The 144,179-nt window shown below is 44.2% G+C and overlaps 1 protein-coding gene across 1 annotated transcript; it reads right to left on the bottom strand.

The window, feature by feature from the left end:
• Window positions 1-1,287: 1,287 nt before the first annotated feature.
• Window positions 1,288-119,390, bottom strand: aldh18a1 (aldehyde dehydrogenase 18 family, member A1). Its single transcript, XM_084322809.1, has 18 exons — window positions 119,370-119,390; window positions 118,213-118,341; window positions 106,155-106,306; window positions 105,170-105,319; window positions 84,146-84,250; window positions 77,178-77,330; window positions 50,189-50,279; window positions 49,041-49,165; window positions 45,977-46,121; window positions 45,410-45,483; window positions 44,478-44,577; window positions 43,352-43,572; window positions 42,591-42,728; window positions 38,567-38,762; window positions 37,998-38,119; window positions 24,788-24,974; window positions 11,498-11,593; window positions 1,288-5,289 (listed from the first exon to the last, which is right to left on the bottom strand). The coding sequence occupies exons 2-18, from the start codon at window positions 118,307-118,309 to the stop codon at window positions 5,093-5,095; spliced, it is 2,349 nt and encodes a 782-aa protein (XP_084178935.1). The 5' UTR covers window positions 118,310-118,341; window positions 119,370-119,390; the 3' UTR covers window positions 1,288-5,092.
• Between the last annotated feature and the right edge of the window lie 24,789 nt (window positions 119,391-144,179).

Raw genomic sequence — 144,179 nt, forward strand, 5'->3', positions numbered from 1 at the left:
GTCTTCGTCAAGGACGCCCCAGCATTAGCAATCTGTTGTTGTGCATGTTTTTCCATTGGGTTTATCTTATCGGGGGGGGGGGGGACCCTTGCGAGCACGGGGAGAACATGCAAACTCCACACAGAAAGGCCTGGGAGATACCCCACCTGGGTACCTGGCATCATGGAAACCTGGTCCCCAAGCGGGAATCGAACCCTGGACCTTCTTGCTGTGAGGCGACAGTGTTAACCACTACACCACCAGAATGTGAGACATTCTGAAAGGTTTGTGGACAAAAAAAGCAACTTGAATAATATTATAATTTAGATAATTGATATTCACGGCCAGGGTAAAATGTGCGTCCCAGTGCAAAAGCATTTGTGATATGGACTTATAAAAACAAAGGCAATTCAAGCCAACCACTAAACAGACAAACTAACCCTTTACCTCTCGTGTAGAAAAATAGGTGTTACAACCTTTAGGCTTGTGTATTTACACCAGCTTTAGCAGAACATAATAGCTGCACACGAGATCTCAAGGCCCAGGTGTTAAGTGTCTCTCGTCACGATTGCCATTCCGTGGGATAGTTAGTAAGTAGACCTAGTATCAAACAGGCTCACGTCCCCCGGATCACTGCGACTCTTAACGCACCTCGAGTCATTTTAACGGAGCGATACTTTCAGTTCGACATTAAAACAGGACAACATAGTGAGATCCAATGTTTTGTCTCCTCTTCATCTCCCCAGCCCTTTTGGACTCGGCTATGACGGGGAGGCTGATTGAAGGGTAAGTAGTGCGGTTTTGGAGAATGAATTCTTTAGATGAGTAGAGAGATAGACGAGAGAGAGAGAGAGAAAAGGGGGAGAAAACACAGAACACAAGCCGCCATTATTAGTCTCAGTTCTCAGCTCGCTCTCTTTCTTCCTCCGTTTCATTTTCTGATGGCTGGATAATTAAACCTCCATAGTATTGTCTTCCATCTTCCATGCCCCACTTCCAGCAATATGAATTCCCCCATGGGCGATTTTTTTTCCTTTTTTTTTTAATACATCTGTTTTCAGATCAGCACGAATTCTTTTTTCCCCCCATTAATTTGTGTTTCTTTTATTGTGTAGAAGTAGAAGAGAACTACTGGAGCGCCAGGACAGAAGACGAACATACATGTAAAAAAAATAATCATGAACATTTCATCTCCCTCTCCCCGCCCCAAAATCAAAGGATGCAAGTTGAAAAAAGACAAATCTAAATATTCTTCAACAGAAAACTTTTTATTCTCCAATACAGCCATAAATTATAGCAAAGCCCCAATCTTCTGAACTCTCTCCTTAAGTGTGCGTTACAAGACACAAGATAAGTAGCTCATAGGTCTCTGGAATGGTACCGTGCTTAAATCTAAAAAGGCATTCGTTGTTTTCAACCCTGAAGGTTAAAGAGAGGCAGCTTGTCAATTACTGTTCTGTCTTTTGACAGCGGCTTTGGGCTATAAATTGATAAAAAGAACCAGCAGGAAGAAAGCAAAAGCACAAAAATTTGAATACATATATATATTATTCTTATGTTAAATTAGAGTGTATCTTTAGTGTTTAATTATCATCAACATTAAGTATCTTTCTTAAATGTCCATACAACTGTGATATAAAACATTTAATTCTGTTGTTACAATGTTCATACATTCAATTTGGACAAAAGAAAACACTATTTCATGTTGACTACAACTTGAATTGTTGTGTTAACAAAAGTTTTCTGGAATAATCTTCTGAATATCGTATACTGTATGTTTGGTATAATTTCAAAATTATACCTAATGTAAAATACTGCATGTTTAAGAAGCCACTGTGTCGGGAAGTTAATTAAAAAGTAACATTTACCTTAAAATGTTTATATTACAATACTCCCTGGCTTTGGTGGAGTAATACTAGTTACTCTCTAGTCTAGTAACATGCTCAAACAACTCTTTATTCAGCAATCTAGTCATGTATTATCTTTCCCCATCTATTAACTCTGTGTCGTAATACATTTATACCAGGAAAGGATTAAGCATCCTCACCTCACAACAGCCATCTCTTATTTGTGCATCAGAAATTCAGTAAACAGCTAATAATTTTTTTTTTTTACATGTATGTAATATTGTGGCGGGAAAAGTGATTCCTAAAGTTAAGGTGCTCGCTCGACCATGGGAGCACCTTTAAGGTAATAAACTGACTTGCCCTTAACACTGTGTTGAGTACCTCAGACGAAGAACCATGAGTTAAGTTTTCAGAGGAACAATGTTTTCAACCTTTACTATCTAAAGATGCTAAGTTGTGTTCATTCATAGTTCATTCACAGTAGAGGTTGAGTAATTTACTATCTAAAGATGTTCAGTTAGAGTGTTGTGTTCATTCATAAATAAAGGCAGCTGAGGTTGAGTACTTTCTGGTGATATATCACTTTCACACTCCAAGTGATTTAGATCAACTACAGTACAAACACATGGACTGTCCAAAACATTTCTAAACTGACATATGGTTCTTCAGTGCAAGGGTTCAAATAACACTCTGTGCCTACTAACATTCCATTTCATCACCTCGTCCGTTCATTCAGCATGTTTTAGGTTCGGTAAAATATACCTTACCTTAGTCAGAAGGTACTCCAAAATGAATAATCCCAGTAGTTCCATCGCGATCGCCATTACTCGTGTGCATTGGGCATGGCTATAATACGGGAAATAATAGGTTTCAGGCGAGCAATTCTCCGACAGATGGCTGTGTGCTGATTTGCTTTGAGGGTGAGGGGATTCCTGCAGCCAGAGGCAAAGAGGCACTGAGAGACACCTTAGAGACCCAGTTCAAAAGGTAGGCAATACTGCCACCTGTCGGGATTTGATCGTCATTGCAATTTTAACGTAGGCAGTGGTGCCAGGGAGACACAGGCAGGTCCGTGTGAGTGTTTAGAATGGGAAAATCGGAAAAAAAGAGAAAAGGATCAAAACCCGAGAAATCTTGGATTTGGCGCTCAACGGTTGGATTCGAAACCGTTTGGCGCAGAAAGGGTTAAGGCATAATTACACTTCCTCAATGATCTGACGCCACACTGAGAAATACATTCTACCTGACAAGAGAGGAACGCAGAGAAGTGTTTGATGAAACGATACAGCACTTGAAGAGAAATGAAGGGGGTGAAATGGTTCAAAGGTTGATGTTGTGGAAGTTGTAATACCAACACACTATCCAGAGCATCTGGTGAGCAATGCTCTTTTAATCCTGTGAGGAGGAAAGTAGTCACATTCCTTTTGAACGTTTGTCAAGACATACAGTAGCAAAATAAACTAAGCGAGGCAGGACTTGCAGAAATTTTGCAACCGATTTATTTGTTTATAGATTGGATATAACTAAGGCCTTGACTTAAAAAATTTAATCTTAGGTGACTAATAGTCATAGGGTTTTGTCAACTGACTGATACAAAAACTTGTAAGATTGCCTTTTCCACATTATTGTCCCTCTGCAAATGAGTACAGTCATACAGAAGTACATCTTTAAATCTAGAGCTCATTAAAGACCAAAGCAGATCAGGAAATATTATTCTGATGCAAGAGATGTCCTCATCATTTTCCAAGGAAATAACTGATCCAACATGAAAATAAGTTAAATAACAAGATTTGCACCCTAACAGGATGCAAGCGAACAAATGCAAGACAATATCGCTTTGGAAAGTATCTCGACATGATCCAAATGATGTCACAGAGATTATATCTCTTTGGAAAGTATCTCGACACGATCCAAATGATGAGATGAGGGATGGGAACCAACCAGCTATTATGGGCATTTGGTATTTTATGCTCTTTTTCCAAATGTCTTCTTGATAAAGATAGGTGACCTAAATCTTATTTAGCAAAATGTGGAGACATTTCCTGCCATATTTCATACTTCCATACTCATAATGTAATCATCATTATCACAACTATACCTCTTCTCTAATTGGCACGATTAACTACAGCATTATTATTAAGTTGATAATATGACCACTAGACTAAACGTGTTAGTATTTTTTTCTGTCCACTGTCGCACGCTGTCAGATTAGACAGCTTCACTAAAACTACATGTGACTATTTTATTTAAAAAAAATTCCCTCTAGCGGCCCCTAGAGGCCGTGCTGCTCCTTACGCACAACCGGACCAAAGTGCCCGACCGACATTGCCAGGGTGAAAACTCTCCCTACCAGGGCTAAAAACAACAATAAATAATACAGAGTATCTGCAGGTTTCAATTTAGGTAAAATTTAAGACTTTTTAAGACCTTTTTAATACAACCTAGAGCAAAATTGTATACCAATTTCATGACCATACTAGAAAGAAAAGAAAACACATAGTGGCACATGTAGAATAATTTTAAAAGTACAATAATTTACTGAACTGGCAGCTGCACTTGAAATTATCGCATGTTCAATACACCAGACGCACCAAGCTCCCGGGAGCCCAGCAAAAAACAACGACTTAAATACAAAAACATTTCATAAATGTAATATTACTTTATCTCGCGACAGCCGGGCTGCCCCCCAAAATATTTAATACCTGTGCACATTTTATTTACCTTTTAAGGACTTAAATTGAGAATTATGAATTTAATACTTTTTAAGACTTTTTAATACCCCGCAGATACTCTGTAATAAACACAAAAAAAGGTCTAAGATGACAAAGACCCTAATGACTAATCAACCAAGAGGAGGCAGCCCTGGATAGGACAACCTTCCCTTTTTCATGTTGAATTTGAAAGAAAATCCACTTCCTAAATTAACTGAAGTGAAAGTGCACAGACCCAGGATCCTGCTCTGGGAAATTAATGGAAGCGGATAGGGACCAGCTAGGCCTAGCTGTTGGCCAAAAACACCTCTCCCGGAGTTTTGCTAGTGGTCCGTATCCACTTCCATTAATTTGTGCGGTGCTAGGCTACAGTAGCTTGCAGCCGGATAGCTTTCTTCTGAACGCACAGTAGAGGAACTTCATGGTATCTATCTCCTTCCCATGATGTTGTCGTTTTCCTATAAAGATATTTTGTCAAAGACTAGGAGCATCTCAGTGTGTGTGTGTGTGTATGTGTGTGTGTGTGTATGTGTGTGTGTGTGTATATGTGTGGTCCTAGTTGCTGTCCCTCTGTCCGTCAGGGGTCTTGGTGACCGGCAGGTTCTCATGGAGATACTTCATGGTGCCGCTTTCAGAGAAGTCAGCCACCGTGTGGCCGTCGCCCCTCAGCACCCACTTGGTGGTCAGGAGGCCCTCCAGCCCCACGGGGCCCCGGGCGTGGATACGGGCTGTGCTGATGCCCACCTCCGCCCCTACAGAGAGAGAGAGAGAGAGAGAGAGGGGGGGGGGGGGGGGGGGGAGAGAGACAGAGTGAGAAGAAGAATACATGTGTTGGCAATTTACACAAAGGAGTTTAAATTAGTTACACACAGCCCCCCCCCCCCCCCCCCCCCCCCGAGGTCAGAGTTCAAGATTCAAGAGTTTTATTTGTCACACGAGACAGTCATGTAGTGAAATGAAGGTGGCCATGCCTGCCTCGATTGTGCAAAAATACAAATAATAAAACAGAATAGATAATGAAATAGACATGATAAAAAATTATAAGAATAAAATACAATGTTAAGCTTAAAAAATAAAGGTAATGAGTACTATATACAATAATATACAGATATACAGTTATGTTTTTAAAGTGACATTTTTTGTAGTGTATTTGTGTGTGGGGTGTGTGAGAGAGTGCAAGTGAGGATGTGGTGTGTGTGTGTGTTCATGTGTGCTTGTGTGTGGAGAGATCAGTGTTCTGATGACATGGGGGAAGAAGCTGAGTCGGAGTCTCTGTTCTTGCTGCATGTATGCGGAGGTGCTTGCCTGACCACAGCAGCTTTAACAGGCTATTGTTGGGGTGGTGAGGGTCCTTCACTATTCTGCAGGCTCTGGATCTGCACCTCCTGGTGTACAAGTCCTGCAGGGGTGGTAATGTAATACCCGTAGTGCGCTCTGCTCTTTGTAGAGCTACATCTGCTCCTCCCTCCCCATCAACCTGGACCCCCTGCAATTTGCATACCGCCCCAACAGGTCCACGGAGGACGCCATAGCCCATGTGCTGCACACAGCAGCATCACACCTGGACAAGAGGCAGGGGAACTATGTGAGAATCAGGGGAGGAAACTAACTTTTTGGCTTACCAGCCAACTGGCGAGTATCTGATTTTTTTTACCAGCCAAACAGATTTTTTACCAGACAAAAAAAATCGCTAATTGTGATAATTACTTCTTTGTATGTCTTCGTCTAAATAGATTTTCAATCATAGTAAAATAATCACACCGTGTCTCTACTCTTTAAAATATTTATTAGCATAAAACATTAATCTCTACTCTCCACAATATTAGCATAAAACATATTAACATGAAAGAGGTATCTATTCTGGACTGGGTTGGGCTGAACTGGGCAGTGAAAGATGCTGGGTTGGACTGGGTTGGGCAGTGAAAGAAAAAAACCGAAGTATGTTGTGAAGTGTATAGATAGATGTGAAATGTATAGATGTAGCAGTAGTCTATCTGTATGTCATATGTTATGATGAATTGAAAATGGGGGACCCTGATGTAAACAAGACGAAAGTCTTTCTCTGGGCTGCATCCCCTTAACTCTTGTGTGTATTGAGCCGTACTGTATTGTACCCATTCTGCAATCTGTTAATAAAGTTTTCAATCAATCAATCAAGTTAACTTTGAACCTCGGTTGTCAAGCCTCGTCAATGTTGTGTATGCATCTGGGTAGGCACACTGTGCCTTTAAGACAGCACGGTGGTGGCGGCTAGGTGGTGTAGTGGGCAAGGCACTCGCCACCAGTGTGGAGACGCTAGGATTCGCGTGTTCGAATCCAGCTCTCCACATTGTTTTTCAGTTTGGCTGGTCGTCCGCAGTAATACACATTGGCCGTATTACGGGGAGGGAAAACTGAAGGGTGGGGATCGAACGTTGTGAACAAGCGACTCCTACAAGTCGGTTGGTGCGCCTGCGCAGTAGAATCAGGAAGTGTCGGGGGCAGCGTGAGCCTCCCACGCGTTACTCCTCGACACTGAGAGATCGAGCTGCGCAGGTGAAAAGATGCGACTGCTGTTACCTCAAGTACCGGAGGGGACTTGTGCTATGTATGACTTAGTCCACATTGCAGCCGGCTTGTGGGAGGCAAGAAACAGCGTTCGTGACAGGGGAGGGTTGAATTGGATGATACGAAATTGGGATGGGAGAAAATATAGAAAAATGGAAGAAAAAGTGGATAAAAAAAAAATATATATGTCTTGGAGTTGAAATATTCCCCACTATATGCCAAACGGTGAAGTATAATTATTCCGGATTGTTAGATAGGATCACAAATGACTTCGGCAGGTGGTCAAAATAAAAAAACTCATTAGAGGCCCAAGCATCGATAGTTAAGATGAATGTTTTACCCAGAATTAACTTCTTCAGCTCGATGTTGCCGTTACCCCTCCCCCCTGTTGGTTACTGGCAAAAATTACACTCCGCTGCATATAAATTCATTTGGAACAACAAACCTCCACGAATAAAAAGATCCACTGCACAGAGAAATAAAGCCGACGGGGGTTTAGCCTTTCCAGACTTCAACTATTATTTTAAAGCATTCTCTTTAAGACCACTGATCACCTGGTTTGATTCTCAAGCATCGGTATCCTGGAGACCATTAGAGGAGAACATAGTGGCACCACATAGACTGCAGGATATAGTGTACACCAACTTATCAATTAAGCAATGCAGCTTGAGATTTGGCCCTCTTATTACACATGTGATCCGGATATGGCGTGACACACAGAAAAAGTTTACTAACCACCATAAATGGCACAGTCATTCTCCCCTATTTAATAACAATTTACTCCTTATTGCACAACAACCTATCAGATTTCCTAGATGGGAAAAGAAAGGCATACACACATTGGGGGATATCTTCGATGACCATGGTTTCTGCAGTTATCAAGATATATTTAACTAATTTAACCTCACCAGTTCCACTAATTTGTTCTATCTACAATTAAGAGCAGCTTTGAAGGCTCACAGAGTCCCATTAAATACTCCACTTGAGCACCACAGATTTCACAAATTCTTTTATGAAAAGGAGACATCGAGAGGCTTCGTCTCTGACTTTTATCGTCACTTACTTACGTCCTCATATGAGGTCCTTCCCCTATACTCGGTTTGGAGGAAGGATATCCCAAACTTGGAAGTAGATTTTGATTGGGATGCAGTCTGGGCAAACGTTCGGCTATCATCACGCAACCCGGATCACCAACAGATTAATCTTAATTTTGTTCATAGGACTTACCCGACTCCTAGACGTTTGCACCTAATGGGTCTCATACAAGACCCTCAATGCTCCTTGTGTTTAAACTGTGCTATTGGTACATTTATGCATATGTATTGGGAATGCCCTCCTGTTAAGATATTCTGGGAAAAAGTAACCACTCAATTATCAGAATTTTTATCTCTGACCATACCTACACTGCCTTCTGTATTGTTGTTGAATGATGTTTCTCAGTTCAACCTGTGTACATGTAAAGAGAAAAATGTTGTCCGGTCTTACGGCTGCCAAAAAGTTGATAGCGTCACGCTGGATTCAACTGGATAAAATGTGCCGGAGGTATGGGTTCTTACCTATCTCGATGTGATTTATCTAGAGATATCTACTGCACGAATTTTAGGTGTTAATGAAGCCAGCATAGCAGTCTGGTTAGCTGTGGTGGAGAAGATAAAGGGAAGCATATAAACTTGTAATTTTCTGATGTTAAATGAAATAGTGGATGTATAGTCCAAGTGGGGGTCCTGAGGGGGGGGGGGGTGGAAGGTGAGGGAAGGGGAAGGAAAGAGCGAGGAAGAGCGAGCAAGAGCACATGTATTGTATTTATAATTTTTATGTCTTTTAATCTACATTTATTTTGATTTAATTACTGGACTGTCATTATTGTTATTATTATTTGTTGTCATTGTCCTGTGATTTATCATTGATTATTACTGTTACTGTATTGTTTGTCTAGTTTCATGTTAAAAAAGGGAAAATAAAAAACATTTGTTCAAAAAAAGGAGTAGGCTGTTATCCCGGCACCAGAGTGCCAGGACATCAACCTCCTCCCGGTAGGCCTTCACCACCACCACGTGTCGTCCGCAAACTTCACTATGGAGTTGGAGCTGAACCTGGCCACACAGTCATGTGTGTACAGCGAATACAGCAGGGGGCTGAGGACACATCCCTGGGGGGGTGATGGAGTTGGAGGTGTGTCCACCCACCCTGACCACCTGGGGCCTGTTGGTCAGAAAGTCCAGGATCTAGTCACTCAGGGTGGAGTTCAGACCCAGATCAATCAACTTGGTGAGGACTATGGTATTGAAAGCTGAACTATAGTCAGTGAACAGCAATCTCACATAGCCCCCCTTCTGACTGTCAAGGTGAGAAAGGGTGTTGTGCAGTACCTGGGAGACCTGGATCGGATCGGTGGACCCGTTTGTTCTGTATGCAAACTGCAAAGGGTCCATGGTACTAGGGAGGGAGGCACAGATGTAATCCTTGACCAGCCTCTCAAAGCATGTCATGACCACAGAGGTGAGTGCCACCGGTCTGTAGTCATTTAGGCCTGCTGGGAGATGTTTTTTGGTACAGGGATTATAGTAGACACCTTGAAGCAGGCAGGGACCATGGACTTGGCCAGGGATAGGTTAAATATATTGGTGAACACTGGGGCTAGCTGGTTAGCACAGGACTTAAGTATTCGCCTTGTTATGCCATCTGGGCCTGCAGCTTTCCTAGTGTTCACCCCTATAAACGCTCTCATGTTGTGCTCCGTCACATGTTGTGCCCTTCCCCAGCGGAGGAACTCACCCCTGTCGAGGTACCCGGTGCGTCAGTGATGCCACTAGCCATTGAGGTAGCGGCGCCCATGCCCGTCCTGAACCGCGCGTAAAAGGAGTTCAGTTCGTTCGCTAGGGAAGTGTCAGCACTCACGATTGTGGAGGGGCTGCCCTTGTAGTCCGTTATCATCCGTAGTCCCCGCCATAAGCCCCCGGTGTCATTCTGATCCATCCATGTCTCCAGCCTGTTCCCATATCGCTGTTTTGCAGCCTTCACCGCCTTGCGCAGACTGTATGCCGCTGCCTTTTACTCGTCCATATTTCCGGATGCACGGCCGGAGTTGTAAGCAACAGTGCGAGCATTCAGGGCGACTCGGATGGAGTTGTTGTTAACCCACGGTTTCTGGTTCGGAAAAACCTGAACCGTCTTGCTATGAAGCTAACAACAGTATCCGCAAACTCACTGACGTCGCTGGAACTTGATTGGAACATGTCCCAGTCGACGTCATCTAGTGCGTCCTGTAACGTGGCTTTTGATTTTTCGGACCACCGCGTCACTTCTCGCGTCACCACCGCTTCATGTGCTCTTTGTTTATATCCCGGCATCAGGAAAATGGCATCATGGACAGATTTCCCAAACGGAGGGAATGGGAGCGCTTTGTAACCTCGCTTGAATGGAGTATAGAAATGGTCCAAAGTGTTCCCTCCCCTGGTGGTGCATGCAATATGTTGGAAGAAGTTTGGCATAACCTTTTTTAGATTTGCCTTATTGAAGTCGCCAGCCACCACCATTGCCGCGTCTGGATGTTTGATCTGATACAGGCCTAACATATCCTGAAGGTCCGCTAGTGCCCCGCCAGTATCAGCTTGAGGTGGAATGTAGACGGCTATGATGATGATGGCTGTGAATTCCCAGGGTAGATAAAAAGGACGGCATAAAATGGACAGATGTTCCAGGTCTGGCGAACAAGGACGGGAAAGAATCTTGATCTCCTTGGGGCTGCACCATTTGTTGTTGGTAAGGAAGCAGACCCCACACCTTTGGACTTTCCAAAACAGAGAAGGATTCGGACGGGCAGAAGACTTGATCCGGCGTGAGGGGGTCAGCCATGTTTCCGTCAGACAAAGGATGTTGCAGTCTCTCACGCCCCGTTGGAATCTGATCCTCGCCCTGAGGTCATCCATCTTGTTCTCCAGCGACTGGACATTATCAAGAAGAATGCTCAGCAGAGGTGGACGGCAAGCGGCATTTCTTAGTCTGTTCCGTATGCCTCCTCTCTTTCCCCTGTGTTTGCGCTTCCGTCTCCTTGGAAACACTCCACCATTTTCCTTGTCGTCCCGGCATATCTCCGTTGGCCAATCCTGGTCAAAAGTGTCATTAAACTCCTTATTCAATCCGGAGTTTATGTCCATAAGTGACTGGTGGTCGTATGATATCCATGCCAGTGTTGTTTTAAAAATAAACACAATAACAAAACAAAAAAAGCACAATCTCTGCGGAGCTCACCAGACGGCGACTGACTTCGGTCGCGCCATCTTCTGCACTGCTCTTCTCACTGCAGGGTTTCCTGCAGTGCAGCACCCATGGAGCAGTTTGAGGTTCAGAGAGAATGAGAGGAATTTCACATGGTTTACAACTGGTGACAATAAGAGGCAGCAGACTACTCACCCAGTCCAAAGCGGTAGCCGTCAGCGAATCGGGAGCTGGCATTCCAGAAGACACAGGCGCTGTCCAACTGCTGCAGGAACTGCTCCGCTGTGTGCTCTGAGAGAGGAAGGAGGTGTTCGGGTCAGGTGGATTTGTACAGCTTCATTATCACAGTTACATCAATGGGCTCAATGGGCTTCACAGGCCCACATTTACACCACTGCTGACCTTGACTCTCAGTGAAGATAAGGAAGACCTCCCACAAATATCTTAACCCTTGTGTGGGGTTTTTGTTACTCACCCAATGTTCACAGGTCTGGTGGACCCACAACATTATTGAGATTTTACAACAATAACAATTCATGTAGAAATACTCTACAGATGTATCTCAATAAGAAGTGATCTAGACAGCATATATGGTTAATATTTGCCATTTACCCCTGCTAGATCACATTTATCAATAAAAGTGCTATTCGTTTTTTTAGTGATGACTGTAAACTAATTTGATCAAGACTTATAATCAAGACATGAATGGAATACAATCCCCCCCCCACCCCCACTCAATTCCAACATCAGACTGAAACAAAACTGTAATATAAAATGTAATACCAAAAGCGGCTCTTTTGGTCACTGTTTGATATTACTGATTCTACCTTTAACACATTCTGGGCCATTGGGATTAGACGGGGCCCACTCTATACGGCCAGCATATCAAAACAAACTTTCATTGTGCGTGAGGCTGTTTGTAGAGCTGAATCTATACTTCATATTATTGCTATCTGTCCATTCTCATTGGCAATTGACACTATAAACCGTCCCTTCAAGATGCATTCAATTAAAAAAGATTTCATCAATACGTTCCCATTTTATAGCGTCGTGAATATGAACGTTATAGCAGAATGTTCTGGGGTATTTCCTGGAACGCGAGATATAGGGTGCTAAGCTAATAACGTTAAATCGAATGGCGTTTCGGCTATAGACAAGCTAGAGCTAAAACTCAAAATGAATATTGTCGACCATCACTGCAGATGCCATCGCCTTCGAGCTCCTGAAGAACGGTCGTTACCCAGACGCAGACAAAGATGTTACCCGCCTGATAACACGGGAGGTGTCTTCCCTCTCCAAGGTGGCCAGTGCAGATTCCAACCTCTCAGGAGAGTTCACAGCAGATGAACTTGATGAGGCCATGAGTAAGCTCAAAACGGGCAAATCTCCAGGCCGTGACAACATCCACCCGGAGTTTATCACCCACCAGAGCACAACAACATCTGACTGGCTCTGTGCATTCTTCTCTGCATGCTATCAGAGGTGCAAGATCCCCAAGACCTGGCGTCGTGCTTCTGTAATTGCCCTGCCAAAGCCAAACAAACCTGGGGAAGACCCCAAGGCATATCGACCCATCTCGCTGCTCTGTGTTCCATTTAAGATATTGGAAAGAATGATCCATAGCCGCATTGAGCCAGTAATTGACCCACAGCTCCCACAGGAACAGGCCGGTTTCCGTCATGGTAGATCAACAGTGGACCAGGTAACACTACTGTCTCAAGACATCGAGGACAGCTTCCAGGCTAATGAGAAAGCGGGGGTAGTGTACCTGGACCTGACTGCCGCGTACGATACTGTCTGGCACCGTGGACTCCACCTGAAGCTGATGAGGATGGTACCTGATCGGCATATGGTGAAGTTTATCATGGAGATGCTGTCTAACCGCAGTTTTGTCCTACACACCAGCGATGGCCAGCGCAGCAGGCTCAGAAGACTGAGGAACGGTGTCCCACAGGGGTCAGTCCTTTCTCCGATGCTGTTTAATATTTACATCTACGATCTCCCAGTCACAGCATCCAGAAAGTACGGCTACGCGGACGATCTTGCCATCATGTTGAGAAGACCCACATGGAAGGCACTGGAGGACGGTCTTAACCAAGACATGGACATCCTAGTAGCCTATCTACAAAAGTGGCGCCTACAGCTCAGCACCAGCAAGACCGTTACAGCAGCATACCATCTCTGCAACAGAGACGCCAAGAGGGAACTGGAGGTATATGCTGACCACAAGCGTCTGGAGTCCCAGCAAGCCCTAAATACCTTGGCGTGCGTCTGGATCGGACACTGTCCCTCAAACAACACCTCGAAGATGTCAGGGCAAAGACAACATCAAGGGTTGCGCTGATCCGACGCCTCGCTGGTACAACCTGGGGAGCCACTGCCAAGACCCTTCGGATATCCACCCAAGCCCTGGTCTTCTCGGCAGCGGAGTACTGTGCCCCAGTCTGGAGCAGAAGCCCACACGTTAAAAAAGTTGATGCGGCTACTAACAACGCCCTCCGGATCATCACTGGATGCCTGAAGGCTACACCTGTCTTCCTGCTGCCAGTCCTTGCAGGAATCGCACCAGCTGGCCTACGACGAGAGGCTGCAACTCTCGCCCTAGCAAGGAAAGCAGTGAAGCATGACTGGCACACCCTACATAACACCACAACAATAACAGCACCTATGAGCAGACTCAAGTCCCGCCATCCCTACAACACGGCGGCACAAGAGATGCTCCGTTCCACCACTGAGGACCTATCCAGAAATGAATGGCTGGCGGCAGCCTGGAAGAGAGAGTGGGAGAGTGCTGGGACAACCTGTATCCACCATTACATCTGGGATACAGGAGATGGCGCCACAGGAGACGATCTTCCACGCCGGCAATGGGTTCTGCTGAACCGTTTAAGATCTGGGGTCGGTCGCTTTAAAGCAGCATTAAAGAAGTGGGGCCTGGTAGACAGCGCTGCATGTGAGTGTGGAGACCCTGAGCAGACTGTTGACCACATCCTGACCATCTGCCCCCTATACAGACCACCCTCGGAAGCCAGCCTCTTTGATGTGGGACCAGAGTTAAGGGCATGGCTACAAGATACGGAGTTGGACCTCTGACGTTACACGAAAGAAGAAAAAGAAGAAATATTTGGGGGCAACCTTGCGAGTAGTGATTTCAACCCTTCATTCGCATTTCACTCCTAAATTAATCCATACAAATTGGATAAAAAAACATTAGCCTACAACCAGGGCTGTACAGTGCGACCTAATGTCGCGGTGCTATGAAAAAATCTGTCGGCAATGAATGAACTTACTGCGATAGCCTGTGTGAAGAAAATATTTGCGTGTGAAGTGAATCTGGGCCACGCAACTTGGTAGTTGTAGTCTATCGTGCGATTAAATACCATGTCCCCGTCTGCGTAGAGTCCATACATCCAACACCAAATCCCATAATTCCTAGCGAACAATCTAATCGAAACTGAATGTTGCATCTTCAAAGAAGAACTTACTTTCAATAAGTTTAAGCCTCTAATTTTGCTCTGCAAGAAGAACGGAGCGGATATCAGTCCATCTTATGACAACCACGTCCAATGTGGAGAGATGATAAGAGACAATAGCCGATTAAATTAAGTAAGACCTGGCAGTGATTATTAACGGGGACACGGACACTTCTAACGTTCAGGTTCAGCCATGCATTAGGTGAGTCGCCCACTATTAGGACGTTTTTCAATACTTAAATACTGTCTACTTAAATTTCCCTGCGGGGATCAATAAAGTATCAACCTATCTATCTAATAATGAGACAATATGCAAATAAGATAATACTAATAATTGTCACGGTTTCCCATATGAAAGTGGCTTGCAACTTACTGCTGGTAAAATCACTGTTTATTTCTCGTTTTGCTTAGTATTACATTCCTCTTCTATAAAGTCCCACCGTAAGAGCGATGGCCTCATACGGGTCCATTAAACCTTTTTGATTAGAGTCTTTCCTTCGAGCTAAGTTGGACTGAACATTTCACTGTCAAAAGCGCAAACTTAAACAAGGTTGCGTCACAACACGGTTTTCAAAATAAAGGTCACATATACACATACCGTAGTAGGCCTCTCAATTCTTATAAAAAAAAGTCCCGGATATACATAAACATTAATTGGCATAGATCTCTATAAACGGCCCAACACATTGATTACTTTAGGCACACCCTGAAACCAGTAACATCACAAATATGAAGCGGGTAATTACCCATAAAAATAATAAACCTTTCATGGGGTTATTTACAATAATAATTCATTTTATTTATAAAGCACTTTTCATTGTGAAACAAAGGTATGCAGAGTTTCTTGTCCTCCTGATTAATGCAATGGTGTGTGTGTGTTGTGGTGATCTCATTCAAGGAGCACTACAAGCGCGCACACACACACACACACAGTTTGTTGTTCTTGTTCTATTAGTGATTTACACACTTTCTCAGTTGGTTCATTATAAAAGATATAAACCTGAAAACAAACGCACTTAAATGTTAAATAAAAGGACCACAGTAATGAGGCAGGAGGAACATATTTTTTTGCACTATAATGGTAAAAATTGTATTTAAAAATTTGCCCCTAAAAAATATACTGTGCCCCTAAATTTTTCATTTAGGGGCAAGTGTGCCCCTAGTGAAAAAGCTTAGCGTACAGCCCTGTGGGGGGGGGGGCTGGGGACATCGTTTCTGATTATTGATTGGCATTAGCGTCAGTAGCCTTATTCGCTGATCGGCTGGTTGGGTATGATAACAAGGCCTGATCAGCATATTATTTACGTGAAAAAGCTCTTACCTGTGGCCGGTTGGACTGCAAAAAGGATTTCCCAGTTATCGATCGCCATCTGGTAGATCCATATGTCCATTGGCTGATGATATATTCCTTTACTGCATACTGAATTCAGCGTCCCAAAAACTATTCCAGGCCATCGGTTACACGCATAGCTTTAGGCTAACAGAAAAGTAAATTCATTCATACTAAAAAACACCGGTCTGTAACAGGGAACACTGCATTATCGAGACAGCGCCCCTACGAGGATCTGGCCAGTAATGTACTTTTCCGAATTCCAAGAGTAGGGTAAATCTGCAGTGCCACTCGCTGACATTGAGTAGGATATTACAATGGAATAAAAGCCAAAACAACCTTACCACTTATATATACGTGGTTGGCCGTCAAGCGTTGGATCCGAAACACGTATATACGTGGTTGGCCCCGAATGTGTTAAAGGTAAAGGATATAGGGTTTTAATTGTTGCAATAAAAAAAAATTTGTAATTTTGATATACACAACTACAATCATCAATAAACCGCATCAATAAACAGCATGTTTGTTGGTAATTAACTAATACAATGCCTTCAATCAATCAACAACCAGACTAAACTACAGAAATGGGGCAGCTTTGTCGTGGAAAATATTATCATGTCATTATAGATCTGTATTGAGATATCATTTTACAGCTTGACTGGTTCACTGTGACCAGCTATGAATGTAAGAGACTCCAAGGTACAACATCTCCCCAGCCAGCGAAAGCAAGGTTATTATGACTTCCCGTAACTGGGAACCATTTTTATTTACTTTCATCATCATATCTGTTCTAATGTTACGTCTTGCAAGTGTGTATAAACTATGTTCTGCCCAGATCTCCTGGTCACTTTATGGCCAGACGCTAGTGTGTAAACATGATGTAGTTGTCTGTAAACTGTCCTTTCATTGTGGCCACAGTGAAATAAACTTTTCTATTATTAATAATGACTCAGAATGATTCATAAAACGGCTCATCGTTTTGTCCTTTAATATTTCCCATTACAGCTTCTAATTTTCTTCATTGCGAGACATCTTCTACGTAATTCTAATGGCTCAAACACTATTTGAGCTTCTAATCCACAATAGAAGCTACTGTAATAATAATAATAATAATAAATCTATTTTATATAGCGCTTTTCCAGGTGCTCAAAGGCGCTTTACATGGGTGGAAGAGACAAAACTATGGCAAAACAAAAAACAGAAAAAAAATAATACATGACAAAATAAAATAAAACCGACAGAATTAGAGGTAAAAAAAGCAAGATTGAAAAGGTGGGTTTTGAGGGCTGATTTAAACGATGTCAGGGTGTTTGCATCACGGATATGGCTGGGGAGGGCATTCCAGAGGGAGGGGGCAGCAGCAGCAAAGGCCCTGTCGCCCCAGGTCCGGAGCTTGGTCGTGGGAGGTGTTAGGAGGTTGGCATCTGCAGACCTAAGGCGACGGGTGGGCGTGTGATGGTGGAGGAGGTTGGACAGGTAGGGAGGGGCAAGGTTGTTGAGGGCTTTAAATGTGATGAGTAGTATTTTAAATTGTATCCTGTATTTGATTGGAAGCCAGTGGAGGTCGTGGAGGACAGGGGTGATGTGATCATACAAGTTCTGTGGGGTACACCTGAACAATAAACTGGACTGGTCGGACAACACAGAGGCCTTCTACAGGAAGGGACAGAGCAGGCTGTTCTTCCTGAGGAGACTCAGGTCCTTCAATGTGTGCAACAAACTGCTGCAGTCTTTTTACCAGTCTGTTGTGGCCAGCATCCTCTTCTATGCTGTGGCATGCTGGGGAGGCTACATCAACTCAAGGGACACCAACAAGCTCAACAAGCTGGTGAGGAAGGCTAGCTCCGTGGTGGGAGTCGAGCTACCTAGACTTGAGGTGATGGTAGAGAGGGGGATGATAAGGAAGCTGGATGCCATCATGGAGAACCCCTACCACCCCCTCTACGACGAGCTAGTCAAGATGAGAAGCTCGTTCAGCCACAGACTCATTCCCCCCCGACACTCAACTAACCGCCTCGGACAGTCCTTCATACCAGCGGCCATCAGGCTCCACAACAGTGGGCAGCGACTAGCAGCCTCCAGGCTCCACAACAGGGGGCAGCGACAGCGACTGCTACCAGACATTGACCTGGGACTTATAGGAACCCAAGGAGGACAACCTACACTACCCTACCTTAGGCTTACTGCACCCTATGTGTGATACTGTGAATAATGTATATTTCAGTGGATACCGTGATACTGTGAATAATGTATACTCAGTAGATAGTAAATTATAACACTACCTCATGCATACTGCACCTTATGTGACACTGTGAATAATGTGAATATTCCTCAGCTAGTCAGATAGTAAATTATATTGACCATATTGATCAAATTGTTTACACTGCCTGTGTTGTCTTTTACTACCTGTATACTGTGTTGTTTTACTACCTGTACCCCCCCCCCCCCCCTCCCCCCCATGCTGCTATGAAGCCTGAATTTCCCCAAGGGGATCAATAAAGGAATATCTTATCTTATCTTATCTTATCTTATCAGAGCAACGGGTGGAGGTGAGCATGCAGGCAGCAGAGTTTTGGACATATTGGAGTTTATTGAGGATAGTGTTTGGTGAGCCCTAGAGGATACTGTTACAGTAGTCCAGTCTTGATGAAATGAATGCATGAACCAGTAGCATACTGTAGCATGCCTTTGTGCCATTAACCTGTTAAACCCTAGCCATATTTTCAGAAAATTCACCTAAAAGTACATACCCAAGTAAATGAACAATTGCTCCACAACTACAAGGACCATTAGCATGTTATTGGTATCTAGGGACATCTACTGTATTGACCTCAGGAAATGTATTCCCAGTGTCAGATATATTGTGTCTGTTACCATGCTTGAGTAAATTGTAATGAACCAAAGGAGAATATAAATTATCATTATTTGTTTTTCTTTTTCATCTTTGACGGTCAATAACACCATGTTAACAATGATCACAAGCAAAAAGATGACACTGAGCTCATTCTTCTTGAGCAACTTCTTGAGAGCAAGTATAGTAAGAAGCTAAGCAATTTAACAAAGGGCAGATCATTTACAGGGTTTTTGTAGATACAGTACTGAATTGTGCCATCCGGACACATGCAATATGAAATATGAATATAGAATATAAAGTGCCAGGCCTATAAATGGCTATATTATGGTTGTGTAATAGCTCTTTTAAAAGCCACAGACCTCGTATATCGAATGGCATAGTTAAATCTGGATGTAGTACCACCAGGGCAATAACGTTGAGGTTTGTTGGACCCGTGAGATATAAACAACATTCCAGTCATTGCTTATAAGAAATATTGTTTTCCATCCTTTGTCGGTGGCTGGTGTGAGCTGGGTAGTGTAGTTTTATGTAGACGTCCATCGAAAGCCCTGGGTCTCGTCTTTCTTTAGACTACAACGATTTCATGAGCGCTTCCTGTGCTCACGTATAAATCATCCGCTTTCCGGTGCAATGCGCAGAGTCCTGGATATACATATGGTTTACCATCTAGCTGTGTATTTGTCTGTTGGTCTGTCTGCCTGCCCCTGTGTTCCTATGATCAGATTCTAACACAAGGTACAGTATATCTCTCTGCCAGCCTATTTTCATTACAGTCTATATACCCTTTGTAGCCACTGGATGGCGGCAACAAACCTGCCTAAAAATTACTAATACTCAATATGAACGCCAGTGTCTCTGCCTATGTGGTATTTGAGGGCTCAGGGCACTCATATATTCCTGACCATCTGAAAGAAAGTGTCCTTTTCACTGCAATTATGGGTCTCGAAATTCTTTTAACTTAGAATTGTGTGAGTTGAACTGTGAGTCCAAGGTGACATTGCATATGAGCCTGAGACACACTTAAGTGCACTTGAGTGCAGAGTCAGCCATTTCACTGCACTCCTGGAGCAGGTTCAGTGTCTTGCTCAAGGACACTTCGACATGGATGGGCACTTCAATGGAGAAATTGGCAGTAGGGCGTTCAACTTATGACTTTCTGTCAAGGGGACGATCTCTCTCAACTAGTGCTGTCAGGCGATTACATTTTTTTATCTAATTAATTACAGGATTTGTAATTAATTAATCTAATTAATCGCATTTTAATCGCATAACCATTTTAGGCCTGATATTCTATATTCTATAATCATATTTCAAATTGCATGTGTCCGGATGGCAGAATTCAGTACTGTATCTACAAAACCTTCTGTTTAATCATCTTCCCTTTATTAATTTGCTTAGATTTTTCAGGTCTGGTTAATTTTAGCATGGTGTTATTCACAGTCAAAGATAAAAAAAATTAAAATAATAATTGTATTGATATTCTCATTTGGTTCATTACAATTTACTCAAGCCTAGTAACAGACAGTATTTCTGACACTAAATAATACATTCCCTGAGATCCATAGAATCAGATATCAAGAACATGCAAATGTTCTAAAGCATATTTTCTGAAAGTATACTTTCTATACATTAGTATACTTAGTATGCATTCAGAAAGTATACGTTGTGTTAAATTTAAACCACTTAAAGTTGTACTTTGTTAAACGTTGGATTTAAGATGTACTTCAATATACTGAAATTATACTTTTGAAGTATTTTTGGTTACCCTTGATTAACAAAATAGTACATAATACTTAGATTACACTTAGAGAATTTTTATAATTATCATACTAAACATGTGCTTTGAATTATTACACAAAAGCACATTAGTACCAACAATACAGTGCACGTGTACTCTCCGAGAAGTACAATATGGGTATAAATGTAATATACAAAAAAAGTATATATAAGAAAAGCAGAACACCCTTTTTTCCTAATCAAATTAAACATGACTTTTCCATGATTATTTCATGATATATGGTGCAATTTCCATGAACAAGACTTGTTGGTATTAATGTTCAAATGTTACTTCTTCTTTCTCTTTTTAAGACTTTCTTTCCATGTCTCAAGGTCTGGTTTTGACAAGTTGAATTGTATTGAATTGAATTTGGGTTTGTTACTGTATTCTGTCAAAGGTAATAATGTTTGATCTATCTGCAACTAAACCCGACAGTAAAAGAGTGACTTTACTGGCAAAAAAAACAAATGTTTTTTTTGTATTTTATTTTTTTATTATTTTTTAAACAAACATATATAAACAAACATGACAACACACGATAATATATACAAGCATTAATTAACAGTGCACATCCAATGAAATCACCAATTAGTTAAATGTCTTATACAGGATATACCCCTAATACCTGCTATCTAATACCCTACACACATATGCTCTAGCTCGTACCCCCCCCTCCCGGACCCCCCATTTGGATAATCCATCCATTATCCCTCGCTCCTAACCAGACACTACCATTATATGCTAGCTTTTATTCTCTCCACCACTTCTAACCACATTGTCATTTTGGATTCATTGAGACCCAAAATTCTTGCTGTAGATATTTCTTGATAAATCACATCGAGATATGTAAGAATCCAGACCTTCCGGCAAATTTTTTCCGGTTGAAAATCGTGATGCTATCAGCTTTTTAGCCACTGTGATACCCGATAAAACCAATCTCTTTAGCTGTGGATGTACTGCACACTCAAAAACATCATTCAGCAGTAATACAGAGGGGTGTACAGGTATATTCAGAGTTAAGAGATTTGATAATTGCTGGGTCACTTCTTTCCAGAATATCTTAACTGGTGGGCAGTCCCAGTACATGTGCATAAATGTCCCCTCGTCCCCATTTGTACATAAGGAGCATTTGGAGTCTTGTTTAAGACCCATTCTGTTCAGTCTTATAGGAGTCAAGTATGTCCTGTGAATATAGTTAAGATTGATTTGTTGATGGTCCGGGTTCCTTGATGTGAATCGAACATTTGCCCAGGCTTCTTGCCAATCAAAATCTTTTTCCAGGTCTGGTATATCCCTCCTCCAGACTGAGTCTAGGCTAGGTGGAGGGTTTCATACGAGGACGTTAGTAATTGATGATAAAAATCTGAAACAAAACCTCTCGATGTCTCTCTTTCATAGAAGAATTTGTGGTATCTGTGGTGTACAATTGGTATCCTTAATAGAACACCGTGAGCCTTCAAACATAACAATAACTGTGCGTAAAAATAATATGTGGAATCGGTGAGATTAAATTCTTTGCGTATTTCATCATAACTACAAAAACCCTGTTTGTTGAAAACATCTCCTAATGAGTGTATGCCTTGCTTTTCCCATATAGGGAATCTTATAGGTCGTTTTCCAATCAAGAGTGCATTGTTATTGAATAAGGGAGTATGATTATGCCATTTATGTGGGTTAGAATATTTTTTTTGTGTTTCACGCCATATCCGGATCGCATGAGTAATTATGGGGCCAAATTTCCGTTCGCATTGCTTAATTGATAATTTGGTGTATGCTATGTCCTTCAGTCTATGTGGAGCTACTATATTTTCTTCAAAATTTCTCCAGGATACTAGTGCTTGGGGATCTAACCATGTTGTCAGTGGTCTTAAAGTGTATGCCTTAAAATAGTGGAAAAAAATCTGGAAATGCCATACCACCGTCTGCTTTGTTTCTCTGTGCGGTGGATCTTTTTATACGTGGTGGTTTGTTATTCCAAATAAATTTGTATGTGGAGGAGTGTAATTTTTTCCAGTAACCATTGAGCATTGAGCTGAAGAAGTTGATTCTAGGTAGGACGTCCATCTTAACTATTGATACCCGTGCCTGTACTGAGTTTTTAAGTTTTGACCACCTGTCAAGGTCGTCTTTGATTTTGTTTTGGATTTTTATGTAATTGTGCTTCACCATTTGGCTTATGGTAGGGAATATTTCAACTCCCAAACATCTAAAGTGTTTTACCATAGGTATCTCTTCTGGGAGGGTTATATATATTTTTTGCAGGGAGGACTGTTTTGAGTGCAATATTGTCGTTCTTATGGAAGTTCCCCTCCTTGACTGAGTATAAAATCATATTTAGTAATAAGGGTCCAATTATGTCCCAACAAGAGAGGTACATTTCTGGTGGGATACCGTCTCTTCCAGGAGCCTTACCACTTTGCATTTCGGATATGGCCTTCTTGAGTTCCTCTAGTGTGATCGGTGTTTCTAACTGTTTAGCGTCATCCTCTGAAAGTTTAGGGAGGTTAATTTGATTAAGATATGTGTCCATTTTGTTTTGATCAAAGGTCGTTTCTGATTTATACAAGTTGGAGTAGAATTCTTTGAATGTCGCGTTTATTTTTTTAGGGTCTGTAACAAGTCCTTGTTGTGCTTTAATGGTAGTTATATCTGCAAATTTTGCGTTAACTCTTAATCGCATAGCTAATAGGTGACTTGGTTTGGAACCTTGAGAGTACTGCTGTTGTCTTGCGCTACGTATTTGTATTTCAGATTGTTGTCTGTATATGGCGTTAATCTCTTTTTTTAGTACATTAACTTGAGTTTCCAGTTGAACCGAGTTGTTGTATTGTAAAGAATTAAATAACGTTGAATAAAGCGTTTCCAGTTCAGCCAGTTTTGAGCATCGATTCTTGCGTATTTTGGAGGAAAAGCTATCAGTGAAATCCTTGATCATTCCCTTTACCGACATCCATAATATTCTGGGGTCCTGCACCGAGTTCGCGTTCATCCGTAGGAATACTGTAAGAGCTTCTTTGATTTGTGTAATGAATTCCTTGTTATTAAGCAGCATCGAGTTAAATCGCCATCTTGAGGCTCGGGATGATAGTATAACAAATGTTCCTTTTAGGAGTAAATAACAGTGATCTGATAATGCATTGGGTATCATTTCCACATCATAGTTATCAAATAGTCTCGGGGATGCAAAAACATAATCTATTCTGGATAATGTGTTATGTCTCGCAGATCGACAGGAGTACTTCCGGGTTGTGGGGTTGAGTGATCGCCATAAGTCATTTACACCTGTAAACTTCGACCAATCCTTTAATGCATTAGATGAATTCTTTTGTTCGTTGGAAAAGGAGGGGTAAGATTTGTCCATCCTTGGATTCCAAATGGCATTAAAATCCGCACCAATTATAAATGAGTACCGGTATTTGGGAAATGTTGAACACATTTCCATTTGGAGATGTGTCATTTTCCATAATGTTTCCAGGCCTGGAAAACACAATTATCTAATTCCATGACTTTTCCAGATTATCCTTGACTGTACTGTATGAACGCTGTACAACTAAAGAATGTCCAAGAAATGTGTGTAAATACCCGTAGTAGGGGTGTAACAGTGTATTTAAATGTAAAACTACAGTATATAGATGATTCTCTTCTCTCGTTTTCTTCCCTGGGTCTCTCACTCTTTTCTTTCAGTTTAACTGGTGGTATGGCTAGTCTACTGCTATTAGCATAATGTTTAAGGCAAATTTTCATTGTTTAAGTAATGCAAATAAAAAGATTCTGAGCCAAACCAAGCTGTTCATTATATATACATATATATATATATATATATATATATATATATATATATATATATATATATATATATATATATATATAATTAGAGTTCTGTAGTATGATATGAACCCATTTGAACACAAAGAATAAAGAAATCAAAATTCCGATCTGAAAATGTGTGTATCGTTACACCCCAATAAATAGACAGAATAATAGAATTTGGTGACAGGACGAACCAAAAGCGAAAGCTATACTTCTCTCCGGTACGACGAGCCAAGCCTACCGTTGTCAGTGACGATGACGTCGGTGTGGGAGCTGCCATACTTGTGGATGTGCTCCACAGCCTCCTGCATGCTGTCCACCACCTCCATGCAGCACTCCAGGTCCCCGTACTCCGTCCGCAGGGACTTGGCCTCCGACGGGCTGAAGGTCAGGTAGGAGGCGAAGCGTGGGCCGGCGTGGATCTTCACCTGACGGAGGGGACCGCAGCCAAGAGGTGAGATTAGCCAATACCGATCACTTAACAAAATAGTACACTTTTAATGTGTTTTCTAAAGTACAACTTATTTTTGATAAAATGTCCCAACAACCTTTCCGTGGGTGAACTCATTGAGCATAGTTAATTATATAATAATTAATGATACTAATACTAATCTATACAATCACCTGTTGTTGAATAAATACTGTTGTGAAGGGCCAGATTAAACCGAATATATATATTTATTTATATATATATATTTAATTGTATTTGTATATTCTCTAATATTCCCTGATATCCCTTGTATATTCCTTGTACAATATGCATTGAATATCCATTCTAGCCTACTGAACATCCCATAATAGTCTCCATTCTACTATTGGTCGAGACCTTGGTGCCAGGCTGCCATACCCCTCAGACCCAGTTCAAACGTACCGCTCGACATGTACGAACAAGTCCTAGTTCCGCGTAGGAATTTGGCTACCGCACCACTAATGGGACTATTTGTTCATAGTGCGTATATATACTGCGCTACTAAAGTAGGACTTTCTTTTCAGTCCAGTTTCTTACCCTCCAATAGAGTCACAGACGTAAAGCCTCCCCGCGACGCCACGTGTGTGAGTAAGGCCAAGTTCGGCCTACCATCGGTATTGAGACATCTTGTATATTAATATTTGAATAGTCATATTTAGCACTATATCGTCGAGTTGGACGTAGTCTATTAAGCTAATAATAGTCTGTTAATATATAGTGCTTCGTGCGGTGAGAATACTACCGTAGTCAGTACCCCATCGTTTCGGGCAGAGAACTGGCTGCTTACCCAGGGTGGTTGACCCTATGTGAAGCTGCACCCGAGGAGCCCCAGAGCCGACGAGCGAGTGGACCTGTATACCGGATTATTCTACCGACGACAGCCCGCCTTCCCAGGCACGGATTATGCTTTGGATACTTTGATTATTCCATGGATAAAGACCCCCGACACTGCCGTGTGTTGGAACCCCCCCCCCTGGAGAGGACGCAAGGTGAGGAGACGCTCTGCAAGACGAGGTCTCTTCACATCTCTCCCCCGTGGACCGGAGAGAGCCGGCCCACAAAGAGTCCACCTGCTTTCATCTGTGGTCCAAGGATCGCCGGCGCATTGAACGGCACTACAGTGGGTTCACCTGGGATACCCTTGGCCGGACGAGGCAGCTGGATTCTACCCCCCCCCCCCCCCTCCTACTCCTGTCGGCTTACAAGCGACCGGATTAACCCCCTCTAGTGTATCCAGCCTATAATCATTAAAGTATCATTGCTGTTATTCCTTAACTATTCCAGGTCGTATATTTACCACCTGCGCCTTCAGAGATTGGACATTCTCTATTGATATACCGACGAATACTCCTTGCCATAAAAGTGCATACTATTTCAATTCATAAATGTAATTAAGTGATTAAGTGCTTATTCTACACACCATCGCTGTGTAGGAAATAAAGGCCTGTTTCTAATTCGTACATTTGTGTTGGATCCGTTTCATCTACGTGAGAGTGTTCATGATAATATATTTATGCCGTGTACTGGGTGGCCGAATATTAAGTACAAAGGTAGTGGTAGTAAGTATCATATCTAGTAATACAGTCAGGGAATTGTACCCCTCAGTTACAATTGGTCCTTCGAGCCGGATGGTAATCAGTGTAATATTAATATAGTGTTATTAATATTGAAATGGCCTATGATGAACACTCCACAAAACGATCCTCCTAACCAACGCCCGCAGCGCGAACGACGGCTCCCTCAGTACTTAGAGGCTTACGCTGTCAGTCAACAACCTAGTCTTCTACTAACAGTAAACGCGGTAAAACTAGAAAGTAAAAGTATGTCTAACCCCAACGCCCAGACTACCCCGACCATAGAGGCCCCTACGGGCTCTAATGTAACTGACCAAGTTCACGGTGGGGACCAGTGGAAACCAGACATGACTTCACACCCCGCCAGTACTGAAGAAGTAGTCCCCGATGAGTCCCGGGAGGAATACAACGCTACCGAGAGAGAACTCGGCACGGAAGAAGACGGGGAGAGCACCGTGGAGATAGAGCTCCAAGGCTCCGCAAGGAGTACCCCGAGGGAAGGCTCCCCTATACAACCGCCTTCTCCCAGCGAGGCAGAGAGGACACTACAGCAGGCATTCCTCGTCAGCCTGAAAGCCTCTACTGAACGCGATAGACTCCAGGGTGAACGCGATCGACTGCAGATCCAGCAGCGAAGCGAACACGAGCAGATACGTCTAGAAATAAGACGCATTCAGATGGAAGAGAATGTGGCCCGAGAACGAGCCGGTGCTCAACGGGACGCAGCGCGCGACAGACAGCAGTCGCAACTAATAGAACAGCTGATCAGACGGACAACACCCTCTCCCTCCGCCAGAGGCTCCAGGAACTCGTCTAGACACACCTCCAGGGCGGCATCCCCTAGCCGAGTAAACAACCCTGAACTTGACCAACAGACGAGGTCTATACCCCCCACAGACCACCTCCCCCCACCGGTCCAAGCGAGACCTAGCAACCGGGAAGGAGCAGCATATCCTGTGGAGAGGCTAAACCAGAGACTACAAGCACTGGATGACCTAACTGAAGACGAAGAGGAAGAGGAGGAGAACCACGCCCGAAGACAGCACAGTACTCTACCGGACCAGGAGGTCCGGTACAGCCCAGGCTATACTCCCGCGGAGCTGCGCTACAGACCCCCGACTCTATACACGGGTGAGCACGACGCACGACCCGCACCGAGGAACAGCACCTGGACAAGCGGGCCATGGTACACTGCCGGTACCAGCCCATACCAAGGAGCGGGAGGAGACTCGCCTAGGAGGCCTCTCCCCCAACGCTCGCCGATGTATCCACAGTCAGCGTCATACATTGGCACGCCTATGGTACCCGACTTCACCCAAGAGAACCGGGCCCAGTATACAGAACTCCGCATGTGTCTGGAGACCATGTTGGTGGATGTATTGGATGAACGCCACAAATACGCCATCCTACTGAAGCACTTAAAGGTACCCCGCGCACATAATATAGCGCTCGCCTACGCGACTTCCACCACCCCATACACAGCAGCGCTGGTAGCATTGGACCAGAGGTATGGGCGCATATGGGATTACGTGATCCAGGAGATCCGACACATCGACCGCTTACCCCCAGCAATAGACAATCGAGCACTGGACGACCTGTCCATCAGAGTGCAGTCCCTGGTAGGGATGTTGGGAGCGCAAAGAGAGAAGGGGAGGCATGAACTTTACGCCAACTCAAATGTGGAAAGGATCCTGGAGAAGCTGCCGCCCGCTCGTCAGGAGCGCTTTAGGCGGCAGAGGGACCACAGAGACCCGAATGGCCCCGAACCGAACCTCCTCGATCTAGCAGACTTCCTGGCGAGAGAAGTCAGCAGCCTACGGCTAGATACATTCGGACGGAGCACCCCTGGCTCCAGAGAAGGAACCAGACGACTAAATGATGGAAGAAGATCGGTGACTGTGATGCACCAATCGGAGTCAGTACCGAGCAGCAGGAGCCACAGTACCCCCTCCAGAACGGAGAAGTGGAAGATAGTGTGCCCCTACTGTGAGAAAGAACACTGGCTAGCGCAATGTGACTCCTTCCCCAAGCTGAACGCGGAGGAAGCAGGTCAATGGATAAAGTCCAACAAGCGCTGTTTTCGCTGTGCGCGCTCACACATGGCAGCCGAATGCCGCTTAAAGAAAAGGTGCACCAAGTGCGATGGAGCCCATCTGGACATACTTCACGACAGTAACAGACGGCGTCCTTCACCTGCACCATCCAGCCGCAAAGCGAGCGTCATGTACATCGATCCCGCCAGCAGCAGTGGAGCCCGAGTACTCCTAAAAGTAGTGCGTGTGACACTAAGCTACCAGAATAAAGTCCTGGACACTTACGCCGTCCTCGATGACGGGTCAGAGAAGACCCTGCTGCTCGCCTCCGCTGCGGCCCAGCTAGGGCTGCGGGGAAGCGAAACCCAAATGACAATTCGGACAATAAGACGAGATTTGAAGACGATAAAGGGCGAGAATGTCTCATTCTCTATCGCAGCAAGCGGCCAGCCTGAGCGACGGTACCAGATTGCAGACGCTTTCACCAGCCAAGAAATAGGACTGTCGCGGTACACATACCCCGTCGCCAAGCTGATGGAGAAATATGCACATCTGCGCAAGTTACCGATCCCGCTCATAGACAATGCTATGCCGACCCTGTTGATAGGCTCCGACCATGCAGACCTCATTGTCCCGATAGACCGGGTTCATACCGGACCCCGAGGCTGCCCTGCAGCAGTCGAGACCCGTTTGGGATGGACTCTCCAAGGCCCGCTCGCCAAATCTCTCAACCGAAGTACAGCCACTAGATGTCTCCACTCCCGAGTCACAGAGGGAGAAACCGCACTCCTGCAACACGTAGAGCGGCTATGGAGCTTGGAACAAATGCCCTTTAAGAATGGAAAGAAAGACATTCGCTCTAAAGATGACATTTACGCCATTCACCTCCTCGAGACAGGGACCAAGAGAGTCCCGGTCAACGGCGTGTTGAGATACGCCACGCCACTCCTGCGGCGAGAAGGAATGCCTACTTTCCACGCCAAGACAGACGCCACAGAACGGTACCTGCTGAACACGGAGCGGCGCTTAGCCAAGAACCCCGTCCAAGAGAGTGTATACCGCGCTGAGATTGAGAAGCTCATCACAGCGGGACACGTCACAAAGATGGACATTAAAGAGGCTGACCAGACCACTGAATCGTGGTACGTGCCCCACCACAAGGTCCATCACAACGGTAAAGACCGCATAGTATTTAACTGCAGCTACCAGATCGGATCCCAAAATCTGAATAAAGAGTTACTGCCCGGTCCCACACTCGGCCCCTCCCTACTCGGCGTTCTACTCCGCTTCCGCCAGGAAAAGGTGGCCATCAGCGGGGACATTAAAGGAATGTTCCTGCAGGTGAGATTAGTAGAGGCGGACAAGCCCCTGTTACGGTTCCTATGGAGAGAGAAGCCAGGAGATGAGCACCCAGCCATCTACCAATGGGAAGTCCTCCCCTTCGGAACGACGTGCAGCCCCTGCTGTGCGACATTTGCACTACAGAAACATGTAGCAGAGGACCCAGCAGCGGACGAAGAGGTCCGACACAGCGTAAAGAACAGCTTCTACGTAGACAACTGTCTACAAAGCCTTTCAACCCAGGAAGAAGCCGAGGCTCTCCTGATTAAACTCCGCGCCTCATTGATCAAAGGCGGCTTTGATCTCAGGCAGTGGGCCAGCAGCGATCCGCAAGTACTGCGCAGCCTCTCCTCCGAGGACAAGGCAGCCAGCAGCGAGACCTGGATGGCTACAATCCCGGGAGAAGCCCAGGAGATGACCCTGGGATTGGTGTGGCGATTCAAAACAGATTCGCTTCACTACAGACACAAGCCCCTGACTACGGAGCAGGGAAGGCCGGCGGCGGCGCCGACCACCAGACGGAGTGTGTACACAACACTCGCCCGACAATATGACCCGCTAGGATGTATTCTACCGTACACCACCAGGGCAAAAATGATTGTACGAGCATTGTGGGACAAGGACCAGGGCTGGGACGACCCCATTCCCGCACACCTTGCATCCACCTGGAGAGAGTGGGAGATGGAGCTCCACTCACTCCCAGGCGTTAATATGCGCCGAAGCTACTTCCCACCCGCGGTGAGGCCAGAGACATGTAGAATGGACTTACACGTCTTCAGTGACGCCTCAGAGGTCGCATACGGATCAGTAGCCTACTTGCGGGCCCAAGACCAGGGGGGAGAGATCTACACAGCATTTGTCCTCGCCCGCTCGAGAATAGCCCCACGCAAGCAACAATCTATCCCACGTCTAGAGCTCTGCGCAGCCCTAGCCGGAGCGCACCTAGCCACGCTCATCCAACGTGAGCTCACCATACCGGTGTCTAGAACAATCCTGTGGTCAGATTCCACGACGGTACTCGCCTGGATCAAATCGGACTCATGCAAGTACAAAGTCTTCGTGGGAGTCAGAGTCACCGAGATTCAAGACTTAACCGAAGAGTTAACCGGAGAAACAGAGTGGCGCTACGTTGATACAAAACAGAACCCAGCTGACGTCATCACCCGGGGGATGCCCATGGATGACCTCACCCGTCGCAATGTCTACAGTGACGGCCCCGCATTCCTAAGACTCCCGGAAGGACAGTGGCCCAGGCCTATCCCGAGGGAAGCAAGTCCAGAGGAGGTGGAAATTAAGAAGTCTGTGTTCTGTGGATTGAGCACCGTAGCCTCCACCGACCCTAACATAAACGATTGCACGTCCATAGAGAGTGCACAACAAAGAACATTCCTGCGGTACCACCCGGAGTGCAAGTCCCCCGCTGATATGTCAGCAGCTAACTACGAGGAAGCAGAATTGCTTCTACTGCAGCGAGCCCAGAGAGACTCGTTCCCCGATGAATTGGCCTGTCTACAGGGAGGAAAGCCCGTCCCATCCGACAGCAGATTAATTCACCTGGCCCCCGAGAGCGACGCTCATACCCTCATCAGAGTGGGTGGTCGCCTACGCAGAGCCCCCAACACACTCCTGATGGGGCGGCTAGATCCTGCATTACCCCAGACAATGTACCGGCCTGAAGAAGCGAACGGCCGACGAATGTGGAGGTACAGCCAAGTATTAGCCGACAAGTTTTGGAACAGTTTCCTACTGCACTACCTACCGTCTCTACAGACCCGCCAGAAGTGGGTAAAGGAGAGAGACAATTTGACAGAAGGAACAGTCGTCATGATTATTGATCAATCACTGCCCAGAGCTATGTGGCCGGCCGGCCGCGTAAGCAAAGTGATCACCGGTGCCGACGGCAAGGTCCGAGCAGCTGAAGTGCTCGTCCAGGGTCGCACTTACACCCGTCCCGTGGCAAGGCTCATAGAACTGCCTCGACTCCCAGACACAATCGATGATGACCATGACCCTACAACCCTATGACTTTGTGAAGTTGACTGACCCCTACAGCAAACCCTTATGTGTAAATAGACAACGCGATTAATCTGTCTCTGTTTAACTGATTAGGTCTGGGACCTATTCAGGGGGTGGCTGTTGTGAAGGGCCAGATTAAACCGAATATATATATTTATTTATATATATATATTTAATTGTATTTGTATATTCTCTAATATTCCCTGATATCCCTTGTATATTCCTTGTACAATATGCATTGAATATCCATTCTAGCCTACTGAACATCCCATAATAGTCTCCATTCTACTATTGGTCGAGACCTTGGTGCCAGGCTGCCATACCCCTCAGACCCAGTTCAAACGTACCGCTCGACATGTACGAACAAGTCCTAGTTCCGCGTAGGAATTTGGCTACCGCACCACTAATGGGACTATTTGTTCATAGTGCGTATATATACTGCGCTACTAAAGTAGGACTTTCTTTTCAGTCCAGTTTCTTACCCTCCAATAGAGTCACAGACGTAAAGCCTCCCCGCGACGCCACGTGTGTGAGTAAGGCCAAGTTCGGCCTACCATCGGTATTGAGACATCGTGTATATTAATATTTGAATAGTCATATTTAGCACTATATCGTCGAGTTGGACGTAGTCTATTAAGCTAATAATAGTCTGTTAATATATAGTGCTTCGTGCGGTGAGAATACTACCGTAGTCAGTACCCCATCGTTTCGGGCAGAGAACTGGCTGCTTACCCAGGGTGGTTGACCCTATGTGAAGCTGCACCCGAGGAGCCCCAGAGCCGACGAGCGAGTGGACCTGTATACCGGATTATTCTACCGACGACAGCCCGCCTTCCCAGGCACGGATTATGCTTTGGATACTTTGATTATTCCATGGATAAAGACCCCCGACACTGCCGTGTGTTGGAACCCCCCCCCCTGGAGAGGACGCAAGGTGAGGAGACGCTCTGCAAGACGAGGTCTCTTCACGTCTCTCCCCCGTGGACCGGAGAGAGCCGGCCCACAAAGAGTCCACCTGCTTTCATCTGTGGTCCAAGGATCGCCGGCGCATTGAACGGCACTACAGTGGGTTCACCTGGGATACCCTTGGCCGGACGAGGCAGCTGGATTCTACCCCCCCCCCCCTCCTACTCCTGTCGGCTTACAAGCGACCGGATTAACCCCCTCTAGTGTATCCAGCCTATAATCATTAAAGTATCATTGCTGTTATTCCTTAACTATTCCAGGTCGTATATTTACCACCTGCGCCTTCAGAGATTGGACATTCTCTATTGATATACCGACGAATACTCCTTGCCATAAAAGTGCATACTATTTCAATTCATAAATGTAATTAAGTGATTAAGTGCTTATTCTACACACCATCGCTGTGTAGGAAATAAAGACCTGTTTCTAATTCGTACATTTGTGTTGGATCCGTTTCATCTACGTGAGAGTGTTCATGATAATATATTTATGCCGTGTACTGGGTGGCCGAATATTAAGTACAAAGGTAGTGGTAGTAAGTATCATATCTAGTAATACAGTCAGGGAATTGTACCCCTCAGTTACAAATACCATAACTTTCTAGTGATTACTAAAAAACAGTATATATAAAACAGTAGCTGTAAAAAATTTAAATAAAAAGTTTAATAATTTAAATAATATATATATTTTTTTAAATGTATGCACTGGTATCGGATCAGTATCGGTAACGGCCGATACCCAAAGCTTAGGTATCGGAATCGGATCGGGAAGGAAAAAATGGTATCGGAACATCTCTATCGATTAGAGCGAGGATGAGAGCAGGCAACTGCACCTCCTCATCCATCACTCTCAACATAGGGGCCCCCCAGGGCTGTGTTCTGAGTCCCCTCCTCTACTCCCTGTACACACATGACTGTGTGGCACAGCGGAACAACAACACAATCATCAACTTTGCTGACGACACAGTAGTGGTGGGCCTGATCTCTGCAAACGACGAGAGGGCCTACCTGGAGGAGGTCAAGGTTCTAGCGGGATGGTGTCAAGAGAACAGCCTCTCCCTGAACGTCAGCAAAACAAAGGAGATGATTGTGGACTTTAGGAGGTCGGGGGTCAGGGACTACAGCCCCCTCAGCATCGACGGGGCACCGGTTGAGAGAGTGAACAGTTTTAAGTACCTCGGAGTCCACATATCCGATGGACCACACACATTGACAGTGTTGTGAAGAAGGCACAGCAACGCCTCTACTTCCTCACTAAGGAAGTTCCAAGTCAGTCAGAAGATCCTTAAAGGCCAACTTGCAGGTTAAACCCTACTCTGCAATTATGGGTAGTTTACATCATTGGTATCTAATTTAATTATTATTTTTTTTCCATTTGACGCCGGAAATAACACTCAGAAATGGTTAAAAAGGTCCACGCACGAATAACATGCACGAGAAAATCTAAAAGCTTATCAGACGCTAGCACGGCCGTGACGTCACTTCAGGCAACTTATGCCTTATGCCCGTCCGGGTCATAGTACTACTGGATATATGGCGCTGGCTAACGTTAGCATTATGTCTACTGTCGTGAACCATTTTAGATCGGGGCATGTAGAGGAGTTTGGGGAACGAGTAAAATCATGTGCGGGTCCTCTTCTCAGACCTGTGTGGCAAAGCACTGCACACGCAACATGCAAGCTACACGTCGCTGCATGTTGATCAATAGTAGCCCACTCGGTGCATCACAGTCAGTGACTGTGATGCACCGAGTGGGCTACTATTGTGCTAACTTATGGACACGACAATAGTAGTAGTTATAAGGTGTTTGAGCTTCTAACGTTAGTTAGCTCATAGCTATCGTGTACCACTAACGTTACAAGCTCAAACACCTTATAACTACTACTATTGTCGTGTCCATAAGTTCCCTGGCAGAATACTTGTGAGGACAAAGGTATACAAAGAGGAGAGAACCATTTTAAATCGGGCATTCATGCCGGCTAACAAGCTATACGTTGGGGTATGTTGTTAGCACAATAGGTACCAAGCTAAGCTACGTTAGTTTCTAACGGTGTATACACAATATGTACGACACAATGATTTACATTATTACAAATATGGTAACGTGGTTGTGGCTTTTACAAATAGTGGTTAGCTTTAGAGATGGATGGCTATGATCACGGAGCAATAGTGTTGTTAGGTGAAACAGATACATTTTCATTCATCACTCGGCTAGTAGTAGCAAGGCGCTCTGCCTGCCACTAGCTGTGTGTGACTCTCAGAGCCCCCTGGTGCCCTGCACCTGATGTGATGACATCATTTCGATTACACGCGCACGTTATGAACCATTGATTAAAATATCCACGTGCGTGGTGATTGTGTTGGGCAGACAAAATGTTTGATAAAAACGCTAAAACTGGGTCAATTTCAATACTTTTTTTCCCTTCTTCATGAAAGTCACCGTTGGCCTAGTCCACATTGTTTATTGAACAAAAATACAACCTGCAAGTTGGCCTTTAAGAACTTCTACTCATGCACAATAGAGAGCATCCTGACTGGCAATATCACCTCCTGGTTTGGGAATAGCACCGCACAAGACCGTAGCAGACTACAGAGAGTGGCCCGTTCAGCCGAACGCACAATTGGAGGGGGGCTTCCCACTCTCCAGGACATTTACATCAAGCGGTGCATGGGCAAGCCTAAGAGAATTATCAAAGACTCCAACCACCCAACTGCCTCTTTAAACTGCTGCGGTCAGGCAAGCGATACCGGAGTCTCATGGCAAGCACAGAGAGACTCAGAAGAAGCTTCTATCCCCAGGCCATCAGGATGCTCAACGAACAATAACACTATGTAACAACCATCAAATGCACTCACAGCACACACATCCACACGCACACACTCACTTTAAACAAACAACTCACTGCAGCACCCACTTTAACCACTTTAGAACACCTAAGCACACTTTATATTTATTGGTAAAGAATTTGCACTACAACCCATACCTCATTACACCTTACTGTAAATTGTACCTAAATTGTACCCCATCCCATTTCTGCTTTGCACTGTATAGTATATTGTATGGTAACTCAGTTACTTCTACTCTACATTGAGCATTGTATATATGTATATACTGAACACTTTTGTCTATGTACTTGACTTCTATTTTATACTTGCTATACTTATTTTATACTTATCTATTTTTGCCTAGCACCGTCTCTGGAGCGTAACAGAAAGAAGCATTTTGTATAAAAGTATTCTGTACTTCTGTATGACAACTAATAAAGAAACTTGAACTTGAAACTTGAACTTGATTACACTAACAGCATTTTACTGACTAGCATACTAGTGAATACTAATACTGAATTAGTACACGAAAGCACATAAGTACCAAAAATACATTTGAAAGTGTACTATCAGAGAAGTACAATATGGGTAGAAATTTACTTTTAACACATTGAATATACAAAGAAAAATACTTTCACTATGGCCTTATGTCTAGAGATATGGAAAGAAAAGTAGAAAAAAAGATTTAAAAGAAATTCTAATCATTACTTTTTCAACACTAAACATTACAAATGAAACATTACTTTAGCCAATACGGATTCTCAGGGTCCTAAACTTTGATTATCGTCCGATAACTAGTTCTGTTCTGCTACTTTTAGTAGTACCACTTCCTTTGGCCAATCCTCCTTCCAATTTGCTGCTCCCAGCAGTTGAAACGAGATGCAAAAGACGTTGAAAATTGACAAATTGATTTGTTTAAACACACCTGCAACTATTACCCAGCCTTTTAACTGACTTTTAACATTTAAATTGTCCTGCGTCATGTCTAACATAACTTGTAATTGTATTTGTTTGTTTGATGTGTGTTTTAATCAGTGTTGTAGTACTCAAGTCCAGGACTCGGACTGGACTGATTTTCAGGACTCGTGACTCGACTTGGACTTGAGCACTGATGACTCAGACTTGGACTTGAGCATTGACTGCATTCGGACTCGGATTGTCTGTGTACAATAGACTTATCTGGATTATTTATTGTTTATTTAAAAAAATATATATGTATCCCCTTTTCCCTGTTACCCTTCGAGAGGCCCCTTTGTCCTCTCGCCAGGCCGTCATTATAAATAGGAATTTGTTCTCAATTGACCTGCCTAAAATGTTAAAAAGAATAGACTTAAGACCATTCGCTTACTCATGTTGCTGCCATCTTTAACGGACATGAGGCTGGGGTGGGAAAAACAGGGGAACCTCATTGACTCCCATGTGATAACTGCTACTTTACGGAAATGTTCCCACATGACTGAAATTGTTTATAATGAGCAGATGGCTCATTCACCTCCAAACATCTCAAAGTATGAAACACGTTTAAAAACAAACTATCTCGGATCTTGAAAATGGTTTTTAAATGGCGACATGTGAAGTGAATGGGCAATTCTTCCCACGCCATGAACCAGTATGGCGGCCGTGTGAATAAAGCCTAATTAGTTGTGGATCACAGAGATATAATAAATGTTTCACCATGTTTCAAAATGTTTTGCAATTTTTTTGAGAGATTCAACAAAGAAATGTAATATTTCGATTTCTAACATGTTTCATTTGGCTCCTGGTATCAGATTTTAGTATTGGGTAAATCCTCTGATACCGGTAACCCTGTTATATTGTGTTATATTTATTGTGTGTATCAGCACAATATTGGACACCAGTATGAGGTGCATTTGTTAATTGGTAATTAAGATATTTAGATGAGTATAGCATAGCATATGATTTCTGACCATTGTGTTTTTTAGCTGACTTTTATTTATCTTTTGTGTCTTATTTTATTGTGAATATTGCTTGATTTATTTGTATCACTGTTCTGTATTTGTAATAGCGTTGTTTCTGTAAATGAGGGGAAACCTCAAACTATTTTACAATAAGGTCACCAAAGAGTCTGTTAGAAAAGAGGTAGCAAAAAACGTCAAAAAAACGTATGGGTTATTGCATACTTACAAAACACTCTTTACAACAGATTTTTAAATGTTTTTCTTCTTGTTTCTGAACAAGGAATTGTGCAAGTGTTGCGTTGCCCTACCCGTTCCGTACGCAGCATGTCGATGATCTGGTCAAATAGAGGCGTCCTGAGGATGTCCCTGTGGATCAGCAGTGTCTCCATGGCGTTGCAGGCCGCTGGGTAGTCACACTTGGAGTCTCTGACTGGTGGGAGAACATGTCCATCAAATCTCTGCCTGGTTTACCACTGGTGGTAATACACCACCCACACTGACAACATCCACTTGATTGGTCTGAGGCCACTGTAGTTCAGAGACAAGCACATAACTTGAAGCCTGACAGGATTGATTCTCACATGAAGCCAGGTGCAGGGAGACAAGGTTACCCGTTCACTGCTATTTAAACATGTTACTTGGTAGAAATACCACATCCAGAGCCATGTGTAAATGTATTACTCATATGGCCACTGATGGCGCAAAACAGCACCAAAAGGTTATTCAATGGTATGAGACATCTGATTTTAGTTATACAAATTTCGTCATTTTGTGTCTAGCAAAGAGAAACAAGCGACTAAAAATAGTCAAGAAACCTCTTAAACATGAATCAAGGAAATGGGGAATTTGCGAGTGCTCCGGTTGCCCTCCCACTGACCGATCTTGATGACCTTGTCGACGCTGGCGTCTGTGTCGATGTAGACGTGGCAGATCCCCTCGCTGTGGCCCAGCACAGGGATTCCCCGGGCTGCCCGCTGGATGTCCCGGACCAGCTGGGAAGAACCCCGTGGGATGATGAGGTCAATCATCTTGTCCAGTCGACACAGGTCCTCCACCTCTTCCCGAGTGCTCACCTAACCACACACAGGGCTATTATTAACCCTTACCACACACATGACTATTAGTAACCCTTACCACACACATGACTACCGTAAATCCTCTAATAGTGGAGGGCATTCAAATAGAGGACAGGCCTCTTATAATGGACGAGGGGTTTGATACATGCAGACAAATACAGGCTGGCTTCCAATACAAGGTCGCAAAAAAGGTTTTATTTAATTTTTCATGCCGTGATATAGAATGAGATAAACTCTTGCCAATGCAAATTAAGTGCTGCCTCTCTCTACCGTTCCCGCTACACTCTGACTACATTAACTCATTCAGTGCCAACCACAAGATTAGTCGGGTTAACTCGCCATGCGTTGAGTGCCAAGACCCGAGAAAACTCGGGTTTTAATCGTTATTTAGTTTATTAGCAATATCCATACATTTTTCATCCATCCAGCCTGATGTTATCATTGGGAATGGGTCTGAGCTCGAAAAGGGCAAATACCGCCGCCTATCGTCTCCCGGATGGTATTGCACATCATTGGATTGGATTGGGTGGGACTGTGCATCAGAAAAAAACTCTGGTCCCGGGGTTTCCCTTCTCGGGCAAGCAGTAGCTGTTACCACATTCACTGGGGAGGCTCGGAGCAGCGTCGATTATGTGTTTTGGTGCTATAACGTTGGATCAATAAACGCGATCAATATTTGGAATGGCGATCAGGAATTGGATTAATCTTTTTGCAGAACATCTGATGTGAGGTAAGGACTCTATTTTACCAGTCTTGGGTTAATCAGATGTTTTTTTCTCCGCCATTGCAGCGTGTGTGTGTGTGTGCGTAACGTTAGCACTGACCACGGCATGGATAATTGATTTTTCAGCCCGCTTCTCTAGCGTGCATAAGTACACATATACTATCGATAATCTAGCGTTTATTTGAAAACTATTCATAAATCAGCCGAAAAATGACAACGTGTTTTGTGTATTCCACTAAAGAGCTATTATTGCGGAATTTCTCTGGAATTACTAGACATCTCCAAAACTATACTAGTATTCAAAACAGTATAAAACGGAAATGTACCAATGAAAAAACAATCCGTTTCGTACATGTTGACTGCAAGCAAGTCATTGATAAGCGACCGAAGATATAGTTTAAGCGTTCGCAAATTCCCCGTCCTCCGATTGACTTCAGTGTTGGCACGCTAGCCCTAATATGGTCATAAGGGCGTGGCTATGAATGTGTTAACTAGGGATGCTCGATATTGGCTTTTTTACCGATACCGATATACCGATATTGTCCAACTCTTAATTTCCGATACCGATATCAACCGATACCGATATATGCAGGGTTTCCCCCGCCAAAAAATGGAATAATTTCAGGTAATTAACATTACATATCTCTTGTTGTGGAATTAACACAACATTATGCATACTTTTAACAATAAATAAAATCAGAATTTGTTCTTACTTTCTTGCCTGGGTAAATAAAGGTTATAGAAATGTAAAAAAAATGTAATAAAAAAATGTAAACCGATACCGATATTTTCCTATGTCACATTTTAATGCCGATATCGGCCGATAATATCGGTAGGCCGATAATATCGGACATCCCTAGTGTTAACGTTTCCCTACTCTCACTTCGTTGGCGTTAGTCATAGCTAGATCTGTGGTGTCGGCTGGATGACGTTTTTTATTTTTTTATTTTATTTATCCTTTATTTATCCAGGAATGTCCCATTGAGATACAAGATCTCTTCTTCCAGGGAGTCCTGACCAACACAGCACACAACAAGTTTCAACATAAAACAGGGCATTAAACAAAAAACATACAATTCAAATATAAATACAGAGGGTCATTTGTGCAGTGGCAAGGAGCATAATCACATCAACAATAGCATCAGGTAAAACAGTTACATGTTTCATAAAGGGCTAATCGTAGCATACCTTTAAAAGTATTCACAGTAGGAAGTGCCTGTAGACAAAGTTTCACTTGCAGCGTATTCCATAAAAAGGGAGCATAGTGGGAGAATGCAGCTTTACCAAGCTCTGACTGCATCAAAGGAACATTTAACAGCATCCCATTTGCTGCTCGTCTGGTATTAAAAAAGCAAGTATAAAAGGACAGAAGTCTGGAGATATATAAGGGCAGCTTACCTAGCAATGACTTAAGGATAAAAATCAACATTGACTTTGTTTGCAAACGTTAGTTAACATTCGCTATCTATATGGCGTTGGCAGGCGGGGCTGGCGTTGTCCAGTTGACAGTAGAGTACATGATGGCACTGCATGTTATCAACTCGATTCGACTCAGGTAGAGTCGAGAAGGTACCACGCGCTAAATTGTCTGCCTCTTATCGGCTGCCCCCTCCCCTCACTGGAGGGACTATACAACTCCCGCTGCCTTAAAAAAGCAGTAAAAATACTGAAAGACCCACACCACCCGGGCAACAAACACTTCGTACGGCTGCGCTCGGGCAGGCGTTTCAGCGTCATGCCCACCCGGACAAACAGACCGAAGTTTAGTTTTTATCCCAGGGCCATATGTGCACTAAACTCAGCAAAATTTTAAAACAACAGTCTCCCTTGCACCCCCCCCCCCCCCCCCCCCCACGCACACACAACATTAAGGGATAGTGCAATTATCTTTTACACCCCCCTGTTTATATTAATGTTATTTATGCCTTACTCCTGTTTTTATATTTAATACTGTGTTTAGGACTGTGTTTTTATATTTTTACTAGCACCTAGGGCTGCATTTTAAATTTCGTTGCAACAACTATAACAATGACAATAAAGATCTATTCTATTCTATTCTATTCTATTCTATATAAGCCTCTCTCTAATAAAGGCCTGGTGCTCTTTGCAGCTGAGGTAAATACAAGACCCGTCCAATATTAGAGAAAATACGGTATTATTAACCCTTACCACACACATGACTATTATTAACCCTTACCACACACATGACTATTATTAACCCTAACCACACACATGACTATTATTAACCCTAACCACACACATGACTATTATTAACCCTTACCACACATTACTATTATTAACCCTTACCACACACAGTGCTATTATTAACCCTTACCACACATTACTATTATTAACCCTTACCACACACATGACTATTATTAACCCTTACCACACACATGACTATTATTAACCCTAACCACACACATGACTATTATTAACCCTTACCACACACATGACTATTATTAACCCTAACCACACACATGTGACTATTATTAACCCTAACCACACACATGTGACCCTTAACCCTTACCACACACGTGACCTTGGCTCTAGCCGTCACTGCTGAATGGACAGCTACAGTAACAGTGCTTCAAGGGGAACAAGGTAGCACTACTAACTGTCTTATTGACAAAGAGAGCCACAGCTCCCAGTCTGCAGAGCCTGTGTCAGCTGGCACTGTCCGAGGGGCTGATGTTTTTTTTTGTTCCAGTTGCTGTCTTGTATTGTATAAGTACAACTAATTGTAAGTTCAGCATATTGCACTCTTATGCTAAACATGTACATTGCTTTGGGTTGGTAAATATGACTGTATTTAGCCCCTTTGGTTCCTTTATTAATTAATTTATTTAATTTGTTTTACCTGCTCTCAAGGTACCGCAATTTGGCCTAACATGAATAGGTACTCGGTAGTACCGACGTAATTCGGTCGGTACCCTTAAAAGTACAGAGTTCGGTAACCAACCCTACTAATCGGTCAGTTACTTTTTCACAAGAGAAGTTTTGTTTTCCCCATTCTTTTTGAAAAACCTGGAAATTGTCCACGAAAGAAAAGCCTTTCACACATGCATCTCAGTACTTTTTGGACAGGAAGCCTGTCTTACCAGCTGCACAGACTCTGTGACGCTGTGCATGGCGAGGGCTTCCTGGGTGAGCTGGTGGAGGATGCGGTTGGTGTTGGCTGCCTCCTTGCCTCCCTTCAGCAGGAGGGCATTGCCACTGGCTATGGCTAACGCAGACACCTGGAGAAGCAAGAGGGTTACATCTCGTTTAGTATAGCCTTAGGACAACATATAGGTGTTAGCTCTCTGGAATGGAGAACAGCAACCCTGCACGAATATTTCCAGTTTCCACAGGAAACTGAACAGTTTGAGGATGGCTCTGTTTTGTTTGATTGATTGAATTTATTTTATCATTCATAAAAGATACATATAAAACTGCCCAGCAGGAATACATATACATACATTTAAAAAATCATCGCCTGAGGCAATGGTTAAATACTTATAGAGAATGTAGAAATGTGGTTGTTATTAGCCAGTGAATTCGCTCTTGGGGATGTGTAGCAAGGCATGCTGGAACACTGAGTCTGATTATCCTTTTTGACCCCAACCGTGGTGACAGCCAGCCGTGGTGGCTGGTGTGTTTATGTTCCTGATCACTCTGACACGCAAAACAGGAGAATAATGAGTGACCAGACATCCCCTGAATGTCTTACTTTATTATACAACATATTCTTTTGGATTAAAACAGAGTTGTATAAACGACGCAGTGATGACGAGTGAGGTAACATGTATTATGTACACCCGCCCCCCCCCCCCCCCCCCCCCCCCCCCCGGACCCCCCATCACCATCCTCCTCCTCTGACCTGTGGCAGGCAGTCAGGCCGGGCCTCGAAGATGACCAGCAGCACTCCGATGGGCACAGTTATCTGCTCCAGCATCAGGTTGGGGGCCACCCTGGTCCTGCGCAGCACCCGGCCCACACTGTCCTGGGCGGAGACGGAGATCTGCCGCAGGCCGATGGACAGGCTGCTGAGCTTGGATGGAGACAGACTCAGACGCTTCAGCAAGGCTGGAGACAGCTGGCCTAGTAGGGAGGAGGGAGGGAGTGCAGGAAGAAAAACAAGAGAGAAAGAAAGAAAGAAAGACAGACAGACAGACAGACAGACAGACAGACAGACAGACAGACAGACAGACAGACAGACAGACAGACAGACAGAAAACATGTATTTATACAGTAATGACCAGCTAAAACCCTCATCTAATTTTCAAAGTACAAGGCACCCAAAATAATTAAGCTGCTCATTAGCCAACAGTGAGACTGTGGTTGTACTGGGCAGCTCCTAGTGGTCAACAGTGTCAGACTGTGGTTGTACTGGGCAGCTCCTAGTGGTCAACAGTGTCAGACTGTGGTTGTACTGGGCAGTTCCTAGTGGTCAACGTTGTCAGACTGTGGTTGTACTGGGCAGCTCCTAGTGGTCAACAGTGTCAGACTGTGGTTGTACTGGGCAGCTCCTAGTGGTCAACAGCGTCAGACTGTGGTTGTACTGGGCAGCTCCTAGTGGTCAACAGTGTCAGACTGTGGTTGTATTGGGCAGCTCCTAGTGGTCAACAGCGTCAGACTGAGTGTGTCGCAGGGCAATACTGAAAGAGTGAATGTAACCTGGGTCTCTCGTAGTTATAGAAAAGTTGCTTTACTACAGAGTAAAAATAGCTCACAGCCGCAGCTTTGTTCATATCGTCAGACCAGAGATATAGTCCTCAACTACTGCACATGTTAACCATGTTAACCTTAACTACTGCACATGCTCCAGCTTCCTGCTTTACAAAGGACTACACTGAGGTGAAAAAGTCAACACCAGTCAAAGGTTGCCACTCCTACCAAACACACTCACAGGGCTGAGAGAATTAATCAGTTAGGCCTCCATCTGGTAAATTTGTTGAATGTTGCTTTGCGGTGGAATTTTATTTAATAATAAAAAGCGCAGGTACCTGCACTGACAGCCAGGTCCATATCCATCTTGTTTGCAGCCAGGATGTCCTCCCTCTTCTCAGTCAGCAGGTCGGCCAGGTGGCAGATCATTTCACTCCTCTGAAAACACACGCCACCAACAACCAGCACATTCAGTCTACCCGAGGAGACACGGCCAAGAGCACAGGCCATCTTCAACCACCGGAGGGAGCCATTCCCTCCCAAATGACAAAAATGTGACACAGATTCTTAAGAAATCAATGTAGTCTTGAAAATGTATATCAACATGGGATACTAATTTGATAACTTTTAAAATACAAACATTCAGCAAATCATAATTTTTTAACTAAGTCACAAGTTTCAGGTCAAGTTTCTTTGGTAACCAGGGGAACAAACATGTCAATAATATATATCTTCACAACCCATGTAAACAAATAATTAATAACTAAAACAAACAAACAAATACAGTGATGTGTTGGCAATGGATGGAAGTCAATTCCAAAGGATTTCTTGTGATTCATTGCTTGGTTCATTACATGTTGAATGGCCTTCACACCGTCTCTGTGTAGCTTGTTTTTGTGCCTTAGGTTGTTATGGTGCCTTCAGGCGCTCCTTGGAAACATTGTATTTACGAGTCACCAGTACATCAACGGCCACTGGAAGTGGTAATGTTTTCCCGTAAAGAGTGGGAAATAGGGAAGTAACGATGACACCCAAATTTTATTTGTGACGTTTGTGACAGCATGGCAGTTAATGCTAAATCTTTTTGTATATATTTCATTATTATATCATGAAATCTTTATAGATACTTTTACTTTAGTTATATAGTTAGTTCTATGTTTAGTATACTCAACATTACCCACAGGAACATCATGGACGCTGTGAGAAAAGGTCAATTGAACTTGAACTTGAGGAAAAGGCGTCATTCTAAAAGGTTACGACGTTGTGAGACCTGGTCAGGGGGCAGGGATGCCAGGGTCCTGCCGGAGTGACGAGCCATCTCCGCCTGCTGCTCCACCGTGGGACCTGGGGGGGGGGGGGGGGGGCGCGGGCGATGGGAGGGCACAGGTACAGAAGTCAACACACAGATAGGTGTGTCTGATGCTTGGCGGGGTGTGTGTCAGGGGCCCTAGGTTTCATTTTCCATTTCAGAATTCCAGAATTATTCCCACACACAGATTCAAAACTACAGATTGAATGCCCCTGGTGAAAGAAAACCTACATATGAAATGCCCCTGGTGAAAGAAAACCTACATATGCCCCTGGTGAAAGAAAACCTACATATGAAATGCCCCTGGTGAAAAAACTACAAATACAATGCCCCTGGTTAAGAAACTACATATTGAATTCCCCTGGGGGAATGAAGTATAGAGAATAGAAAAAAGAAAGCGCCTTTGTATAGAAAATCACTTTTTGTTTGTGTGTGTGTGTGTGTGTGTGTGTGTGTGTGTGTGTGTGTGTGTGTGTGTGTGTGTGTGTGCGCGTGCGTGCATGCGTGCGTATGTGCATGTGATCTCACCAGCTGGTTTGACCTTGGAGAAGAAGGTGCCCACCTTCTTACCCTCCACGATGTCAGTGATGACGTGGCCCGTCACCTTGGGGTGGGTGCCGTTGGCAATGACCACCGAGGTGCCACCTTGCAGCGCCCAGAGGGCTGCCTTCACCTGCACACACACACATACACACACACACGCACGCACGCAAACACACACACAGGATATTACAATGACCACCAAGATGCTGTCTGCAGCGCCCACAGAGACGCCTTCACCTGCACACACACACAATGATGACTGAGGTGCCCCCCTTCAGTGCCCAGTGATCCGTATTCACCTGCACACACACACACACACACACACATTTAGAATATTTTATTTATGTCCACATAAAGACAAGGTTTAAAGGACACAAATATTAACAGTGCACTTGTACATTGTGGGATTATTCCGATACAATCGTGCCACAGTGGCAATCAAAGTTACAGACTCACACGGATGATGAACCTGACAATCAACACACAGCTCATGGGTACAGATAGCAGCGTCTTCTCCAAATTGGCCGGCTGCCAATAATTGCTGACACTGAGCAATATTTAGCTAATTGTTTGGCTCTTCTCTTCGGAAGACCGGCCAACTGAAGGCCTCTAACACCCAATTTATGGACATGACCCAGGCTTCCAAATATGAAGACTAAAAGTTTACAGTTGTAGCCGAGTTGTGATATGGTATGGTCTAACGGTTGATATTTTAACATTTTGGTTGTAAATGCTTCCTCTAGACTGTAGTCAAACGTGCAACCAACTTCTGCAACCAACTTCTGCGGCACGGTGGTGTAGTGGTTAACACTGTCGCCTCACAGCAAGAAGGTCCAGGGTTCGATTCCCGCTTGGGGACCAGGTTTCCATGATGCCAGTTACCCAGGTGGGGTATCTCCCAGGCCTTTCTGTGTGGAGTTTGCATGTTCTCCCCGTGCTCGCAAGGGTTTCCCCCCCGATAAGATAAACCCAATGGAAAAACATGCACAACAACAAGATCGCTAACGCTGTGGCGTCCTAGACGAAGACGGACAGGAGCACTTGGATTGGTCCCCTGGCGCGGCTCACGTTGACGCCTGTCTGCTCCCGGCTGCCCTTGGGGGGGAAGGACGACGGGATGGGTTAATCGCAGATACGAATTGCATGCATGCATCGCATGTGTGCCAATTGATGACCTCGGAGCAGGTCCTAAATTATTATTATTATTATTATAGAATGAGAACCTCTCTGTTATTCTCATTAACAATAACAACATCGGAGGTGTTTGCTGAAATGTCAGAGAACAGTGAATTGTCCCTACACAGATTGAGCATATATGGCTTCACACTGGCGTGCTTATACAGTTTATATGTTGCAGGTGACCCGAGTGTGGAACTGACACTGTCTGCAATCAGGTTCACGATCCTATCATGCCTACAAATGTAGAGCCCTTTGTATGCATGACAGCCATTGAGTATGTGAGACATGGTTTCTGTTGTCTGTTCGTGACCATGGTGTATGCACTGTGGGCTATGACTGCCAGGGAACCAGATGGAAAGGTTGAGCATTGATGGTAAAACCTGTAGCCTAGCTTTTAAAGTAAAAATGATGATGCTCTCATCAATAGCTACATTTTTAAAAACTGCGTGCGAGACAGAGTGGTCAGCGGCAGGGAGACAAGCAAGCTTCCCTTGCAGTTTAAGCTCAGTCCAGTGTTGATGTTGGCGTTGTTGTTGTGCCGACATGAGATGGCCACGGGCATTGGTAAGTGGCAGTTCATGCCACGTTCCACAGATGTCAATGGTGGCCTTCACAGAGATGGTAGGGTCAGAGATGATCTCCTCAGAAACGTTAACAGCGTCTGAGTCCGGCCCCACCCACTCCAGGGTCACGTTGGACCAGCCGCATAGGTCATTCAGGTCTGGCCAGTCAGACCACACCCCGAATCCGGGGGTGCGGCTGTCCAGCTTTCACTAGCTTTCTTCTTGTAACCCAGGAAGTTTGGATCCGACCCACACGCCAGGGGGACCTTGCGTCTCTGCAGGTCTAAGAACAGAGAGGCTCTGGCCTGCTCTCTGACGTGCTGGTCGTCACTGTTCAGCATGTTGAGAAGATGACTGAGTCTCGTTGACCTTGGAGAAGAAGGTGCCCACCTTCTTACCCTCCACGATGTCAGTGATGACATGGCCCGTCACCTTGGGGTGGGTGCCGTTGGCAATGACCACCGAGGTGCCACCTTGCAGCGCCCAGAGGGCTGCCTTCACCTGCACACACACACATACACACACACGCACGCACGCAAACACACACACAGGATATTACAATGACCACCAAGATGCTGTCTGCAGCGCCCACAGAGACGCCTTCACCTGCACACACACACACAATGATGACTGAGGTGCCACCCTTCAGTGCCCAGTGATCCGTATTCACACACACACACACACACACACACACACACACACACACACACACACACACACACACACACACACACACACACACACACACACACACACACACACACACACACACACACACACACACACACACACACACACACACACACACACACACACACACACACACACACACACACACACACACACACAAAGATGACTGAGGTCCCCACCTTCAGCGCCCAGTGATCCGTATTCACTTCCCATTTATTTGTGCTAAGATAGGCTGGCTTCCAACCAGATAGCGTTCTACTAACACACAGAGGAAATGGGTATCTATCTACTGTATCTTCTCGTCTCTGACTCTGGAGAAGACATTATCCCGTAATGACGGTGTGTTCCTTTAAATATTGACTAACGCTTGAGTACCAAATCGATATTACTTTAACCGAACACCGTACAGTAGCCTTAAACCATTACTTAGGGGTCACTGGACAAAAACCTATTGCTATATATACTCCAATTCTCAGAGAACATGCGTCTATGTGCCAAAATGGTATCAGATTTTATTATCGGGGGAAATTCTCAGACACTGATACCCTGTTATAACTTGCCATCTGGCCTCTATCCCATGCCAGTACAGTATCAGTGCATTCCTAGCATTGACATACCTTGGCCTCCATGCCGCCAATCCCGACTCTGGACTTGGTCCCGTAGGTGATGGACTGCTGATCTCCGGGGTAGAAGATGTCGATCAGCTTGGCGTCGTCTGTTCCAGGAGGGCTGTCATACAATCCTAGGACAGGATAGATAAAACATGTAGCCGATTATTATTATTATATTTTTTGTATCCACTTTCTTTTCTCCTCTTTTTCAATTTTTTCTCCCATCCCAATTTAGCCGTGCCAATTCTCCCCTCCCCTGTCTTGAACGTTGCTCGCATGTGCCCCCCACTGGCCGGTTGTAGGGAGGATAGAAGCCCATCGCATGTCCCCTCCGATACATGTGTAGGCAGCCAGTCGCATCTTTTCACCTGCCAGCGCGGACTCTCATTTGGCGAGGAGTAACGTGTAGGAGGCTCACATTGCCCCCGCCATTTTCCTGTCTCTGCTGTGCAGGCGCCCCAACTGACCTGTAGGAGTCGCTGTTTACAACGTCCAGATTACCACCCATCGACTTCCCACCCGCTAACTCTGCCAATTGAGTTAGTATGACGGCCGGTCCAAGCCGGAGGCAACGCCGACAGCCGGATTCGATACCGGTGTCTCGTGCGTTGGTGACGAGCGCAATGTCCGCTGGGCCACCCAGCGGCCTTATTATTATTATTATATCATGTGGTCAGCCTTTGTTCTATTCATGCGACAACTGATAGTTAGAATAAGCAATATTCCCGCGGCTTGGTAGATTTAGCGTTTTCTCACGTTGCATGTTATTTTAATTAGACATAATGCATAGATAGTCCAACTGCATTGATCTATAAAAGTGGAATCAATTAATATAGCATTTTGTCTGTTTGTGAGTTTAAAATGTCAGTATGTTTCTGAGACACTAACAAGGTCTGTTTGTTTTCCCCAGAGCTGGTGAGGGAAGTAGCCAGGGAGCTCCTCATCTCGGCTCCTCCCAGTCTCTCCGCACGGTGATCAATTCTTCGAGACTTTTGGAATTCTTTTTTTCAATAAATCCTTTCAAATTATGTTAAATACTTTCCCATGCTTCCCTGGCCTGTAGAGAACCCCTGGTGTACAATGTGACAATTTTAGATAGCTGTAAAAATTATTAATAATAGAAAATAATAATAATAACTTGCTGGAGAACGTACCTTCTACATCAGACAGAGCGATGAGCAGGTCGGCCTTCATCTCCACTGCCAGGCGAGCCGCTAGACTGTCATTGTCCTTAATACTGATCACCTACACAAAAGACACTGGGTTAGTGGTCCTTAATACTGATCACCTACACAAAGACACTGGGTTAGTGGTCCTTAATACTGATCACCTACACAAAGACACTGGGTTAGTGGTCCTTAATACTGATCACCTACACAAAGACACTGGGTTAGTGGTCCTTAATACTGATCACCTACACAAAGACACTGGGTTAGTGGTCCTTAATACTGATCACCTACACAAAGACACTGGGTTAGTGGTCCTTAAAACTGATCACCTACACAAAGACACTGGGTTAGTGGTCCTTAACTCAATCCCCGCCAACAACGTTTATATACGTGTTTGGCCGACAACCATTGAACGCCAACGTTATTTGATAGTTTTTCCTTTTTTACGATATTTGTATTCATTATTCATCCAGGGACCTTGGTGTTACCATATAGGGAATGAGTCTGAGATCGCCAAAGTGCAATACCGGCCGCATCCAGCTAGACGGCGGTATCGAACACCCTTTGAAACCTTGTATTTTGGCCTGTGTAACGGCCAAATGTCCTCGATCTCACTTTTCCTTGTCGGGTGAAGGGAGCGGTTCTCCCGGTTCCATTGAAGCGCGTTAAATATCCCCGATCCATATGTTGTGGTGGGTTATGCGGTGGACCAAATAGACATCGGATGTACCAGATGGCGTTCAAACAATTGGAATATTATTTTTGGAATACTCCCGATCACAGGTAAGGACTATCTGACGTCAATTTTAGCTTGATCGTGCAATGCTTTTATACCGATCGGGCTGATAAGCGTGTTTAGTGTTCAATACGAATGCCGTTACTGCCAATCAAATAATCAGAAACGACCCCCCCCCCTTTCATGCATTCATGATGGAACATAATACCTATGATATAGATTTTATTTGGGAATAATAGCGTGTACAGGCAAGAAACGGCAACGCTTATAGTAGAATTGACGTATAAGCCTATTACTCAGCCTTTCGGGAATTACCCCAGACCACGCTATAACGATACTTATATTCACCACGGTATAACACAGGAACGTATGGATGGAAACATTTATTATTTTTCACATATTGAACGATAGATAGGTGATGTCAAATGGGCCATAGTATTGTATCCATAGCTATAATATAGAATATAGTTATAGCTCTACAAACAAGGTGACGCACTCCTATCTTTTAAAGCGTGGCAGTGCTAGAACGGGGCCCGACTAATTCCCGGCGGTCAATGAGTTAATACTGATCACCTACACAAAGACACTGGGTTAGTGGTCCTTAATACTGATCACCTACACAAAGACACTGGGTTAGTGGTCTTCAGAGGACAGACAGTAGAAGCCTAAGAGCTTGTGTCCATATAGCGTTTTTTTCTGGGCGCAAGTGTCTTTTTTCAATTGTTCCCACTGAGGAGTGATCGTACACTGATCGTACGGCATTCCCCCAGAGGTCTATAAGAACTGTGACCTTGACAACATCATCCTGGAGTTCTGCAACCATGCCCTGATGAAAAACAACCAGCCTGATATGTGGTCTCTCTCTAACATCATCCCAGTGCCTAAGTCCGGAGATCTCTCGAAGCCAGACAACTACCGTGGCATAAGTCTGACATGTGTCATTGCAAAGATGTACAATCGCATCATACTAAACCGGATAAGGAATGCCATCGACCCCCACCTCAGGGAGAACCAAAATGGTTTCCGAGAGAAGAGGACCACTGTGGCCCAGATCTTGGCCTTAAGAAGAATCATCGAGGAGGTGAAGAAGAACAACCTGACAGCGGTACTGTGCTTTATCGACTTCAAAAAGGCTTTTGACTCGATACACAGAGCCGTGATGATGAGGATACTCAAGGCCTACGGAGTCCCTCCCAATCTACTCCGGGCCATAGGGACCATGCACACGGGTACAAGGGCCAAGGTGGTAACCCCAGACGGCAACAGTGAAGAATTTGACATCCTGGCTGGAGTGATGCAAGGGTACACCCTTGCCCCCTTCCTTTTCGTCATAGTCCTCGACTATGCGCTCAGGAAGGCCATCAATGGACGGGAGCAGGAACTTGGTCTCACAATAACCCCAAGGAGATCGAGATGACACCCCGCCATAGTCCTAACAGACCTTGACTACGCGGACGACATCAGCCTGCTCTCTGACCACGTGGAGCAGGCACAGGAACTCCTGTGCAGAGTGGAGACGGAGTGCGCCAAGGTTGGCCTTAGGCTAAATGCCAAGAAAACCGAGGTCATAATGTATAACATCCTCCCGGATCATCCACCTTTAAGGACAACAGGAGGCTCTGCTCTAAAGGAAGTCGGTGATTTCAAATACCTGGGCTCGTGGGTCAACTCGTCCGAGCAAGACCTTAAAGTGAGGAAGACGCTTGCGTGGAGAGCTCTGAACGGCATGACCAGTGTGTGGAAATCCAACCTCCCCCGTCAAATCAAGCTCAACTTCTTTCATGCAACAGTTGAGTCTGTCCTTTTGTATGGCAGTGAATGCTGGACCTTGAAGCCCACCATGCAGAAGTCCTTGGATGGGTGCTACACCAGAATGATGCATGTGGTGCTCAACATCAACAGGGATGAGCATGTCACTAATGAAAACTTGTATGGGGGGGTGCTAAGGGTGAGCGAGAAAGTGGCAGTCAGGAGAATGAGGCTGGCAGGTCACTGCCAGAGACATCATGAGATGCCAACCAGCAAACTTGTGCTGTGGGAACCAACACACGGGCATCGATCACGAGGACGTCCCACATTAACCTACGTGGACGTACTCAGGAGAGATGCGGGAACAGAATGCACCGGCGAGCTAGCCAGATGCATGGAGGATCGGGATGACTGGAAGCACCGATGGAGGGTCCGTCCGAGGACAACCTAGATTGTGATCGTACACGGCAGCATGTGGTCGCCTGGAGGAAAAACGCTGCACCCGGCTTCTTTTTTCAGAAGCTTTTATGTGCGGCCACTCTGAGCGTTTCTAGGTTGGTGATAGACATTGGTGCCATAGATACAAAACTCACATGCAGCGTTTTTGATCAGGGAGAGAACCCTGGAATGTGTGATGTTGATTTAAATATTGATTTAACTGGTTGCACAGGAAAAACATATACTAATTCTTTAAAATTCCCTTTCAATTCAACAATACACTTTTTGAAAAAAATAAATCTTTAAGAATGAATGAATGCTCTGTTGTTCTATTTTCAATCACTGATTGAATTGGAAGGGAATTGACACCCAATATGGATGGCGGCCGGCTCATGCAAGTATGTTCCTATTAATAACGCACGGCAAGGACGCGTTAGTTGAGAGAAAAAAAAACTTTAATAAATCTGAGCTTAGTAAGTCACGAACGATTCATTTGAAAACCTTAACCTTAAAGAATTATGCAATTAATCGCATTACCCTTTTTAACACCAAACGCCTAGCTTTGCATAGCTTTGCGGTGGCTGGTGTGGTTACGTTCCTGGATCAGTCATGCAAACTGGGAGAATAACGAGTGACATCCCCTATACATCCCCTTGTATACAAAGATTTTTGGATAGCTTGGCTGGTCGTTCATACTAATACAATTGGCAGTATTAGGGGGTGGGAAGCTGGTGGGTGGGGATCGGACGTTGTGGACAGCGACTCCTACAGGTCGGTTGGTGCGCCTGCGCAGTAGAATCAGGAAGCGACGGGGTGGCGTGTCCCTCCCACACAGACCCTCGCCGCTTAGAGATCACGCTGTGCAGGTGAAAAGATGCGACTGCTGCTTCCTCGAGTACCGGAGGGGACACGTGATGCAAGGCTTCGTCCACATTGCAGCCGGCTTGTGGGAGGCATGGCCCAACAACGTTCGAGACAGGGGAGGGTAGAATTGGACAATGCGAAATTGGGGAAGGAGAAAAATAGAAAATGGGGAGAAAAAGTAGGAAAAAAAAAAGAAAAAAAAACAGAGTTTTGGATTAAACCAAGTTGTGGAAACGATGCAGGGATGAACAGTCTTTCCCAGCGGAGCAACACGTGTGAAGTAACAGGTCGAGCTGTTCTATGCTTGCTAGTTATGTTAACATTAGGTAGCAGTGTTATGTATGTTAACAGGGATTGTCCAACAAAGATATTGTTACATCTGAGAACGAGTGTATTCACACAATGCATAACTATTCAATGTTACTTAGGACTCCTGTACTTAGGGTTACTTTGCATTTCTTTTTGACTGCAGCCCCTACATGTGCATTTTGCTACTGTATGTACCTTTAGCTCATTAAATTAGTAAGCTAAAAACATATGTCTTCACCTTAGCCTTTTAATACATTCTGCCACTTACTCATTACATCCACACTGTGATTATTGTATTGTAAATGAGATATTTTTATTGTCATTGTTGTATTACCTGCATTGTATTTACCCTTTTTCTTATTCCCTGCACTGCTTTTATTTTATGTTAATTTGATCTATTTGTATGTCTATTTTTACTGCTGTGAAGCACTTTGGGCTGCAATTCTTGCATGAAAGGTGCTATACAAATAAAGTGTTCATTATTAATATGCATTAACACTAGCATATCATGCGATTAACGGATACAAAAAAATATTTGATTGACAGTTCCCGTAACGCTGATGCGTTATAATGAGGATGAGGAAGAGGGAGAGAGGTGTGAGTTGTGCTTTGCATCTACAGCAGAAGATCACAGCTGTTAGCTCCTGTCAGAGAGATGAAGGTGTCTACCTCTAGAGACGTTAGTCTCGGTCCCGTCGCTCCTTCCCAGCATGCACTGCTTTACATCCCCTCCCCGCATACACATGTCCTCTGGAGGAGCGGTCTCTGTGTGTGTATTAGAGTTGGGCAGTTTCCGACTCATCCGGGTTAAAGATCTGAATCTTTGTACTGAATCAGGAATCACCAGTCCGAGGTCTCCATTAACCCTATGAGTCCTCTATCTGACTGGCTGGCTGCTGCAGTGCTTGGTATGTGATATATTTTATGCACAAGCTATGATGATTATTATTATTATCAGTAGTAGTGGTATAGATTAGTAATGCATATTTTATTGTAAGCAAAACAACAACAAACTCAAAGACTCAGTGACTCAAGTGAACCAGATCACTTTAGTCCATAAATGTTACTGGATTTACCACCACTAGTGTGTATGTGTGTGTGTGTGTATGTACAGTATGTGTTTGTGTGTATGTGTGTGTGTGTGTGTGTGGGGGGGGGTTATTTTGTCTGTCTGGGTTCTGCATCGCCTCTCAGTTGAGTCAGTCAGCACAATAACATACGGTTATCCTATAACCATAGTTATATATGAGTAATAGCGGCGCTCAGCGCTGCCTAGTGGAACACATCCTATATCAGTCTAACTACTGAATACATTTCTCCACATGTACACGTACACACCCATCCGCCTGGCCACACCCCCATCCGCTCCTCTAAATAAGCAGGGGTGTGGCCATGCTAACAGCTCCTTCCCAAGTCTTTCGCTATTACTCATATAACTATGGTTATAGGATAACCGTATGTTATATGACGTCATAGCTTACGCTCTGCGCTGCCTAGTGGAACACAGGAGCTGAGCAGAGCGGAAGCTCGACAAATGTACACGCTGAGGCACCCCACAACCATCAGAACCGGGGAGGACCCGAGCCCCCGGACACCCCTAGTAGAGGACAGGAGGGAATCGGATGTGACTGTGCGAAGAGGGTTTAGCAACTCAACGCACAGGGTGAGCAGACCGTGGGACTTACCTGTTGAGTTAAAACTCATGAGTGGAGCATGTCAAGACACCTCAGACAACTACCAACTACATCTCCCAGAGTGCATCAGCTGCAAGATGACTGCCGTTGGCTGATTGAACAGCTGTTAAAGGCTGGTGGTGGAGACACTCACAGAACAAACAAACAAAGCAAGCTGAAGGTCGACCCAAGGAGCTCTACCCCCAAAGACGCCAATGGTCGGTTATGTTCTACTTATTCTACTGTTTATTTATACTTCTGCTTAAATGTGGTTAAAATCAGGCTAATTCAATTGTGTGTTTAGTAGCTCCAACTGTTTCAGTCTACACATTCACTTGCTTGAGAGTTGGTTTTCATTTATGTTTAAAAGTATCTCTTTACAAATTAAGACCAAGTTAGAAATGTTAAAATGATTTAAGAATTTGAAAGACTACTAAAAAGGTCGACAACTCATGTTTAAAGGTTTAAAATGCCTTGTTCAATCAGAGCTGATCTACAAGCTTAAAGTTTAGCTATATTTCTTCACTTATTCAATTTAAAATACCAAATGTTTACTTGACTTGAATCAAATGTTTACTAACTTGAATCATTTATTAAAGGTTACAATTCAGAAATGATTAATTGAAAATGACTTTAATAATTGGGTTAAAATGTCAACTTTATGAGTTAATTTAAGACTGTGTTAAAATGTCGACTTTATAAGGTAATTTAATACTTTACATTTTGGCATTCATTGTGTAAACACTATCGTTAAAAGAGTTGACTTTACAGTTGAAAACCAAGTGCTAGCAGTGGAGGACGAGGATAAAACTGTTTCGACCCAATACTGCTGACACGGAAGGATAAAGATGGCTGAAGATACGGCGGAGGTCAAAGAACTAAAGAAGGAGAGGACCACAGCAAAACGCCGCTTCACCAAACAAGCCAACCACATTGCCAGAGGAGCAGACACCATGCTGCGATCCGAGCTGATGGATGAGTTCAGCACACTCTCACTCTGTTATAGAGCCGTGCTTGAGGCAAATGATGAATTCAGGTTTGGGCTGGAGGCTGAAGTAGAACCTGAGGATGAAGAGAAGGGGCTTGACGAGAAGCAAGAGGACGACCTCAAACATACTTCAAAAGAAGCCGAAACAAAGATGGCAGAGATCAAAGACATTGTGCATCTAATCCTGTGGTCCAAATATGGAAAACATGAGCTGGAAACAGCTATTGATGGAGCTGAGAAAGTAAGTGAAGCAGCAGGAACTGTGCCAGTGAGGACTGCATCCTTAGAGTGCTATGAACAGCACCTAACGCTCTCAGACGAGATGGGAGACAAGGCCATCTCTATAATGTCCACGTGGGAGAAATGGATACCTGACGAATCCAGAGATGAACTGAATGCGAGGCTCAAGAAGCTAGAAGACACCCTTCTCCGGCTGAAGATGAGGAAACCTCAGTTTACATCTGCACGCAGCCTGAGGAATGCTGAGCAAGGCACAGGAGTTGCACCACACCATCCGACGACACCGTTGGTGAGGATAAAGCCAACCACCCTACCTACCTTATCTGGAAATAAGAGAGAATATCACAGATGGAGAAAAGATTGGGAAAGCCTGCAAAGGCAGGGAGAGCCATCCGGATCCCCTGAAGTTAAAAAGATCCAGCTCTTGGACAGCGTGGAGGAGAAAATCTCCAAAGAACTCAGACTTTCTACCTACACTACAGCCAGAGACATTTTCAGAGTCTTAGAGAACAGGCATGGAAATAAATCAAGCATCACTGTGGAAATCCTTGAAGAGCTCGACAGGATACCATATGTAAAAGGAAACCAGCCAAGAAAGGTCATCGACCTTATACAAACTGTGGAGAAGGCTCTGTCAGATCTCACTGAATTGGGCAACTCTGGGGCCATAAACAACGCACTTGTGATCAAATCAATTGAAAGCAAGTTACCTGACTTTATCAAGAGAGACTGGTTGATGTTCATGGTAGATCCCAGCAGCAATGTCACAGCAGAGAACCATTTTGACATGCTCTTGAAATATTTGAAGAACCAGGAAGACGTACTGGAGAGGCTTGATCAACTAAGAATTGTGGAGAAGACTGACAAGCCAGATCGCCCGGACAAAAAGAATGAAAGAAAGTTTGCCTCGACAAAGAACACAAAGAGACTAATGCTTGACGTATGTGTTGTCTGTGGCGACAGTGGACATAACCACAAACTGTTCTTTTGCCGGAAGTTCAAGGGACTGAAGCTTTCGGAGAAGACGGCTGCCTTGAAGAAGCTGGGAGCATGCAGGAAATGTCTCGGATGCCATGACGGAACTGCATACTGCAGAGAGACATTCCTATGCAGAAATGCAGACTGTAAGAAGGGAGGAAATGCCGCAGACCACCACTATATCCTCTGCCCAAAAGGAGAATTCAAGCCTCGATGGGAAGAAGGAAGAGGTGGAAGAGACGGCAACAAAGGCAAACTCACAGAGGAACAAGAGTCGTTCTTGTCTGAACTCTCCTCTGAAATGGCAGATCGAGGCAGAAGGGCTTTTACTAACAAAACTACAGTGGCACTCAAAACCTCCGGCCAGTCTGAACTACTGCGAAGAAATGGTCTCGCCGAGCTTCCTGTCATCATGATGCTGATGAAAGTCACTGCAAACGCTGGTCAGAAAATTGGGACATTGATTGACCTAGCGTCAGATACAAACTACATCACCCATAAGGCTGCTGAAAGACTTGGGTTGAGAAGAGAGAAGATAACATTGATTGTGCATGGGGTTAAAGGAATGGCCATGAAGGTGGACACTCAGAGATACCTCCTCAAAGTTAGAGTGAAGACTCTTACAGGCACTGAAAGAGCCCACAAACTAGTCTGCTACGGCCTAGATGAAATCGCCAAGGTCCATCAAGTGATTCAACCAGAGAGGTTGCAAAGGTTTTTCCCGGAGGTCAAGCTTGAAGAGCTGGAAAGGCCAGAAGAGGTTGAACTACTCATAAGCCACCGAGAGGGAAGACTCGCTCCCCAAAGAGTAAAAGTAGTTGGAGACCTCGTCTTATGGGAGAGTCCACTGGGGAAGGCGGTGGGCGGAGCACATCCTGATCTGCATGAAGAGGTGGACGTGGAAGCATATGAATCAAGAACTCACTTTGCTCGCTCCATGAGAACAGCAGCAGTCAAATATCAAGAGACATTCACAGTTGCCAGTAACCGTGAGTTCCTTGAGTGGTGGCACTGGGACAGCATCGGAGCTGCATGTGAACCAAGATGTGGAGGATGTCGATGTGGAAACTGTCCACCAGGAGGAAAAGAAATGACCCTGGCAGAGGAGAGGGAGTATGAAATCATTAAAGGAGGCCTCACCTACAAAGAGGAGGATGCTCACACCCCATCTCCACACTGGGATGCAAAATATCCTTGGACCGTAGATCCTGTCTCTCTCCCCTACAACAAAAGTGCAGTCCAGGCCTGCTTCTTAAGGATGGAAAAACAACTGAGCAAAGAACCAGACTGGAAAGTCGCATACACAACCCAAATCCAGGAAATGGTCGAACGAGGAGCAGCCATAAAACTCACCGATGACATCATTGACAAGTGGACTGGACCAGTGTGGTATGTGAGCCACCTGGTGGCGCCAAACCCCCATTCAGTGACAACACCAGTTCGTATTGTCTGGAACAGCAGCCAGAAATACAAAGGCGTGAGCATGAATGACATCCTTCTTAAGGGACCAGATGTACTCAACCCTATTAGAGCTGTACTGCTACGGTTCAGAGAAGGTGTGCATGCAGCTCTAGGAGACATAAAGAAGATGTACAACTCTGTGTGGCTGGAGCAGCGTGAGATGCATCTACACAGATTCCTCTGGAGAGACAGCCCAGAAGAGGAGATCAGTGAATATGCAATCACCAGAGTCAACATCGGGGACAAACCTGCTGGTTGCATCGCTCAGTTGGCTATGAGAGAAACGGCGAGCCTGCCCAGCTTTGTTCACTTGGAAGATGAACGCAGAGTCATTGAAGAGGACAGTTATGTGGACGACCTCTTGACCTCCCACAATAACCTGGATCAACTCGACAAAATCACTGCAAAAGTTGAAGAGATTTTGGGAGCTGGAGGCTTCTTCCTCAAACCATGGGTCCGGTCAGGGCAAAGTGGGAGGAAAGGAACAGAGAAGGAAGTCCTAAAAGAGGAACAAGGGAAAACCTTCATTCTCCCAAATCAAATGAGGGAAGAAGACAACAAAGCCCTAGGCATCGGCTACCAAGTGGACGAAGACAAGCTCTACATGTTGACCTCAGTTAACTTTTCCAAAAGAAAGAAGAAAATGAGAGTTGGCAAAGATCTCCTCAAAGAAGAGGTGAGAACCGAAACACCAAACCCACTGACTAGAAGGGCTCTCTTAAGCCAAGTAGCCGGGCTGTACGACCCAATTGGCCTAGTAGCACCGGTCAAGCAGAAGGGAGCAATTCTTGTCAGAAAGGCATTCCAAGAGGGAGGAGGTGGCAAGCTGACCCAAGAAACCTGGGACAAACTACTCTCGGAAAGCATCAGAGAAGAAGCCATACAGCTTTTTGAAGAATATGTACAGCTTGGTCAGGTGAAATTCTACAGAAGCCTCACACCAGCTGACTGGAAAGGAAACCCTTGGGGCATCACATTCACTGATGGAAGTGACAAAACCTTTGGAGCTGTGATGTACTTAAGGTGGGAAACATGTCATGGCATTGAAGTTCGGTTCGTGGAATCAAAAGCCAAATTGACACCTCTGGATCAAAAGGGAGAAGCTGTAAAAGCTGAGATCTGTGGAGCAGTCTTCGCAGCCAGAATCAGGAAGTATGTGGAAAAGCATGCTCGAATGAAGATCGAGAAATGGTTCCATCTGCTGGACAGTCAGACGGTCCTTGGGGCAATCCAGAGACAGTTATGGGTACCAAAGCTTCTTTGCCAACAGAGTGGGTGAAATCCAAAAGACTGCACCAGTGCAGGACTGGTGGTGGATCCGTGGAGGTCTGAACATAGCTGACATCATTACAAGAGGAGGCACTCCTGAAGATTTAAAAGAGGATTCCACCTGGCAAAATGGACCAGATTGCCTGAAGTGGCCAGTGGAGGAGTGGCCCATTAAATCAGCTGGAGAGGTAGCTGCCCAGGCCAGGGAGAGCGTAAACACACACTCCAAAGGAAGGCATTTTCAGCTGCAATCACACGAGCTCAAGCTAAAATCAGTCCGCAGGAAGACGACCCTCTGACCACACAGGAAAGTCAAAAGGAAATGCCAACTCTTCTAAGAAGGAAGCCCACTGGCTGGGTCAAATATCTTGTGGAAATAAGAAGATTCAGCAACCTGTCCAAACTGGTGAGAGTCATCGCCTGGGTCTATCGAGCTGTCAAGCAGTGGCTAGAGAGGAAGTGCCAGGTGCCAGGGCAGTCAAAGTGGAAGGCATCACCCAAACAAGCTGGGTTGACTGTAAAAGAACTTGACAACGCATCTGAAGACCTTTTCCTCGCTGCTCAAGAAGCTATAGCCTTCCCAGAGACGACTCTAAGCAGATTGGCAGTGTACAAAGACGTGAACTTTGGACTCTTACTTTGTGGAGGCAGAATCCAGATGTTCAACGAAGTGAAGACTGCAGTGCCAGTCTTACCTTTTGAATCGTGGGTGTCTACATTGCTGGCACAAGAATCCCACAAAGCAAACCATGAGGGAGTAGCAGGAACCCTTCTTCGCATGAGGAAAAAGGCTTGGGTGATAAAAGGCCGGAGACTTGCCAAGAGGGTGGTTGACAGTAGAGTTGTTCCGATACCGATACCAGTATCGGAAATGCCGCCGATACTGCCTAAAATGCTGGTATCGGTATCGGCGAGTACCCTCTAATGTTGCGCTCCGATACCATATGACGTCATTTATCAACAACACTGCGGACGTTGGGCTCTGTAGATATACCCTACTCGCTGAGTGAGCATTATAAAACAAACGTGTGCTTAATCGACCGTGAATTAAAGTGTCAATTGCCATTTTAACAGCAGAGCAGATACTTTCTTAAAATGCCATCGTCCCGGCAGAGCGCTGTTGACGGGGAGCTCTGATGTTTTTAGCATTAGCTGAACAGCTAACCGAAAGCTAGCATTAACTAACGTTAAAGGTTTAGCCATAACGTTACCTTGGCTAAAGTTGGGGCTATTCATAATCCAGCAATAATGGCTGCAGACCTGCAAGCAAAGTACAGCAAGTTGGCAAAGGAGTATTCCAAGTTAAATCACAATGTCACCAGTAACGTTAGTCTTTCCTAGCTCATGGTAACGTCGTCATTGCACAATTGCACGTCGCGTACACAATTAATGACATGTTGCGGACAGCCATATCGGCGACAATGTTTAGCTTTTAGTGCCAAATGATAAGAGTCTGAGGCGGAGTCTCAAAAGAGAATGTTGAATATTTATTGTGCAAAAATCACAACAACAGAGCCTCTGCTACTTCAACGGAGCCTTCTTGTGGAAGCAAGTGCAGCAACGAATGTCCGTGTGGAACTAATGTGCCAACAACAACCTTTCCGTGGGTGAACTCATTGAGAGTTTTCAATTACTGATACTAATACTAATCTATACAATCACCTGTTGTTGAATAAATACCATTACTTTATAGTTATTACTAAAAAACAGTATATATAAAACAGTAGCTGTATTAAAAAAAAAAAAAAAAAAAGTTTTATAATTTATATATTTTTTTTATTTTTTTTAATGTATGCACTGGTATCGGATAAGTATCGGTATCGGCCGATACCCAAAGCTTAGGTATCGGAATCGGATCGGAAAGTAAAAAATGGTATCGGAACATCTCTAGTTGACAGCTGTGTCGTTTGCAGAAAGAACAATGTAAAACAGTGTCAACAAATCATGGCTGACCTGCCTCCAGAGCGAACAGGCCCAGCTGCACCATTTGAATTCACCACCATGGACCTGTTCGGCCCCTATGAAGTGAAGGATGAGGTCAAAAAGAGGACCAGACTCAAAGTATGGGGAATCGTCTTCTGCTGCATGGCTTCCCGAGCCATGCACACTGAAGTGGTGAGTGACCAGTCATCCGAAGGATTCCTGCTCGCCTATCAAAGGTTCACTTCGCTGAGAGGACACCCCAGGAAACTCTGGTCAGACCCTGGCTCTAACTTTGTGGGAGCCAAGCCTGCTCTGTTAAAGCTTTACAAATTCCTTGACCAACTGAACAGGCCTGAACATGAAGGAAGAGCTGCCAAACATGGCACAGAATGGTCGTGGAAGATCCACCCCGCAGACTCTCCCCACAGGAACGGTGCAGCAGAGGCAGCTGTCAGAATAGTGAAGCGGGCCTTAAGCAACCTTGGTGGAGAAGGTGTTTTCACATGGGGAGAATTCCAAACGTTTCTCTTCATGGCAGCCAACCTTGCTAATGAGAGACCCATCGATGCAAGAACTCAAAGCAGGGAAGACTGCATAGAGTACATCACTCCAAACTCTCTGCTTTTAGGACGTGCCCATCCTAAAGGTGACCCTGGAGACTTTCAGTTTGATGGCTACCCATACAAAAGACTTCAGAATATTCAGGCAGAAGTCAGCAAGTTCTGGAAGAAATGGAGCCAATTGGCCGGTCCTAATTTGTTCATAAGGAACAAATGGCACACCAAAGAGCGAAATGTTGCTGTTGGAGATGTGGTCTGGTTGGCTGACCAAAATGCCCTGAGAGGACAGTACAAGCTGCTAGAGTAGTCAGTGTCAACGCTGACCGCAAAGGCATCGTAAGAGATGTGCTGGTGAGGACCTTTCCCAGCTATCCTGTCCCCATCACGAAAGCAAATGACAAAGGAAAGCCCACAAAATCAAACAGTGAAAAAACCAAAATCCCGGCCACAATTCTGCATCGAGATGTCAGACGGCTGGTCATTCTACTTCCTACTGAAGAACAACAGAGGTGTGAAGGACTTGAGTGACCTCTGTGGTTAAGAACCCAGGAGCTCAAGTGGGAGGTGTTGAGTTAAAACTCATGAGTGGAGCATGTCAAGACACCTCAGACAACTACCAACTACATCCCCCAGAGTGCATCAGCTGCAAGATGGCTGCCGTTGGCTGATTGAACAGCTGTTAAAGGCTGGTGGTGGAGACACTCACAGAACAAACAAACAAACAAAGCAAGCTGAAGGTCGACCCAAGGAGCTCTACCCCCAAAGACGCCAATGGTCGGTTATGTTCTACTTATTCTACTGTTTATTTATACTTCTGCTTAAATGTGGTTAAAATCAGGCTAATTCAATTGTGTGTTTAGTAGCTCCAACTGTTTCAGTCTACACATTCACTTGCTTGAGAGTTGGTTTTCATTTATGTTTAAAAGTATCTCTTTACAAATTAAGACCAAGTTAGAAATGTTAAAATGATTTAAGAATTTGAAAGACTACTAAAAAGGTCGACAACTCATGTTTAAAGGTTTAAAATGCCTTGTTCAATCAGAGCTGATCTACAAGCTTAAAGTTTAGCTATATTTCTTCACTTATTCAATTTAAAATACCAAATGTTTACTTGACTTGAATCAAATGTTTACTAACTTGAATCATTTATTAAAGGTTACAATTCAGAAATGATTAATTGAAAATGACTTTAATAATTGGGTTAAAATGTCGACTTTATGAGTTAATTTAAGACTGTGTTAAAATGTCGACTTTATAAGGTAATTTAATACTTTACATTTTGGCATTCATTGTGTAAACACTATCGTTAAAAGACGTTTGATTATTTAAAATATATATTTAATGTTTAAAATCAACCATGTTTAAAAAGAACTTATTGGTTTGAAAAGATGGTTATTGTTGTTTATTGTTTATGTTTATTGCATTGTTAAAACCTTTTTCTTTGTTTTCGAAGGTTTTCAACCTATATGAAGAACCAACCAGTCAAGAATCAACTGCAACTGAAACTGTTGAAAAGTTGAAAATAAAAATTTACTTGGAGTTGGAACTTGGAGTTGTTTCCTTATGTCCTTTGGAGTGCAAAGCAAGAGTTGACTTTACATTACCTCCCCACAGAAGAACCCACGACTACACAGGCGCGCAACCCACATGCCACTAGGGAACGAACGGGAAGAAGAAAAAAAACTGTTAAACCTCTAATATCACAGGGTCAAGGTCAAAAACCCAACCCTGTGGCAAGGCCGTAGCAGCGGAGCGCGAAGGAGGACCCAGCCCCAGGAAGGGACTGGACCCCCCGGAAAAAGGGGGCCTGGTGAGGCCAACGACGCCGCAGCATCGAGACCCCACCAGGCGGTCACTAGTGACACCACCCCCCACATCGCCAGCGTATCGGACAGGGCCCATCCAAGAGCAGGCCCTTCCCCCCTACAGCACGCCGCCCTGAAGCACTCAAGAGGCTACACCCCCACAGCGAGACCAGGCAGCGCACCGGGGAGACAACCCCCAAAGAGGTTGATCCCTCAATCCAGGCAACAGGTCAAAAGGACTCGACCTGAGCCTGGAGCACTGCGGACTAGACAGGCGCCAAAGGGGCACACTCGCAGGCAGACGGGGTCAAGCCCGGCCTAACCCGAGAGTCGACTCCGCTACCAACACACCTGGAAACCAACCACCACCTAACAGGAGGCGGTTGTTCCTATAACCCCCCCAAGAAAAACTCCAAAACACAACTGCGGGTATACACCGGCTATACAGCAGTACAAGTGTTTCAGTTCTCAAGAAGGGGTTAACCCAGGCCAACAGGTCGACGAGAACGAGTACGGACCTGGGCCCGGCGGACCGGGACGTATACAGGGATGCCAGAGGGGTACAAAACCCACCTCGACAGCCCCCTCCCAGCCCCGCCAAGCAGGAGAAGAGAGGGGCGAAAAAAGAATGGAGAAGGTCCAGGCTCCTTCAGCACAGCGCAAGGTACAACACAAAACGGACCAAGCAATAGTGAAGGATAACATGCAGTGATATAACCACGAACACCTCCATAACATCAACCCCTGCAACGCCCGGGCCAACCCGGCATTTCCCCCCCGAAAAAGCACAAGTCCTTCAGGGTACCAGAACAGCAGATCTGCGCCCCGGCGGACAACGGGTTAACTGCGACCAGAACCAGTCCCGTGTCCTAATCACGCCACCATCCAAAACATCACAGAGGGCGCCACCAAGACGGTCAGAACATAAAGCACCGCGCCCGGTGGCCCACCCCAAAAGCGTGAGACCCCTCAGCCAATGCTTTGATCTATTCCGTTATCTCCCCCCAGAGATGAACGAGAATTCATAGAGACTAACCTAGTACACTGGCGCTCGGAAGAGACAAAACTCCATCCTAGTTGCCCCATAAAAACGCTGTTTCAATGATGAGCAACCAAGGCGCGGAAGCCCATGCGTGGTTCCACACAGAAGCACCCAGGGCCAGCACTATGTACACGTCGAGACCCAAAACATATCAATGGTAATTCTAACAAGAACCCAGATAACGTTCCCTCCAAGCCGCCTGGGAGAGCGGCAGGAAGCTGGCCAAGACACAGATATGGGTCCCATATGACACATCCGAGGGAAAACATCCCTGTCAACCCTGCCCTGTATAAAAGAGAGGAGACAGGGAACCCCCAGAGAGACTTCCCACGTGAGTAATAATTGAAAAGATATATGTAACATTGAGCTACGTGACCAAGCTCAAGACATATGCAACAAAGCGCAGAGCAGAACTCATTTTTAAGTTCTCACGCACCGCATAACTCATCTTGACAATAACAGAGGTCCACAACATGGAGCCTGAAAAGAACTCACGGAAGTCTCACAACCAATAGAAACACGCCCAGACCGTACTCTATGGTGGGGGGAATTCCGTGACCCACCTGCCCAAATATGGCGTGGGACCAGGGAACTCCCTCCAGCCCCCCCTACCCTGTGACGCGCTGACCCAGCAGCGTGACAGGAAGCCCGAAGGACAGGAGGTCCAACCCCCTGACCAACCAGAAAAAAGGGGAGGGAGGGTTTATCAGTTCACCCCTCACATGACCCCTCACCCCTGATACGATGCAATGACAAAGCAGAGCCATGACACCAGTCATAGCGTGCTACATGAAGCGCATGTATACCTGTTGTTGTGAAGGATCAGATTAAACCGAATATATATATTTATTTATGGATATATATTTAATAGTATTTGTATATCGTTTGATATCCCTTGTATATTCCTTGTACATATACACTGAATATCCCTTTAGTCTACTAACAGCCCATAATAGTTTCATTCTCTCATTGGACAAGAACTTGGCGCCAGCAGCCAAGCCCCTTGGTTCAAGTTCAATCGTGCCGACGAACATGTCGTTACTAGCCCGGTTCCGCGTAGGAATACGTCTGGCGAAATACGAATGGTACTATTTGTTCACAGCGCATATATATATGGCGCAAGTAAAGTAGAACTTTCTTTTTAGTCCCTTAGCCCTTAGTTCTTTACCCTCCAACCTAGTGGCAAGACGTTAAGCCTCACCCACGATACACGTGTGGTGCAGTATGGTCAACTTGGCCTCAGAATGGCATTGAGACATCGTGTGGATTAATAGTTGAATTGTCATAGTTTGGCACTATACCGTCGAGTGGGACGTATTTCTATTAAGTTAATAATAGTCTATTATGTATGGTGCATCGTTCGGTTAGAGTTAGACAGTGAGTAGTACCCCCATCGTTTCCTCGCGTTATCTAGAGTCTTAACCAGGCTGGGCAGACCACGTGTGGTGCTTTCATCCGAGGAGTTCTGGGCTAGGACGAGTGGACCTGCACATTGGATTACCTTACCCGGACGACGGCGAGCCCTACACGGCTTGGATTATCTACTTGCTTTGGGTGCTTTGATTTATGCCATGGATAACAGCCAACACTGGTGAGTGTTGGAACTACCCCCCGAGAGGAGTCCAGGTGAGACGGCGCTCTACCCCGAGTGAGGTCGCCTCACGTCTCTTCGTTGTGGACCGGCAGCTACCGTCTACAAGAGGGCCCAACTGTATTCATCTGTGGACCAAGGTTCTGTGGGCACCGTGTTCAGCACTCTGAATTCTCCCAAGAAATCGTTGGCCAGATGGGATATCGCCGGCGGCTCTCCTAACCCCCCCCCCCCTACTGACTTACAACCAGCAGGACCCCCCTTTAGTATATCCAGCTATAATCATTAAGTACCATCGCTATAGTTCCCTAAAGAACCAGGTTGTATACTTGCTTCCTGCGTAACCAGAGATTGGACATTCAATGTTGATTTGCCTACGAATACTCATTTGCCTTACAAGTGCATTCAAATCATAAATGTCATTAAGTGAACGTTGTATATACCCTTTGCTATATATTAAATATTCGACTTATACATTTGTGTGGACTTGGTTTCATGGTGGGAAAGTGTTCATCATATCTATATCATGTACTGTGTGGCCAGTAGTTAAAGTACATAAAGCGGTAGTGGTTTAATGATACCATACTTATCAATACAGTCAGGGAATTGTACCCCTCAGTTACACCTGTCAAGGTAACAGCTTCACATAGGCTCATGTGCGAACCTGCCACCTGAATTTTTACACCTTTACCCTAAAGGAAGAAAAAACACAGACCAAGAGAGGGGCCAAGGGCCCTGGTACAAGAGCTTACACATAACTTCTGTAGGCCAACACCTAACCCAGTTGTGGATCTTAAACGTGAAAACGACACACAACCCTCCATCACAACAAAAAAAGGGCAAAAGTACACTCTCACTACTGTAAGAGGAACGCCATTTTTCATGACGAGAGAAGACACAAGTCCTTGATTAAGTACTGGCCACAGGCCTTGCTAAGTCCACATGACAGCGACCAAACAATTTTCAAAAAAGAATTGCCTCTCTAAGCAAGAGCACAACCCCAGCAGAAGCTGAGGGGTTACACCGTATCCCCAAAAACATAGTGAAACAACACACATCTTGTAAACAAAATCATGTTTGAGGGGAATACCGGGGAAACCCACCCCTCACCACCTTACCCCTGATACGACGCCAATGTGTAGAGTAAGCTTTACATCATGCACGCCAGCACAGCCGAAGACCTTGTTTGAACAGGCACAGCCCTGCTCATGTGTGAAAAAACTTGCCACTTGTTATTGTCATCACTAGCTGAGAGAGGGACTCATCCCTCGATCACATGCCACTATGCACAGCATTGTAGGGTAACCCAGCCAGTTGTGGGCTCAGCCACGTTGTCTAACGTTACATGAACACACACAACTTCTCATCATACAACAAAAACCCAGTACATTTTTACTCGCGTAAAAAACAACGCTGTTTCTAGGTAGAGAGAAAAGCACAAGCTTTGGCCAACGCTACCCAAGCTATACAAGCGACCAAGACAATTCACACACAGCACATGTCATATCTCCAAATGTAGTGAAGTAACATATGTTTTGCCTGGAAAAAAACATCGTTAACAAAACATTCGGGAGGGGAAGGAAGGAAGAGTGGGGGTAATGTCCAATGGACATCTTACCTGCACCAAGGAACGCAGGGCGAAAGGCCACAACACAGGCTGGTCTCCACGTTGACGAAAGGCCTCTCGTTGGCGGGGCAAAAAGAAGCTATGGCGAGACGCCCCCCTCCTGCAGCCGGTCATGGTGCAGGCCCGACTACATCTTCTGTCAAAGATGATGTCGTAGTCAGAGTGCCAGGGCCTGCTATTCTCACTGCTAATGTCAAGACCAAGCATGGCTTTGTCAGTATTCCAATGTACAGCCCCACCCAACCCCACCCCACCTACCCAACCTCCTCCAATGTACAGTTTCTATGTCAAATGTATGTCAGTATTCCAATGTACAGTGTGTGTCCCCCCCCTACCCAACCCCCCCCCCCCCCCACCTCCAATGTACAGCCCCACCCCACCTACCCAACCTCCCCCAATGCACAGTTTCTATGTCAAATGTATATATACTCCTTTTCTGGATTTTTTTAGTATCACAAACAGTACTGTATTTGAAAATCTGGTATGTCATAAATGTATAGATGTAGCAGTACTGTCTATCTGTATGTCGTGTGTGTCATATGATGATTGAAAATGGGGGACCCTGATGGAAACAAGACGAAAGTCTTTCTCAGGTCTGCATCCTCTTAACAATGGACCTGTCTCAAACCCTGCCCTCTTTTCTTGATCATCCAATCACAGCTGTCGCTTACCTCAGACTTCCTCGTACAAACAAAGTTTGTACGAGGAAGTCCGAGGTAAGCGACAGCTGTGATTGGAGGATCAAGAAAAGGGGCAGGGTTTGAGATAGGTCTATTGTATGTATTGAGCTGTACTGTACTGTACCCATTCTGCAATCTGTTAATAAACTTTTCAATCAATCAATCAATCAATCAATGGTTGTAGCACAAGCTAACAGCTAACTCTAGGCTAACTGATAGCATCAAGCTAACGTTCCCAGCCGAGCGAAAACGGGCAGCTAACATCGTAGCTAAACAGCTAACTGGCTAACAGTTAGCTCAACCCGGCTAAGAAGCAAGCTAAGCGGCTACCACTGAAAAACTGTACAACGTGAGAAAAGCAATACAGGCCAACACTTCAGACAGCCGCTGTCTTTCCTTCTTCTCATCCGAAGAGAGAAGGGAAAAAGAAGGCAATACACGTCCCACTACAGAACGGTGTTTACCATAGCGGTGCCAGCAACAAGTCCCTCGCGGACTATAGCCGACTTGAGCATGGAGATATTTTGTGAAATTTTTTTTTTATAATTTCTTTGACATGACATAAAACTAGACACACAAGCATTAAGAGTAAATATCCACAATAAATCACAGATTATACATTCCAGTATTTGAATCAATATAAATGTAGTTTACGAGATATATACATAATACTTGCAATACAATACAATACATACATATGCTCTTGCTCGCTCTTCTTCCCCCCCCCTCATCCATTATTTCGTTTCTAACCAAGGATTACAATTCATATGCTAACCTTTATTCTCTCCACCACTTCTAACCAGATTGCAATGCTGGCTTCATTGACACCTAAAATTCTTGCTGTAGATATCTCTAGATAAATCACATCGAGATAAGTAAGAACCCATACCTTCAGGCACATTTTATCCGGTTGAATCCAGCGTGATGCTATCAGCTTTTTAGCAGCAGTAAGACCGGACAAAATTAGTCTCTTTAGCTGTATAGAGGCTGCTAACTGAGTAACATCATTCAACAACAATACAGAAGGCAGTACAGGTATGGTCAGAAATAAAAATTCTGATAATTGCGTGGTTACTTCTTCCCAGAATATCTTAACAGGGGGGCATTCCCAGTACATATGTATAAATGTACCGATATCACCCCTTAAACACAAGGAGCATAGAGAGTCTTGTTTAAGCCCCATTCGGTTCAATCTTATAGGAGTCAGGTAAGTCCTATGAATATAATTAAGATTAATCTGTTGATGATCCGGGTTGCGTGACTCTAGTCGAACGTTTGCCCAGACTTCTTGCCAATCAAAATCTACTTCCAAGTCTGGTATATCCCTCCTCCAGACTGAGTCTAGGGGGAGGATTCCATATGAAGACATAAGTAAGTGATAATAAAAGTCTGATACGAAGCCTCTCTATGTCTCCCTTTCATAGAAGAATTTGTGATATCTGTGGTGCTCAAGTGGTATCTTTAATGGGACTCCATGAGCCTTCAAAGTTGCTAATAACTGTATATAGAAATAATAAGTGGACAAAGACTTCACGGATAGCTTTTCCTCCAAAATGCGCAAGAATCAAAACACAAAACTGGATGAGCTGGAAACGCTTTACTCAACGTTATTTAATTCTCTGAAATACAACAACTCAACTCGACTAGAAAATCAAGTTAACGTACTAAAAATAGAGATCAATGACATATACAGACAACAATCGGAAATACAAATACGCAGCACAAGACAACAGCAGTACTCCCATGGTTCCAAACCCAGCCACCTATTAGCCATGCGATTAAGAATTAATGCAACATTTGCAGATATAACTACCATTAGAGCACAACAAGTACTTGTAACAGATCCGGTAAAAATAAACGATACATTCAAAGTATTCTACTCCGATTTATATAAATCAGAAATGACCTTCGATCAAAACAAAATGGACACATTTCTTAATCAAATTATTCTCCCTAAACTTTCAGAGGATGACGCTAAACAGTTAGAAATACCGATCACACTAGAGGAACTCAAGATGGCCATAACCGCAATGAAAAGTGGTAAGGCTCCAGGAAGAGACGGTTTCCCATCAGAAATGTACCTTTCTTGTTGGGACATAATTGGCCCCTTATTACTAAATATGATCTTATACTCAGTCAAGGAGGGGAACTTCCATAAAACCGACAATATTGCACTCATAACAGTCCTCCTTAAAAAAGACAAAGACCCCAACGAGTGCGGTAGTTATAGACCTGTAAGCCTCCTCGGAACAGATATCAAACTGTACTCTAAGGTATTAGCCATCAGATTACAAAAGCATATGACGTCTTTAGTTCACCCGGACCAAACTGGCTTCATAGGAGGCCGCCTGATCACTGAGAACATAAGACGTATACTGCACGTACTTGATGCCGACAAAGAGGACACCATACCTAAGGCGATGCTGTCCCTGGATGCTATGAAGGCCTTTGACAGGCTGGAATGGTCGTATCTGTGGGCAGTGCTAGAAAGGATGGGGTTAGGAAAAGGATTCATCGATATGATTAAAGTATTATACAAAGACCCATCGGCCATGATTATAACAGGCACAATCATCTCTGAAATATTTCCGGTATCACGCTCTGCCAGACAGGGTTGTCCTCTTAGTCCCGGTCTGTTCAATCTATCATTAGAGCCGTTAGCACAATATATAAGACAATCCCAATCCATAGAACCTATCGTAATCAAGGGCACACAACAAAAAATTTGTTTATATGCGGACGATGTAATATTGTTCATGAAAAACCCCAACACCACATTGCCTCATCTGCTCAAGTTGATTGAGGACTTTGGTGATTTATCGGGATTTAAGATAAATTGGCCGAAGTCGGCTTTCCTTCCACTTAACACCCCTGCAAAAAAAGATACAACCCTCCCAGGACAGATACCGATGGTAAAACATTTCAGATGCTTGGGAGTGGAAATATTCCCTACCATAAGACAAACGGTGAAGCACAACTACACAAAAATCCAAAACAAAATCAAAGACGACCTCGATAGATGGGCAAAACTTAAGAACACAGTACAAGCACGGATATCAATAGTTAAGATGGATGTACTACCTAAAATCAACTTCTTCTGTTCAATGCTACCGTTACCCCCTCCAGAGGGTTACTGGAAAAGATTACACTCCTCCACATACAAATTTATTTGGAATAACAAACCACCACGTATAAAAAGATCCACCGCACAGAGAAATAAAGCAGATGGTGGCATGGCATTTCCAGATTTTTTCCTATATTTTAAGGCGTACTCATTAAGTCCATTGACAACATGGTTTGACTCCCAAGCATTAGCATCTTGGAGGAAAATAGAAGAAAACATAGTAGCCCCACATAGACTGAAGGACATAGCATACACTAAACTACCAATCAAGCACTGTGAATGAAAATTTGGCCCCATAATTACTCATGCGATCCGGATATGGCGTGAATCACAAAAAAAAAATCCTAACCCACAAGAATGGCACAATCATACTCCCTTATTCAATAACAATGCTCTCTTAATTGGAAAACGACCTATAAGATTCCCTATATGGGAAGAGCAAGGCATACACTCATTAGGGGATATTTTTAACAAACAGGGTTTTTGTAGTGATAAAGAAATACGCAAAAAATTTAATCTTACCAAGTCCACATGGCTTTTTCACAAACAGTTAGAGCTATGTTTGAAGTCTCACGGTGTTCCATTAGACAGACCAATTGAACACCACAGATACCACAAATTCTTCTACTCAAGAGAGACATCGAGAGGTTTTGTTTCAGAATTTTATCATCAATTACTAACGTCCTCGTATGAAACCCTCCAACTTGACTCTGTCTGGAGGAGGGATATACCAGACCTGGAAAACGACTTTGATTGGCAAGGAGCCTGGGCAAATGTCCGACTTACATCAAGGAACCCGGATCATCAACAAATCAATCTTAACTATATTCACAGGACATACTTGACTCCTATAAGACTGTGCCGAATGGGGCTCAAACAAGATTCCAAATGCACCCAATGTACAAATGGGGACGAAGGGACATTTATGCACATGTATTGGGACTGCTCACCAGTTAAGGCATTCTGGAAAGATGTGACCCAACAAATATCAAAACTCGTATCTTGGAATATACCTGTACACCCCTCGGTATTGCTGTTGAATGATGTTTTTGAGTTTGCAGTGAATCCACAGCTAAAGAGATTGGTTTTATCGGGTATCACAGTAGCCAAAAAGCTGATCGCATCACGCTGGTTTCAACCGGAAAAAATGTGCCGTAAAGTTTGGTTTCTTACATATCTCGATGTAATTTACCATGAAATATCTACAGCAAGAATTCTGGGTCTCAATGAATCCAAAATGTCAATGTGGTTAGAAGTGGTGGAGAGAATAAAAGCTAGCTTATAATGGTAGTGTCTGGTTAGGTGCGAGGGATAGTGGAGGTACTTCTCAAGGTGGGGTCCGGGAGGGGGGGGTTCGAGCTGAGCATATGTATGTAGGTTTTTTTTTTTAGATAACAGGTATTATGGGTATATCTTATATAAAACAACTAACCAAAAGGTGATCCCATTGGATGTGCCCTGACAATTAATGCTTGTATATCTTATCGTGTGTTGTCATGTTTGTTTATATGTTTGTTTAAAAAAGAATAAAAAAATAAAATACAAAGAAATAATAAGTGGAGCTAGTGAGGTTAAATGTTATACATTTCATGATAGCTACAGAAACCCCGTTCGTTGAAGATATCTCCCAATGTATGTATGCCCTGCTTTTCCCATTTTGGATATCTGATAGGTCGTTGTGCAATAAGGAGTGCATTGTTATTGAATAGGGGAGAATGGCTATGCCATTTATGTTGGTTAGTAAATTTTTTCTGTGTGTCACGCCATATCCGAATCACATGTGTAATAAGAGGACCAAATTTCAAGTCGCATTGCTTAATTGATAATTTGGTGTATACTATATCCTGCAGTCTATGTGGTGCCACTATGTTTTCTTCTAATGTTCTCCAGGATACAGATGCTTGAGAATCAAACCAGGTGATCAGTGGTCTTAAAGAGAACGATTTAAAATAGTGGTAGAAGTCTGGAAATGCTAAACCTCCGTCGGCTTTGTTTCTCTGTGCGGTGGATATTTTTATTCATGGAGGTTTGTTGTTCCAAATAAATGTATATGCGGTGGAGTGTAATTTTTTCCAGTAACCAGCAGGGGGGGGTAACGGTAACATTGAACTAAAGAAGTTGATTCTAGGTAAAACATCCATCTTAACTATTGATACTCTGGCCTGTACTGAGTTTTTAAGTTTTGACCACCTGTCAAAGTCATTTGTGATCCTATCTTGGAGTCTTGTATAATTATATTTCACCGTTTGGCATATAGTAGGGAATATTTCAACTCCAAGACATCTAAAGTGCTCTACCATTGGTATACTTCCTGGAAGGATTGTAGTCTTCGCAGAGACATTAAGTGGGAGGAAGGCCGACTTTGGCCAGTTTATCCTAAATCCCGATAGATTGCCAAAATCACCATCAGCTTGAGAAGATAAGGCAGTGAGGTGGTAGGGTTTTGCATGAACAATAGCATGGAGATATTCTCATAATGAAACACCAAGCTCACCTCCCTCGCGCGGGGTGCTTTTCATTATTTTGAAAAAACAGGGCGAGCGCGGCGACAGTGGGTATCCGTTTGTCCAGAAACCCGGGGAATTGAACCGCAGATTCGGAATCACGGTCCCAGGAAAACAAAGCTCTCGATGAGGAGCTCATGTTAACGTGGGCATCAAACCAGAACCCCAGCCTGGTGCCGGACCTTCGTAAGCTGTGTAGTTGTTCCCCCCACAACCAACACACCTGGCGCCCGCGTTGCAAAAACATCACCCGCCCCAGAGAGGCCGCCAGCCCTCACACGGCAGAGCGCCTCCCAAGCAATGTGTCCAACTGCAGAGCCGGAGGTAATGCCGGCGGGGATTGCTCAGCGACGCGAGCCCCTAATACGAAGCTCCGGTGGAGGTCAGAATGATCATCATCTTCTATCTAGACACTCCGGTGGCGAAGACATTATCGCTGTATTTCCTCGAAAAATAGTGAGAGAGAAAACAAAGATATAATGTCAACACAGCTCCTTCTCTTCAACGTAGCTCCTTTCCAATTATTTTGGCACTAAACTCAAGTGGTGTATACAGACACTTGCCGGTGGTGAAAATAAGGAAGGAGCTGTTAGTATGGGGGTGTGGCCAGGCGGATGGGTGTGTACGTGTACATGTGGAGAAATGTATTCAGTAGTTAGACTGATATAGGATGTGTTCCACTAGGCAGCGCAGAGCGTAAGCTATGACGTCATATAACTGGAATTTCTTCCACAATTCAAACACTGATAATCTGAGATTGAGTGCTCTCTCCAAACTCTTGAGAATGAATCGTCACACCCAGTTAGTTTGTAGTTTCTGTTTACATTTTGAAATAATCCAAATTATGGCTATGAGATATGAAAGAAATTCACATCACAACAATTGTCTGGATTTCTTTTTCCGATATCGATATATTTATATCTAAAATCACGAGGGGGGGAAAAAATCCAACTGCTGTTTATCGCATTGAATCGCATGATAATGTAAAGTGTGACATCAAACCAGAACTCTTGTTATTTTCAAACAACATCCAGTTATTTTCAAATAAAACCCCCTTGAATTTTTTAAGCATTCGTTTTGAGAGACATTAATGTGAGTTAGAAATGTGGTTGTTCATGCTGTTAGATGACAGGATCGTGCACAGCCATAATGAGGATATCATGATTTCACCACGATATGATCCCAATACCATACGATAAACGATAATATTGAATGATCACCCGACCCTAATCCGGCTGAAACTGAACTGACATGGTGTGTGTGCGTGCGTGCGTGCGTGCATGTGTGGCTATATGGAGAGAGTACAATACACATCTCAGTCTACCTCACCCTCTCTCTACCTACCACCTCCTCCACCAGCACCACCCCCACCACCACGCTGTCACCACCCACGCTGCCTATACCCACATTTACCCCCTGCAGGTCACTGTTGGGTTCAGGCGGTGGCACCACAGCGTCGTTGGTGTTGATGATGGGCACGATGTTCATGCGGAGCAGCTCCTGTAACGTGCTGTTGAGGTTTCCACGCTTCTGGTCGTCATGGAAATCCAGGTTGGTGACCAGGACCTGAGAGAGGGGGGGGGGGGGGGGGAGGGGGGAGCAAAGAACAGAGAGGAAAGGAAAGGTATAATTTATGTCAGTGTTTTTTGTCACACACAACGATTTTCGATCACACATTGGGTCTCATTCCCGAACGGATTAACGACAAATAATTTCCTCTCATACAGGTTTCTGCCAATTTAAGACATATTAGCGCTAGTAGCGCAATTCCCCAAATTTTCCTGAGATCGGATTTGGCCGTGGCTGAGAGCAGAATTTAAGAGTGCTGAGGAGCACACTTATGATTTCCCGCATTTCACTGTATACTTGTATGCCGTGACAAATAAAACTCTTGACTTGATTGATTGACTGATTGAAAATTGTATTAACTTGACAGACTGTTCTCCGTTCGTAATGGCTTTATTTGGGAGGAATCATGGTGATTCCTTCATGTCAACGCTACGGGCCTCCTTGGAATTAATTACTTAATCATAATTAAAATAAATATGACAATATTTGTACGATAAGATATTACGCATTTGATGTTGGAAAGATAAATAATATGGATTCATCTGATCACAGGGCAGCTGGATTAACCATATCTGAACCAGCTATTTTGGACAAATGTATAATTACTTTAATTACTCAGATATTCAAACACAATTATGCAATTATTGTGGAATTATTGAAAATAATAATTATTTAATGCCTTCTGTGGAATTTGTATTTCTTATTTGTTACATATCTGTTTTATTGATTAATTATACATTTTAAAGAATGCAGGTTATAGCCAACATGATTGGTACAATGGGACAGACATTTGTGTGTGCGTGTGTGTGTGTGTGTGTGTGTGTGTGTGTGTGTGTGTGTCTGTGTGTGTGTGTGTGTGTGTGTGTGTGCTGCGGCAGGTAGGGATGGGTATCGTTAGGATTTTATCGATACTACTACTCTTATCGATACTGCTTAACGGTTCGGTACTTTATCGATACTCTTATCGGTTCTTTTTGATAATTTTTTTATGATTTTTATATTTGCAGTTGAGAGCATTGGTCATCTCCCTACAGTAAAGATTAGAAATTATTGAATTATTGTACATTTGTGTGGAGTGGTGGGAATAGCTGCTTCTATAATAACTTATAACAACAACAGACAAGTTAGACAAAAAAAACGATATACACTGAATGATTAGTTGTTACCTAAAGTCCTTGGACTCCACTGTAGAGAACGGGTGCAGGCCTTTGACAACAAACTTTGTCACAGCCCTGTGACACTCGTTCACCCTATCCTCTGTCATCTTTCCTCTAGCTGCTAGGGAGAAAGGACTTTGGGTGGTGGAGGTAGAGGGAGGATGTGTGGTGGGCTCACTGGCCTGGGACACATTGGTGGCTGACCTCAGCTTGACGATCTATAAAAGGTTTTTAGATTGTAGTATTTGTAGCTAAACAATTATTTTGTTTATTAGCCTATTTGTAATAATTCGTTATTAGCCTAGGAAACTCTGTATCTTGGCTTACCGGCTGCAGTGGACGTGGATGCAGATGGACCACTGCGCGCAAGGCAGTCGAATACGGCGCATTTCTGCACACTAATATAGTGTTTTGCAAACAAATGTTTTGATAGATTGCTCGTATTGCCACCCTTACTGGCAAATGTTTTGTTGCACTTGTGGCAACGTGCGTTGTCGGCATTGACCCTTGTAAAGTATATCCATACTTTAGAACGCTTCGCTCTATCCGCCATCACGACTCAGTGCATGCAGACTCAGAGCTGTCTGTGTGCAGCGCGCGTCAGCACGGAGACAGCGCTTTCATTAAGGAGTACCCGTATGTAGAAGAACGAAGTACCCGTATGTAGAGCGACTCGCGAGGAGTGTGTGTAATAATGACTCGCTGCGGCTCGCTTCTCGTGCAGAGACAGAGAGAGGAGAGATCGTTCGCAACTTTTAAATAATAATAATAATAATTTCTCTAGAGTATCGATAGCAGTACCGAGGACGTCGGAGCTTATAAATACTCCGGTATTTTCTAATATAGTACCGGTTCCCGTTTAAAACCGGGGTCCGGGGGGCATCCCTAGCGGCAGGTGTACCACGAGCTGTACTATATATGATGACAATACATTAATCTAATCTAATATTGATGGGTCGCAAAAGCGCGTCTGCGTCCATTTTCACACGGCTGCATCATTAGTTGCCTTATAAGGAGCTCTGGAGGCGTTGTTTTGTATGCAAATGCCCTGAACAGGGACGCGCATTCGCGTTTCAGACTGGTGAGACACTTAAGGCCATGGTTAGACTAGTGTTTTTGTGGTAATTTTTTAAATACGTTTGATGTCCCTATTAGATAGAAATGCCGTTTTGGCAGGAAACGTTTTGGCCCTACTGAAAACGCTAAATTGTGTTTCCGTTTTGGAATAACGCCAAAAACTCGCCAACAACGTGTCGTGTAATCTGTGCGGAGCCGTTGTTGCTCAACGCCCATGCGCAGTAGATACCATCTGCGTGCCCTTCCGGTGACAACAGAGCTGTCCCAAATAGCTGCAGCTACCATGTGTTGTCAAGTTATTGTTATAAGGACCCCAGTCCAAGCTACAACAGCCTGCATTCCCTTAACAATTGTTTGTATTGAGCCGTATTGTATTGTACCCATTATGCAATATGTTTACATCCATTCATTCTGCTAGCATTACCGATTGCATGAGCAGCTGGTTAACGTGAGCTAGCGTTAGCTATCAGACCCTGTTAGCTCAAGCTCCTCTTTCAATCTTAACAAGCATTAAACAAAATGGCCCAGTCATCTATTCACTTTTGTTTAATACACGAGGCGTTGTCTCTAATGTTTATCTAGCTACTGATAACTCCCGATATCATCAGTTTGGTGATGGCTGGTTAACGTGAGCTAAATGTTAGCTTCTAGCCACAATGCTATACTGTTATAATGGCATATTCCTATCGCGTTAGCATGTAAGCTAACAAAATGCCGCGCCGATGAGATTAAACTCCGCTCTTGGTGGTCAATTGTGTTGATGATAGTTTTGTTTCATCAACAAATGAGAGGCAGAACACACAGTGAATGTATCCGTTTTGTTTATTGCACTTTTATTACACTTTGCTGAAAAATAAGTGCTGCATTGGCTAAATAGCAGAGGCATTTAAAGATGGCGGCGTGTTGACATTTCATTGCAGGAAGTGTATTGGCACATTCAAGTTCTGATTGGTTGAAAATTGCCTTCATGTTCGCCACCTACTGCTTTGGCAGTGTACTACATCACTGTGCTCAGGTGACAAAACGAAAGTGTGACTCGCCTACATACATTGCCTACCTACGTTGCGACCTGGAAAAGCGAAACTCATCTGAAAACGAAACGAAAGTCTAACCGCAGCCTTACATCTTCCCCACACATTGGGGACTCAAGAGTGAACTTGTCATTGATTCTGTCTCAGTCGGTTCCAAGATAAGTCTTCCAAGAGAACTCTTTGGAAAATATTCGGGAATGAGACCCATTGTTTTCATTTAGTTATTAAAAACAATCTTAACTATTAAAAACTATCTTAACCCCTTACACATTTTACAAACAACAAACAATGTAACCAAACCTCAATGTAACCTAGCCACAAAATACAGTAAATAGAATACAAATCTCATGTACCTGTTGTCTAGTGTTAGTCTATGTATCAAGAGCTCAGTAATATTTAACTGTTGTCTGGTGTTAATCCTTGTATCAAGAGCTCAGTCATATTTAACTGTTGTCTGGTGTTAATCCTTATATCAAGAGCTCAGTCATATTTACCTGTTGTCTAGTGTTAATCCTTGTATCAAGAGCTCAGTCATATTTACCTGTTGTCTGGTGTTAGTGTGTAGTGTAGTGTCAATCAGTGAGAGAATGAAACAATATCTCCATTCCTCTTCTCTTACTCTTGGTGGTGGTGCTACCCATTTGTTTACTCTGGGTCATTTGTCCTTTAACATAATAAATCTATAATATATAATAGTAATATACTTATACATAATAATATACATAATGGTCTAAAGAAAATTATTTACATCAATAAAAGCCATCTAAACAAAATTATAATAAATACCAGCCAGAGATATTTTTTACAGGATAAAATGATAAACAGCTATTTAGTATATCTCTTTTTTTTTTTATCCACTTTTTCTCCCATTTTCTATATTTTCTCCCATCCCAATTTCGTATCATCCAATTCAACCCTCCCCTGTCACGAACGCTGTTTCTTGCCTCCCACAAGCCGGCTGCAATGTGGACTAATCTCTATATGTTATTATGTGTTATCTCTCCACTATAGTTACATACTGTATGTAAATCAATATCTTCCGTTAAAAATAAAATAGGCTCAGGAATCAGGATTGTTAAAGCTAATAATAATTATAATTATAATAATAATAAAACTAGCATAATCCACACACACACACACAAAGAGAGAGGGCAAATAGCTTATAGCAAACATAATGATTTTTTAATATTTCTGCTAATGAAGTGGAATATTTATTATCATCAACTATAGTGTAATGTTTGGCTACTTCATCAGAGAGAGAGAGAGGGAGAGAGAGAGAGAGAGAGAGAGAGAGCTATCGGACTCAGCCCCTCCCATTCCTCACTGTTGCAGCTGGAGTGGACATCAAGAAGTAAAGTTATTTGTTTCCTATCAATATGCAGGCAGTCCACAAACATTCAATTCCCAACCCTTTGATGTTACAACCAGCTTTCGATATTTAGGAATTACAAAAAACAAAAACACTTAACACATTGGCTGCCAGACCCGAGATTTCTCGGGTTAACTGGCCAGCGGTTGAGTGCCAGACCCGAGATTTCTCGGGTTTTGGTCGTTATTTCTTTTATTCGATTTTTTTCCCATTACAGGTTCGCGGACCTCGGTGTTACCATAGGAAATCATTCTGAGATCCCAAAAGTGCAATACCGGCCGTATCCTGCTAGGTGGCAGTATCGCCCACCCTTTAAACCTTATTTCACACTGTGTGTTACATCGTATATGGTTTAGATTCAAGCCAAGTGAATCGCTTCATCCGACCACTTTGAAACGCGTTCAGCACACTTGAGGCATATCTTGTGCCACTTCGTGTCAGGGACCCAATCGACATCAATACTGGAAATCGTGATCAAACAATTGGAATATTCTTTTTGGAATACCTCCTAGTAAAGGTAAAGACTATATGACATAAATTCCACCTTGATCCTACACTGATTTCATATCGATCCGGCCGATCAACGTATGTAGTATTCAAAACGAATGCCGTTACTGGCGATCAAAGCATCAAAAAACGCCCCCCCCCCCCCCCCCCCCCTTTCATGCATTCATGATGAAACATAATACCTATTATATACATTTGAATTGGAAATAGTAGCGTGTCCAGGCGAGCAACGCGAACGCTTTTAGCAAAATGCACGTATTGCTCCGTGACACAATTACCAGGAATTTGCCAGGATCACTCTGAAACTATACAATATTCACCACGATGGATAGTTAATGTCAAATGAGCCAGAGTATTGTCTCCATAGCTATAATATAGATATAGCCCTGCAAACACCGCAACGCACAGTGAAAATCCAAAGTACAAAGATAGCTAAAGCGGCTGGCGCCCCTAAGTGTTAATGACTTATTCAAACAAAACCATGAAAAACTTTTTGAACGTACTGAACAGGATCTTACAAAATTGTCAAACCTTCCTATTTCACTTGCCAACCGAATTAATGTAATCAAAATGAATATCCTTCCTAAATATCCGTTTCTATTCGAATGTATTCCAATTTATATCAATAATACCTTCTTTAACACTATGGCGTCCGAGAACGAGTATATACGTGTTTCGAAAAAGAGCGTTGTGGACCAGAGCCACGAGTATATACGTGACGAGTTGTTATTGTTTTATTCCATATTTATAACCCTTCTTAGGTACCCGATCCACTACCAGCATCTTTTCACATATTTGATTTTCGAAACATGCAGTACCGGCCAGACCCGCTTAGGGGCGCCATCGCTCCACTGCAGTATCATTATGTGAATAAAAAGAAATGCAAGTACAGTTCTGTGGGCGGATCATAGATCCTTGATCCCAGCCAAACATCCTCCATCTTGGATCAGCTTGCCGAGCGTTTTTTTCAGCGTGGAATAATGGGATTTATGATTAGCCAATGTGCATATCGATCTACCAGAATCCGATGACTGGTGAGGAAATGCTGCCGGCGATCACATGGCCTGACGGTAGGATAATATTACCCCAAATTACAGCTGGATTGGACATTGTTTTATAACGTAATGAACGCTATATTGAACGCACACTGTATTGCTAATCAATAATAGTAATCGGCGTTCCCCGCCGCCCCCATTTCATCCATAGATGCTCTGTAATAGTCCGGATGCTACGCAGTTTGTTTTATTTCATTCGTATACATACAGCAGAAATGGCGTTTGATATAACGGCGCCAACGTTTAGCCTATTTATAAATATATTTCCAGGTCTGGTATATCCCTCCTCCAGACTGAGTCTAGGTGGAGGATTTCATACGAGGACGTTAGTAATTGATGATAAAAATCTGAAACAAAACCTCTCGATGTCTCTCTTTCATAGAAGAATTTGTGGTATCTGTGGTGTACAATTGGTATCCTTAATGGAACACTGTGAGCCTTCAAACATAACAATAACTGTGCGTAAAAGTAATATGTGGAACTGGTGAGATAAAAAAAATTGCGTATTTCCTCATCGACGAAATTTCATGGCCAACGTCGACTCATCGCTGCAGCCCTAGCGCATGCATGTGTGTGTGATGCGTGAGTGTGTGTGTGTGTGTGTGTGAATGCCTACCTGTGCGGTGCAGGTGCTGTATTGGGTGAACATGGCTTCGTACAGGGCCATCAGGCCACTCTGTCCAGCCGCAGCGCACGCCCGTGCCTCCAGCACCGGCATAGACTGCAACAGAGAGAGAGAGAGGAAGAGGACACATCTACTGTCAGAATTAATCAACCCGAGACAGAATGAATGAATGAAAACTTTATTTAACAGATTGCAGAATGGGTACAATACAGTACGGCTCAATACACACAATTGTTAACACATTGACCGCCAGCAGCAGGGGGCGCTGATCCCCCTTCAGCGCCAGGTCTTTATTCAATGGATATAGTTTTAGACTGCGACATTTGCGAGTGCTTAAAATATATCTTATATTATATCTATGGGTCTAATAACACCGTCGACTGTCAGTGAGTTGCTTCCAGTCAACATGCCCAAAACAGATTGTTTTTTCATCCGTACATTTCCGTTTTATACCGTTTTGAATAGAGTATGGTTTGGGTGCTTCTGAGTAATTCCAGGAAAAATACGAGAAAAAGGCATTTTAGTGTAATCCAGTCATCACGTTGTAATTTTCCGGCTGATTATCTAATCATCCTGAAATCAACGCTAGATTATCATTATTATATCTCGTCGTGCATACATGAAATGGCCCTCGTAGCGGGGCGCCCGCACGGCTCAGATCGGCTCATAAAACACACCAGCCCATTTCCAATGGAATGCAATAGCTCCGCAAGGCAGTAGAGGGCGGTGTTGACCGTCTGCCAGCTCAGACAGGGTCTGAAGGGTATACAGAGGCTGCAGCTATGAATTATGAATAGATATAGCGAATAAACAAAATAACAAGTTAACTCGTTTTTGGCGATATTCGCATGGTGGGCAATAACGAGTATACTAGTTTTTGGCACAGAACCAGTTAAGGGGATGCAGACCAGAGAAAGACGTTTGTCTTGTTTACATCAGGGTCCCCCATTTTCAATTCATAGTGACATTTATGACATACACAACATACATGACATTTATGGCATAGGGACATACAGGTATATAGTACTGTTACATTTGTGACATATACAATATGCAAATATACAGTACTGTTACCCAGAGATTCTAACAGAAAATATATACATATGATGGGGAGGAGACTAGGGCTGCAACTAATTACTAATTTGGTAGTCGACTAATCTGTCGATTATTTTTTCGATTAGTCGACTAATCGAAAACCAATTATGTAAACAAAAAAAAACAAAAAAAAGGATATTTTTTTTATTTTTATTTTTTTAACTACCTATCTTTGTGAAAGTGGCTTCTCAGCTCTGGTCCAGCTGAAGACAAAGTAGAGGAACAGATTGGACATTGAGCATGAGTTGCTTGTCTACCATCACCCCAGACTTTGAGACTCTTGCCAGGACCAAACAACAACATCATAACATGATGATCCCATAGCAAATTAAAATAATGACTCATGAAACATTTGAATTTGGATCTTAAGCCACTTTAAATGAAAATGTATTTGAAGAACAATACAGCAATCACTCATAACAAGATAAATAAATTAAATAATACAAATTAAAGTGGAAGTGTACTTTAAATAACTAAAAAAATAATAATAAAAAAGAAATAACTAGCAGCATCTGCCCCCAGCACCGCAGCTGATGGGGCTGTAACTTGGTCCAGGACCAGGAGGGTGACGTGGAACAGCTATAAGGGGAGAGGGGGATGAGTCAGATCAGACAGACTTCTAGGTCTTTTGTTTGCTGTGTGTGAGAGGAGTCCGTGTATGTGTGTGTGTCTTACTCTGATCGCTGTGTGAGTGAGAGGAGTGTGTGTACTGTGTAATTTGTGTGTGTGTCTTACTCTGATCGTTGTGTGAGTGAGAGGTGTGTACTGTGTAATTTGTGTATGTGTGTGTGTCTTACTCTGATCGCTGTGTGTGAGTGAGAGGAGTGTGAATGTGTGTGTGTCTTACTCTGATCGCTGTGTGTGAGAGAGGAGTGTGAATGTGTGTGTGTCTTACTCTGATCGCTGTGTGTGAGTGAGAGGAGTGTGTATGTGTGTGTGTCTTACTCTGATCGCTGTGTGTGAGTGAGAGGACTGTGTATGTGTGTGTCTTACTCTGATCGCTGTGTGTGAGTGAGAGGAGTGCGTGTGTAATGTATTGTGTGTCTAGTCTGATCATCATCTCCTGCAGGGGAACAATGTTTTCAATGTCGAAAATTTGCTATGGGATCATCATGTTATGATGTTGTCTGGAACCCTGAGAAGCCACTCTCACAAAGATAGGTAGTGCACAAAAAAATATATATATATTAAATAAAGTTATTTTTTTTTTTAATGACTAATCGACGCAACAATTTCTCGTCGACGATTTTTTATAATCGACGTCGTCGATTATGTCGACTAATCGTTGCAGCCCTAGAGGAGACTGTACATTAGGAGGCGGTGGGTGGGTTGGAGAAAATATATACATACGGTGAGGAGGACATTTATGGTGGCCAGTTTCGAATTGCAGCCTCGTGTAGGTGCTCGGCTCGAGCGGTTTTGAATGTGGGTAGTGATTCAAATTTTTTTACGGCTGTGGGTAGGGCGTTCCACATTGTTTTGGCATAATTGGGAAACGTGTTTAGTCCCTTGTTTGTGCCGAATCTGGGTTGCACATGATTTGTGGAACTCCCTCTGGTGTTGTGGGCGTGGTATTCACTGACCTTTGGGAAGTATTTCGACATGTACATGGGTACCTGTGTGGTGTAGTGTATCTTGTAGACTAGGCCCATTGCAAGTTGCTGTACTCTGACATCTACTCTAAGCCATCCTAGGTAGTCAAAGTGGGCAGGGGTGAGGTGGGTTTTAGGAGTAAGGTCAGGTAGTAGTCTGACCAGTTTGTTTTGTGATGGTAGTAATCTTGTTTTTAGCGCCTTTGAGATGCTTTGGTACCATGAGCTGGAAGCATAGTCGTAGTACCCTTGAATGAGTGCTCTTCAGGGTATTCTTGTTTACCAGAGAGGAGATCCGGTACAAGAATCTAGTTCGTTGGTTGACTTTTTTTATTACATTGGATGCCATTTTGTCACAGGAAAGATTTGCCTCTAGGATGGAACCCATGTATGTAATTTCATCTTTCCTTGTGACAATATTGTCACCCACTGTAACTGAGAAGCCGTCGGTCTTGCTGAGTTTGTTATTTGATCCGAAGAGAATGGACTCTGTTTTACCCAGATGTAATGATAGTTTGTTATCAGCGAGCCAGGTGCAGACTCTGCCGAGTTCCGAGCTGAGGGTTTTTTCAACCTGTAACTTGTTCTTGTCAGAGACCAGCAGGGCTGAGTCGTCCGCGAACAAGAACAAGTTGCAGTCACAAGCTGACAACATGTCATTTGCATAAATTAGGAACAGAAGCGGTCCTAGTATGCTTCCTTGTGGAACACCACAGCTCACTGGGAGGGGGGGGGGGGGGGATAGAGTACCATTTACCTCCACCATCTGTTCTCTCCCCTCCAGGTAGGATTGCATCCAGCTCACTGATAGACTATCAAAACCAATTGCTTTTAGCTTGTCAATCAGAATGGAGCGATTGACAGTGTCGAAGGCCTTTTGTAGGTCCAGCATGACCATGCCGCAGTATTTACCTGCATCCACCTCTTGTTTGATGTGGTTGTTCAAATAGAGAAGGCATGCGTCAGTGGAGTGGGATGTTCTGAAGCCAGATTGGAATTCATAGATTCGATTTTTTTTCCGCAAGGTACTTTTCAACCTGTTCGTAGACTATTTTTCCATGACTTTCGAGATGGAGGTAAGAATAGAAACAGGGTGGTAGTTGCCTGGGTCTAATTTGCTGCCTTTTTTGTGCAGGGGGGTCACTCTCGCAATTTTGAAGTCTTTGGGGACGTGTCCCTGTTTTATGGAGAGGTTTATTATGTGTGTGATGACTGGGGTGATGGCGGCTGCTGAGTCTCTGAGGAATTTAGAGGGGATGTTGTCATGGCCAGTGGCCTTGAACAGCCTGGGTTCTGGTGGATTGGACCCCGGTGCTGTAGGCCTGGGCCAGTTTTTTTATGTATTTTATGTATTGTATACTCAAATGTAAAAAAGAAAAAATCAAATGTATGTTCAATGCATTGAACAGCATGGTAACGTTAATGTATTGTTAGAAAACAGTGTTTTGGCCTTTATCAGCCTTCATCTGCCCTTCTGTGAAGTATCTGCATTGTGTTTATTTTGTTGTTTTGTTAAGGCAATCGTTCGGTGGAATTCTGTCCTCCCCTGTGCTGGCTGGTTTCACCCCCGTTAATGCATCCGGACAAACATTTTACTGGAGTCGTCGTCTCTTTATCAGAATGAAAGTCTTTGGTGCCATAAGAAACTAGATTCATAGATTATATCTCTGTCTTTGGTGGCCTGTCTGTTAGCCTATAGCTATCTTTCTACCGCATGGTCTCCCCCTCCCAACCCTCATTCAGAGAGCTGGGAGCTCAGCTCTCGGTGTGGTCCGTCTCGCTGTCAAAACTCGTCTGTCCATACCGGAAGAACTACCAGCTATAAAGTCTCTGTCTCGTTGTTGTGGCTATCTCGTCCTCCTAGCAACAGCTTCTGGCATATATATACGCTGATTGTACGCCGCCTCTCCAACGTTGGCAGGATTACGGAAACCACATTTGTTATTATAATACTGGCGTTGCAGCACATTGAATAACTTTGCTTCCTTTTTCTAAAAAAAAAACATGTTCGTTTTCGCTTGGTGGTACAATTGGAACCTGAGTGCAGTCAATAAGAATAATAAACGTTATTTATATAGCACCTTTCATACAAGGATTGCAGTTCAAAGTGCTTTATATAATGAAGACATAATAAAACAAGCAGCAAGAGCAATGCATAACACAAATAAAAATTGCAGCATGATGCAAAATCTAAATCTCGTTTCAAAATCAATCAATCAATAGCGCGACAACATTGGGAAAGCCGACAACGTTAAATAACAATATATAAATAATAAATAAGATGGCATGGGATCTCTGGCTGGCTGGCTCAATATCATCCTTGATTTCATCCAGTAGAACCTTTGTCTCTGGATGATTTCGGTCTCGCTTAAATCAAAAAGTGATATTCTCCTTCAAAATATTCTTTCACGGGCACGCCTGGCATTTCAATGCCTGCGTCTGGCAACAATTACTGCTGCCATGATCACCTGTGACGCTGGCAGTGACGCTGGTAATGACGGCCCTTTATAGATGCGCTTAGTTACCACCAGATCTCTGAAGACTTTAACTGCACGGTGCAATTAGCGCCGGCCTTTGTGAATTGGAAGTGTTTTTGGACGAGGCTCATTTGCATATAAAGGGGAACATGTTCCGCCCATCTTACCTCAATACAGACCGTATTAATTAATGTTGTGTTTCTTTTTCAAATGTAGCCAAGAGTAAAGACCCTAATCCAAAATCAAAACAGCAGTCAAAGTGTATTTTCACGCAAGGAAATGACTAGACTTAACACTGCCATTTGAAAGAGGAGATTTGGCCCTATCAATATATGTATGACTTGGCCATAATAAGGTAATTTATAGGCCTGATATTCTATATTCTATATTCAAATGCATTATCATTCAAATTGCATGTGTCCGGATGGCAGAATTCAGTACTGTATCTACAAATCCTTCTGTTTAATCATCTTCCCTTTATTCATTTGCTTAGATTTTTGTACACTTGATCTCAAGAAGGTGCCGAATTAGCTCAGTGAGAGAAACTCCTCCAACCTCAATGTTAGCATGGTGTTATTCACCGTCAAAAATGCAAAGAAAAATTATAATTTATATTATCCTTTGTTTCATCACAATTTACTCAAGCATAGTAACAGACACAATTTTTTTTTTTTTGAATGAATGAATGAAGTTAATTTTTTACGGTCTTGTTTACAGACAAATCAAACACACCCGTGTGGACTTGCAAATTTTTTTAAATAAATAGAAAATCACAAATGTACATATTCAAGGCAAGCTCACACACAAAATCCAAAATCAACAACCGGAAAAAAGGAATAGGCTGAAGCACATGCTTATTTTTGCCTAAAAAACGAAATATATTTTAATATAAGAAAGAAAAACTTAAAATATGCTGCAAGATATAACTTTTTGTATTAAGAAAAAAACAAATGTTTGATGTTTTACTCCTGAGAAGTACAAGTTCAAGTTCAAGTTCTTTAATAGTTGTCATACAGAAGTACAGAATACTTTCATACAAAATGCTTCTTACTGTTACGCTCCAGAGACTGTGCTAGACAAGATAGTATCAAATAACATAATAACATAATATAGCATGAATTTAGAAGAAGAAAAATGAGGTCACAGTGTTCGGTATAGACATATGTACAATGTTCTGGGTTACCATATAATATACAATACACAATACTATGCAGTGTACTAATGTACAGTACTATCTAGTGCAAAGCAGAAATGGGATGAGGTACAATTTTAGGTACAATTTACAGTAAGGTGTACGAGTTGTAGTGCAATCCTTCATCCATAAATATAAAGTGTGGGGAGTGGGTGCTACAGTGTGTTTGTTTAAAGTGGGTGTGTGCTATAAAGTGTGTGGAGTGGGTGCTACAGTGTGTTTGTTTAAAGTGAGTGTGTGCGTGTGGATGTGTGTGCTATGGGCGTTTGGTGGTTGTTGTTGTGTAGTGTTCATTCATTGTTCGTTTAGCAGCCTGATGGCCTGGGGATACACAACTTCAACCCGTCACTAAGGCTATTCCATCATTTACAGTAATTCCCAAAATTGAAACACATCTAGCATTTACATTAGTTCTTACCTTTTTACATGTTTTAAGAATACACAACCCTCTTAAATGATACTTTCCTTCTCTTGGTTGAAAGAGACATTGAATACAAACTGGTAGGCTTTTACTCTTAGCACGAAAAATTATTTCCAGGGTTTTTATGTACACCATATCTACAAATTTTAATGTGCAGGACTTTATGAATAATGGATTTGTCGATTCAAGGTAACTAGCTTTGTTTATTATTCTAATAGCTCTTTTCTGTAGTTTAATAATAGGATCTATATTTGTTTTATAAACATTCCCCCAGACCTCAACACAATATGAGATGTATGGCACAACAAGTGAAAAATACAATATATGCAAACATTTCTGATTTAACAGCTCCCTTGTTTTGCACAGAATGCCAACAGATTTGGCTAATTTATTTATCTTTGATATATTGTATATGTGGCTTCCAACAGAGTTTGTGACGTATAATCACACCTAAGAATTTCTGATCCATAGATGTTCCTAGATACCAAGAACATGCAAATTGACCTTGTAGAAGTGGAGCTATCTTCCATTTACTTGGGCATGTACTTTTAGGCGGATTTTCAGAAAATAGGGCTTAACAGGTTAAATCCCCACAAATAGCACCGGACACAATGCTGATGGAACGCAGTTACCACCTCATTTCACCCGTTGCGCTTCCTTTGTGAATAGCAAACTGTGTTTCAGAGCTATTTGCGCCGGTATAACGTCAGAAAAAATGCTTCGGATCTCATTTTTGATCCTCTCAACATATCTAACGGTGTGCCTCAAGGTTCCATCTTGGGCCCAACCTTGTTCTACATAAACGATGTGGCCAAGGCTATCGGTGCCTCCCGTAGACACCTCTATGCTGATGATACCATAATTTACTCAACTGGCCCTTCACTCCAATCCGCTGCATCCACCATCCAACTCAGCCTCACTTATTATTTTTTTATCCACTTTTTCTCCTCCTATTTTTTCTTGTATTTTCCACCCATCCCAATTTTAGTCGTTATGCCAATTCCCCCCTCCCCTTCCTGGTCGTTGTGCACATTTCCCCCCTACTTGCCGGTCTAGGGAGCCCTGAAGTCTATCACATGCTTCGTCTGATACATAGGAGACAGCCAGCAGCCTCTTTTCACCTGGCAGCGAGGACTCTCATTGGGTGAGTGTAACGCGTGGGAGGGCACACTACCTCACCCAGATCCCTTCCTCACTGTGCAGGCGCCCTGACCGACCTGTAGGAGTCGCTGTTTACAACGACCAGATTACCACCGACCGGCTTCCCTCCCGCTGACACTGCCAATTGTGTCAGTATGACGACCGGCCAAGCCGGAGTCACCGCTGACAGCTGGATTCGATACCAGTGTCTCTGCGGTGGTAGACAGACGCTTAGTCCGCTGCGCTACCCGGCCGCCCAACTCAGCCTCCCTTCTATCGAGAAGTCTTTTCACGACCTTCATCTGCATCTCAACTCCAAGAAGACTAAATGTATGTTACCTGTGCTGACGGCTCAGAAATAGAGTTTGCCAGCTCCTACAAATACCTAGGTCTCTGGCTGGGCTCCTCACTTTCTTTCACTTCTCCCAGCAATAACTGCAGGCCAAAGTTAAGGCCAGACTGGGTTTCCTTTACCATAACAAGGCTTCTTTCACACACTCGGCCAAACATACTCTGGTGAAGATGACTCCCCATGTTTGATTATGATGATGTCATCTATAAAATGGCTTCCAAGTGTGCCCTTACCAGTCAGTGAATACCACGATCACAACACCAGAGGAAGCTCCACAAATCATGTTAAACCCAGATTCGGCTAAAACAAGGGACTAAACACGTTTCACAATTATGCCACATCAATGTGGAACGCCCTACCCAAAGCTGTAAAGGAATGTGAATCACTACCCACTTTCAAAACCACTCTCAAAGAACACCTACGGGAGACTGCAATTCGAAACTGGCCCATGTAAATGTCCTAACCCAACCCCCTCCAATGTACAGTAAATGACCAAGTATGGTTGTCAATATTCCAATGTACAGTTTTGCTTGTACAGTTGTACAGTGTCCCCCCCCCCCCTCCTGCCCAGCCCCCCCCCCCCCCCCCCACCCCACCCACCGAACCACCTCCAATGTACAACCCCCCACCCACCCCACCTACCCAACCTCCCCAATGTACAGTTTTTACGTCAAATGTATATACTCTTTTCTGGACTCTTTTTGTATCACAAACAGTACTGTATTTGCAAATCTGGTATGTCATAAATGTATAGATGTAGCAGTACTGTCTATCTGTATGTCATGTATGCCATATATGTCCTGATGAATTGAAAATGGGGGACCCTGATGTAAACAAGACGAAAGTCTTTCTCTGGTCTGCATCCCCTTAACACTTTGTATGCCACTCACGGCTTTTCTCTGGATTACGCCCCGACCATTGAATGCCACGTCACGAGTATTCTCGTTTTTTTTTTAATTAATTTTTTTTATTAGCGATCTGAAATCATATTGCATCACGCGAGCCTACCGTTGGAGATCCAGGGACCGCCGGCGCTCAGATGTGAAAAAAGCGCCCCCTATCGTCTCCCAGATGGTAAATCACCCTTTTGGAATGGACTCAATGAAAGTGAATGGGAGAACGGATTTCTGACTCCACATTTTACTTCTCACTGATGCAGCCGGGGTCTACCAGAGTTCATTCTGGAGCCTCTGAGCCACGGCGAATATGGGTTATACTGTACACACGATGGATCAATACAATTATAGATTTTTTCGAATGGCGAAATTGGAATAAACCATTTGGATACCATCTGACCTCAGGTAAGGAATCTATGTTATCAGTGTTAGGATGATCAGACTCGTTTTCACGGATATATAAGCGTTTATGTGATATGTGATATGGCTGTTTTGACTGTAAAAGCCATGAGGAAATAAGAGCAGCGATTTTCAGCGCACTGCACGAGCGTGCGTGCGCACACATATACTATCAATCATCTAGCGTTTATTTGAAAACGATTCATAAATAGGCCGACAAATGACAACGTTCTGGAATATTCCAGTAAAAGGCGATTATCATAGGCATGGGTTGTTTTTTCCCCGAAAACGGGTGATTTTCTAAATGCTATCAAACGGAAATGAAGCGATAAAAATACAATCTGCCTTGACAATGTTGACTGGAAAATGATTCTTTGATAAGCGACGGGCAGATTAGACACATAGCCATAATTTAAAACATAGATTAGGCGATATTAACGTTAACATTGGCAGTGGATGGTGGCATTCAAGGGGGTAAAAAAGAAAACACGGCTGGCGTTCAAAGTGTTAACAATTGTGTGTGTTGTAAATTCCCCATTATTTGTTATGCTGTGTATTGTTATTTCCAGTCAGGCACTTCTTTGATGGCCCAGGGGTCCTATTATTTATAGTCTGGCATCTCTCTGGACAGCCCAGGGGTCCTAATGGGTTTAAATACAGCGGCCATCTTGCCGCCCATGTGTTCCATTGCTGTCTGCTTTCCCAGTGAGAGAGTGCGTTCATGAACTAAGTAAGTCACCAATAGCCTACAAATATAGTGCCTATGGTAATGATAGATACATGTCATATGTAGCCTGCCTTATGTGTTGAGATGCTGTGACATGCATGTGTGACTATGATTTGGTTTGCTACGTTGTGTTAATTCATGCTGCTAATTGAGCTATGCTAATGCCAATAATGCTATAGCATCTCTTCAGTTGTGGGGCGGCTAGGTGGTGTAGTGGTCTAAGGCACTCGCCACCAGTGTGGAGACGCTAGGATTCGCGTGTTCGAATCCAGCTCTCCACATTGTTTTTCAGTTTGGCTGGTCGTCCGCAGTAATACACATTGGCCGTATTACGGGGAGGGAAAAACTGAAGGGTGGGGATCGAACGTTGTGAACAAGCGACTCCTACAAGTCGGTTGGTGCGCCTGCGCAGTAGAATCAGGAAGTGTCGGGGGCAGCGTGAGCCTCCCACGCGTTACTCCTCGACACTGAGAGGTCGAGCTGCGCAGGTGAAAAGATGCGACTGCTGTTACCTCAAGTACCGGAGGGGACTTGTGCTATGTATGACTTAGTCCTCACTGCAGCCGGCTTGTGGGAGGCAAGAAACAGCGTTCGTGACAGGGGAGGGTTGAATTGGATGATACGAAATTGGGATGGGAGAAAAATATAGAAAATGGGAGAAAAAGTGGATCAAAAAAAAAAAGCATCTCTTCAGTTGTGTGTTCTGGATGCCATTGCATTCTGCCATTTACTTGTTATGTTTGGTCCATGCGGCCGATGCTAATATGCTAGATGGCATCTTTTCAGTTGTGTGCATTATGTTTGGTCCATGCGGCCAATGCTAATATGCTAGATAGCATCTTTTCAGTTGTGTGCATTCTGCCGATTACTTGTTATGTTTGGTCCATGCGGCCGATGCTAATATGCTAGATAGCATCTTTTCAGTTGTGTGCATTATGTGTGGTCCATGCGGCCAATGCTAATATGCTAGATAGCATCTTTTCAGTTGTGTGCATTCTGCCGATTACTTGTTATGTTTGGTCCATGCGGCCGATGCTAATATGCTAGATGGCATCTTTTCAGTTGTGTGCATTATGTTTGGTCCATGCGGCCAATGCTAATATGCTAGATGGCATCTTTTGCTGTTTGTGTTCAGGTTATGATTAAGTATGTACCTCTGTTAATTATTGTGTGTTCTGCTTATCTGTTGCAGAATACCACTCACTCAATCTTTCATTGCTCCATCCAGCCTTACGACCTGGATGGAAAGCACTCTTGAGATATCACTCAACAACAGAATCCTTAATAAAATACGAAAGGACTGTTCTGTGTCCGCTCTCTGACCGGGGTGTGCCGTTCTGGATGAAGTGGCTCCAGCAAACCTTGCAAACAAACATTATATCTTCAATAGTGTGTACTGTATTGTACCCATTCTGCAATCTGTTAATAAAGTTTTCAATCAATCAATCAAACCAGGCTTGATGTTATCCACCACTCAGCCATCCGTTTTGCCACTGGCACACCTTTGTTCACCAACCATTGTGAACTGTATAAACTGATAGGCTGGTCCTCCCTCCACACCAGGCGACTTCTTCACAAAGAGTCTTCTAGGAAAGACCGCTCAATACCTCTCCAGCCTCCTGCACCTTTCCCATAACAACTACCACCTGAGGTCCAGTGATCGAATCACTTGATCAATTCCCAAGGCCTGCACTGTCTTTGGCCAGAATTCCTTTAATTCTGCTGCAGCAAATTACTGGAACTCTCTCAAACTCCCTTAAACGCTCACTTCCGTCATTTCATGTGTTTAAGCAGAAACAGTCCCTAGCTGACTGTTGCACATGTTGATTCCCCTTCTCCTCTCTATATATTACACGCATGCAACTGCCACACAGCCTTTTAACTGTAATTTGACTGTTCTGCTTCATGTATGTATCATGTATGTAATTTCATTTGGTTGAACTATTTCCCATACCTGTGATGTTTATACCATCCGTCTCTCTATTTTATTTTATTAAAAATAAAATGCTGTCCCCTTTCCCTGTTACCCTTTTGAGGGGACCTTCAGTGACTACCACCAGGCCAACAATTAGTGACTGAACTGTCCTGGGGCACAGGAAGAACATTCCTGGGGCACAGGAAGAACATTGTGGTTTCTTACAATAGGTGGCATTTCCCTTTAAAGTGGTACCAGCAGCACTGCAGAACACTTGTCCATACATGCAAAAATAAATACATACACAAATACATGCATACATAAATACATACATACATACTAGGGATGTCTGATATTATCGGCCGATATTGGCATTAAAATGTAATATCGGAAATTATCGGTATCGTATTTTATATATATTTTTACATTTATTTAACCTTTATTTACCCAGGCAAGCAAGTAAGAACAAATTCTTATTTTGTCAAAAGTATGCATAATGTTGTGTTAATTCCACGACAAGATATATGTAATGTTATTTACCTGAAATTATTCAGTTTTTTGGGGGGGGAAACCCTGCAGATATCGGTATTGGAAATTAACACTTTGATTGCCAGCCATTGTGCCCATCCTTATGCCCAGTCTGCCAGTGCTGTAATCCTATGGAGATGTTTACCTTCTTTGCAGGGCTATAACTTTTTAAATATTATAGCTATATCAACCAGGGTTTCCGTTAGGAAATATTCGTGCCGGTCTGGGTGTCCTGCAAGATTTCTATCCCCGGACATATTCGAGAAATTCCGGTCAGACAGTTTTAAACCGCAGTCTGTTATAATCACATTTTTATGAGCTAACGAATTCCGTTATATTGGACATTTGTATTAATTACATCAAGCGAAGAATGAGAAATTGATTTGCAGAATCAAATTACTATCTCTCGCCTCCCAAGTTGGAGTGCGATACGCTAATCCAGCATCAAGCACCCGCCGCGCAGGCTCGCGCTGCAGCAGCTGTCACACGCACCCCCAAATGAATCTCGAGTCGACATCGCTTCACCTCGTTGTATCAGACACGCATATCATAATGTTCACACACAGCAAACTGTAGTTGATCATCACATTGCCTCATTTGCTAGCTCGTCGCCACATGCAGAGAGGACGAGCCCAATAGCTGTCAACATTGGCAGGAGACAAAACGTGTACATTTTAGCCCCGCCCCTTCCCCCGGCCCCGCCCCCTCCCAATGGAGCTGCCTCGTAGCTGCCATCTGCTGGTCAAAACCTGTATGTACCCAGCCATTCGTTGTAGGGTAAACTTTTCCTACTTTAAGTGTAAATGCTATGTAAATGATGGTTTTGTTGAACATTTGTATTTCACAGGAGAGAAACTGTATTCAAAGAAAGCTATTAAAATAGTCTTTGAATCTAAATATACTTTCTTTGTGTTGATTTTACATTAATTCCATGATTTTACTCAAGTAAATATCTGTTACAAGCTTCGGTTTTATGTAGAAAAATGCTGTTTTTAATCTAGATTGATTACAGAAAATTGTGAGTGATTAGTTAATTTTTTTTTATCTATTGGCGGCGCTGGTGTATATATTATATATATATATGTGTATGTTTATATATGTAATGTGTGTATATATGTCAGAGAATCAGCCCCTTGCGTCCTTAGTGTATAGCATATGACATGGTGTATGTTTGTTCATTGATGTGACAGTGTCTGGCAACATACTGTTTGTGTTCTTTTTATTTGTTTTTTCTTTGTTTGTGATTTGTCTTTGTGTGTTTGTGAAACTATAAAAGCTGAAAATAAAATATTATAAAGTGTAAATGCTATAAAAATACAGTAAATTACATTTTATCAAAATATTAACCATTAAATAAAGGTTGTAATCTGTAAATGTATTTGATTTGACTGTAAATGTTATGAATTGAAAATGGGGGAAGTCCTTCTCTGGTCTGCATCCCCTTAACAATTGTGTATTGCGCAATACTGTATTGTACCCATTCTGCAATCTGTTAAATTTAGCAATCAATCAATGTATTACCATAGTGCCTTTATACCTTCATCACTGTAGGCTACATATTAATACTACAACTCGTTAAAGCTATAAAAAATACCTATGGTCATTAATTTAGCAGTGGAAATATCATTTTTGGAACAGTGTGTGTGTCTACAGAGAAATGTGAGATAGAAAAAAAGCCAATGCGATTTTGTGTTTTTCCTCAATATCTCTACAATGCCTGCGAGTTACCAGTAACTGTATTTGTCATACCATGACAATTCACGACAACTTTTAAAACGGATCAATTTATATTTATAAATCGCATTCAGGAAATTGGGCGTCAGAGTGAAGGCATGCTCTCCGTGGAGGAATGGGAGGAGGGGACGCGTGAACCTTAGGGGACGACACGGAGGCCCAGAGCAAACGGCTGTGTTCAACAACACATTTACACATTCCTGCATCACATACAGTAACTTTGTATTGTTGTTGGCCAATGTGCAATCGATAGGAAACAAATTGGACGACATCAGAGCAAGGATCCAATTCCAGAGGGACATTCGGGATTGTAACGTCCTCTGTTTCACAGAAACTTGGCTGAGTCCAGATGTCCCGAACCACGCAATAGAACCGGCAGACCATTTCTTCGTTCTCCGCAAAGACCGGACGGCAGAAGAGTCATTAAAGAAGAAAGGAGGCGGCATTGCCTTCATGATAAACAAGGAGTGGTGCGATGTAGGCAACACAAAGGAAATGTCTAACCACTGCTCCCCAGACCTGGAGTTTATCACGATAAAATGTCGACCCTTCTTCCTCCCAAGAGAGTTAACGTCCATCATCCTCATCGGAGTGTACATTCCACCACACGCGAACACTGGGGTCGCACTTTCAAAACTTCACGACGAGGTAAACAAACTCCAGACAGCTAATGTTGACGCTGCCATTTTGGTCTTGGGGGATTTCAACAGCGCGCGTCTTAAAAAGGTGCTGCCGAATTTCTATCAGCATGTGACCTGTCCCACCAGAGGCGAGAACATATTAGACCATGTATACTCGCAATTTAAGAATGGGTACAAGTCACAGGCTCTTAGTCCATTCGGTAAAAGCGATCACGCCGCCATCTTTCTTTTGCCGAAGTACAGACAGAGTCTCAAGCGAACGCCGGTGGTCTCGCGAGAGGTTAAGCGTTGGGCCGTGACGTCAGTGGAGTCACTCCAAGCAGTGCTGGGAAGCACAGAATGGAGTGTATTCCGTGATAACACAGCCAATATTAACGAATACACCGAAACGGTGATTGACTATGTCTGTACTCAGGTAGAAGTAATAATCCCCTCCACCAAAATTAATATCTACCCAAATCAAAAGCCCTGGGTAGACAAATCCGTCCGTGAGGCTCTGAAAGTGCGCACATCAGCATACAACACCGGGCTGGTGACAGGCAACATGGAAGAACACAAGATGGCAAGATACAACGTCAGGAGAGCAGTAATAGAGGCAAAACGGCGTTACAGGGATAAAGTTGAACTTCAGTTTGAACAGGCTGACTCTAGAGGCATGTGGCAGGGCCTCAGAACAATGACAGACTACAAAGGAACCCCCCTCAAACTGAACAGTGACATCTCCTTAGCAAATGATCTCAACTCCTTCTATGCGAGGTTTGAGGCTGTGAATAACAACACCAGCCTACAAACCACGGCAATGGGGGGGGGGGGGTCTGCTGATGGAGACTCAGTGTTCAGGGTAACAGAGCATGAGGTGAGACGGATCTTTAAAAAAGTGGATATCAGGAAGGCAGCAGGACCGGACGGCATCCCCGGCCGCGTCCTAAAAGTCTGTGCCGACCAACTGGCCCCGGTATTCACTGACATCTTCAACCTGTCCTTGGAACAGGCCGTCATCCCCACCTGTCTGAAGAAGTCCACCATCATCCCTGTACCCAAAAAATCTACGCCCGCTTGCCTCAACGACTACCGCCCTGTAGCCCTCACCTCCATAGCCATGAAGTGCTTTGAGAAGCTAGTGAAGGGCTACATCTGTTCCTCCCTCCCCATCAACCTGGACCCTCTGCAATTTGCATATCGCCCCAACAGGTCCACGGAGGACGCCATAGCCCATGTGCTGCACACAGCAGCATCACATCTGGACAAGAGGCAGGGGAACTATGTGAGAATGCTGTTCATCGACTACAGCTCAGCATTCAATACCATAGTCCCCTCCAAACTCATAGCCAAGCTCAGGGACCTGGGCTTGAACTATGACCTGTGCCAGTGGGTCCTGGACTTCCTGACGGGCAGACCCCAGGTGGTAAGAGCCGGCAACTGCACCTCCTCATCCATCACGCTCAACATAGGGGCCCCCCAGGGCTGTGTTCTGAGCCCCCTCCTCTACTCCCTGTACACACATGACTGCGTAGCACAGCGGAACAACAACACCATCATCAAATTTGCTGATGACACAGTAGTGGTGGGCCTGATCTCTGCCAACGACGAAAGGGCCTACCTGGAAGAGGTAGAGAACCTGTCACAGTGGTGTCAGGAGAACTGCCTCTCCCTGAACGTCAGCAAAACAAAACAGATGATTGTGGACTTCAGGAGGTCGGGGGTCAAGGACTACAGCCCCCTCAGCATCGACGGGGCACCAGTTGAGAGAGTGAACAGTTTCAAGTACCTCGGAGCCCACATATCCGAGGACTTGACATGGACCACACACATTGACAGTGTTGTGAAGAAGGCACGACAACGCCTCTACTTCCTCAGGCGCCTAAGGAAGTTCCAAGTCAGTCAGAAGATCCTTAGGAACTTCTACTCATGTACAATAGAGAGCATCCTGACCGGCAACATCACCTCCTGGTTTGGGAATAGCACTGCACAAGACCGTAGCAGACTACAAAGAGTGACACGTTCAGCCGAACGCACAATTAGAGGGGGGCTTCCCACCCTCCAGAACATTTACAACAAGCGGTGCAAGGGGAAGGCTAAGAGAATTATTAAGGACTCGAGCCACCCGAACAACTGCCTCTTTGAACTGCTGCCGTCAGGCAAGCGATACCGGAGTCTTATGGCGAGCACAGAAAGACTCAGAAGGAGCTTCTATCCCCAGGCCATCAGGCTGCTAAACGAACAATAATCGCTAAACGAACAATAATCACTATGCAACAACCATCAAATGCACACAGCACACACACCCACACGCACACACTCACTCAAACAACAACACACTGCAGCACCCACTCTCCACACTTTAGATCACACAAACACACTTACACTTTATATTTATTGATAAAGGATTTGCACTACAACTCGTACACCTACTGTGAATTGTACCTAAACTGCACCTCGTCCATTTATGCCTTGCACTATATAGTATTGTATATTAGTACACTGCACAGTATTGTATATTGTATGGTAACTACGTCTACGAACATTGTACATATGTCTAAACTGAACACTGTGACCTCTTTTTTTACTTCTAATTTTTACTATGTTTTTATTTCATACTTACCTTGTCATGCACAGTCTCTGGAGCGCAACAGTAAGAAGCATTTTGTACAAAAGTATTCTGTACTTCTGTATGACAACTATTAAAGAAACTTGAAACTTGAAACTTGAAACTTTTATCCACAAGATTTGCAACCCCTTTGTTCCAGAGACAAAAGCCACAGAGTGGGCAATCAAGAGACACTGGCTAAGTTGATTTGATACCCTCGGTGCATCAGTCTCTCCCCTGAGCTCTGAGCAAATCTGCTCGCTGTTCTTATTCTTCTTCGGGTCGCAACCGTCTCCCGGTCTGACTTCCTGTGATAACGTTCTAATCTACACTGCTGCCACCTGTCGTCACGGAGGGGAATTGCAGCCATTTTGTAAAAATTAATAAGTACAAAATACGTGCCAATACGTGAACCGTGAACAGGGCGTGAAGAAGGTTGAAAAAACAGGAGAATCCCGGTAAAAACGGTAGGGTTGACAGCTATGGACGAGCCACATGCTCGTAACGCATTTGTTGATTTCATTATAGCCTACATTTAGTTACAATCAATAATATGCATTACTATGTGACACGGCGGTCAACCAGTTGCATATGATTAAAAAATGTCAACACTCACTCACCCCGTCTCTCGTTGTGCCCATCCGTTTTGTACCTGCGAGAACAGCGGGGTCGTCTGGTTGGTTCGACTTTGATAGATCCCCATTGGAACAGGTGGACGTCTGCGAGGCTCGCAACGGTAGCAGCAGACTGGGGATGCTCTTTGTGGTTCAATCAATAAAGTGTACTTTGTGTACGTTCAATCAATGTTATCTCTCGTACATCATAGAGGCTAGACTACTAGAGCGCTATTTGAAATGGATGATCATAAATTTTTTCTTCTGCATTTATAATGTCGTACCTCAGCCAGGAGAATTTAACTTTCCACTCGGGCCTGAACGCTCGACATTTCTGTTTCTTTTCCACGGGAGCCACCACGGCATCAGCGGTCTCTGTGACTTCAGAAGACTCATCTTCGTTGTCATTATTATTAGACCTGCTTGTGCTTGGTTTCATGAAATATTTATTAAGCTTAGCTTGTTTTGCCATCTCTCTCTCTCGCTCATATACCCGTTTGTCGTTATGGTGGCCAGACAGGCTCAAAAAAAGAAAGAAAAAAAGATTCACATCCGAGCGGCGCCATCCTCGCTTTATCAGAGTGAAGCAACAATGAAACAAATGTAATGATTGTTTCGTTCATCGCATAGGCTATTTAATTTTAGCCTATTTTAATACAATTCAAATAATCAAATTGTGCTTAGAGGGAATTATTTTCACCGGACATTATGACCGGAGAGATTTAAATATTCTGACTTTAATAGATTTTGCCGGTCAAATACCGGTAATTACCGGACAACGGAAACCCTAATATCAACATTACTATGGCCCATTCAACATCGGGTATCTATCGTTCCGGATGTGGGAACGTTATATTTTTTCATTCATACATTGTTGTGTTAGTACCGTCGAGAATATAAGTATGTTTTTAAGGTTTTCTGCAGTAATTCCTAAAACGCAAGTTATAGGCCCTGACGCATATGATAGATTAGCGATTGGCGTTTCTTTCCTATACACGCTATATTAAAAAATTCAAATGTATATGATCGGTATACATTATGCTTCATCATGCGTGAAGGAAAGGGGGGGGGGTCGTTTATAATTCCTTGATCGTCAGTAACAGCTTTATTTAGTATGGGTTGATACATTGCTCAGATGGATTGCCGTGAGATGTATAAACAATCGTGCTGAAAATAACGTTATATTCCTCTTACCGTTCGCCGATGAGACTGGAGGAAAAATATTCCAATTATTTGACGTCGATCTGCCAAATCCATTTCCCGTTTGTATGACGCAATAAACGCTGAAATCATATTGATTATTGCGTTTTGAAAGCGATCCCATGCACTCGAGTGTGTATCTAGACCCACGTTACAAGATATTACTGCCGGAGGAATTTCCTCGATGCACCGAGCGCCACTTCCGGTTTGGCTTGGAGTGTAACTCGCCCGACATCCACCAGGCGGCGGTATTGAGGCGTTGCAATATCAGACAGGGTCCAGCTGCAGTCCCGGAGGCGTGTATATTTTCCCTAACGGAGTTGCACTTCCGCATTCGGTTTGCGCGATCTGATTGGCCACTGACGTTTTTTTCAGCGCCAATCGCATTACTCCTAACAATCGCGCCAGCAGGCTGTTACCCTAACCCTAACCTTAACCAACTAACCCTAACCCTAACCTTAACCCTAACCTTAACCAACTAACCCTAACCTTAACCCTAACCAACTTCGAAAGAGAGCGACTTCGAAAGAGTTGCCAAGCTTAACCAGTTTGTTAGGATTAACGCGTTTGGCGCTGAAAAAAACGTCAGTGGCCAATCAGATCGCGCAAACCGAACGCGGAAGTGCAACTCCGTTAGGGAAAATATACACGAGGGAGGCTGGATGAATTATGAATGTCATGGCGAAAAAATTAAATATTGATCCCAAAAACGAGTTGGCGTCCAATGTGTTAAGAGTTGGACAATATCGGTATATCAGATATCGGTAGGGCTGGGCGATATGGCCAAAAATGATATCGATATTGTTATAAGTAAAAAATTATAATAATAATAATACAAAAAAAATTACATTTCTTTTTTTAAACAACAGATGTATGTTTATTTTGCAGCAATTCTTTGTCGTTGCCGCCATCTTTAGTGTTACAGCCCCTCACACTCCAGTTCTCAGGCTGCAACTGGTTTGAAAGCGAAAGTAAACAAGCTTCTCTGCTGGCTGTGGCTCCAGGGGAGTTGAATAGGTCTGGCTCTGCTAGTTTCTTTTCTATCTTTTGGCGCTTTTTTGGTGGACAAACCACAGCACATGTGCACCATGACTTGTGACTGGAGACTAGCTCTGCTAGCACACATAGCCTACTGTGTACAGACGGTTTCAAACTGTATTTTAAATTAGAAAGCAAACTAAATAAATGGACAAGAGAAAAATAAATCTCAATTTGGTCAGTATTGTCATTTGGACAAGCAAAGCCATTACTTTAGTTGCAGGCAAGAAAGACAAGTCTGTCCACTGTCTCTGGTTTTAAAACTGCCCTGTTGCAGGTCATAATCGTTTTTTCTCCCCCGATATCGATTATTAAAATATATCGCGATAATTATCGTTATCGTTTTATCACCCAGCCCTAGCTATCTGTAAAAAAGCCAATATCGAACATCCCTAATACATACATAAATAAATACATACATAAATGCATACATACACAAATACATACATACATAAATACATATATACCACGTCTTTGAGCTGGTTGTGTCCAGAGTGCAGGGCCTGTCTGACGCTCTGGGACAACAGGATCTCATGTCTCAGCCTCTGCTTCCCGAAGGCCACAGCTCCACTGGTTACGATCATCATCTCCCTGCCCTGGTTCTGGAGCATGGCCACCTGGGGAGCACCGCAACACAGTCAGTACAGTACAACTGATTGCTCGTGTGTTAACTGGTTAAGTCTGCAACACTAAGTGCAAAGTAGTGCAATGTGGACGGGTGTGTTCCTGTTTGTTGTGTTGTGTCTGGCTAGATGAATGCATATTTGGCTAATGAGCTAGCTCACGTGACAATGAACATTGTTGCTCAGCTGATAGAGTTGTGCCCTTCCTGATGGCTTGTCGTACAGAACTTGTAAGTCGCTTTGGATAAAAGCGTCAGCTAAATTACTAAATGTAAATGTAAATGTAGTGGTGTCCCGTAGTTTCCATGAGGGATACTAACAATGTTAAAGGAACACACCAACAATGTGGGAAATGTGCTTACCGTCTTCTCCAGAGTCGGACAAGAAGATAGATACCAATCTCCTCTCAGGAGAGGTGGTTTTGGCCAACAGCTAGGCTAACTGGTCCGTATCCGCTTCCATTCAGCTAAGCTATGCTAGCTTGCAGACTGATAGTTTTCTACTGAATCACAGAGAGGAAATTGGTATCTATCTTCTTCTGACTCTGACTCTGGAGAAGACAGTAAGCACATTTTCCATAATGTTGGCATGTTCCTTTAGTTGAAGCTAAAGGACACATTTTAGAAAAGAAAATCTCGACAATGTGACAAATGTCTGGTGATATCCAACTACAATTGAAAAATGTCAGCATAGCCCTCCAATGGTGACCCAGCTGTCTTATCTAGTACCAGTATTGGTAAGTAAGTCATACAACTGCTTTTCATAAGAAGAACACTTTTTCTTACACATGTAACCAGCAGAATTAAAGTCTGGTAATCTTCCTGCTTACCTGCTCCACAATGGAGGCCAGCCTCCCCAGCGCCAGGCCGCACTCATCACCACGGGTGACCACAGCGCTGCCCAGTTTGACCACAATCCTCTTGGCATGGCGCAGTTCACCGCGGTGGGATAAGGAGCTGCCCTGGGCCCGGCCCTGAGACACTGGGACAGGGAGAGGAGACATGACAGTTAAGGCTGAGATATGCTTCAAAGTTGGCTGTCACCGACATGTTGCACGTGGGAGCTAGACCGATATACTTCCACGTCAGTTCAACGCGTGGGTTGCAGTACACCGCCGAACCACTGGCTATATTTTCTGACTTCCTCTGCCAGTCTTTCTTCGATTTGGTCCATGTTTGTAATGTAGTTAATCACAGTTGATAATGGAATGCTCGGACCAAGCGCCCGAGATGATAAATGTTAAATACAGAAGTACGTCAGGCCCAGCTGGTAGGCTTGCAGGAGCTCGGCAGGCTTGCCACAAACTTTGCAACCACTTTGACATCTAAGTATATATTAGACATTAAGCCCAATTCAGACAGCACTCTGTCATCGGCGGCACAGTGGTGTAGTAGAAGGTCCTGGGTTTGTTTCCCGCTTGGGGACCAGGTTGCCGTGTTGCCAGTTACCATGGTGAGGTATCTCCTGGGCCTTTCTGTGTGGAGTTTGCATGTTCTCCCTGTGCTCGCAAGGATTTCCCCTCCCGATAAGATAAACCCAATGGAAAAACATGCACAACAGATCGCTAACGCTGTCATGTCCCTGGCGAAGACGGACAGGAGCACTTGGATTGGTCCCCGTCCCCGGGCGCGGCGCACGCTGCAGCCCTTGTCTGCTCCCGGCTGCCCTTGGGGGGAAGGATGGCGGGATGGGAAGTGCAGAGAACATTTCATCAGCAACTCAGTGCATGTGTGTGTGTGTTCCTGTGGGTCGCCCATCGCATTTGTGTGTTAAATCTGCATGACAAATAAAGACTTCTTCTTCTTCATCCCACCCATTAGTTTATTTGACATTTATTAAAATACATTACATGGTCATGCATCCTAAAATGATAGCACAAAAAAGTTACTTATTTCCATTGTTGTCCTTGGTCTCAGCAGCACATACTGTAGTATTTACACAAACATTCATTACCCATATTATTATCAGCCTACAGTATATTGCTAAAAAATTTAATTAAAAAGTTAAATACAACATTATTAACCTCTTAAAGGGGAACTATTTTACTATTTCTTTCACTATTTGGGCACTTTTACACAATTCCTGTGAGTCTATGGAACACCTCTGTAATATATATATATTTTTTTATTCATTGTTTTGTATTTCTAATCAAGTCCTCAAAAACAGCATTTTTCTACCTCAAGATCTCGAGCCGTTTTGAGCCTGGGCTCCTAAACCAGTGCGGCTCGGCCCGGCCGCCTGAACATTAACATGCAGCGGTGTCTTTGTGACATCACATATCGCGCACATTTTCAAATGACTCAGTTCAGTGAGGGTGAATATTGTGAGAGGAGAATTGGAAGAATGCGCCAATATGAGAATTTTGAGACATAGATCATATTAATATAAGTTCACATAGCTAGGAAACAATGCTAAACACTCAAAAAGGCCATTTATAAGATAGTTCCCCTTTAACAGGCACACAGAAAAGTGGCAATTTTTTACATTCTGAAGTTAATTTTAGTGCTAATGAAATAGAGTAACAGAGGTCTGAACTTGAGTTGAACTTGAAATTGAGTACTCACATTTTTCTGTAGTGGTTGCAAGATTCCATATTCCAATATTCCAGCATAGAGGTATAAGCTGGAAAACACAACGGTTCCATAGCCTGAAGTCTTATGTAGTAACGGTCCAAATCTTATAAAAATTCGTTCAGAAATGGGTCTTTGAGAGACGTCCGAGTAAAACCGACGAAAAGAAAAAAAAAGCTGGCTAAAACACAGCGTTTTCACTTCCCTTTAGTTGACTGTGTCCTCCGATGTATATCTCCCTCCGTCTTGGCACCACCTCGACGTTGGTTCGATATCCCACGCGGGTACTTTTCAATGCGTTCCGTCCGTCTTTTGGTGGCACGCGTCTGGTAAATAATTGTCCAAATATCTAGCAGTTGATGAACTTGGGAGTCTGTTCCTAGTTTATCTGCCACACGTTAGCACTCTATAACGTAGCTTAGCTAAGGTAAGATAAGATAGCTAGCTAGCTAGGTTAGCTAACTACAAGAACAAGAAATAACTAGTAAAGTTAATTTCTTGTTCGCTGTGTCCCTCCCCGACTGAACGTTCTAACACGCAACACAATGTTCATCTTAAGTTCACAGTCCATCTGACGAACGTCCTGGCGTAACCTAATCACTATACTTGGTATAGAGTCACTGTCATATAGATAGCTAGACTAGAGCGCTATTTGAAATGGATGCACGTTAGTATGAGCTAACACCGCTCTGTGTGCAGCACAGTCACATGACTTCTTCTTCTTCGGAATTAATGGCGGGTCGCAACCACAGAAAGGCGCATACCGCCACGGCGCCACCTACTGTACATCCCAGCAACTGGGGCAGATAAGCAAGAACCCGGCAAATACATTTTCTTTCTTCTCTTCCCGCGAGGCCCTAGGGGAAGCGCGAGGCCCCGTGCAATCCCTGACTATCTGACGTCAATTCCAGCTTGATCCTGCAATGTTTTAATTCCGATCCAGCTGATCGGCGTATGTGGTGTTCATAACGAATGCCGTTATTGACAATCAAAGCATCAGAAACGCCCCCCCCCCCCCCCCCCCCTTTCATGCATTCATGATGAAACATAATACCTAGTGCTGTCAGGCGATAAAAAAAAATTATCTAATTAATTACAGGATTTGTAATTAATTCATCTAATTAATCGCATAACCATTTTATGCCTGATATTCTATATTCTATAATCATATTTCAAATTGCATGTGTCCGGATGGCAGAATTCAGTACTGTATCTATAAAACCTTCTGTTTAATCATCTTCCATCTATTAATTTGCTTAGATTTTTCAGGTCTGGTCAATTTGAGCATAGTGTTATTCACAGTCAAAGATAAAAAAATTATTGAATTGAATTGAAATTAATTGATATTCTCATTTGGTTCATTACAATTAACTCAAGCCTAGTAACAGACACAGTATTTCTGACACTGGGAATACATTCCCTGAGATCCATAGATGTCCCTAGAATCAGATACCAAGAACATGCAAATGGACCATATAAAAAAAAGTCTGTAAATGTGTATTCTACGTTCTTATGGAATTAATGAGATAAAAAAAAATTATTAAAAAAAAAATATATATATATATTTTTTTTAATACATTTTGAGTTAATTTTATTAACGCGATAATTTGCTGTGTAATTAATTAATCTAATTAACGCGATAAACTGACAGCCCTAATAATACCTATTATATAGTTGATTTGGAAATAGTAGCGTGTCCAGGGATGAAACGCCAATGCTTATAGTAGAATTCACGTTGAATAGAATCAGTAGAATACTCGCTTCCCAAGAATTATCCCGGATCAATCTGAAATTATACTTATATTCACCACGGCAGGGGTTCCCAAACTTTTCAGGCCGCGACCCCCAAATAACAGCCGGGGTGCTGTTTCAACAGACCCCTTTGGCGCCTGTCTAGTCCACAGTGCTCCAGGCTCAGGTCAAGTGCCTGTTGCCTGGATTGAGGGATCGACCTCTTTTGGGGGTCGTCTCCCCGGTGCGCTGCCTGCTCCCGCTGTGGGTGTAGCCTCTTGAGTGCTTCGAGTTTACAGCCGTGCCAACCTGAACACGCCCGATCTCGTTCGATTTCGGAGGCGGTATAAGTTCAGGCCTGGGTTGTGCTTGGATGGGTGACTGCCTGAGTATACCAGGATCAGTGAGCCAGGCGGCGTGCTATTGGGGGGGAAGGACCTGCTCTTGGATGGGCCCTGTCCGAATATGCTGGCGATGTGGGGGGCGGTGTCACTAGTGACCGCCTGGTGAGGTCTCGATGCTGTGGCGTCATTGGCCTCTCCAGGCCCCCTTTTTCCGGGGGGGGGTCCAGTCCCTTCTGGGTCTGGGTCCTCCTTCGCGCTCCGCTGCTACGGCCTTGCCACGGGGTTGGGCTTGCTCTTGACCCCGTTTTTTTAAGGGGTGGTAACGGGGGTTTGTTCCTTTTTCCGTTCGTTCCCTAGTGGCATGCGGGTTGTGCGTTTGTGTAGTCGTGGGTACGCCCCACGGTCTGCTCACCCTGTGCGTTGAGTTGCTGAAGTCTCCTCTTCGCGCAATCGGATCCGGCTCCCTCCCGTCCTCCGCTAGAGAGGTTCGGGGGGGCCCGGGTCATGTGTACCACTTCCGCAACGGATTTGATTTCCGGGGTTGGCCTGATTGGCCACTAAGCCCACGTGACCCTATGCTGGCCCGCCCCCCTTACCCCGCTTACGCCTGAGAGTCACACACCAGCTAGCGGCAGCCAGAGAGCCTTGCTACTACTAGCCGAGTGATGAATGAAGCTCTATCTGTTTCACCTAACAGCACTATTGCTCCGTGATCATAGCCATCCATCTCTAAAGCTAACCACTATTTGTAAAAGCCACAACCACGTTACCATATGTAATAATGTAAATCATTGTGTCGTTGTACATATTGTGTACACCGTTAGAAGCTAACGCAGCTTAGCCTGGTAGCTATTGTTGTGCTAACAACATCCGATGTAGAAGGCATAGACGCAGGTCGCTTTTTGGCCGGCATGAGTGCCCGATTTGGGGTGGTTCTCTCCTCTTTGTGTGCCTTTGTCCTTGCGGGTGTTCTGCCGGGGGAGCTTGTGGACGCGACAATAGTGGTGGTTGTAGGGTGTTTGAGCTTGTAGCCTAGTTAGCTCGCAGCCATCGTTAGCTTCTAACGCAACGGTGTATACACAATATATACAACGACACAATGATCAAACACCTTATAAATAGGCTACTATTGTCATGTCCATAAGTTCCCTGGCAGAATACTTGTGAGGACAAGGGTATACAAGGAGGAGAGAACCATTTTAAATCGGGTATTCATGCTGGCTAACAAGCTGGGTAGCTATGAGCTAACTAGCGCTACAAGCTCAAACACCCTACAACCACCACTATTGTCACGTACACAATGATCAAACACCTTATAAATACTATTGTCATGTCCATAAGTTCCCCGGCAGAACACCCGCAAGGACAAAGGCACACAAAGAGGAGAGAACCACCCCAAATCGGGCACTCATGCCGGCCAACAAGCGACCTGCGTCTATGCCTTCTACATCGGATGTTGTTAGCACAACAATAGCTACCAGGCTAAGCTGCGTTAGCTTCTAACGGTGTACACCAGGAGTGTCAAACTCATTTTCACAGAGGGCCACATCAGCATTATGGTTGCCCTCAAAGGGCCAAAGACTGTATAAATGTTAATGTAATGTAAAATAAATGTAGCTACTCATTTACATATTGTTAAACATGTTGTTTCTGTATTTATTACTTATTCAAGTTATACATATTGCATATGCATTTGCATAGATGTAAAAATATATGTTAGCTTATGTTATTTTAACAAATTATTTTAGTTTATCAGAACCCCATATTACTCCATCAGTCAATGATCAAACCATTCAAGTAAATAACAAAGAAGAATATCATCAAATACAAGCTATGACATTAAGTTTGTTCAAAACCTTTTTGTCACAGTCAAGAGGGGCAGAACTAACAACTGTGAGCTGCAAAGAATGCGTGGGACAGATGTAGCAGATGTTACAAAAACAAATGGCTGCACACAACCTTACAGAGGCCATACATCCAACTAATGGATTAATTAACAGATTGCAGAATGGGTACAGTACAGTACAGCTCAATACACACAATTGTTATATGGATGCAGACCAGAGAAAGACTTTCGACTTGTTTACATCAGGGTCCCCCATTTTCAATTCGTAATGAAATTGCTATTATGTGTCTGCATGAACACACAACTGTAACTGTACTCAAAAATAACAAAATAAGGGTTGTCTCAGTTCACAACTATATTGGTCAAGTTTTGGGTGGGACTTGTTTGCGTCCCTACAGCTTCTTATTCAATTGAGCGAGATGCTCGGTTATGTCACACAGCCAGCTTGCATCTGACAGTTCAGACAATATTTCTTCAACCCTTTGTTACCTATTCCGCCTGGATCTTTTTTGTATTTTGGGCTGTAAAATTGTCAAAGAATGTCTGAGGAGTAAGTGCTTTTGGCTTTTTTCCTTTGTTACTTCATCAATACCTCAGATGTTCAACACACATGTATGTGTAAGAATGTGTAATAACTAAGGCTGTCAAAGCTTTATTAACGCATTAACCCACAATTATTTTAACGCCGCTATTTTTTAACCCAAGATTAATGTAAAAAAAAAAAAAAAAAAATCAGAGCTCTTGGGGGGCCACATCAAATGACGTGGCGGGCCGCATTTGGCCCGCGGGCCATGAGTTTGACACCTATGGTGTACACAATATGTACAACGACACAATGATTTACATTATTACATATGGTAACGTGGTTGTGGCTTTTACAAATAGTGGTTAGCTTTAGAGATGGATGGCTATGATCACGGAGCAATAGTGCTGTTAGGTGAAACAGATAGAGCTTCATTCATCACTCGGCTAGTAGTAGCAAGGCTCTCTGGCTGCCGCTAGCTGGTGTGTGACTCTCAGGCGTAAGCGGGGTAAGGGGGGCGGGCCAGCGTAGAGTCACGTGGGCTTAGTGGCCAATCAGGCCAACCCCGGAAATCAAATCCATTGCGGAAGTGGTACACGCGCCCGGGTCCTACCCGGTTCTGATGGTTGTGGGGGGCCTCAGCGGGTACATTTGTTGAGCTCAGCTCTGCTCAGCTCCTGAGTTGCCATTATGACGCTGAGCAGAGCTATACGAAATATAACGTACGCAGGGGAGGAAACTAACTTTTTGGCTTACCAGCCAACTGGCGAGTATCTGATTTTTTTTACCAGCCAAACAGATTTTTTACCAGACAAAAAAAATCGCTAATTGTGATAATTACTTCTTTGTATGTCAAGCCGTGTCAATGTTGTGTATGCATCTGGGTAGGCACACTGTGCCTTTAAGACAGCACGGTGGTCTTACGACAGTGCTGTGAAGTACCGTCAAGTGTTGTGGTAACGTCAGTTGGGTTGGTGTGCTGTTGTGCACAGTGCACTGGTTGAGCTAGCCCCTTTCGTGACTGCGATGTGCAAGCCAGGGGCTTTTGAGCATGAAATAAAATGTCTAACCTTACGTCGTAGTCCGGTGCTTTTTTGGAAACATTATAGTCATAACAGATACACCTAGCTGGCTGCTTTGAGAACACAGGGCTAACGTTAGCTAGCAAGCAGCTATAGCTAAAACGCTAACTAGAAGCGAACCACTGTATACAGTTCCAGTAGACTAACATTACACCTCTGTGATTTAAATGTGTCCTTAGTAACTTATACTCGAGGGTTGTACTAGGGTTGGATGCAGTTCCCCGTTGGTCAGTCTGTCTGTTTTCCATCTTCTGCTGTGTTTAACGTTATCAGTTTGCGAGTGCTCCTGATGGCTAGCCTAGTACCGCGGGACTTTTATTATTATATGTCCGCGGGTTGGCCAGTACTGCGCAAACGTTTATTAAACATTATATGTCCGCGGGTGGTCTTGTGCAGTGCTCTCGTGGCACTGTCAACTAAAGCGAACACTCAGAAGACGCGCACCGTTTGCCAGTGCAGTGATTGCAGAATGTTTTATTTTTTTGTATACTCGCCAGCAGGGGAGGAAACTAACTTTTTGGCTTACCAGCCAACTGGCGGGTATCTGATTTTTTTTACCAGCCAAACGTAAAAAATACCAGCATTTGGCCAGTAAAGTGGCCTAATTTCCTCCCCTGAACGTACGGTTATGTATATAACCATAGTTATAGGAGTATAGTGACGCTCAGCGTCAGGACTCACTGAGGACCCCTTGATCTTGCCTTGTGGTGAAAGATTGGGAAGGAGATGATGGTATGGCCACACCCCTGCTTATGTAGGTAGCGGATGGGGGTGTGGCCAGACAGATGATGGTATGTAAAGGTACATTGTGAGAATTTATTCAGTGCAAGTACTGAAGTGAAGAGTATTGCCACTATGACGCTGAGCGTCACTATACTCCTATAACTATGGTTATAATATACATAACCGTACGTTCTCCAACTTGTGTGAGTTGCAGTGATCTCCTGGTTGTTCCCCATCTAGGTTATCTAACTATTGCGCTGCTGCAACTAGAAACACTGGCCTGGCCTGCTTCTAAGTTCAGTGGCCTGACTGCATAAAAAAAAAAAAAAAAAAACAATTGTATTTATTAAAAAAAAAAAAATGTAAATCATCTGGCGACCCCCCCACGGTGGGGGGTCGCGACCCCCACTTTGGGAACCCCTGCACCACGGGATAACGCGTGAACGTATGCATGAAAAAATTATCTCTTTTTTGCATCTTGGACGGAAGAAAGTCAGTGTCAAATGACTATAGTATCGTCTCCATAGCTATAATATAGAATGTATATATATAGCTCTACAAACAAGGTGAGGCACTCCTATCTTTAAAGCGTGGAATAGCTACAACGGGACCCGGATAATCCCCGGCGCTGAATGAGTTAAGCAGTAGACCATGATTTACTGTGTCAAAGGCTTTTTGAAGATCAAGTAAGACCATTCAACACAGTTTCCCTTCATCCATCTCCTTTCCAATAAAATCAGTTAGATAAAGGAGGCATGAGTGTAGAATATGACTTCCTAAACCCTGATTGGAATTCATATAGAAGATTTTCCTTGCCAACATATTCTAATATCTGCTTGTGCACCACTCTTTCTAAAATCTTGGATGAGACACTGAAAATGGATACTGGCCTGTAATTACCAGGCTCAGATCTATTCCCTTTTTTGTACAAGGGAATTATCTTTGCATGTTTAGCACCACTTGGTACAATGCCTTGCTCCAGGGATAGGTTAATAAGAAGGGAGCTATTTCCTGTGCCCCATCTCCTAAGAACTTGTTGTCCAGGCCAGTGGCTTTTGCTATATTAAGCTCGGCCAACATTTCTGCTACATTCTCAACAGACTATTTATATATTTTAAGTTAATTACAAGATTACAAGATAAAGACATAAGAACAAAGATAGATGTCATATCAAGAAAGATGTCATATCACAATGTAGCCTAATTTGCACTGGAAAACAACACTGTCACCTACTGTTATACCATCAAAACTAAGGAAGATATTGTGATATTTTGGTCATATGGCCCAGCCCTAGCATCGGCTATTGGCAATCCCACAGAATAGGACAATCTGGATATAGAGCACATCGCCCAACTCTAGTAGACTGTACTGATTAAATCTGGTAGACTGTATACACTGATTCAATCTGGTAGACTCACTGTGTATACACTGATTCAATCTGGTAGATTTATACACTGGTTCTTGAAGGATGTGTACAAACAAAACAAACATACAGACAGACCTTTGACCATTTCAAAATGCAATCAACGTACCACGTACCGCATGCTATACTCCGTCAACTGATTTGAGTGTAAAAACACGTGATTCCATTCCAACTAGGCTAAATAAACAGAAAGAAAGCCAGTAAATAAAGTTGTGTCCTGCAGTAGGTGGTGCTATAATAGGCCAAAACTCATTCCTATATTCAGCAGCAGTACAATGGAATAGCCTACCAATGGAGTTGAAGCCCATAAGCCCCTTCTCCACTTTTAAATTAGCTATAAAGAGGTGAATCATAAGTAGCAGAAGCTGGGAGTAGTGAACAAAGGGTTTTTAATAAGTGTTATTCCTTTTTATTCTTTTATTGTCTATAAAATGGAATATTATTGTATGTATTTTTTGTTTTTATACCACACATCCTGACATACAGACACTACAAACACCCATGTCCACACACCAGTACATAAATCCACTGACACCAATGATGAAGGACCACAATGGAAACAAGCCTATGGCTTTATTGTGTTTATTGGAATCCTATTGGTAAATGGAGAAATGTATACCTGTTCATAATTGTGATCAAATGTATATGTGTGATTTTCCATTCTAAATCAATAAACTATTCAATCAATAATCTGATTCTGGGTACAACTTGCCCCCCAAATCTGAGCCATTTAAACCTCTCTACATCATGAACACTACTTCCATCAAGAACACACATGGCAGGAAATGCCATCACTCACACACACACACACACACACACACACACACACACACACACACACACACACACACACACACACACACACACACACACACACACACACACACACACACACACACACACACACACACACACACACACACACACACACACACACACACACACACACACACACACACACACACACACACACACACACACACACACGAATGTGTATGTAATGTGTTTTATAACAAATTTGTACCAAAACATTGGTGTAGGCAATAAAGGCACACACGCAACAATAGAAACAAGCGTGGATGGGTTTATGTTTCAGTGATTACATGAGTAAGGCAAACACAGTATAGCCTTCACCAGCTCCCACAAATGCCTGCGTAACCAGGGAAACGCAAAATCACAGAGTGCAAAGTGCCACATCAGCACAGCAGGCAGAAAAGCCTATGCTGACTATGCACACATCTCTCCTGAGCAATGAACCGCATGAGATAAATGTGAGAGAGAGAGAGAGAGAGAGAGAGAGAGAGAGAGAGAGAGAGAGAGAGAAGCCCTTGTCAAATAAGATGGGCCTCATGAAAGTATGTTTTTTTTGTGTGTGTGTATTGTTTTTATTGGCCTATAGTCCATTCATGCTGAGTGAATCAGTTACCCCAGCCACATTTGTGTATTCAAATTTTTTTGGGGAATTAACTGATAGAAAATGTATCAAAAATGTATCGAATCGAGGTCAAATGAAGATATTTCATGATGCATTGAATCGTTGCCTGAATAATCGTAATCAGAATTAATCGTTGTGAGGTTGCATCGTTACACCCCTACCCACTAGAACTCCAATAACACACTAGAGGTTCACTAGAACTTGAATAACACACTAGAGGTTCACTCGAACTCCAAGAACACACTAGAACACTAGAACCCCACTAGAACTCCAATAACACACTAGAGGTCCACTAGAACTCCAATAACACACTAGAGGTTCACTAGAACTCCAATAACACACTAGAGGTTCACTAGAACTCGAATAACACAAGAGGTTCACTAGAACTCCAATAACACACTAGAGGTTCACTCGAACTCCAAGAACACAAACACTATAACCCCACTAGAACTCGAATAACACACTAGAGGTTCACTCGAACTCCAAGAACACACTAGAACACTAGAACCCCACTAGAACTCCAATAAACACACTAGAGGTTCACTAGAACTCCAGGTACACACTAGAGGTTCACTAGAACTCCAAGTACACACTAGAACACTAGAACTCCACGAGGTCTCAGCAAATGTTGTTCATGTACTGTAGTCTGTTGTTGTTTATAACAAGTAGGTTATCAGCACAAGGCCTCGACTTCACCATTCCAGACAGACAATATATTGACTAACTTGACATGATAAGAAGAGGTTAGAGGGTTAGAGTTTACATTCAAGCCATAAGTTGTTTATCCAATTCTAGAGAAAATATCAAATAAATAAAGTTGTTCCAAGTTCCCTCACCCTATGTTGGGCCTACAACTTGTGTCAATGTTTAATACAAAGTATATTTTGAGGTTGCACTATACTATACAGTGTGGCTAAATGGTACTTTTCTGAACTTTGGCAAACTTGAGGCAGCAGGATTTAACCCTTTCACTGCCACACTACCAACATGGTTAACCCTTTCACTGTGACAACACACAGAAGGTTAACCCTTTCACTGCCACACGACAGCCGGTTAACCCTTTTAACACCTTTATAAATAAGCAAATGAACCAAACAGACAATAGTGCAGACAGTAGGCTACTGGTACTACATCCTGGCCCTGTGATGTGCGCCAAGTCGACGTGTGACATGCAGTGTGTAAAATGTAAAACGTGTGCAGCATCACTTGCCTTGTGTCATGTCTCTGGTGAGCTGTTGACGTGCATGCTGTCTGGTCCTCGCGCCCAGGGACAGCCTGGCGCATAGGGACAGCCTCTGCAGCAGCATGATCAACTAGCCCCACACTGCTAGTACAGTATCTAGGAGGGAGAGCGAGAGAGAGACAGTGAGAGAGAGGGAGAGATCACTAAATCAAACCATCATCACCACCAGTGTACATCATAAATCAGAATGTCTCCCTTTTCAGCGAAAATAATACTGACTTGTAAAAAAAGAAAAAAACAAAAAAAATCCTTTTGATGTTGTGTACATATAAAGTGTCGAGGACAGAACTATCCTAGTGGCTCTCTCTCTCTCTCTCTCTCTCTCTCTCTCTCTCTCTCTCTCTCTCTCTCTCTCTCTCTCTCTCTCTACAGTCAAATACTTGAGAGCAGTTGAATAGCATACTTTTCACTGGGGTCTCAGTTTGTCTTGTCTATGTGCTATGTGTTCTCTACTGATTTCTGTCCATGAGGCCCATCTTCTTTGACAAGGGTCTCTCTCTCTATCAGCCCATTTATTCCACACGTTTGAACAGCGAGGTGGGTTTGGCCTGTGCAAAACTCCTCCCCTGCATCCATCAGCTGCTGATGAAACTGTAAGGACGCCTTGCATCATAAAGAAGGTTATCTGTGCATTGCAATGGCCTTGCTTGATCATTGGTTCATGTGCAGTTTATTATATTAGATTTAATATAAATATCAGCAATGAAACTTCAGAGTTACGTGACATCACAGTGAACATGTGGCCACACACACACACTTGTCGTGGCAGTCTGGCAGCGGATCCAACGTGGCTACGCTACAACGTTATCTCGTTTATATCTCGGTGGGACTACAACACATACAGTATCTCCACTTGGTCTTCCCTGTACTTTCAAAAATAGCACGGCAAGCAGAATGTATTTATAGCCAGATAACGTTAGCAGGCAATGTAATACTAGCTCTCACCAACTTCACCGGTAAGATTGCTAACTAGCCAACGAATGGTTAAACAAATAATAATACAACTTGCTTGGGATTTACATGGTTCACTATAAATAACTGTTGATTGACGTTGACGTCAGCTGAGACGTTAGTTGAACTAGTTAGTTAGCGTTAGCTAGATGAATTGTCAACTCTCAACGTACCTGTGTTCCGCTCGCGTTCACGCCTTTATTTTGAAGGCTAAACGGCCAAACCGGATGTCGTGTTTTCGTACCGGAAATGTTATTGTTGCCTGTGGAGTTGTTGCGTTATTTTTTTCCGTAGCCGCATTTCTCGGAGACGCTCTCTGATTGGCACTGGCTGACGCTCTCTGATTGGCCACTGACATGTTTGCCCTCGCGTGACGAGCTGTGTCTTTGCCCATTTCCGCGTCGAACATTGATTGATTGATTGATTGAAAAGTTTATTAACAGATTGCAGAATGGGTACAGTACAGTACAGCTCAATACATACAATTGTTGATTGATTGATTGATTGAAAAGTTTATTAACAGATTGCAGAATGGGTACAGTACAGATTGATTGATTGATTGAAAAGTTTATTAACAGATTGCAGAATGGGTACAGTACAGTACAGCTCAATACATACAATTGTTAAGGGGATGCAGACCAGAGAAAGACTTTCGACTTGTTTACATCAGGGTCCCCCATTTTCAATTCATCATAACATATATGACATACATGACATACAGATAGACAGTACTGCTACATCTATACATTTATGACATATCAGATTTGCAAATACAGTACTGTTTGTGATACAAAAGTGTCCAGAAAAGGAGTGTATATACATTTGGCATAGAAACTGTACATTGGAGGAGGTTGGTTGGGTGGGGTGGGGTTGGGTGGGTTGGGTGAGGGCTGTACATTGGAGGTGGGGGTGGGGGGGGGGGGGGGGGTTGGGAAGGGGACACACACACATTTTACACTGTACATTGGAATATTGACAAAGCCTTACTTGGTAATTTACTGTACAACTAGGTTAGGACATTTGTAGGGGCCAGTTTCGAATTGCAGTCTCACGTAGGTGTTTTTTGAGAGTGTTTTTGAAGGTGGGTAGTGATTCACATTCCTTTACAGCTTTAGGCAGGGCGTTCCACATTGATGTGGCATAATTGCGAAACGTGTTTAGTCCCTTGTTTGATCCGAATCTGGGTTTTACATGATTTGTGGAGCTCCCTCTGGTGTTGTGATCGTGGTATTCACTGACCTTTGGGAAGTATTTTGACATGTACATGGGTACCTTGGTCGCGTAGTGTATCTTGTAGACCAGGCCCATTGCAAGTTGCTGTACTCTGTCGTCTACTCTAAGCCATCCTAGGTTGTCAAAGTGGGCAGGGGTGAGGTGGGTTCTAGGAGTCAGGTCAAGTAGTAGTCTGACTAGCTTGTTTTGAGATGTTTGTAATTTGTTTTTTAGTGCCTTTGAGGTGCTTTGGTACCATGAGGTGCAAGCATAGTCGTAGTACCCTTGAATGAGTGCTCCTGCTAGAGTCTTCAGGGTATTCTTGTTTACCAGAGAGGAGATCCGGTACAAGAATCGCGTTCGTTGGTTGACTTTTTTTATTACATTGGATGCCATTTTGTCACAGGAAAGATTAGCCTCTAGGATGGAACCCAGGTAGGTAATTTCATCTTTCCTTGTGATAATATTGTCATCCACTGTAACCGAGAAGCCGTCGGTCTTGCTGAGTTTGTTATTTGAACCGAAGAGAATGGACTCTGTTTTGCCCATGTGTAATGATAGTTTGTTGTCGGCGAGCCATATGCAGATTTTGCCTAGTTCCGAGCTGAGGGCTTTTTCAACCTGTAACTTGTTCTTGTCAGAGACCAGCAGGGCTGAGTCGTCCGCAAACAGGAACAAGTTGCAGTCACAAGCTGACGACATGTCATTTGCATAAATTAGGAATAGTAGCGGTCCTAGTATGCTTCCTTGTGGAACACCACAGCTCACTGTGAGGGGGGGGGATAGTGTACCGTTTACTTCCACCATCTGTTCCCTCCCCTCCAGGTAGGATTGTATCCAGCTCACTGATAAACTATCAAAACCAATTGCTTTTAGCTTGTCAATCAGAATGGTGTGATTGACAGTGTCGAAGGCCTTTTGTAGGTCCAGCATGACCATGCCGCAGTATTTGCCCGCGTCCACCTCTTGTTTGATGTGGTCGTTCAAGTAGAGAAGGCATGTGTCAGTGGAGTGGGATGTTCTGAAGCCAGATTGGAATTCGTAGATTAGATTTTTTTCCGCGAGGTACTTTTCGATCTGTTCGTATACTATTTTTTCCATGACTTTCGAGATGGATGTAAGGATAGAAACAGGGCGGTAGTTACCCGGGTCTAATTTGCTGCCCTTTTTGTGCAGGGGTGTTACTCTCGCAATTTTGAAGTCCTTGGGGACGTGTCCCTGTTTTATGGAGAGGTTTATTATGTGTGTGATGACTGGGGTGATGGCTGCTGCTGAGTCTCTGAGGAATTTGGAGGGGATGTTGTCATGGCCAGTGGCCTTGTTTGGTTGGAGGGCGCTCAGTTTTTTGAGTACCTCATCTGTAGTTACTATTTCCAGTTTGAAGTCGTCTTTGTGGACGCCTAGGTTCTTGTAGTATGTGTTCAGTGTTCTACCCCATACTGCCCTGAGTGGGAGGGTAGTTTGTTTACCAGTGTTGTGGCTATGTTTGTGAAGAAAGTGTTTAAGTAATTGGCTACATCCAGCTCGTCTGTGATGAGCGTGTTGTCCGTCTTTATGTTTATGTTTGAGAACCTGGTTTTAAGTTTTTTACTGCAGCCTAGTTGATTGTTGAGTAATTTCCAAAGTTCACATGGTTTATTTTTGTTTTCCTTGGTTTTGTCATTGATGAAATTTTTTTTCATCATGGAGTTTACGTCATTTCTTAGTCTGTTTCTTTCTAGTTTGAGTTCAGTCACGTGGTCTTGGAGTTCACTGCTCGTGCTTTTGGTAAGCTTTGACTGACTTTTACGAAACTCAGAGCATTTTTTTGTCTCTGGCTTTCATAGCAGTCAGTATTTCAGTGTGCATCCATGGCTCAGCGCGATTTTTTACCCTGGTGGTTCTTAGGGGGGCCATGTTGTTTAGCAGGCACGTGCATACATAGGGGTGAAGGGGTGCCCGGGCACCTGCCTTTTTCATTTTTCATTAGAAAGTGCCCTTTTTATGCCACCCTCTTTTTTTTTTTTTTTTTACTGTTGCACATATAGATATACTGCCCTGCCCTTCCAAATGAAAGATGTCACTATTGAATCTAAATATTAGGTAAAGAAAGAGAAATGCCACCCCTCTTGTAAATAATAGGTCCTTCCAGCCTGGAAGGACCTATTACGCATAGGCATAGCACGTGGGTGGGTGATGATCATGAGATGATGTAAACCACGCAGGGCCAGCAGCACAGCAGTGCACTGAACACGAAATTGATATCCAGCTGTTGTTGAGCTCACACTCGAGTCGAGACCTCTTTTTTTACAGTTACTATTTCAACTAAAACAAAGCAAGAGTACACTTCATCAGGTAAGGTATTTGCCCAACAAAATAAAATGTCGGGTTTGCAGTGCACTGTATATTTTCGTGAAACACGTCGCCAGATCACCCCTCCCCAGCCCCTCCCTGTCTGCTGCTAGTGCAGGAAAATCACGCAGCATACTCTCTCTCTCTCTCTCTCTCTCTCTCTCTCTCTCTCTCTCTCTTTCTCACTCTCCTTTCCTCTCTGACGGAAAACAGAATAATTTTGATTGACAGTCGAGTCTGCCAATTACGTCACACGGCTTGCACCCGCCCTGCTTTTCTTAGCACCAATCGGCAAGCATTAGTTAGTTAGTTTTTGACTTCGTGAATGTCCTGTGTGTTGACAAGTTTGACAACAACAAAGCTACAGTGCTAACAATAAGCTATTTGGCTGGATGCAGTCTGGAGGACAGTGGATATACATCAAGACAACAGTCTGTGACTGTGGGACAGTGGACATAATACTTCATCAAGCCCTCCTGACCTGGACCACGTTTCAACTAAACAAGGTAGTTAATGCGGTCTCGGTCGGTCGGTCTCTCTCTCTCTCTCTCTCTCTCTCTCTCTCTCTCTCTCTCTCTCTCTCTCTCTCTCTCTCTCTCTCTCTCTCTCTCTCTCGCAGCTGTTGGTCTGGAGCGCATATTGTGTTATTAAAGGGACACTATGTAGTTTTGGTGACATCTATCGGTGAAACTGAATGTACCATAGACTTGTATTAACCCCAAAAATCGGGCTTGCGCGCTATGCGCGCTCGCATTGCATTTAATAATTCATGCCCTTTTCTCATTTCGGGCACCTGCCTTTCTAAAGTCCTGTGCACGTCCCTGTTGTTTAGTATTGATGATGCACTACTGCGCATGCGAGAAACAAAGTAAAGTAATTATAATCTAGTCTAAGGGTTAAGTTTAGGCCCTCATCCAGAAGAGGTTAAGCTTAGAGTAACAGTCAGGGCTGGTAATACAATTGATATTCAGTTTAAGATAAAAATTCTAGTCTATAGACAACATAGCTGTCAACATTTCGATTTGAGAAAACGTTTTAGCCCGCCCCTTCTCCTGGCCCCGCCCCCTCAGCCCGCCCCCTCCCACCCGGCCCCGCCCCCTCCCAATGGAGCTGCCTCGTCGCTGCCATCTGCCGGTCAAAACCTGTATGTACCCAGCCATTCGTTGTAGGGTAAACTTTTCCTACTTAGAGTGTAAATGCTATGTAAATTATGGTTTTGTTGAACATTTGTATTTCACAGGAGAGAAACTGTATTCAAAGAAAGCTATTAAAATAGTCTTTGAATCTAAATATACTTTCTCTGTGTTGATTTTACATTAATTCCATGATTTTACTCAAGTAAATATCTGTTACAAGCTTCGGTTTTATGTAGAAAAATGCTGTTTTTAATCTAGATTAATCTAGATTGATTACAGAAAATTGTGAGATTGATTAGTTAATTTTTTTTATCTATTGGCGGCGCTGGTGTATATATTATATATATATATATATATATATATATATATATATATATATATATATATATATATATATATATATATATATATATATATATATATATATATATATATATATACATATGTGTATGTGTATATATGTAATGTGTGTATATATGTCAGAGAATCAGCCCCTTGCGTCCTTAGTGTAAAGCATATGACATGGTGTATGTTTGTTCATTGATGTGACAGTGTCTGGCTACATACTATTGTTCTTTTTATTTCTTTGTGTTTGTGATTTGTCTTGATGTGTTTGTGAAACAATAAAAGCAATCAATCAATGTATTACCATAGTGTCTTTATACCTTCATCACTGTAGGCTACATATTAATACTACAACTCGTTAAAGCTATAAAAAATACCTATGGTCATTAATTTAGCAGTGGGAATATCATTTTGGAACAGTGTGTGTCTACAGAGAAATGTGAGATAGAAAAAAAGCCAATGCGATTTTGTGTTTTTCCTCAATATCTCTGCAATGCCTGCGAGTTACCAGTAACTGTATTTGTCATACCATGACAATTCACGACAACTTTTAAAACGGATCAATTATTATTTATAAATCGCATTCAGGAAATTGGGCGTCAGAGTGAAGGAGGGGGACACGTGAACTTTACAGGGGAGGCGCAGAGCAAACGGCTGTTCACCAAGACATTTACACATTCCTGCATCACATACACAGTAACTTTGTATTGTTTTATCCACAGAAGATTTGCAAAACCTTTGTTCCAGAGACAAAAGCCACAGAGTGGGCAATCAAGAGACACTGGCTAAGTTGATTTGACACCCTCGGGACGGTGCCGCATCAGTCTCTCCCCTGAGCTCTGAGCAAATCCGCTCGCTGTTCTGTTCTTATTCTTCTTCGGCTCGCAACCGTCTCCCGGTCTGACTTCCTGTGATAACGGTCTAATCTACACTGCTGCCACCTGTCGTCACGGAGGAGAATTGCAGCCATTTTGTAAAAAATAATAAGTACAAAATACGTACCAATCCGTGAGCCGTGAACAGCGCGTGAAGAGGGTTGAAAAAACAGGAGAATACCGGAAAAAACCGGTAGGGTTGACAGCTATGATAGACAATAGACCTATCGCTAAGCCACGCCCCCTTTGAAAAGTCGGACAAAGTTGACCGTGAATGACTGTTGACGATGGCCGCGGGGGTAGTAATTTCTAACACATTATTACCTTAGACATCCATGGTGATGCAAGCATTAGCTATAGATAACGTTAGCTAGCTAGCTACTCTCGAGCATTACTTACATTTGACTTGATTGAAGATTACAAGAACAATGACGATAATCCATGATTACTACTATTGCTGATACATTTAGTTTAGGTTAGTGGTCCAACGCAGTATACGTGTGTCACTAGATGGGGGAGGGAATGAGGAAAAAAGTGAGAGCTGTCATTCTGCAACCAGAATAATCCACCTCTTTTGTAAACATGCTATGTTGGTTCTTTTGTGACCCAGGTAAATATGCCAACAATCCTCCTCCATAAAGGGGTGAGATGTCAGAGAATGGTATGCTGCACATTCTAGTGTACATCAGGTCAAATGATTGATTACACCAACTATAAATGTATAGTGATAGAGACCAAAGTAGAAATACCTAATAATAAAATAGACCTAGTAATAGGGGGCGACAGTGGCTTGGGAGGTAGAGCAGTCGTCTGGTAATCCGGAGGTTCCCGGTTTGATTCTCGCTCCTCCCGGGCAGCGTGTCAAAGTGTCCTTGAGCAAGACACTTAACGTAAGGTTATGTATATAACCAAGTTCTGTGAGTTATGGTGCGCTCAGCACCAGATGCATAATATCTCGCTTCAGTGGATATGCACTGAATAAAAAATTCCACCATGTACCTTTACATGCCAACATTCGTCTGACCACACCCCCATCCGCTTACCTTCATAAGCAGGGGTGGGGCCACACACTCATCTCCTTCCCAACAAATTTCACCACAATGAAAAATCAAGGGCCGCAGCCCGTTATGGCTTCGCTCAGCACCAGATGCATAATCAGGAGCTGAGCGGGAGCCATAGCCCGACAAATACACCCCGCTGAGGCCCCCCACAACCATCAGACCGGAGAGGACCGAGCCCCCCGACCCTCCCTAATGGAGGACACCCCCCCTATTGGAGGCTTACGGGAGGGAGACGGATCCGACCGTGCGAAGAGCAACTCAAGCAACTCAACGCACAGGGTGAGCAGACCGTGGCTTGACCCCACGACTACACACACGCACAGCCCGCATGCCACCCGGGAACGAACGGAAGGAACAACCTCATTACTGCCCCCAAAATCACGGGGTCAAGAGCAACCCAACCCCGTGGCAAGGCTGTAGCAGCGGAGCGCGAAGGAAGACCCAGACCCACCGAAGGGACTGGATCCCCTGGAAAAAGGGGGCCCGGAGAGGTCAATGACGCCAGGCATCAAGACCCCACCAGGCGGTCACGTAGTGACACCGCCCCCCACATCGCCAGCGTATTCGGATAAGGGCCCCTCCAAGAGCAGGCCCTTTCCCCCCAATAGCACACCGCCTGGCACACTGACTCTGAAACACAGGCAGTCAGCATGGCCGTAAGCACTCAAAAAGGTTAACCAACGGAAGCAGGCAGCGCACCGGGGAAACCAGGCAGCAGGCTGTAACCTGAGCCTGGAGCACTGCGGACGAGACAGACACCAAAGGAGTCAGCTGAAAACAGCCCCCCCGGCGGAAGGGGCGTATGCTGGCGTTGTTGATCACCATGACAAAGCCTCCATTAAAAAAAACCCACCCAGAGGGGTCGAGGCAGAGAAGGCTGACATGATTGGCAGACGTCATGAACGTGCAGGGGCACACTCAACCGGGTAACCCGGGAGTTGACTCTGCTCCAACATACCAGGGAATCAACCACCCTCTCGGTACAGACGGTGGTTGTTCCTATAACCCCTCAAGAAAAAACTCCAAAACACACCTGCGGGTATACACCGGCTATACCGCAGTACAAGTGTTTCAGTTTTCAAAAAAGGGTTATCCCAGGCCTACGGTATCAACGAAACTTTACTTCGGACCGGGCCCGGCGGCACGGGAAGTACAGGGTTACCAGAGGAGGTCCAAGACCACCCCAACAGCCCCCTCTTCGCCACGCGTGAGAGAGGAGCGAAAAGAATGGAGAACCAGCCCTAAGCACACCGCACTTGGTATTCCCAGGCGGTCTCCCAACCAAGTACTAACCAGGACCGAACCTGCTTAGCTTCTGAGATCGGACGAGATCGAGCGTGTACAGGTTGGTATGGCCGTAAGCCATTACGATAGTGCAGAGTACAACATGTACCCAACAAAGGGTCTCCATAACGCCTAACCCTGTGACACCCGGACCGACCCGGCATTTTTCCCCCCGAAAAAAGCACAAGTCCCTCAGGGTACCAGAACAGCAGATCTGCATCCCCGGCGGACAACGGGTTAACTGACCTGGACCAGCGTGACCAGACCAGTCCCGTGTCCTAACCATGCCGACATGCCCACTCCAGGAGAGGGGGTAGGTATGCGTGTCGATCTAAAACATGAAAAGAGGGCGCCACCCAGACGGTCCCATTTGGACCGTGCTCAGTGGCCCACCCCAAGGGCGTGAGACCCCTCTACCTATGTTCTGATCTATTCCGTTAACATCCCCCAGATATGAACGACAATTCATCGAGACAACCTAGTAAACTGGCGCTCGGAAGAGACAAAACTCCATCCCAGTTGCCCTATAAAAACGCTGTTTTAACAAGCAACCAAGGCGCACTTAGCCCCTGCGTGATTCTTTAACAGAAACACACGAGCCAGCACTATGTATGCGTCGAGACCCAAACACATCAATGGATAGTCTAGCAAGACACCAAACATTGTTCCTCCAAGTCGCCTGGGAGAACGACACAGAGCCGTCGTGCTTCATGTACCTTCCTCTTTTTATTCAAAAAAGAAAGAAACACAGACTGACATGAATCCCACGTGACGCAGCTGAGGGTAATTCTTTTTTTACATTTTTACATCCCACCACCCTCGCCATAGGGAGGAGACGGAAATCCCCAGAGAGACTTCCCACGCGAGCTGTATAGATTGAAAAGAATATATTGCAACATTGAGCTATGTAATATTTGGGTTAGGGCTCTCCGAGGAGGAGGCACTGAACCAATACACACTCAATAATCTAATTGAATCGAATACACACACAATAGAGCAGAACTCCTTTTTGAAGTTCTACTCACCTTGACAATCTGAGGAGGAGGCTCTGAACTCTGAGGAGGCTCCCTCACAGGGAAGGAGAGTCCGAACTCACAGAAGGCCTGAGGAGGAGCTTCGTGAGGAGGAGCTCTGACAACTCCCTGAAACAGATCCATAACATGGACCTGAACAACTCACGGAAGTCTTACCAACAGAGACGCGCACAGTGACGTACTCTATGGCGGGGGAATTTCTGCGGTGCACACGCCCAATCTTCCAGGGCGTGGGACCAGGAAACTCCCCCCCCCCCCTCTTACCCTGTAACGTGCCGAACAGCAACATGACAGGAACCTTGAAGGACAGGAGGTTTTAACCCCTGACCAATCAGAAAAGGGGAGGAAAGGATTACCAGTTCACCCCTTTACGACCCCACACCCATGATACGATGTAATGACAAATAGAGCATGACACAGTCATATTCTACTACATGAAGTATCTAACAGCTTCACATAGCTCATGCGCTAACCTGCTATCTGATTTTTACTAAGGAAAAAACACAGAATAGAGAGGGCCCCCTTTAAGAGCCCCGGTACCAGACTTACACATGTGCTTCTGTGGCCAACCTAACCCAGTTGTAGATCACAAGACACACACAACCCTTTATCAAAACAAAAAATGGCAAAGTACACTCTCTACAGAGGAACGCCGTTTTTCATAACGAGAGAATACAGAATCCTCGATTATGTATTGGCCACAGGCCTTGCTAAGCACACACGATAAGTGACCAAACAATCTTTTCTTTAGGAAAATATAGTTTCTCAAGCGGTTAGCACAACCCCAGCAATTAAGCTGAGGGTTACATCGTATCCCCACAAACACAGTGACACAATATATTGTAAACAATATGTCTGAGAGGAGGGGGGGAAGCCCCATGGAACCGGGGGGACCACCCCTCCTTCCTTACCCTTGATACGACCAAGTTGAACAGGTAACCCTTAATATGTGAACACACTGTTCATTGTCATTACAGGCTGAGAAAATAATTCATTCTTCAATCATAAGTCACTAAGCAAAGCTTTATAGGTTAATTAACCCCCTTAGTTGTGAGTTCACGTTTACATGAACACACATGTTCTCATCACAACTAACCAGATCATTTTTACACATGTAAAACAACAACCCGATTTCCATGGAGAGAGAAGCTATACCAGTGACAAGGCAATTCACACACAACACGTGTCGTATCCTCAATGTATTGCAGCAACACACGTTTTGGAAAACATCGTTATTACAAAACATTTAGAAGGGAAGGAAAGAAGAAGTGTTTAAGGTCCGGTTGGGACCTTCCTACCCTGAACGCAGGCCAAGCGAACTGCAATCTGGCTAACGGGGCACCGAAGTCGAACACAGCATCCCTGTGTTGACGATGAGGGTAACGTCGTTGCGCCACCCAGCCGCTACGTTTCTCCATGTTTGACGCAGTCCTCGCTGGCAGGGCTCCGGTGTAGGTTCGACTAACATCCTCTGTCAAAGATGACGTCGTAGTCAGAGTGTTTAAAGCATGTTATAGTCATAGAAACTTTCAACAGTGTAGCATTAAGCTAACAGCCGATCGACTGATAGCAACAAGCTAACGTTTACTAGCCTGGTAAACACAGCGAGCTAACACCGCAGCTAACAGCTGCACAGTAGCCCACAACTAGCACGCAAGCTAAGCAGCTATCACCTGAATTGTACAAAACGACATAACAAGCCACACTTCAGACAGGCCGCTGTCCAAGTCCCTCCCCTAAGAGGGAAAAGAAAAAGAATGTCAGAACACAGTTGTCAACAGTGATCCAGACATACAGCGGGGCCCTGTAAACTCCCAATAAAGAAGATCCTATGCCCACTTTTCCTCGTTAGGGTATACTTTCATTTGTATATGAAAGATGGGGCCTGCACGGGACAGAGAAGCATCCGCTCGAGAATCCTGGGATCACCAGGACCTGGTCGCGGCCCACTAGATTGACCATCATGGGCGTCAGACCAAGATCCTCCGACCGCCGTTTAAGCCGAGCAGAGGACCTCAGCCTGGAGTCGGTGTTTCATAAATTGTCAGTTAACCCCTACAGCATCAACAACAACCAGAGCTCGCAAGCAAAACAGTACATACCCAACCTGGAAACAACCGCTTCTCACAACAGTCGTTGTTTCCCACAGTCCAGCTGTGTGGCCGGAGGGCAACCCCATCCAGCCGCAGCAAGGAGGACTATAGCTGGCGTGAGCTCCCAATACGAAAAGCTGTTTGAAGGTCAGAAATCATCTTCCAGACACTCCAATAACGAAGACAATATCGCCATATTTTCTCGAAAATAGTGAGAGAGAAAATAAAGATATGATGTCAACGTATCTCCTTGTTCTTCTGTTTTCCTTTCCTCAGACTAAATATTTTTCTCCACGTCAAGTGGGCATATAGCAGGCACTTCCTTGTGGATGAAATTTGAGAAGGAGATGAGTGTGTGGCCCCACCCCTGCTTATGAAGGTAAGCGGATGGGGGTGTGGTCAGACGAATGTTGGCATGTAAAGGTACATGGTGGAATTTTTTATTCAGTGCATATCCACTGACGCGAGATATTATGCATCTGGTGCTGAGCGAAGCCATAACGAAACAGAACCCCATTGCTCCTGATGAGCAGGTTGGCACCTTGCATGGTTGCCTCCACCGTCGGTGTGTGAATGTGTGAGTGAATGGGTAAGATGTGAGAAACAAATTGTAAATCGCTTTGGATAAAAGCGCTATATAAATACAGCCATTTACCATTTACCAAAATACCTGTAAATCACAGTATATGGGTACAGGACATAGCTTTTCTTATAACACTAAGTATAAGTTATATTTAATATAAATATAAATAAATGCATATACAACACATTCTCAAGATAGATCACTCTGATTAGAAAAGAAAACCCACAACTAAAGTGTACATAAATAGCCACTATTTTTAATATATAAATATACATGGATTTCAGTGGAGGCTGCTGACCAAATTTTTAGGTGAAGCACAAATTATTATATTATATATTAAATTATATTTTTTAAACATCCCCAACGCTGCAACACCCCCATTTCTCCCAGGTGTCAGGCTCCTCATTCGCTTCCATTCATTTTGGGGACCATGTTTAAATATCATCCTTCTGAAGTATAAACAAACTATACTGCTGTGACGATTTCAATAAAACAGACCTTTCTGAGTCAATGGTATGCAGTGGTGTTGCGCAATATGTCGGGGCCCCCCCGCAGGGCAGACCACTCCCCTAAATCAAACCAAGCAGACCATGGCTTGGCGGCCCGATCAAACCAAGCAGACCATGGCTCGGCGGCCCGATCAAACCAAGCAGACCATGGCTCGGCGGCCCGATCAAACCAAGCAGACCATGTACAGTATACAGTGGCTAATATAGTATCAATACTACTGTTGTGAAGGATCAGATTAAACCGAATATGTATATTTATTTATATATATATATTTAATTGTATTTGTATATCGTTTGATATCCCCTGTATATTCCTTGTACAATATGCATTGAATATCCCCGTTTCTACTAAACAGCCCATAATAGTTTCATTCTACCATTGGACTAGAACCTGGCGCCAGGTTGCCATACCCCTAGGTTCAAGTTCAATCGTGCCGCCTAACATGTCGAGGCAGCCCCCGGTTCCGCGCAGTAATATGCCGGGCGAAATACGTGTGGTACTATTTGTTCATAGCGCATATATATATGACGCTCGTAAAGTAGAACTTTACCCTCCAACAGAGTGACAGACGCAAAAGCCTCCCCACGAAGCACGTGCGGTGTAGTAGGGCCTACTTGGCCCAGAATAGGCATTGAGATATCGCGTAGATTAATAGTTGAATGGTCATAGTTTGGCACCATACCGTCGAGTTGGACGTATTCTATTAAGCTAATAATAGTCTATTTATGTATGTTGCATCGTTCGGTTCGAGTTCTACAGTTATCAGTACCCCCATCGTTCCTGACGTTATCTGGACGCTTATCCAGGCTGGTCAGACCCCTAGTGGTGATTGCATCCGAGGAGCTCCGGGTCAAGAGCGACTGGACCTGTATATTGGATTACTCTACCCGACGACGGCGAGCCTTCCACGGCTCTTGGATTATGCTTTATGTGCTTTGATTATTCCATGGATAAAGGCCAACACTGTCGAGTGTTGGAATTACCCCCCGGAGAGGACTACAGGTGAGGCGACGCTCTACACGTGAGGTCGCGCCACGTCTCTCCGTTGTGGACCGGCAGATACCGTTCCACAGAGGGTCCAGCTGTGTTCGTCTACGGCCCCAGGTTCTGTGGGCACTGGGTCTAAGACTTTGGATTCTCCCAAGACACCGTCGGCCAGATGGGATACCGCCAGCGACTTCTCTAACCCCCCCCTCCTACTGTCTTACAACCAGCGGGACCCCCCCCCCCCCCTTAGTGTATCCAGCTATAATTATTTAAGTACTATCGCTATCGTTTCCTAAATATTCCAGGTTGTATACTTACTCCCTGCGCAACCAGAGATTGGACATTCAATGTTGATTTACCTACGAATACTCATTTGCCATAAAAGTGCATACTTAACATTTCAAATCATAAATGTAATTAAGTGAATATTGTGTACACCCTTTGCTGTATTAAATATTCGATTTGGTCCATTTGTGTTGGTTCGTTTCATCAGGTGGGAAAGTGTTCATCATACTTATATCTTGTACTGGGTGGCCAGAAGTTAAAGTACATGAGGTAGTGGTATTAAATATCATATCTAACAATACAGTCAGGGAATTGTACCCCTCAGCTACAATTGGTCCTTCGAGCCGGATGGTAACTAGTGTAATATTAATATAGTGTTATTAATATCGAAATGGCCTATGATGAACACTCCACGAAACGATCCTCCTAACCTAGAACGCCCGCGGCGCAGACGACAGACACCTCAGTACTTAGAGGCTTACACTGTCAGTCAACTACCTAGCCTTCGACAAACGGTAAACGTGGTAAAAGTAGAAAGTAAAATTATGTCTGACCTTAACGACCAGGTTTCCCCGACCACAGAGGCCCTAGTAGGTCCTAATGTAACTGACCAAGCCCACGGTGGAGACCAGGAGGGAATTGACATGCCTTTACCCCCCGCCACTACTAAAGAAGTAGTCCCCGACACGCCCCGGGAGGAAGACAACCCTACAGAGAGAGAACTCTGCACGGAAGAAGAAGAGGAGAGCGCCGAGGAACTAGAGCTCCAGGACTCCCCAACGAGTACCCCCAGGAGCGGTTCACGCAGGAGCGGCTCACCTCCACTACCGCCTTCCCCCAGCGAAGCGGAGAGGATACTACAACAGGCGTTCCTCGTCAGCCTGACAGCCTCTACCGAACGCGATCGGCTCCAAGCACAGACGCTTAGCGAGCGCGAACGTCTCCAAGCCCAGGCGACCAGCGAGCGCGAACACCTCCAAGCACAGCAACGGAGCGAAGAACAGCGCACAAGTCTGGAGATGAGACGCTTCCAGATGGAAGAGAATATGGCAAGAGACCGCGCCGACGCCCAGCGCACCGCTGCCGGTGCCCAAAGAGACGCAGAGCGCGACAGACTACAAGCGCAACTAATAGAGCAGCTGATCAAAAGGACAACTCCCTCTCCCTCCACCAGGGGCTCAAGGAACTCGTCGAGACAGCAGTCAAGAGCAGCGTCACCGCAACGAGCAAGCGACCCTGAACTTGACCAACAGACCGAGTCTAGACCCCCCGCAGACCCCCTTCCCATACCGGTCCAAGCGAGACCCAGCTACAAGGAAGGAGCGGCCTACACTGCGGAGAAGCTAAATAAACGATTACAAGATCTGGAAGATTTGATAGAAGAAGAAGAGGGAGAAGAGGAGAACCAAGCCCGACAACAGCACAGTACTCCACCGGACCAGGAGGTCCCATACAGTCCAGGCTATACCCCCGTGGCGCTGCGCTACAGACCCCCGACTCTATTTACGGGTGAGCACGACGCACGACCAGCCCCGAGGAACAGTACCTGGACCAGCGGGCCATGGTACCCTGCCAGTACCGGCCCACAGCGAGGCGCAAGAGGGGACTCGCCCAGGAGGTCTCTCCCCCAACGCTCGCCGATGTATTCGCCATCCACGGCGTCATACAACGCCACGCCATCAATCCCAGACTTCGTCTATGAGAGTCGAGCACAGTACACGGAGCTCCGGATGTGCTTAGAGACAATGCTGGCGGATGTCATTGATGAACGCCACAAGTATGCAATATTATTGAAGCACCTGAAAGTACAGCGAGCACACAATATAGCGCTAGCCTATGCTACCTCCTCGACCCCATACACAGCGGCCCTTGCAGCGCTGGATCAAAGATATGGACGTATATGGGATTACGTAATCCAGGAGATAAGGCATATTGACCGCCTACCCCCAGCCACAGACAATCGCTCACTAGATGACCTGTCAATCAAAGTGCAGTCCCTGGTGGGGATGCTGGGAGCTCAACGGGAGAAGGGCAGGCATGAGCTGTACGCCAACTCTAACGTTGAGAGGATTTTGGAGAAGCTGCCACCCGCAAGACAGGAGCGCTTTCGGCGGCAGAGGGACTACCGAGATCCCGACGGCCCCGAGCCATCCCTCCTTGATCTGGCCGACTTCCTGGCGAGAGAGGTCAGCAGCTTACGACTGGACACCTTCGGGCGGAGCACGCCAAGCTCCAGAGAGGGACCCAGGAGAATAAATGATGGAAGAAGATCGGTGACTGTCATGCACCAATCAGAGTCAGTACCGAGCAGTAAGAGTCACAGCACCCCCTCGAGGAAGGAGAAGTGGAAGATAGCGTGTCCCTACTGTGAGAAAGAACACTGGCTGTCACAATGTGACACATTCACAAAGATGAATGCAGAAGAAGTGAGCCAATGGATAAAGTCCAACCGGCGCTGTTATCGATGTGCGCGGCCCCACATGGCAGCCGAATGCCGCCTAAAGAAAAGGTGCAGCCGGTGCGATGGAGCCCATCTAGATATACTACACGATAGTAACGGAAGACGGCCTACACCTGCACCACGGAGCGGCACCAAGGCAAGTGTCATGTACATTGACCCCGCCAGCAGCAACGGAGCTCAAGTGCTCTTAAAGGTAGTCCGTGTGACATTGAGCTACCAGGATAAAGTCATGGACACTTACGCCGTCCTTGATGACGGGTCAGAGAAGACCCTTCTGCTCGCCTCCGCTGCGACTCAACTGGGACTGTGGGGGAGCAAGAACGAAATGACGATTCGGACAATAAGAAGAGATTTGAAGACGATAAAGGGCGAGAATGTCTCCTTCACTATCGCAGCCAACGGGCAGCCAGAGCAACAGTACAAGATCACAAATGCTTTCACCAGCCAAGAAATAGGACTCTCGCAGTACACCTACCCTGTCACCAAGTTGATGGATAAATATGTGCACCTGCGCCAATTACCTATCCCGCTCATAAACGGCGCTACCCCGACCCTGTTGATAGGCTCCGACCATGCAGAACTCATAGTCCCGATTGACCGGGTCCATACCGGTCCCCGAGGCTGTCCTGCAGCCGTCGAGACCCGCTTAGGATGGACATTACAAGGCCCCCTCGCTAAATCTCTCAACCGAACAGCAGCCACTAACTGCCTCCACTCCAGAGTGGAAGAAGGAGACACCACACTCCTGCAGCCTGTCGAGAAGAAACTTGACTGGCGACGCCGAGCGCTGCTCCGCGCCTCCCTGATCAAAGACGGCTTTGATCTCCGGCAGCAGGCCAGCAGCGACCCCCCAGTATTGTTTGCACTACAGAAACACGTCACAGAGGACCCAGCAACGGATGAAGAGGTCCAACACAGTGTGAAGAACAGTTTCTACGTAGACAACTGTCTACAAAGCGTCTCGACTCAAGAAGAAGCCGAGGCTCTCCTAATCAAGTTACGCGCCTCCCTAATCAAAGGAGGCTTTGATCTCAGGCAGTGGGCCAGCAGTGACCCGCACGTATTGCGCAGCCTCTCCTCCGCAGACAAGGCTGCCAGCAGCGAGACCTGGATGGCGACAATCCCAGGAGAAGCCCAAGAAATGACACTAGGATTAGTCTGGCGCTTCAAAACAGACTCGCTCCACTATAGACACAAACCCTTGGCTCCAGAGCAAGGAAGGTCGGCGGCGATACCGACCACCAGACGGAGTGTGTACAGAACACTCGCCAGACAATATGACCCGCTGGGATGTATTCTACCTTACACCACCAGGGCAAAGATGATTGTACGAGCACTATGGGACAAGGACCAGGGCTGGGACGACCCAATACCCGCACACCTTGCCTCAACATGGAGAGAGTGGGAGACGGAACTCCGCTCACTCCCAGGTGTTAATATACGCCGCAGCTACTTCCCATCCACAGTGAGGCCAGAGACATGCGAGATTGAGCTACACGTCTTCAGCGATGCCTCCGAAGTAGCCTACGGATCGGTTGCTTATTTGCGTGCCCAAGAGATGGGAGGAGAGATACACACTGCTTTCATACTGGCCCGCTCAAGGATAGCCCCACGTAAGCAACAATCTATCCCATGTCTAGAGCTCTGCGCAGCCCTCGCAGGAGCGCATCTAGCCACGTTAATCCAACGTGAACTCACCATTCCGGTGCATAGAACAATCTTGTGGTCAGACTCCACGACAGTACTCACATGGATTAAGTCTGATTCATGCAGATACAAAGTCTTCGTGGGAGTCAGAGTCACCGAGATTCAGGAACTAACAGGAGAAGCAAGCTGGAGATATGTGGATACCAAACACAACCCAGCTGACGTCATCACCCGGGGAATGTCCCTGGATGACCTAACCCGTCACAACATCTACAGTGACGGACCAGCATTCCTCCAGCTCCCGGAAGGAGATTGGCCTACGCCCACCCCGAGGGAAGCAAGTAGAGAGGAGGCTGAGAACAAGAAGCCTATGTTCTGTGGACTGAGCACTGTCGCCTCCACAGACCCGAACATAGATGACTGCATTACCCTAGAGAGTGCGCAACAAAGGACATTCCTGCGGCACCACCCAGAGATTCAGTCCACCACTGACATGTCAGCAGCTGACTACGAAGAAGCAGAACTTCTTCTACTACAACGAGCCCAGAGAGACTCGTTCCCCGAGGAACTAGACTGTCTACAGGGAGGAAACCCCGTCCCATCAGACAGCAGACTGATTCACCTGGCACCAGAGAGTGACGCACATAATCTCATCAGAATGGGTGGTCGCCTGCGGAGAGCCCCCGATCTACCAGATGACATTAAGCACCCGATCGTCTTGAACAGCCGACACAAGGTCACAGAGCTGATCATAAAGAAATACGACGAGGATGTACACCACGCAGGAGCAGAGAGTCTTCGCGGAGATCAGACGTCGTTATTGGATATTACAAGGGAGAGAAGCAGTACGGCGCTTCCAGCGAACCTGTCTAGACTGCCGTAAGTGGCGCGCGCAGCCCAGCATACCACGGATGGCTGACCTACCCCCCTGTCGCCTCCGAATCGGCGACAAGCCATTCCACTCCACAGGCATGGACTGTTTTGGCCCGTTGTATATAAAGAGAGGAAGAGGCACCGAGAAGCGGTGGGGTATTGTATTCAAATGCATGACCACCAGAGCGATACATATCGAGCTCCTTCCGACCATGAGCACAGACTCATTCCTTATGGCCTTCCGGAGATTCATATCACGGAAAGGACAACCGTCTACATTGTTGTCTGATCACGGGACCAACTTCAAAGGCGGAGAAAGAGAGCTGAGAGAGAGCTTCCAAGCTATGGGCCCAGAACTTAAGACCCACCTCGCTCCAGCCCAGGTTGACTTCCAGTTTAATCCCCCGAACGCACCCCACTTCGGTGGAACCTGGGAACGAGAAGTACGTTCTATAAAGACAGCCCTGTATGCCGTACTCGGAGCCCAGACTGTGGCAGAGGAAGTCCTAATGACAGTCCTCACGGAGATCGAGGGAGTATTGAACTCCAAACCCCTCGGTTACGTCTCCAGTGATGTAGCAGATGTCGACCCAGTCACCCCCAACACACTCCTAATGGGGCGGCTGGACCCCGCGCTACCCCAGACAATGTACAGGCCCGAGGAAGCGAACGGCCGAAGAATGTGAAGGTACAGCCAAGTACTAGCTGACAAGTTTTGGAGCAGCTTCCTACTTCACTACCTACCGTCTCTACAGACCCGCCAGAAGTGGGTAAAAGAGAGAGACAATTTGACAGAAGGAACAGTCGTCATGATAGTTGACCAGTCACTCCCCAGAGCTATGTGGCCGGCTGGCCGCGTAAGCAAAGTGATCACCGGTGCCGATGGCAAGGTCCGAGCAGCTGAAGTACTCGTCCAAGGGCGCACCTACACACGGCCCGTGGCGAGGCTCATAGAACTGCCCCGACTCCCAGATACTATCGATGATGACCATGACCCTATGACTTTGTGAGTTGACTGACCTTACAGCGGACCTTGAGTGGAAGACAGTGCGGTTAATCTGTCTCTGCTTAGCTAATTAGGTGGGACTAATTAGGGGGCGGCTGTTGTGAAGGATCAGATTAAACCGAATATGTATATTTATTTATATATATATATTTAATTGTATTTGTATATCGTTTGATATCCCCTGTATATTCCTTGTACAATATGCATTGAATATCCCCGTTTCTACTAAACAGCCCATAATAGTTTCATTCTACCATTGGACTAGAACCTGGCGCCAGGTTGCCATACCCCTAGGTTCAAGTTCAATCGTGCCGCCTAACATGTCGAGGCAGCCCCCGGTTCCGCGCAGTAATATGCCGGGCGAAATACGTGTGGTACTATTTGTTCATAGCGCATATATATATGACGCTCGTAAAGTAGAACTTTTTTTAGTCCAGTTCTTTACCCTCCAACAGAGTGACAGACGCAAAAGCCTCCCCACGAAGCACGTGCGGTGTAGTAGGGCCTACTTGGCCCAGAATAGGCATTGAGATATCGTGTAGATTAATAGTTGAATGGTCATAGTTTGGCACCATACCGTCGAGTTGGACGTATTCTATTAAGCTAATAATAGTCTATTTATGTATGGTGCATCGTTCGGTTCGAGTTCTACAGTTATCAGTACCCCCATCGTTCCTGACGTTATCTGGACGCTTATCCAGGCTGGTCAGACCCCTAGTGGTGATTGCATCCGAGGAGCTCCGGGTCAAGAGCGACTGGACCTGTATATTGGATTACTCTACCCGACGACGGCGAGCCTTCCACGGCTCTTGGATTATGCTTTATGTGCTTTGATTATTCCATGGATAAAGGCCAACACTGTCGAGTGTTGGAATTACCCCCCGGAGAGGACTACAGGTGAGGCGACGCTCTACACGTGAGGTCGCGCCACGTCTCTCCGTTGTGGACCGGCAGATACCGTTCCACAGAGGGTCCAGCTGTGTTCGTCTACGGCCCCAGGTTCTGTGGGCACTGGGTCTAAGACTTTGGATTCTCCCAAGACACCGTCGGCCAGATGGGATACCGCCAGCGACTTCTCTAACCCCCCCCTCCTACTGTCTTACAACCAGCGGGACCCCCCCCCCCCCCCTTAGTGTATCCAGCTATAATTATTTAAGTACTATCGCTATCGTTTCCTAAATATTCCAGGTTGTATACTTACTCCCTGCGCAACCAGAGATTGGACATTCAATGTTGATTTACCTACGAATACTCATTTGCCATAAAAGTGCATACTTAACATTTCAAATCATAAATGTAATTAAGTGAATATTGTGTACACCCTTTGCTGTATTAAATATTCGATTTGGTCCATTTGTGTTGGTTCGTTTCATCAGGTGGGAAAGTGTTCATCATACTTATATCTTGTACTGGGTGGCCAGAAGTTAAAGTACATGAGGTAGTGGTATTAAATATCATATCTAACAATACAGTCAGGGAATTGTACCCCTCAGCTACAACTACTATTGAATATACATACACTATTCATTTCATTTAAACTATACATTTCATCAAACCAGCATGTCATGTCTCCCTTAACTGTCGGTGAAAAGAGGGAGAACTACAATGACCAGAATGCCTGGCAATGTTTACTTCCTCCTCCACAGAGGCACTAGTCACTAGATCAGTGCAACGTACGCTAGCCTAGCCACAAGCTAGCGGCAAACATTCATTAATTTAGGCAGCACCACTAACACAGTGCACATGCAAATATTATCTGCAGGCTGCATTAGCAGCCAGCAGCCAATGTGATACATTACATTGTGTTTATATGTGACATAGCCAAGTTAACAACGTTTCATTCCCTTATTCAAGTCTCTAAACCAGGGGTAGGCAACCCTAGGCACGCGTGCCTAGGCACGCGGGGGCATTTGCATAGGCACAGGGGGCAGCATTAAAAAAAATATATATATTTTTTGAAATATTATAGTGAAATATTTTGCACTGTTGTCGCATTTATCTTGTTGAAATCCTCCCACAGGTTCTTTTTACTACCACATATTTGTTTATTATTTCAATTTAGCTGGAAATACATTGCTACATCATTCAGTAACATTTGCAGAGCCTTATAACAAAAACATTATTACGGTCACCATTGTGACCAGTGGGATTAATCAACAAATTTTATTATTTATTTTTCTATTTCATTGAACATTGCACATGTTAAAAGCAATTTTTTCACTCAAAATGTGAGTATTACCAAATCAACTTGTGTTCTTAAAACAATGACAATAAACATAGTTTTATTAGGTTGAAATAATGTGGTTGTGTACTTATTTTTCTGTTAACTTATTATGGATTGAAAACTGAAAACCTTAATGCACAGTAACTGAACTCAATATTTTTAAGTTCTGGTAACTAATAATATTTTTTTTACAGTGTAGTCTTGCGATCAATCAAAACGTATTTACACGATATACCTCACATTCACCCTCCATTCACATCCTGGTGTTCTCCTGGTGTTCTACATTAGGCCTGTAGGTGGAGCTATGACAGCACACGTACAGTACACACACAGATGGTGTGTGATGTGTCCAAAAATGAATGGGCAAATGTGAGTGAAATGGTCGCACTGTATGCAGCTGTTTGTCTGCATTGCATTCCCCCCCCAACTCAGATTTAGGGTTGATACAACCATCATAATAATATTGTTAATAATAACAATAACAATAATGATGTAATAATGTAAAAATTAAAGACCTGATTATGAGAAAAAATTATTACGATGCATGGAATATTGTTGAGGCACACTAGTTACAACTATATTTCAAACAGGCACTCCATGTCAAAAAGGTTGCTGACCCCTGCTCTAAACAATTCGACTAGCTAACGTTAGCCATTAGCAAAGAACGCTAGCCTAGCCACAAGCTAGCGGCAACATTCATTCATTTACACTAACACAGTGCACATGCAAATATTATCTGCAGGCTGCATTAGCAGCCAGCAGCCAACATGATACATTACATTGTGTTTATATGTGACATAGCCAAGTTAACAACGTTGCAATCCCTTAATTAAGTCTCTAAACAATTCGGCTAGCTAACGTTAGCCATTAGCAAAGAACGCTAGCCTAGCCACAAGCTAGCGGCAACATTCATTCATTTACACTAACACAGTGCACATGCAAATATTATCTGCAGGCTGCATTAGCAGCCAGCAGCCAACGTGATACATTACATTGTGTTTATGTGTGACATAGCCAAGTTAACAATGTTGCAATCCCTTAATCAAGTCTACTACAAGTATGTATTGTTCTCTAAACAGTTAGCTAACGTTAGCATCCAGGCTAATCAGGCTTTCGTTTTACAAACACTACAACTTACTTTTTTCTGATCCAGGTGCATAAGTCCACTTCTTCATGTTGCTCAGTTGCTGGTTTATACTTCGGTCCTAATGTTGGCGCAAAGTTTAATTTAGCCTACTGTGTGTTGTTACAGCTGTACTGTAAACTACTAGCTACAAGTTAGCTTGCCTTCACTGTCCAAGATGGCACGTTCACGTCAACTACAACTACACTAGTCTTCAACTGAGATAAATAAAAAAAAAAGATGTATCATCCAGTGCACAACAATAAGTGAACAAGTGAATAAAGATCTTAAAATATGAATGATTATATTAGGCAAATTAATGTTCTTCTTCAGGCAAAATGCACACATGAGATGATGGAACACAACTTTGACTAGAACACTGACGCCAGCCCAGCTGCAGTTCTGCATGTATTTTACCAGGCAGACTCTGATTGGATTTGCAAGGCTGCCAATCATTCAACCTCCGTGTATTGGATGTCAAGGGCTGTCAATCATTAAATCCTCCATTCAATGGCAAGAGTTTAACTGCACAGTCCGTGCTTAGATGAAGTTAATAGCCTATTTTGATTGGCTGTTATTTATTATTTATTTAACAATGGGTCAACCTGTGCAGATATTCTGCACGAATAATTACTGCAGGCAATACTGCAGTGCAGGCCTGCTCAGAGCTGTCAATTTTGGCCATTTTTGAAGAAAAAAAATTCACTGGCAATATATATATATAGGTATATGTAAATTAATAATAATTATGAATTATGAGTGAATTTGTATTTCACGTGTTGTCATAGAGAAACCTCCACTGATGGATTTACAGTTACACAAATGGATACACGATATAAAATACAAACAGTGCTGGAATAGCGAACAATATCATGTGTTGTTGTGATACATCTATGGTAATTTAACATTATATTCTTGTAGCCAAATTAATGCTGTGATGAGGCTTAAAATTTATTCTGTCCCAACCGCAGATCCATAGTTCACAAATCGAATTAAAATGTTATCGCTGGATGCACATCCTCTACATTGTCAATCTCCTGACCTGTTAGTCATACAGTCACAACATTTGCTGTGATTATTGATGACCCTTGGAAGGAGAAACATGTTGATTTTGGTTACCCTGTAACATTTCTTCTAGTGCCTCCATTATGGATTAATAGCCTGGTCTGTTGACATTTGCAATATCAGCAACTGTTGTTTACATCATCTACCCAGTCAAATGTGTAAGTAACAGCAAAGTGGAGAGATTGTTAGGCCTTGGATGCAGTCTGCACTCTACTGACTGCATTACTAAAGCCTTATTTTGGAATGAAACTCTTCAAACACTATTAGCCTCACAAGTCGGCCATGATAGCAAGGACTTCAGCCTCCTGTCAGGGCTGCACTTAAATAAATGTTCTTGTATCTTGTACTTTACTTGAGTATTTTCATTATAGGGAACTTTGTACTTTCACTCCACTACATTTCAAAGTAAATATTGTAAATTTTTAGGGATGCACCGATATGAAAATTTGCCACCGATACCGATTGTTCAACTAACACAATCGGCCGATACCGATGCCGATACCGATATTTGTGGCAATTTTTTTTTTAAATATTATTATATATATATATATTTTTAATATTTTTTTTTTGTAATATATATATTTTTTTTTATGAAACTACTGTATATTTGTGTTACAAATTGTGCTCACCGATATGAACATAGGCCTCTTTACTTACTTAAAAAAAGGAAACATCAAGAAATAGCACTATCTCTCTCCCAGTATGTTCTGCAGGGCTGCAGCTAGATACTAGTTCTCCCAGTATGGTCTACCGGCTGGGCTGCAGCTGGATACTATTGTCTCAACCAATGAAATTTTGATTGACAGTCGATTCTGCCAATTACGTCACACACTGCTTGCACCCGCCTC

The sequence above is a fragment of the Notolepis coatsorum genome (assembly GCF_963971535.1).
Source record: "Notolepis coatsorum genome assembly, chromosome: 10".
NCBI classification, from domain to species: Eukaryota; Metazoa; Chordata; class Actinopteri; order Aulopiformes; family Paralepididae; genus Notolepis; species Notolepis coatsorum.

Excerpts from the sequence above, each read along its gene's own strand:
- aldh18a1 (XM_084322809.1), bottom strand. The coding sequence starts at position 118,309 with ATGCTGCTGCAGAGGCTGTCCCTATGCGCCAGGCTGTCCCTGGGCGCG. Across the intron at positions 105,320-106,154 it reads TGGCCTCCATTGTGGAGCAG|GTGGCCATGCTCCAGAACCA; the intron begins GTAAGCAGGAAG and ends GGTGCTCCCCAG. Across the intron at positions 50,280-77,177 it reads CCAACAGTGACCTGCAGGGG|GTGATCAGTATTAAGGACAA; the intron begins GTAAATGTGGGT and ends TCTTTTGTGTAG.